The sequence below is a fragment of the Polyodon spathula genome, chromosome 12 (assembly GCF_017654505.1).
Source record: "Polyodon spathula isolate WHYD16114869_AA chromosome 12, ASM1765450v1, whole genome shotgun sequence".
In the NCBI taxonomy this organism is placed as follows: Eukaryota; Metazoa; Chordata; class Actinopteri; order Acipenseriformes; family Polyodontidae; genus Polyodon; species Polyodon spathula.
The window spans coordinates 30,862,528-30,984,638 of NC_054545.1; the positions used below are offsets into that span (position 1 = coordinate 30,862,528).

A 122,111-nucleotide genomic window follows, 5' to 3' on the forward strand; every position below is an offset into this window, starting at 1 on the left:
ATCACAGCTTAGCTCCTAGTCTTGCTCCCCCAGCCTTGTGTTTCCTCCAATAAAAAAAATATTTCTCTGAACATAGTTCCTCAATCCTCTCAATATGGGATGATCTGTGTGCCATCTGGGTTACAGCAAACAGACTGCACGACAAAAACGTGTGATCATTTACATTTTAAAGGGTGTCTTGTGCCCTGCATTCATGTTTTGTTCAGCTGCAATCAGAAACCTCTAGGAGTGTCACACTGGGTTTGTATCTGAATATCTTTTCAAACAGGAACTGGTGTAGAAAATTAGTGTCCCTTGTCCCTACTTGTTGAGCTCTTATGTTTTGTTGATGAGGGACGGGAGTTTCTTAATTGTTACTGTATAGGATTTGCAGGAGAAACTATTTTGCAGTGTTTTATATTCAGGTATTTCCTTTTTATTATTATTATTTTTTTTTTTTAATTTCTAGTATTGTGGAAAATACTGAAAATGAATTAATGATCTGATTTATAATTTGTTGATTTGGTGACATTCCTAGAAGTGTCTGTGGTGGTGAAAAATTTTGATTTTAGTACTCTATTCCATATGGCAAACTCAGACAGCAAAAATTGCAGTTCCTGCTTTGGCTCTTGCAGATGGTGGTATATACGTTTATTCTCCTTTGGCAGAGGCATTGAGGGGCCACAGTAAACGCCAGCCAATACAGGGGCAATCCCACAAGGCAGAAGAATGTAAAGCATCTCCTCCTCAGAAACTTGAAAATCTTTGGCAGCTGCCAGACACTTCAATGACATGTATGTAGCGCCCACCTACTGTAAATGGATTAGGCACTACAGAGCTTTTACACATACTTTTAAAGATTGGCTTCCCAATGTTTACCACAAGAGGGCGCCAGTAGCAAATTGTATGTAAACATCCATAGCAAGTATTTGAGGATGATTATGATGTGCTTGGCTGCTGAAGTTGGTTAAGAAAGAAGCAGTACACTTGCTTCTAAATCCTTGTTCTTGTAGCAGTGAGATTGTGACTATCTCTTGAATTCACCGAAGCTGAAAACTACCTTGAATAATTGGAACCAGATGAGGGGTACAGGATGGACGCACACCATGAAACGGCTTATGATTCACAGCAGTGCTAACAATAATTGACGACGATCAGTCCAACGCCAGACAGGCTTGTCTTGTAGTATGAAAGAGTGGTCTGGTTTCTTTTCCGTGATTCTGCAGGCAAACCATCTGTTTTATAAAGATGTTTAAAAAAAAAAACGATAAACAAAATCGCTGCTGCTTGAATTTACAGGCTTCTGCATGGGTGACCCCATTTACAGCAAATTTGTATGTGAACAAGTGAGTAGGTCAAACGGGGAAGTGTTGCCCCCCCCCCACACCCCCCCAAGAAAAATAATAATAAGGTTAATGACATGTAGGTGCGTTAACGCTGAGGAGGAGGTTGTTTAGATGTTTAAAAGAAAGCATGTCGTCCAGCAATGGGCCTTCCAATATTTCAGTTGTTCGTTCATAATTCTTAATCTGCTGCTTGTAGCTGTGCTCCAAGTGAAAGGGGTTTGGGGTTCAATTCTAGCTTTTATTAAAGCAAATATATATATATATTTTTTTTATATTAACAAAATTGTAGGCCACGCTTTGCCTCTCCGATGTTTGCTAAAGTAAACGGACGCTCAATTTCAAAGGACTTGTTTGGGGTGAGGAGTGGAAATGGGTTGCCTCTGTATGTAGAGTTTATAAATGTTGAGATCAGGGGTGTTTTGTTCTTAAAACAGCATATTTCCAAAGACTCTACAGCACTCTGTTATTGTTACAGGCAGTAACAAACTTAAGTTTTACAAAACCAGGGCTGCCAGGCTTTCAGAGTTTGACCCCTCAGTAATATTGTGCAGGAATGGCTTTACTGTGACATTGCAATGACTGGCAGAGGTTTGAAACAAAGCTCTGCTGCCTTCATTCACGGTCATGTAATGGGCGGGGATCTCTGTAGAAAGAGTTCCTTGCCAAAGGAGGAATGAATGTATATAAGAGGCTCTTTACTGTGAAGAAACTGTTCTGTGACCTGGGAATACCTTTGTAGTACCTCAAGACCTGATATTGAATGTACTCTTGCTGTTTCTCTGTGTACAGTTTTTTAAATCTACATACTACTTTACTATACAAAAAAAAGAGAGATCCAAAGTAAGACAACACGTCATACTTTTTAAATACAGAAGAAAATAAACACTTTATCATAAAACTTAAGAAGAAAATCTCAGGCTTAAAAACAATTTGATTACGTTATATTTTATTTTTATATATAGCTTTGGCTTTCAATAACCAGCGCCCCCTTTATTCCTAGTTCCCAAGTCCCATAAGAGAGAAGTTATGCAAGGTTTCCATTTGTCAAGTTTTACCTTTCCCAGTTTATTAAAATAATCCAAAAGGCCCATTCTAAATGTACTTGGGGTGAACACATGAACCTAGGCAGTTGTGCCATTACCTTCCTTAAATGCTTGCATACATGATGTATAATGGGATATCTGATAGCAGCTGAAAAGGTTAGCCATTTTAGCCGATTTGTGCTTGCTGGTGCTTTCGGGGATTTTGGGACGGTGGAATGTCTAAAGTAGCAGTCACAGCACTAAACAAACTTTTGTAGTTTGTAATTCTAGCTTGGCTGAACCAAGTCATCTTGTTATATATGAACGATAGTTAAAAGGCATTATATTGATTTCTTTAAAAAAGATAAACAATTACACCTGGATTTAAAGTTAATTGAACAGTAACTTTATAAAGGAAATCAAGTGGTTAGGAAGGGGTCTGATTTAATTCAGCTGTGTAAATTTCAGATAAGAAATTACATGAACTGTTGTTGGGATGAAAGGATTAAAAGTCACCAATTCTGGAAAATAGTATACAGAAAATGCAATTGGCACACCTTTTTTTATTTAACGTAATTCTATATTAACAATGACCTGGTCTCCACACACCCTTTATCTACCTGTCCTTAACAAACGTGCGAGCTGCTCAGGCTGAAACACCTTGGAGGGACTTGAACTTGGGCTCTCGTATACCATGAAATGTCTTTTTTGTTTCTTGTTTTTTTTTTTTTTCTATTTCTATTTGGAATAGGTGTGATAGATACATTGTTGTTAGTGATGTGGATTAGAAAATCAAATTGAATGGTGACTTGTAACATGAACATTTTGTGTGTTTTTACATGCTGTATTGAAACATTTTGTTAAGTTTATTTTTTATTTTTTTAATGTTAGATGATCTTTGATAAATGTGAGTTAAAAGAAAGATCCTCAAGTTGATGGCATATCGACAGGCGGGACTCTATCAAAGATTCTGCATGGAGTGTTCTTATGAAATGCATTGCTCAATGTCCTTCAAAGGGAAAACTTTCCAAAGCCAATAAAAACACGAGGCAACTTTGAGAGACTTGACCATATTACTTAAATAGAAATTTGACCATACAAATGTGTATAGTGTTTCTCTAACTGCAAAACAAATGCAATCTATACAGTGTCATCATCACATGTTCTTACTCTCGTACAGTGCTGCAAATGCATTGCTACTTATTCGTGAGTACTGGCATCCGCAAGGGTTGGAAGGCATATCCATGCCAGGGGGATGGCCCACCCACGGGATCTGCCGTCAGGGATATTTTAAGAACATCTCTGAAGTTGTCTATATATTATATTGTCTATATACAAGTCACTATTGTAGTCCCTGTTGATGGCTGGCTGGGAAGCGGTATCATTTCAGTCCCAGGCTATAGAGTCCAGCCGCATATACCCTAACAAGAATTTTTAAAAGAAAAAAGGAATATGGAAACCTTATGAAAAGCTATTGATGTTTATGAAATGTATTTTTACAGCATGTGAACATAATGTTACAATTTTTTTTTTTTTTTGAATTTCAAATGTCTGACTGCAAAACTTGTTTTCTGTTCTCTTTTAGGCTCTTAAGGATTCTTTTTTGTGTTAGAAACAATCATGTTTGTGATGGTAACTACCGCTATAAAATATTTTAATAAAAATCTTAAAGCCTATTGGTAAAGTGTGTGTGTGTGTGTTTTTTTTTAACCTTGCATTCAATTTAGTGGAAGAAAAGGAAACTACTGTACTTATTTATCTTTCAAAATAACAAGCAAACATTAAGCAGTTAATTAACAGCCACATTTTGGATTAAAATATATAGAAGGAGCAGTAGAAAACAAATACATTGTTGATGTATTCAGCATTCTTTCTCTTAATATTCCTTCTGGTGTTGGATACGTCACACTGTTAAACATGGATTAAACTTGCTACAAGGACCATTAGTTCTAGAATGTATTCAGTCTGTTTGCTGCATTGATCTAGACTTCCAGCAGAGAATGACTCCTATGCAATCTGCTTCAGCTAGTGTGGCACAGTGGAAACGCCTTGCTTCAGAGCCACACTTTTACCAGTAGAACCTTGTTCAGATTTAGTCATGGGCCAGGTGAGGGGAGTACTGTTAGCCTACTAAAGAGCCACATGTTTGAGTGAGGTTTATACAGAGAGTAATAATTGAGTAGAACAGTTGACCAGGGGAAACCATAACAGCTAAAACACTGATCATTTGGGGGTAAAAATACTACATGATGCATTTAATGGTTTTCTACAAAGGGTAGAACCTTGAAGGACCAAACTGAACCTCCGTTCTCGGGCACAAATTTTATTTTATTTTTTTAAACAATTGTTTGAATAAGGTGCATTTGGAACACATTCTCCTAACCATAGCACTTGGTAATTGAATCTCTGCATTGCTGGACTGGCCTCAGTCTGTAGTAGCCTGCCTGGGTAAACTGATTGTGAACCACAGGAATCCACAGCCCCAGTGAGAAAGCCACAGTGTTAACACTGGAAACATGTTTATTTGTTATTATTTCCCTTAAATTATTAACACATGGCTCCTCTCCTTTTATTTTCTCAACCCTGTTCGGCTATTCTAAACTAATATTCTCATAAACTATTAAAAAGCAGCCTAGATGACAAGTGCTGCCAAGTCTGGAAATGGTTGGTTTGGATGATCTCTCTATGTCTCTGTACCCTAGAGTGATGCTATACTATTTGCTGCCATCTTCAATAGCTTGTGGAATATTTCTCAGGAACTCTATTGGATAAATATTGTTAATGGCTACAACAAATCATTTTAATTTTTGCACACTTTAAAGCTTAATAGTAGTTTATTTGTTTTTAGCTGTTTTCTGGATTCCCTTTATGCATCTGCTCAGCCTTTTCAATCTATACCTCATACTACATTTCTATAAAGCGCTTTGGAACAACATGCTTAGTTTTGGTAAAACTACATGGTCTACATCTATGGTTCTCCACAAAGTAAGTGGAATGTTTAGAGACTTGCTTTTGATACTGCTATGTGTGATGTGATGTTTATGTCTATAGCAAGGGAGATATATATATATATATATATATATATATATATATTATATATATATATAAGTGTTATGAAAAAGTTTTTGCTACCTGTCTCATTTTCTGCATTTTTGCAAATTGTTCCTATTGAATTTGGTCAGATCTTTTTGTGGGTTGTAGTAGTATATATAGAGGGAGTCCACGAGAAAAAATGACACATTTGGTGCTTCTTTCATTTGTTTGTGTGCAAGGTAATCACACAGAGTGAAGTTGTCAGCACACAGGTTCTAAAGGCACATCATGCCACAATCAAAAGAAATGTTTAAAGACCTCTGGAAAAAAAAGGAGCTTTTAGAGTTGTCATTGGCCTCTTGGTGGCTTCTCTGAATAATGCCCTTCTTACCCGGCTGCTCAGTTTGGGAGGACGGCCTGCTCTAAGCAGATTCTGGGTGGTGCCGTATACCTTCCACTTCTTAATGATTGACTTGACTGTGTTCCACCAAACCTCAGTCAGAGCCATATTGTCCAAATGGAGAAAGTTTGGGACAGTATTGAATCTTCCTAGGAGTGGCTGTCCTGCCAAAATCTCTCCAAGAGCAAGGCATAAAATCGTCCAGGAAGTAACAAAGAACCCTAGAATAACATCCAGGGATCAGCAGGCCTCTCTCGCCTCGGCTAAGGTCAGTGTTCATAACTCCACCATCAGAAAGACACTGGGCAAAAATGGGATTCATGGCAGAGTAGCAAGGAGGAAACCACTGCTCACTAAGAAGAACATGAATACTTCTCTCAAGTTTGCCAAAAAAGCACCTGGATGATCCTCAAGAGTTCTGGAACAATGTTCTATGGACAGATGAGTCAAAAGTGGAATTTATTGGCCAAAATGGGCCCTTGTATGTCTGGCGAAAGCCAAATACTGCATTCCACAGTAAGAACCTCATACCTGAAGCACAGCTAGGTCATGCAGCAAAACAGTGATTTGAAACACACAAGCAAGTCTATATCAGAATGATTGAAGAACAAGAAAGTTTTGGAATAGCCTACAAAGTCCAGATCTAAACCACATTGAGATGTTGTGGCAGGACCAGAAACAAGCAGTTTTTGCTCGAAAACCCACAAATGTCACTGAGTTGAAGCAGTTCTGAATGAAGCAGTGGGCTAAACTTCTTCCACAACACTGTGAGAGACTGATCAATAACTACAGGAAGTGTTTGGTTGCAGTTATTGCTGCTAAAGGTGGCGTAACCAGTTATTGAGTCTAAGGGGGTGATTACTTTTTCACACAGGGGCATTGGGTGTTGCATAACTTTCTTTAACAAATAAATGAAATAAGTATCAAAGTGTTGTGTTATTTGTTCACTCAGGGTCCCTTTTATTTATTATTAGATTTTGGTTGAAGATCTGATAACATTCAATGTCAAAAAATGCAGAAAATCAGACAGGGGGCAAATACTTTTTCACAGCACTGTGTGTGTGTGTGTATATATATATATATATATATATATATATATATATATATATATATATATACACACACACACACACACACAGTGACTATAGAAAGTCTACACCCCCTTGAACTTTTTTCACATTTTGTTGTGTCAGTGCCTCAGAGTTTCATGCATTTAAATTTTTTCCACTTATCTACACACCATACTCTACACTGTTAAGGGTAAAAAAGTTATATATTAAAAATACAAAACTGAAAGATCATAATTGGTATATATATATATATATATATATATATATATATATATATATATATATATATAAAGACGTTTTTAGTTTTGAAACTTCAAATGAGTTGTCAGAAAGCTTCTCTGTAGCCAGCGTTGCAAGGCCGTCAGCAAGCTACATTTGTAATCGCAAGCTATTTATTTCCATTTTAGAAGTCATCATTCTATAGTGCCACTCTGAGTAAATCAAATTGAGAATCTGTGGCAAGACTTGAAGATTGCTGTCCACCAATGATCCCCATCCAACTTGACAGCGCTTAAACAATTTTGCCAAGAAGAATGTGTGAATATTGCACGATCCAAATGTACAAACCTGGTAGAGACTTACCCCAAAAGACTCATAGCTGTAATTGCTGCCAAAGGTGGTTCTACCAAGTGTTGACTCAGGGAGGTGAATACTTATCTAACCAAGACATTTCAGTTTATTTTAATTATTAACTGTTGTTTCACAATAAAAATGATCTTCCCTCTTCAAAGTGTTGAGATGGTTGTGTAAATCAAAGGAAAACAAAAACATTTAAATGCATCAAGATTTCAGTTTGTAACACAACAAACTGTGAAAACTTCCAATGGGGGTGAATACTATAGGCACTTTGTGTGTGTGTGTGTGTGTGTGTGTGTATATATATATATATATATATATATATATATATATATATACAGTGCCTATGTTAAGTATTCACCCCCCTTGGACGTTTTGACAGTTTGTTGTGTTACAAACTGAAATCTTGATGCATTTAAAGTGTTGCTTTGGCTGTGTGCTTGGGGTCATTGTCCTGCTGAAAGGTAAATCTCCATCCCAGTCTTAGGTCTTTTGCAGACTTTAGCAGGTTTTACTCAAGGATTTGTCTGTATTTAGCTCCATCCATTTTGTCCCCATAGAATGTTGCTGCCACCACCATGCTTCATAGTAGGGATGGTGTTACCTGGGTGATGTGCTGTGTTGGGTTTGCACCAGACATTATGCTTTACATTTAGGCCAAATAGTTCAATTTTTGTTTCATCAGACCACAGAATCCTTTGCCACATATTTACAGTCTCCCACATGCCTTTTTGGAAATTTGAAGCAGGATTTTACATGGGCTTTTTTTCAGAAATGGCTTTCTTCTTCCCACTCTTCCATACAGGCCAGATTTGTGGAGTACCTCAGCTATTGTTGGCACAGGGTCAGTTTCTCCCATCTCAGCCATGGAAAGCTGTAGGTCTTTTAGAGTTGTCATTGGCCTCTTGGTCGCTTCTCTGAATAATGCCTTTCTTACCCGGCTGCTCAGTTTGGGAGGACGGCCTGCTCTAAGCAGATTCTGGGTGGTGCCGTATACCTTCCACTTCTTAATGATTGACTTGACTGTGTTCCAAGGGATATTCAATGCCTTTTAAATCTTTTTACATCCCTCTCCTGATCTGTGCCTTTCCACAACTTTATCCCAAAGTTGTTTTGAAAGCTCCTTGGTTCTTCATGTTAGCATCTTTGCTTTGAATGTACTACCCAACTGTGGGACCTTACAGAGACAGGTGTATTTAATCTGAAATCATGTGAACCACTTTTATTGCACACAGATGGACTCCATTTAACTTACTGTGTGAATACTGAAGGCAATTGGTTGCACCTGAGCTTATTTTGGAGTGTCATAGCAAAGGGGGTGAATACTTATCTAATGAAGACTTTTCAGGTTTTTTATTTTTAATTGATTTGTCCCCCCCCCCCCCCCCCCCCCCCTTTTTTCACACATTGAAAGTGTTGAGTAGGTTGTGTAAATCAAAGAAAAAATTTTTTCACATTTGAAAGTGTTGAGTAGGTTGTGTAAATCAAAGAAAAAAATTCCATTAAATGCATCATGATTTCAGGTTGTAACAGAACATACTGTGGAAACATCCAAGGTTGGTGAATATACACACACACACACTTGTGCACTTGAGCTTCCTGAGAACTGAGTGTGTATGCAGGAGCTGTCACAATGGCTATAGGGCATCCCAATAATAACCCTATGTGTGCTGTTCTGTTGCAGCCTGTTCCCACGCTGCCTATGGGAGAACGAACTCTACAACTATATATCCACTCTGCTAGGCTCGTCAGATGTGTAGTGATGACAGAACGTGCTGATGTTTTAGTGAAAAAAAAACAAAACAGTGCCACCAGTGGACATCGCTTTCTAAATCTTTAGAGTTCAATGCTGTAATGCTGTTGTCTTCTCTCGAGTTTCTTGGACTTTTCGCCAGATCATTAGCATTTCTTGGAACACTTAAAAAAAAAAAAAAAATCCTCCATTTTTTTATGGATAAAAGAGAAAGCGCAGATGTTTGTAGCTTTGAAACATCGACCGAGGTGTCAGAAAGCTTCTCTGTAGCCAGCGTTGCAAGGCCGTCAGAAAGCTGCATTTGTAATCGCAAGCTGTATCTTCCCATTTCAGAAGTCATCATTCTATACTGCCACTGTACTTTGGAAACACTGACAGCTGAGCGGGGGGCCAGGAACGCAGATAGCCATTCCACTCAGAGATGTCATCATTCAGTCAGAGCTCTTGCTCCCAGTGCTTCTCTGCTAATTTCTGTAACTGATAGCTTTTCCCTCTTTGCTGAAAAGCACAATAGTGTACAGGAGAAGCCTGGCACAGTGCCGCTGGATGCTTGTTTTAATGTGTCTTTTATTTTCTTTCAATGTATAATGAAGTGCCTGTCAGATGTTCTTTTTTTTCACAGTGTCTGGAAAAAACAGAACAACCGGTCTCCAGTGTGTTATAAATAAAATCACAGCTACCGAAGATTTATGGGGAAAATCAGTGAACTAAATAAAAGGGGAAATGATTTGATCAGCTCCAATCTGCATGACTTAGCAGCTGCTGTGTTTTGAGAGCACCAAATGCATTTTTAAAAATGACTTTTCATATAGCGTTACATACGTTTGAGGGTACCTGTCAGTATTATTATTAGTATTTATTTTTTGTCTTCTTGTTTCAGCTGCAAACACTGTCCTGGAGGCTGCTCCTTAGGTGCAATGTATGTTTCAATAATTCCCATCCCTCTGAAACAAGCAGGTTCATTCAGCTCTGCATAAAGAGACTATTATAAATATACCACTGTAGGTCCACTGAGCACCCATCGTAGCTCAGACAAACACTTAAAGGAGACTGAATATCCCAACCACCTATAATTGCATTATAACTATCAATTGCAAATTGCTCCCTTCTGTAAATGTTACTTTATTTGTATTATCTTCTTTTTCCGTTTTTGTGTTGTTTTTTTTATTTTCCTCCATTCTCTACACCTGCCCAGGGACTGCCACTGAAAATGAGCTCATAGCTAAATCTGGGTGTGATACAGCTTGTGACATGTCATAAATGATTAAAATAGTACATTGTCCTTGTCATATATATATATATATATATATATATATATATATATATATATATATATATATATATATATATATGACAAGGACAATGTACTATTTTATATATATGTGTGTGTGTATATATAACAGTAAAGGTAATAATAACAGTCTTCAACAATAGCTTGTCTGAGCGTGGAAGCAGGAGCTGTCACAATGGCTATAGGGCATCCCTATAGTAACCCTATGTGTGCTGTCCAGTTGCAGCCTGTTCCCATGCTGCCTATGGGAGAAGGAGCTTTATAATTATATTAGAAGCTGGTGAGAAAATGTCTTAATGACTTATTTAGTTCCACTCTGCTAGGCTCGTCAGTGGTGTCTTGTCTTTACCAGGTGTCCTGCAAGGTGCGTTTCCATGGACAATGAGGAATCCATTGCTGTAGTAGCCAAGTGAAGGTTGTTAGAGCTATCATCACGTGTCAAGGCAACCGGAAGGATTCTCACCTGTCCATGTGAAGAGAGGCATTATTAGTCCCTGGTAACATGACTAAGCTGTGCTCTTCACCTCAGTCAGTGGCAATGATCTGCGACCGTTCTTTTTCAGTGCATTATGTAATGCAATCTAAATCTGGACACACTTCTAATGCAGGTTCATGTATTACACTGTAGATGATGCTGTTCATAATTCTAGCACTGTTTTAGGATATTGTGGGAAAATGAGGGATTGGCATGAGCAAGTTTCAGAGGACGCGTGCTCCAGCCTCCGTTCTACGAGTCGGGGGGTGGGGGAGGAAGGTGTGAGCGGTGAGCCGAGGATACAGATAATAATTGGGCACACTAAATTGGGGAGGAAACCGGGGTAAAGAAAATTAGAGAAGACTACATTTTAAGCAAAAAAATATATATTTAATGACATTAGAATTAAAAAAGAAAGAAATACAGATGAATTGTAAAATTACAAAAACCTAAATTACAAACAGTTAGGACTGTCCAAACAAGCTCACAACAAACTCAGCAGCAGGCAAATATAGAATTAGGGTTGGCTCAGAATTAGGGTTGCAGAACCCAGAGCTAGACTGTAAAGAATAAAGTTACATTTGAAGCTACTTTCTCAATGATTTTGCTAGCAAAAAGGCATCCCTCAAATACATTGGTGGGTTAGTGAAAGCTGTTGACGTTTGGGCAAACCACTATCGATGCATCAATCAGATCCACTTCAACATGACTCTCATAAAATGATTTTGTGGATAAAAGGTGTGCATTTGTACAAGTGAAATTAAAGAGTTAACGATAGATCCCAGTCGTTCAGCTTGTTCATAACACACTGATCCATTCCTTTAAATTCCACACCGACCATTTCAAAAGCTGCTCTCGAGGCGCAAGATATACATGAACTGCAATGAGAAAATTAGACCTGTAAAATTCTGCCCATATTAACAGTAATAACCTTTCCTTGACTCAGTGCTAGAAGAGAAAATGGGGAACAACAACCAGTTTTTTTTTCCACCTAAAATTTTTATATTTTTAGGTTTTATTTAGTTTTTGTACAAGATTTATGGATAATTATCTACTGGGATAACTGATGTCCTGTGGTAGCAAAGTCATATGAATTTTTAACAAGCAGAAAGGTTAAACACCTGCGCATCTGCATGCAGCTGATGAGCAAGCTATGTTCATTTAACACTCCACACTCCCTGCAGAAACATGTATTTATGTGTGACGTGTGCTATATTAACAGGGAATTATTTTGACATTTTGAACTTCTATTTAACAACCTTGGTTTCCTTTATTTCTGTAGTCTAGAACAGGGCTATCCTGTTTCTGTTTCAGTTTACTATATATTTATATTACCCAGTGTGTTTATTTATTTAAAAAAAAAAAAAAAAAAAAGGATTGCAGCACGCTATAATGCAATAAACCTGAAGAGGCTTTTGCTGAAATACACGCTCTCATCTTACAGTCTACGAATAAGCCTTTGTATCTCCTACAGTCACAAAGTGTGTTCGCACACAGATCCATCACACTTAACCGGATGGTTTTACACACAAAAGATGGATGTCAACAAGGCTAGGATTTCTGCTTCCAAAATACACAGTCAAAAAATCCCCATAACATGACTTATGAAGCTGGTGTATGATGTGAAATACAATATAAAGTACTACCATGATATTTTGCAAATGAGGTCTTCCCTAATACCTAACTATTGAGTAGATCTGTATTAGGAAGATAAGTAGTTTCAGTTGGTTCAATGGTGAAATAATGCAAAATCCAGACAGCCATCCTTTAACAGTAATGCATTGCCAAAGGTGCTGTGACGAAGTGCCTGTCCGCCTCCTCTAATTTGTTATTATCATTTTGTAATGTTTTCATTATGAATCATTTCTGTTCTCATTTGTGTTTGCATTATTGTTTGTTTTAGATCAGCAGGGAGGGGGTTAAATTCCTCCTTTGGCTAATTAGAAGTTTTTGCCACTGATCGACACAAAAAGTCCATAATGTCGAAGTGAAAAATAAAATCTACAAACTGTTCTAAATTAATTACAAATATAAAACAGACAATACTTGATTGCATAAGTATTCACCCCCTTTGCTATCACACACCTAAATAAGCTCTGGTGCAACCAGTTGTCTTTAGAAGTCACATAATTAGTTGAATGGAGTCCACCTGTGTGCAATTAAGGTGTTTCACATGATTTCAGGTTAAATACACCTGTCTCTGGGAGGTCCCACAGTTGGTTAGTACATTTCTTAACAAAAACTACATCATGATAATCAAGGAACATTCAAAGCAAATCCGGAATAAGGTTGTTCAAAAGTACAAATCAGGGGTAGGATATAAGAACTTTTCCAAGGCACTGAATATCCCCCCGGAGCACAGAAAAGTCCATTATTAAGAAATGGAGAGACTATGGCACAACTGTGAATCTGTCTAGAACAGGCCGTCCTCAAAAACTGAGTATCCGGGCGAGAAGGGCACTAGTCAGGGAGGCTACCAAGAGGCCTATGGCAAATCTAAAGGAGTTAAAGTCTTCCACAGCTGAGCTGGGAGACACTGTGCACACAGCAACAATAGTCCGGGTGCTTCACAAAACTGGCCTTTATGGGAGAGTGGCAAAAAAAAAGCTATTGTGGAAAAAAAGTCACGTCAAATCTTGGCTAGAGTTTGCCAGAAGGCATGTTGGAGACTCTGAGACCAAGTGGAAGAAGATTCTATGGTCTGATGAGACCAAAATAGAACTTTTCGGCCTCAACACTAAGCGCTATGTTTGGTGCAAGCCTAACATCCCACATCATCCTGAGAACACCATCCCTACCGTGAAGCATGGTGGTGGAAGCATCATGCTACAAGGATGCTTCTCTGCATCAGGGCCTGGAAAGCTTGAGAATATTTGGAAAGAGTTGAAAATTGCTGTTCACCAAAGGTCCCCATCCAACTTGACGGAGCTTGAGCAATTTTGTAAAGAAGAATAGGTAAAAATTGCAGTGTCCAGATGTGCAAAGCTGGTAGAGACTTATCCAAATAGACTCATGACTGTAATTGGTGCCAAAGGTACCTCTACTAAATATTGACTCAAGGGGGTGAATACTTATGCAATCAATTGCATAAGTATTGTGGACTTTTTTTGTGTTGACTCCTAATTAAATCCATTTTGGTTCCATGTTGTAACACAATAAAATGTGGAAAAAAAATGGGGGTGAATACTTTTGAGAGCCACTGTGTGTGTGTGTGTGTGTGTGTGTGTGTGTGTGTGTATGTATATGTGTATATATATATATATATATATATATATATATATATATATATATATATATATATATATATATATATATATATATATATATATATATATATATATAGTGTAGCGTGCACAGGGGAAGGCAACAGTAGGGCTGGTAAATGATGTAATCACATACAAAGACATAAGTATCGGCGCTATGCTTTAGTGAGAGAGGTCCCGGGTTCGCATCCGCCCTCGCCTGTGTGTGGATTGCCTTGACCTGTGTGATGCACCTGCCTGCAGGTATATAATAAGTATAATGTCAGTTGGACACTTTCAAAGAATGCTGCTGTGTATAAACCTGCCTGGTTTAAAATATAGTTTCTGTCAAATTGTGAGGAGCTGTGAAAATGCTGCGGTCAGCTGTGTTTCCTAAATGTTCAATATAATCCTATTCATGGCATGATGTGCTTATTTGTACCTACCAGGAGAAATTACTATTATTATAGACCGCAGAAGAAATGTGTCTGACTCTGAAATACAGGCAAAGTTAATTCAGCAAATCTAAGTTCAAGCTATCAGTAAACTATGATTGCTTTTGTGGGAGCTCTCAGCTGGCAGAAGGTGTTTAATTAAAATCTTGAACTCCTTTGAAACACTTCTGCAGACTCCTGAGACAGCTCTTCAAATCATCGTTCTCAGTGTGTGATTGTGTTGTTCTGCTAACCTAACAAGTACATTTTCATGACTTAAAAGTTGAAAAGAAACGAAAGAACTTTTAATGCGAGTGCCTCCTAAGTACAGCAGAGTAAGACGGTGTGAGCCGGGGGCATGTTTGCAGGTTTGTCTGTCATCATTCGGGTTGTGTGTTAACAATGACGATGTAGAGAGTCTGCCATTGATAGGAGTAGAACACCTTCAAAGCCATGTAGGAGGCTGTTTCTCACTTTAGGTTCACAGCCATGCATGTTTTATCTGTCTGTGTCTCTGACCAGCTGATACCCCCTACACATTTGTGCAAGTTCAACTTGTTGCTAAGACGGAAACATATTGCAGCCAGATGCACTCCTGAGCTTTTCTCCTCCCTATCTTGTTGTGGGGGCTGAGGCTCTCTGTGCACCGTTCCAATGAGCAAAGTGCCCTCAAACTGGGTTATTTGGTTTTCCAAAGCAGGGCCATTGATTAGTGGCTGGCTTTGGGGTTTCAAAGACATCTGAGGATCTTATCTCACCATGTGGACCTGTAAGATATGACTGAAACAGTAAACCAGCATAAACGGAAACACTGTCATTGTGGAACTGCTGAACATTTCAAAATACAGGTACATGAATTACATTAGTTACACGATAGTTTCCATTTACTGATATTTACCACATGCTCTTAGCACAATATACTTTGGTTGTGAGGATGGATCAAAGTAATGGTTCCTGTAGTTAATTTACCTGTGTTTTGAAGTCTATCCTTTATTATTACAGGCCAGTTTTAAGCTTTTCCCTCTGTGCAAAGACGAAACAAGATGTGGGACCAGTGGTTAAATCTATTAGCATTAAAATCACCCATGCCCCAGCTTTGTCAAGTCTGGTTTTGAACCCATTTCATGTTTTTTTAACATCCCACCCCATGTGAAAATGCACTTAAGAAATCAAACCCTAAAACTCATGCCTCAAGGTCCTTACAATGGGGCCCTGCTTCATATCAGAGAATCTGAGGGATCTGTCTTGTTTTGAAGACATCACCTGTCCTTCATTTTAGTTCTATCAGTGTATGCTTCAGTCTATAAAAAGCTTTAAATAAAAACATGGGTAGGAAATTAACGCTACCTTGAAAATATACTGCTTATAAAACAAAACAAAACAAAACAGGACTTGTGGAAAGGTGGTCTGGTTGGCTGGTTGATGTGGGAGTAGAAATTTTAAAAAAGTAATAATAAAATAAATAAAATTTAAAAAAATTAAATCCTCCAGCAAGGCTGGGGCAGGACTTGATACAAGTGGTCCACTAACTCAGCCAATAGTGTTGCAGCTGAGCCCTATCCAAACAGGAAGTGCTTGCTTCCTACATCGCACAGGACCCCGACCTATGTTGTTCTCTTCCCCTGGGTCCTCTCCTGGGCAGGAAGAAGCCTTAATTGAACTGGAGGTAGGAAGCTGCTTCTGTCTGTCTCTGTTGTACTAGAGCCAGCATCCTCTACACTGCGAAGCTGAGCTGGATATCTATAAGTGGAACAAAGCTGTTGATATGGAGAACTGTTTTAAAAAGGCACCGGGGGAGGAAGTTGTGTTTGGTGACACTTCAGGAGAATAGACGCAAATTCCAATGGAATAGCTGTTCTCATAACATTAATCTATAACTGTAAAACATTCAATGGTAGACTATGTGGTTATACTGGAAGATACTTTCGACTTGAAGTTTCTCTCATTGTCTTCAAAAAGCTTAAAGACTTCTATTACTACACATTCTTTTAATATTCCATTGGATTACATTAAGAATTTGTGGCTGTTAATATAAATTTAAAAAATTGAACAAGCAGGCTTTATTTTATGGTAGATGCCTTTTAGTGCTTCACAGTCTTGTATTGGATGAATACGATTTTAACCAGCCTCATAGATGCAGCACAACAATAAATATAAAAACACATTTTAATATAGCAATGAAAACCCATACAAAAAAAGTTTGCCAAACTCTGCCACTATGGGTAAATGTGCTTTACAGCAGATTATGTTTTTCAACCTGTATCCATGGAATCTAAAATCTAAATGATCATAGTGATTAAAAACATGTAAGAAATAAGCTTTTGCTTTTTTCCATACTTTTACAAAGTATTTGTCAAATAAATGCTGAGTGGTTCTTTTTTGTTGAAAAACGGATGCTGTCATTCAAAGGAATGTACTTATACATTTGTTATATTCTACGTGTCAGAATTTTACAGTGATCATTTTATATAAGTGTTAGGATTATATGAACCAATAAATAATGTTAATTATTTATTTCATTTTTCACTTTGGACCAATTTACTATAACACTAGAATTCCAGATGTGTTGTAACTCTAAGAGTTAATGTGCCTAGGTTTTCTGAATTAATAAAAATCACGTGTTTCTACAGTTGTACTGTAAAAGTGCAATAACAGGCACTAAATAACAGGTCTCTATTAACCCACAATAGCTTTAGGCAGGCAACAATTCAGATTTATTCCAGGTCTATATGGTATTAATCTCAAATAATCTTCAGAGATAAACAAGCATGTATAATATGAATCACCTAAAAGCAGTTGTTTTTGATTTTCCCTAACCTACTTTTCTGAAAGCCAGCCCAAACACAACAAGAGCTGATAGAAAGAAGTGAGAGCTTTGTGGTCACCACATTTGTTTTATTTATTTTGGCAAATTTACAATGCCAGGTTCTTTGAAAAAGATGAAATGTTGGCAGTTCCTGTGTGTAAAAACTCCCCAAACTGATCTACTTGTCATTCTGCAGCTCAGAATCTAAATAAAAAGATTAGTGCAGCGTACACCAGATGCATTCTTGTAAAAATCTCCATTTTTGTCCGAGCCGGTGCTGATCTTCACTTCTGTCACAGCTTCCTCCACAGATAGGACTAAAATAACATTTATGATGAATGGACCTTTCATGTTTGAAAAATGTCCTTTAATTAGTCTGGAACACGTTGATCTGGTTATTGCTGGAAAAAAAAGAGAGCCCTTTCTAGCAGATTTAATAAGAACAATTATTACAAAACTGCCATCCAGTTTTCAGGAACTCTAGACTGTTTATGATATCAGTAACACACAAAGAGTGGACCTTATCATTAATCTGAACTCTTAAGAGGGCCCACAGCCTGAGACAGAAATATTAAATACTGATATAGAGAGTCCAGGTCCAGGAAGCTGTCATGTTAAAGTTGTTCAAGAGTAGAATTTCAAAGACCGGGTACAGAATTCCACCAACAAGATACGGTATATCTGAAGTTGTAAATGCTCCGTACAAAATAGATCCAGCCACAAGTGATTTTGTTTGGAACTTACTTTAGTTCTGTTGCCTACATGTTTGGGGTTGCTTGCCACAGTTGTGTTCTTATTGGATGTTCCACAATGTCTGAAGTATTTTGTAAGTTCTGCAGTGCTTAAAGGCAGCAGAGTAAAGGTTAGTAAAAGGAAACTCATGAAATTCAATGACAACCATTTCAAGACTTAAGAAAATGTAAAAAAGTTCACGTCAGCTTGTGTAATAGACCAAAACATGAACTATTGTATTGGGTAAGAGGTTAAAGAGGACATGTGGTTGTAGATTACTGCTCCCTGATTTCCTGTCTGCCCTCCTGATTAAGGGCAGGTCTGTGACGTGTGTGATTGGATCCCTTTCCGTCTTTAGTGTCTTCTGCAGCAGCCCTACCAGTTTGGTGTAATGGTGCTGTGAAGTGCTATATATTTAGCAGACTCATACAAGAGTTCATAATGATTATAATCAAGTATTGAACAGTAGCTACAATCATATCCATAATGACAGAAAAAAAAGCAACAGATGATACCTTTTGAAAGAGCTGCAACACAACGGGCTAAGACCCAACATTGTTATATACAAAAGCCAATACATTTACATTATCTTTCTTTTAAAATTATTTCTAATTTTGAAAAAAAAAAAAAAAAAAAAGCTGAAACAAGGGCACTGGATTGAAAATAAAAATTTAAAAATGAATACAGAGCAATGTAACCTTGGGCTGCATGGCATTATTGAATACACTTTCAGAGAATGTTTGATTTGCACGATCTTTCTATATTAAACAAACAAAAAAATAAATAAACTTACGTCATGTGTATTGTGCTTTCATCTGGAAAGAGGCAGAGTTCCACCAGCTAGAAGCAGCATCTGCAGATAGAATGCCTGGATAGAACAATCACATGCAAAAGAAAGAGTTAATGGTCATGGAGAAGACAATCTGCTTACAGCAGTCAAGTTTTCCACATGGCCAATGCCTTTTCCATACATGGTGTTACAATAATGAGGGAAAGAGGAGGTACCTCCCATCCATAAAAAGAGGACAGGTGGTACTCCTTCTGAGGGAAGCAAAGAAGCAAAGGGGACTACACACAGCAACCTCTACGCAACAGGCTCCTTGCCTTTCACTCATCAACGGTCCTGGTAAGCCTTTCAATTCAAAAATTATTTTAAAGCTATTTATTTGTTTTTTTGTTTTTGTATTTGTTTCAGGGGCTAATGGATTAGATTGAAAGCCTTTGCCTTTGCATGTTTTTTTTTTGTTTGTTTTTTTTTCTAAAATAAATCATAACTAGTAAGAACTAGTACTACAAACATCAGTATTTTATTTCTTTCTGGAAAAATGTAACAGTTGTGCAAGCTTGCCAGGGGTGAAATAAATGTTTGTATTGCGTGGGTCTGCTGCCTGCTTTCTTAGCTTGATTGCATTTCTCCTGGAAGAATCGCTTAACTGCTTTACTCCAGAGTAGAATGCAAGCATGGGCAAGCATGTTGAAATATCATGCAATGATGACATGAAGGACTGCAGATATTTGTGAAATGTATTTGGTTTCTCTTCATTATTTTGCTGTCATGAAAACACTGCTTCTTGCTTCCAGACAATTATTTACTTGTAATCTCAACATAAAGAGACATCTGTCTTTCAAAAATAATAAGTGCTGACTGCACTTCAGCTACCAGAACCAGTAAACGAACCGTTTATTTAGAAGTATAATACTGTTAAAGTAAGAAATGATAGAAGCACTGCTTAAATGCCAGCCCATGCAGTGTATGCTATATAAAAATAGAAAATGGTACAGTCCTGCTTACAATACTGTGGCATGGTATATGCTGGTTTGTTTTGATATGTACGTGTATATTGTGTATTTATACTGTTATATAGAGTACTCCAAGAGTTGCTTTTTTTATTATTTGATCATTTCCTTTTTCTTTGTTAAATGGGACTAGAATATAGAGTTAAAGACGTTCTCATATTTGTAGCCTTGATATTAGTTATGTTGATTTGTTTGTTTTTTTTTTACTTTTATTTATTTATTTATTTTTTATGTTCAATTTTGGACATATATCCTTGTTCTACTTAGTTAAAACAAACAAACTCTTCTTTGACAGTTGAGTCAGAGAATTGAAAAGGACTGCAGCCTGTTTTAGCTGAGGGTAGAGTCCAGTGCCGGAGACCCTGTCGTGGCAAACAAGTAGGTGTGCATTCATTACAGTCTGCTCCATAACTGACCTGCAGTCCCCTGGGATCTCAGCTGTTTAGTGATTGAAAAAACAAGGGACAATCCAAGTTGGATGTTTTATCTGAACATACTTCACCCATATGCTTTTGCCCCATTCTGATTGTCTTTTTTTTGTTCAGATTATGTCAGCAGAGCTTCTCCCTCCTAATTGGCTGCAGATGACCCTGGCAGTGATGCTGTGGTTGTCATGTGGCAGAGCTCTCCAGCAAGCCAATCAGACGGCATGCACAGCCAGGAGTCCCGCCACTTACATCCTGGTATTTACTGGGCATAGGAATCCAACAACATTCCCCAAGCAGTATCCTATGTTCAGACCTCCTGCCCAGTGGTCCAAACTCATAGGTAAGCGAAAAAACATCCTTCTGAGTGATGACTGACTGGAGTTCATGGAGGCAATAATGTTAAAATACGGCGTTACAAACTTTAGCTCAAAAGAAAGGTATTAAAAACAATTCTTGATGTGGTTCTCTTAGTGTTGGCCTGGTGACTTTGAAGGACAGATTTCTATGCTTTCAGGTATCTTTTATTGTTTAATTGATGCAGGACTAGCAGTATTATAATGCATTGTGGCATGACCACCTGGACCTACATGACCAGCCTGGGCATTCCCATTCCCTATTGCTACTGGCAATCGCCATCCTAAACCCCCATCCCCCGACCACCCAAAGTTCCAGAGTCAGTGCTTAAATATTTCTTGACGTATCCAAAGAGAAATTAGGCCAAGGCATTTGATTTTGCATTCACAGCAAAACAAGGATTGTATTTCAAAGTCAACATTTCCAGTTTGATGGCAAATACTTAAACCTTAATAATAAAAGATATATGGTTTTTGGAGAGCTGGTTTGAAATACAGTCTAAAGATGCACTGGAAGCAGACAGCTGGGACAAGTACTGCTTGTCCTGTTGTCACAAAGCTTTCCAAGGATCTTCTTTAGCACAGCTTATATAAAGTGTCACAATGTTGGAGGCGGTTTTTTCTGCACAGAGTTTTGTAAGGTTATTTTCTCTCCAAGCGGTCAGCCATAGCAACAGATTCCACCTGTGGCAGGAGGGCTCCCTTGCCAGTCAGGGGGTGCAGATGTTTGCAGAGAGGGGGGTGACTGTCGCTCTCATCAAAGAGATCAAAGAGGTGAAGAAGAGTATGAGGAGTGTCCACGGTGTGTACAGGGCTCCAGGCATCTCTAATGGGATTGGGCATACCTCCACAGAGCTGCACATGCAGCCCAGGAGCCCTCGGGTAAGGCTAGGCACAGGGGCACTGCTGTAGTGTGCTTGCTAGGATTTTCTTTGCTGTTTATTAGCTAGCACATTTATTTTGTTGCAGCATCACCATTAAGATAAGTGGACACTTGTGTTGATTTAGCAAGTTAGTCGACTTTTCATATGTACAATTATTATTATTTTTTTAAAAGAACATAAGTGTTCAAGCAAAAAAACACTCCCTAGTTACAAATACCCACTGTAACTGCTAGTAGGCTTGTAAAATCCCCCAAAAAGTCAGAGAGGATTATGTTGACTACAGGGGGTGGTTGTATTTTTAGAAAAGATCTGTCATTTCAAGAGCACCGCAGTAAAATCGTTGATTTATCTAGGTGTTCATTGGCATACACCTGTCTCACAAAGATTATAATGAACTTTATGCGATACATCCCAAGCAGCCAGAAAGTGAGGCAATGAGTCAATTCAATCTCCCTGAATGTTAGTCAGGCCATGCAAATCAGAGCCCTCCACCTAGATCAGTTTCACTATTTTGCGTGCGTGTTGTCACCATCAAACCAGCTTACCTATGAAAGTTCAAAGGGAATGACCATGACCCGAATTAGGAAACCCAAGTATTTTAAGGACACAAGTATTTTAAGGACTATTCATATGAATAGATCCCTCTGAGAAGTGAAATGTGCAGAATCCCTGTTAAAGCAGTGCAAGGCCAGACTGGCTGGCAGTGAAGATCGGATTGCTAGCATTGGTACTGGTTGTGCTATCCCTTTTCTGTGGATGAAGAGAGCGGATTATAGAACCTTCCAAGAGCACTGACATCAATCATCCGCTTACACAGCAGACACAAGCCAATGAATGCGCTTGCCATGACGTGTTACATGCTATTTGTTATTTGTTTGGTTTTCAGCTTTTCAGAGCAACGTCGGTGTAAACCTTCAGTGTTGCGCTCTCTTATGGAAAAGGGTTGAACAGAATCTGCCATTAGTTATTTATTATTCCTGAGCATGTCAGGATAATCATGCTGCTGTATGTTTGTCGGGACAGTTTATTTGTACTTTGTATCCCAATGCATTCAGATACCTTTTACCTGTCTCTTCTTTACAGAGCATGCAGCCTCATTTGCATGTCCCTCCTATAATCATTCTCAGAGGTTCAGGCTTCTGAACTCCAGTATCAATGTATTAGGATTTTTCTCAAAATCTTCCTTTATCTGTCGTCAGCTTGGCTGTTCGGTGCTAAAGTACTGTTTAGCAAATGAGTCCAGGTTCCAGTTATTATGTCTTTTATTTATTATTTTATAATGGGTTAATTATTGTTAAATTGTGTTTTTCCTGGAAACCTTCTGACACCACACAATGTATTTAGCATTGGTCAGGGAACAGCAGGTTAAATCTGGGGCATCCTTTATTAGAAGGGAGCCTTTTTATAAGAATATCTTGGCATGGTTCTACTGGGCTGGCTGTTGGTTGCTGATATAAGGACAGGCAGCATTTGAATGGAACCATCTGGAGGATTTTATAATAAATGGCCCTTAACTTAAATTTAAGTTGGCACTTTTATCAAGTCCTCCTTCAGCCTTTCTAAACTCAGTAATATTTCCAGTATGAAGTCATGTAAAAAGAGACATTAATCAAAGCTTTTTTTTTTGTTTTTGTTTTTCTGGGCAGGTCAACCAGATGTTATGTACAGTCAGCACTAGGATATTCGACACTCAGATATATGTCAGTCACGTTTTACCGTCCTTGTATTAAGAATAAAATCAGTCCTCATTATATATATATATGTAATAAATTAATACACTTAACCATCACATGCATACGCAAAGCAGTCTATCTTAATTGTGCAGTTACACCGCGCTTCCTCCAGTTTCACCTGATGAAAATGCAGCAACAATAAAATGAACAACCACTGTAATGTAAAACAGTTCATCATTAAAGAGTTATAGATACTGTGATGTATTTTTTTTTTTTTAAATCTGTGATCTTTATTTGCCTTTGTGCATTTTCATTTGCAAGTGAACTGTGACATTAGGGCCATATCGACCACTATATTCTACAATACTGCAATGGATACTGTTTTAATTCTGGAAACTGTTTTTTTAACCTTTTGCTAAATTGCATTATCTTTTAAGTTGTACGCAGTTCTGTGCATGGGAAACATTTTGATTTCATTTTGCTGTTGCATAGTTAATGGGGAATTTTACATATTGCAACAATAGTACCAGATTTAAAAGTATGTAATGTATTACAGGACACATGTCCACGGTCGTCTCGTTTGGAAGTGATATTTTCAGGATCATATTGTTCTGAATTAAGATACTACTTCTGTTGAAAATATAGTACTGTGCCAGTAAAACCAATTACAGTACATCTAAATGGAAGCCTACTTATTATAAAACACTGTCCTTTCAGCTATGTGTTTTTGACATCTTTTTTGTGTTCCTAAAAAATGGAAAAGGTTAGAACGGGCCAAAATGAAATAATCAGATGTGCGTCACACACGTTTAACCGTCACTGAAGCCAAAATTTTATAGGGTCGGATATGTGAGTGCTGACTGTAGCACAGTATCTGTGGTATGTGTGAGAATATAATGAGAATATTAGATACAGCAAAAAACACCCTACCCCTTAGCCAGGAATATTATCTCTTTTTTTCTAACAAATTACTTTTACTGGTATGTTTTAAAAAAAACTAAAAAATATACCAAAGGTTTAAATAATAAAAAAATTATTAATTTCAAGACGTTTCTGTAGAAAGAAAAGTAAACACAGTGCAGTAAACTTAAAATAAGTGAATAAAATGGTTGATAGTTGGGAGATCCAGTGCATTATAAAACACATGAACAGACCACCTGCGAGACCCAGCTTTCAGTATTTCTATGCCATCTGGTGGCAGTTTTCTCCTTTGTTTATTTACAGTTCCAACCAGGCTTGTTTTTTTTTCTTCTTCAACTCTTTTGCCAATTGCAGTGAGATAAAAAATAAAATTGTCGGTGGTAAATAGGGTCCCATTAGTCAAAGTATCACACTGTCACCAACTTTGGTTAGCTGGGCAAGTCTCATCCTTGCACAAGGAGGGGTCGCCATTGATCAAACATTTGGACTGAACATCTGCTGCTAGCCAAAACGGCTGGTACAGGTGCAGGAGAAAACACAGAAGCACTTCTTCTTCCATGTCCTCTTCTATGTACCTTTGCAAGTGGTTCTGTGTCCAGGTGTTCTCAAAGGAGCGCCGGGCGATTTCTTTTCACTCTTGGTCCTGGCACTTCGCTGGCCGCACTTTCACTGCTGCTTGAATTTTCTCCTACTCAAATGCACTGTTCACCAGAATCAGTTTAACCATTTTCAGCGGCAACAACTTACAGTGGCTTGCGAAAGTATTGACCCCCCTTGGCATTTTTCCTATTTTGTTGCCTTGCAACCTGGAATTAAAATGGATTTTTATTTGGATTTCATGTAATGGACATACACAAAATAGTCCAAATTGGTGAAGTGAAATGAAAAAAATAACTTGTTTCAAAAAATTCTAAAAAATAAATAACGGAAAAGTGGTGAGTGCATATGTATTCACCCCCTTTGCTATTAAGCCTCTAAATAAGATCTGGTCCAACCAATTACCTTCAGAAGTCACATAATTAGTTAAATAAAGTCCACCTGTGTGCAATCTAAGTGTCACATGATTTCAGTATATATACACCTGTTCTGAAAGGCCCCAGAGTATGCAACACCACTAAGCAAGGGACACCACCAAGCAAGTGGTACCATGAAGACCAAGGAGCTCTCCAAACAGGTCAGGGACAAAGTTGTAGAGAAGTACAGATCAGGGTTGGGTTATAAAAAAATATTCAAAACTTTGAACATCCCACGGAGCACCATTAAAGCCATTATTAAAAAATGGAAAGAAAATGGCACCACAACAAACCTGGCAAGAGAGGGCTGCCCACCAAAACTCACGGACCAGGCAAGGAGGGCATTAATCAGAGAGGCAACAAAGAGACCAAAGATAACCCTGAAGGAGCTGCAAAGCTCCACAGCGGAGATTGGAGCAGCTGTCCACAGGACCACTTTAAGCCGTACACTCCACAGAGCTGGGCTTTACGGAAGAGTGGCCAGAAAAAAGCCATTGCTTAAAGAAAAAAATAAGCAAACACGTTTGGTGTTCGCCAAAAGGCATGTGGGAGACTCCCCAAACATATGGAAGAAGGTACTCTGGTCAGATAAGACTAAAATTGAGTTTTTTGGCCATCAAGGAAAACGTTATGTCTGGCGCAAACCCAACACCTCTCATCACCCCAAGAACACCATCACCACAGTGAAGAATGGTGGTGGCAGCGTCAAGCTGTGGGGATGTTTTTCATCGGCAGGGACTGGGAAACTGGTCAGAATTGAAGAAATGATGGATTGCACTAAATACAGGGAAATTCTTGAGGGAAACCTGTTTCAGTCTTCCAGAAATTTGAGACTGGGACAGAGGTCCACCTTCCAGCAGGACAATGACCCTAAGCATACTGCTAAAGCAACACTCAAGTTTAAGGGGAAACATTTAAATGTCTTGGAATGGCCTAGTCAAAGCCCAGACCTCAATCCAATTGAGAATCTGTGGTATGACTTAAAGATTGCTATACACCAGTGGAACCCATCCAACTTGAAGGAGCTGGAGCAGTTTTGCCTTGAAGAATGGGCAAAAATCCCAGTGGCTAGATGTGCCAAGCTTATAGATACATACCCCAAGAGACTTGCAGCTGTAATTGCTGCAAAAGGTGGCTCTACAAAGTTATGCACGCTCAAGTTTTCTGTTTTTTTGTCTTATTTCCTGTTTGTTTCACAACAAAAAATATTTTGTATCTTCAAAGTGGTAGGCATGTTGTGTAAATCAAATGATACAAACCCCCAAAAAATCAATTTTAATTCCAGGTTGTAAGGCAATAAAATAGGAAAAATGCCAAGGGGGGTCAATACTTTCGCAAGCCACTGTATTCATCTCCAGATTCACTTTCAGATAAATTCGGTAGTAACTCTAAGCATTGCTCATTTTCACTTTCTCCAGTGCAATTGTGGAAGACTGAATTCCTTTGGGGAACTTCTGACATATATAGTAACCTAAAAATAAATAGATCACAGGAGATACCTGCTCACATGACAGACAGTAGTGTCTGAGTTACAAAAGGCGATAACTGCTCACGTGACAGACAGTGGATGCTATAAAAGGCTGATTGATTACAATAGACACTGCAGACTGATCTAATCACAGTTCAACACCGGCACAGTGCTGACTGATAAATGCAAATGACTAAATAGAATACCGTATAAGCAAAATACTATTGTTTTCTCTGTAGTGGTCAATTTGACCGGTCTGGTAGTACTAGTTATGAGGGTATTATATCGCCCTTATTTTTGCAACCCTACATCTCCTACTTTGTCAGGATAATTAATACATATATTTAGGAAAGGGCATAAATGCACAGCCCCATGTCTGCCAGACAGGCGGAGTAAATTTAATTTAAAAACCCCAAACGGTCAAACTGACTGCTTTGGTAGTTTTGTTTTTTGTGTATATCCTAATTATTATTTTTTTTATTTTTTGTACTTTACAGTTTCAATATGGACAATATTACCTCTCAAAATATATATATATATATATATATATATATATATATATATATATATATATATATATATATATTTAGTAATCAGTATTATCATATGCTTTAAATATCTTTGTTAATAGGGTATATACCTATTTAAAAATGTACAATGGATAGTTATTATTTATTATAGTTATTATTTAAGACTCAAGCCAAAATGTGTTTCACTATAACAGTAATGAAACAAAGTAACAGAGAGCTGACTGATTGAATATGCGATTGGATTGCAGTTGGTACAAAGCGTTCTCTCTAACATGTCTTGTGTACCACCACCCCCAGCTGTCTCTGATGGGGAAAATCGTTTCAAGCCCCGATTGGTTTGTTGGGGTTGACAGCCTTGATCTTTGTGAAGGCGGCCAATGGGTACAGGAAGTATCACTTAACCTTTATCCATATGATGTGGGGACAGACAGCGGCTTCACCTTTTCTTCCCCAAACTATCTCACAGTGCCACAGGAAAACATCACTCAGGTAAGCGCTGATAATATCCTTCAGGAGTAACGTGCATCCTGGTACATCTATTAAATGTTCTGAAGTCATTCTTATTCTCATTCTTTATTTATTTCCCTTTTCCCTCTTGCTAGATCACATCGCAGAACCCAAACCACCCCGCTAACTCTTTCTACTACCCCAAGCTGGCAAAACTGCCCCCTCTGGCCAGGGTGACCCTGACACGGCAGACTGGGCACTCGCCCAGGCACAAGCAGTTCTCCAACCACATCCTCCGAGAGGCTGGCAGCAAATGCTACTCGGGTGAGCGCTGACTCTTTACAATCATTAATTTTATTGATATTGAGGTTGCATGTTTCTTGTTCAAGAGAGACTGGGATAATTCAAAGTACTGTAAAAACCTTTGTATAAGTCTATTTTCTAGGAATTTTTAGGGAGTCCTAAAAATGGGTTCGCAACTTATACACCGGTGTGACCTATAAGCTTTTTCCTGAAATTGTTGTCTCAAAAAGGGGGGGAGCGGGGCGACTCATACACCATTGTGACTTATACACAGGTGTGACTTATACACTATTTTTTACGGTATATACAGTAATTCACCTTGCAATCAAACAATGATCCTTAATTCAAACACGTTAGCATTAATGTTATTGTGAAGACACCAGCAATAGAATAACATCACGCTTGCTTAACTCTGACTGAAGTATTACGTTACTATCCCACTCCTGCTGACCTCAGGCTATGTTTTCTCTCCCATGTTCAGAGACGCCCCTGGACTGCGAGGTGTCAAGATGGTCCTCATGGGGCCTCTGTCTGGAGAAGTGCGGCAGACCGGGGACCCGTCACAGAACACGTTACATCCTGCTTCAACCGGCCAATAGTGGAACTGCGTGCCCGGACCTAGAGGAGGGGGAAACATGTTCCTCTGACAACTGCATCTGAACCCTGGCCAGGACAAGCCTGGGAGAGTGGATCCATACAGACAAACACACATAGCATTCAGGAAAATTCAACACTCCCCCTCCACTCCGCAATCTAAACAGACCCTCTTGTTTTGATGTGTGAATTCAGAACTCACATAGAGAAAAGGTGTCAGTAGATTAATGCACTAGCCTGTTACCTCTGGAGTCCTGGGTGACAAGGAGGGACGGTTGTTAAGGTCAGATTTGAGGTGCAGTGGACTAGTTATTTGGGGAGGCTCATATAATGTAATATAGCACAGCACCATCCACACTGTGCCTGTATGCAGCCTGTGCCAATGTTCCTCACAAACTATTCACCAGCAGCACCAATATTATTTTCTTAATGGGGCATTTACTGTAAATACCAAGAAAATAGCAATTTGTACTGTAGTCCTTTAAACCCACACAGACACACCATTTATAAGGGAGTGGGTTAAGCAATTATTATTGTCTGCAACTTTTTTTGTAAAGTACCGGTAAACTATTCAATATATGTGCAGTTGAGTATATCTCAGAGGAAGACTGAATGTCAAGCAACAGACAGAATAAATCATGAATTGATAATGTGTATATTTATATACTGATGAGAATTGTGCATTGCGAAGACAATTTATATGAAATGAGTGTTACAGCCTGCATTGGGGAACTACTGTTAGTCTGGATGTTTTAGCACAGGGTTGCTGGTTCAACCTCCAATTAGTTTATTACTTTATTTAAAAGGATCTTAATGATAATATTTTCAACATAAGCTTCCCCTTGAAAAAATGTGATAGATGTTTTTTTTAATTGCATGAAAAAAAAATATATATATTTGCAGTCAGCAGTCTCACTCGCTGACAGTTAAGTTTTATTTGAAGGGGGCACTGTATATGATTTTCTATTATTGAAGTTGAAACTGCACTGGCTGAGTTCAGGGTCTGGAGCCATTAACGCCACAGGCCTTAAGTAACAAAAAAACAACAACAACAAAAAAAAACTGGCCACATATTTCAAATGAATTCCAGCGAGTACCAGCAGTTGCTATACCCAAATGGTCCACATGTCTGCTCTGTATCAGAGATGGGGAGGTATGATACCAGGATGCAGGTCTGAGCTCTGGACCCTCACCTGCTTTCAGCTCCCTCTCAGGATAATACAGGATCTCTGAGTGCATTAAGTCAACACATTCTTCTGTGCACAACATGCAAAGTGGGATGCACCTCCAAAGTATTTTTTATTGGAGAGTTTTAGTACCAGAATGCATTGAACCTGCAGACACACTACACTATATCATTAATTAGCAAAAATATTGACAAAAAAGGTCTTCAGAAGGAACTGTCCCTCATGAATACATTGTGTTTTGTCAACGTTAGACAGGAGCACAGGAATGGTATTTTTTGTATTCAAATGGATAGAATAGGATACCCCAGAGATATTCCTATTTTGGTATCCGTAATGCTAGCGACTCTGGTTGAAGGGATGATGTCAATGTTCCTGTCTAGGAAAAGGCTAGAGGTGAGGAGGTTAAGAAACTGCTGTTTAAAGCGTTAACAAGTTGAGCACCCACACTCTTTTGTGTATTCACAACTCCCTCTGGTGGTCAAGTCAAGTGAACATGTGAATTTATTTCAATGAATGTATTTATTCAAGCCAAAGTGTAAACCACTTGTACAGTTTGACACCTTGGTGTCTGTTTAATACACTCTTACATAGTCTTCAAAGCAGTTGACCAGCTTGTTTCCCTTCCCAGTATCTTTAGGGATACACACCTCCCTCCTCTTCAAATATGCTTGGAATGGTATCATCCCCTGTTCAGTGGTGGCATTCAATCACATTTTCCAGGCATTGCATATATGTGTTTTGGGGGTGCCTGGAAGTCTGATTGAATAGCACCTATGAACAGGACAATATGTAGGTATTATTTAAAAAGGTAACATTGCATGAAACCCATATAGAGCTGACATTTTCACCATGGGCTTGGTTATATATTAAACTATGGCCTGTTTAAAATTCTACAGGGCACCACAGCTTAAAACATTAAAACAATGACATAAAACATTCACATTCCTAAATATTGTCATAAACTGAAATCAAATATACATGAAATAAAGAAAAGATAAGCTTGATGCACAGTATAGTATAACATACATTGAATGCAGTGCACTGTAAGAGAGTTATCCTCTCTATTATTGTGAACTTTTTTTTTTTGTTTGGTCACATTTAATTTCTTCAATGAAATGGATGTTTAACACATTTGTTTGTTCACATTTCTGCAATAAAGTATTTTTGACAAGGAAAATAAATCTGGGCAAGTATGAGCAAGATTCTGGAAAATGTTCCACACTGATTAACAGCACTGGTCTCCTCCACAGCCTTTGCTTCATTGATTCCTGGCAGTGAGATGCACTTAATCGCTTCAAGACTCAGTGCAGCTATTGAAACAGATGGGTACTGCTTAGGCCTACACACATGCAAATGGAATAGAGAGAACCTTTAACATCTAACATCCCCTTTCATGCTTGAAAGCACCACTGTCCATGTTTAATTCATTTCATTTTGAAGCACATACAGTCCTCTGAAGATTCTTTCCAGGCAGCTGCTGTTTTTATTCAGCACTACATAGACAGGTAGGAGCTATTTAATACTTGTTTTCAGTTTTTTCTTGCTAGGAGTGCAAATTATAATAGACTTGCCAGTCATGGCCTTATTCTTACACATTGATTAAAAGAGTAAAAAGACTTTCTACCTGAAGTGATTTATTCTTCTTATTCAAATTCATTTGGTATAAATAACTGTGATTCACTGGCAGATTTTAAGGTATATTTTTTTTTACCAACCCTGTTAGACAATAATCTTCTTTGTTTTTTTTTTACTTATTCTGAATACTCATCAAAGCAACTCTCTAGTTTCTTATACATAATTAGCGAGCAGTGCATACTATTGTTGCCTGCTGTTTCTCCGCAAGGCTTGTCTGATGTTGTTGCTATATACACACACACACACACACACACTCTTGTTGGGATATATATATATATATATATATATATATATATATATATATATATCTATATATATATATATATATATATATATATATATATATATATAATTCGGTACCATTGTGACTAAATAACGAAGCAGGAAAAATAAACGTAAGAATGTAATATACTCTTATTCTCTACCGTCACTAACATAGACATAACCTCATGTTAAGGCAGTGAGTCTACTTTCTTTATTTTCTTCACGATGAAGAAATAAAAAGAAGTGCACGGTTTTATTTTTTTTTTTTTTTTTTTTTAATGAATTGAGATGGAATTAGCCTGCTGGAAAAACCATTAGAAACCATTAGAACATTTCGAATGACTTGTTGTGTTCTCTTATGGTTTGTGGTGTTCTGTTATGGTTGTAGTGGTCTCTTATGGTTAGTAGTGTTCTCTTATGGCATGTAGTGGTCTCTTATGGTTTGTAGTGTTCTCTTATGGTTTGTGGTGTTTTCTCTATGGTTTGTAGTGTTCTCTTATGGTTTGTAGTGGTCTGTAGTGTTCTTATGGTTTGTAGTGTTCTCTTATGGTTTGTAGTGTTTCTTATGGTTTGTAGTGTTCTCTTATGGTTTGTGGTGTTTTCTTATGGTTTGTAGTGTTCTCTTATGGTTGTAGTGGTCTCTTATGGTTTGTAGTGTTCTCTTATGGTTTGTAGTGGTCTCTTATGGCCTGTGGTGGTCTCTTATGGCCTGTGGTGGTCTCTTATGGCCTGTAGTGGTCTCTATGCTGTGTAATGGCAAGGGTTCATAATGATTTATAATATGTTGTAATGGTGTTTTACAACACAATGAAAACAATACAGTAATACAATACGTAAATAAAATCTCAACAAAAGGCATAATGAGATTACCTAAGAAATGACTCTGCTGGTTTGAACTTCTCATTGTTTGTTTGTTTTCTACATATATTGTTTACCTTATTTCGATTCTGTATATTGGCGTTTAAAAAAAAAAAAAAAAAAAAAAAAAAAAAAAAGGAGAGTTATGTTCCTGAGATTAAAAGGCTGGAAAAGTTGATTCCGGTTGATTTGATAGGACCAATATGCAATTTTGGTGGTTTCCCAAATGGCATTCCATTTTGCTTGACAAAATGGCGGATGAGAAAATAGATGCTTTAACGGGCTATTAGTGAATCCACTCCCGTCCACAGTAGGGCGCTATACACGAGACTAACGTATTGTACTACACTGTATTTTCGACGATAACGTCGTTGTAGTTCTCGGGGTGTCCACTGTCCACAACGGGGCGCAAATATCTGAACTTGGTCATGGTAACTCATCAGATCGGCCACGGCGAGGCGATGTTGGGGGTAACACCAGCCTTCTTAATACTTGAACTCTGCAGTATTAGTAGCAGGGACGCGTTGGCTGGATAATGGCGGAGAGAGCGGGCTTATTGTGTTGTGAACAATAACATTCACCAGAAGTGATTGTGGATTTTTTTTTTTTTAAATAAATATTTTGAAACGCCGTTGCAAACAACAACGGCTTGGTAACTTGGGCGAACTAGAGCTTTGAGGAGACAGTGTTTTCTGCACCTACTTGTAATTTAAGTATGGAGGACTCGCTCGGATTGGTCGGAAAGAGGGTACTGCTTCTCTTGGGAGATTCTGCCTCTGCAGCGGCCGCCGAACCGGACCAAGCAGTATGGAACCGGGACTGGCTCCGTGGGACTGTCCGGGCAGCTAGCGGGGTCGGAGCAGCGGCTGCAGGGTCTGAGGCGAGCGGAGAAGGCGCAGTAGCCGGAGCGGCCGGGATGACGGTCAGTGTCTCTGTTGTGGGGGTGCAAATTAATTATTCTGTGGTTTCAATTTTACAAGGACAGTGTAAAACTTGTTTTACCTTAGACGTCTTGCTGCATTTTCAGCGCCAATGACCAGCGTAACATAATAGGCTAAGTCATGTTAGGTGCCTCAACTGCTGATAACATTGTTTAGTAAGGTATAGTTGAGATCGGGGATTTAAGGCCTTGTGATGATACAGGTACACTAGCTTGCAGGTATTTTCAACCTTTCTACTGTTTAAACTGGTCATTGTTATGTGGCCAAATTGCGAATAGACGAAGCGTTTTGCACGCAAATATAGGAATTCTGAATTTACATAAATGCTTAACTGTGCTTTACTCTCTAGTGTATATATAGTAAACACAATAACAAGAAAAAATGAAAGAAAGTCTTCTCTGTTCAAAGTACCATTATGGTATTTGACCTATTTGCATACCGTTTTCTTTGATGAATACGTAAATGATGATAGTATCATTATGAACCGAGTTCCAGTTTAGGGTTACGTCACTGAACGTAATTATTCTTTTGCAGTGTTTACAGTTATCTGTGACGAAAAGAGCATTACTATACGTTATTTGTATACATATAAAACGCATACACTGTGAAATAAAACGTATACACTTTGAAAATCCTATGTAATTAACAAAAATGATAAACCAACCACAAAATATTTTATATTAGTATTTGCCTCAGAACTAACCAACACATTTAAACTTATTTGTACAAGTAAAATAAGTAAGTTGTCATAAGAGTAAGACACTGTGCTGAACTGTGAGACTGGGCGAGAATAGTTAGAATTGTTCCAGGAAGTATATATTCCTTTGATTTGTGACCTGTTTAAATGATTGCACTAAATATTTAAAAGTAATGTTCTACTTTTTCACTGTTAATTTTACACCTAAAGTGGGACTGAATTGTGTTAATATAATGTAAAGCAGTACAATCAGCATTTTATTTCATAGCTGGCATTGAGTAAAACAAAAACAAAAAAAAAAAAAAAACACACTACTACAATTATGATTGATTTTATGTCCAGTATACTGTGGTCCAACCTATAAACCATGAGTGTGGCAGTAATCTATAGACTGACTGATGCAGCTGCAGCATCCTTCAGAATTATTTGTTCCATACAGAGGCTGCTGACTAGTATTTGCTTGTCTAGTGCAACCAACCTGTCAAGTATTTTTTTTATGGGGGGGGGGGGGGGGGGGGGGGGGGGGTTTATCGGTTTGATTGTGGAGAGGAATCTAAAGCACCATCTCTTTGTCGCCTAATCTAACCAAAACCTTAGATGAATCTGGCATGCGTTTAAAATCTGTTGGCATGAAGGGGGTGATCAGGATATTCGGCAGTGATTTATTTATTTATTTTCAAAGGTGTTTCATCACGGGTGGTGTTTGCAATGTTTGTCACCCAAACTAAAAATAATGCTAATCTAAGTGCTACAAATGCATTGGATGTGTTAACACCTATACATTGTTATAGTGTTACTGTTACGTTTCCTTTATTGCATAAATAGTTAATAGTTTAGTAAATGTCATTCTGTGAAGTCCTGTTTTCATAGCTGTATCTGCGCTCATGAGTCAGAATTTGGTATACAGGAACAACTTTAGTGGTGTGATTGTTTCCCTTCCACCTTGTGTGCACATTTCTGCCTCAGAACTGTCTGGTTCTAGAAAAAAAAAGTGGTTTGTTTAGCTTTTAATTTTGTGCCACAAAAAGACCGAAAATTGTTTTGATCAGTGAATGAAAACAACGCTTCAACAACCTACTGTAAAATACACAATAATCAGAGAAGCAAACTGAATAACAGAAAGCATGTCCAAAGCTGAATTCTCTAAAAACATGTTGGTCCATAGGTTTTGTATGAGCTTTATATGAGCATCAGCATATGCTCCCCTTATCAGCTTATTTCCCTTTGTAAAGTCTCTAAGAACAACACTGTAATTCAGCCCACCCCCTCCATCTTTGTTCCCACCTATTGGTGTCCCTTGTGATTTCAAGGCAGAGCTACATTTAACATGTGCCTTAACAGGGAAACTGTAGGACAAGTAAATAACTCTGTCCAGTAATTTAGTGTTTTAGTGGAAAACAAACTTGTATTTCCACAGCTATACCTATCAGTGCTAACTGGGTGGACTACCAGCAAAATCCTCTGACAAAACGCAGCAATCTATTTTAAATTGCTTCTTAAGCAAACAGTACTACAGCCCTACTCGGCAAAGATCATCGAAGCAGCACTTGGATCAGGGCCAGCCCATTTCAATGCACACTAGGTTATGTCTGCAGGTGCACTTGCATTCTGACACTATTCCTGAAAGTGTATATCAGTAAAACTGTATCAGTTGTCTGTGAACACTGTCTGTGTGATTTTTAAAAAAAAAATGTTTTTGACTAATTGTTTTGTATGGTCCCCACAGGTGTTTGTGGAGTTTGATGACACTTGCAGGAAACGGTACGCCTGGGTCAAGGTTTATGCGGAAAAAGTGCTGGCATTTCTGTTGGAGGGATCTATAGTTTGGGCGCCCCGCAAGGATCCAGTTGTGATCCAGGGAACTGGGATCCCTGCCAGTTGCTGGCCAGCTCTAGTAAGTGGGGGCTTTTAAGCAGAGCTGAACATTAAGTTTTGTATAGCCTGGGGAGGGTTGTCTGTTAACTAATCTAATCGTTTTAACTTTTTTTTCATTTATCTTACATTTTGTGGTGCATTGCGTTACAGCAGCCATCCCAGGTTTCGGTGTACTGCCGTGTTTGCTTTGTTTATCTCGGATTAAGAGTCTAATGTTAACTCAATCAAATGTATACAACAGACTGGCTAGTTAAGTGCCATTAAAGAGATAGAATCAGAAAAAAGACATTTCAGTCAGTAAATAGTCTTGTTTCTTTCAATGTGAAACACTAGTTCTCCCCAAGTTATGTGTCACAGCATTGAGCCTTGATGTTTAGTTGCTGGAGGTGGTCCTAATTTAAAAAAAATAAATACATTAAATAATCATAATCAATCTACTGCTATTGATTCACAGTTAGTTAGTTTGCAAGTTATTCCACGTGCACTGGTAAGAATCTTTTTATTTGTTTCAGACTTTTCAACCCTTGGTTGACAAGATTGGGCTAGGTCCAGTTGTTCCTGTGGAGTTCTTTGTGGACCAAGCGTTGAGCTTCCTGCAAGACGGCAGCTCTCTACAGTGTTTTGAGGTATCGTCTTTGTTTATCCCGGACATTACTTAAAATACTTTAAACAGGCCCAGAGGAAAGGATGTACAATGCAGAAAAAGTTTGTGAACCCCAATGATAATTATAGAAATTCCATAGTTTTACCATGATTGCCTTCTTGAATCAACCAGTCTTTTCTTAAATATCCAATAGGGTTTATATTAACCGTAGTTCCATGGTTTTTTAAACAAAATGATGTATGAATTAGACAAACAATGAGTAATTAAGATTCAGGGTATGTGAAAAAGTGAACCCTTTGTTTTATCAGCTCAGTTAAGGGGATAATTAGGTAGATCTTCAGGGGTGAGTCTGGGAGGCCCTACCCTATATAAAGATCAGAAACTTTGTGAGTTTGGTCTTCACCATACACGTGTGTGGAAACACGTCATGCCACGATCAAAAGAAATCTGAGGACCTCAGAAAAACAGTTATTGATACTCATAAACCTAGAAAGGGTTACAAAACAATTTCTAAGGTTTTGGGGCTCCAACAATCCACTGTGAGATGGAGTAAGTTCAAGACCACAGTCACTGTACCCAGGAGTGGTCGTCCTACCAAAATCTCTCCAAGTACAAAACGGAAAATCAGGAATTCACAAAGAACCCCAAAGTAATGTCCAAGGATCTGCAGGCCACTCTCGCCTTGGCTAATGTGAGTGTTCATGACTCAACTATCAAAAAAAGATTGAACAAGAATGGTGTTCATGGAAGGATAGCCAGAAGGAAACCACTGCTCTCTAAAAAGAACATTGCTGCCCGTCGGAAGTTCGCCAAAGAACACATAGAAGACTTCTGGAACAATGTTCTCTGGACAGACGAGTCAAAGGTAGAACTTTTTGGCCTCAAACACTGCGTTCAAGCATGCTGGTGGGAGTGTGAGGATTTGGGGCTGCTTTGCTGCCTCAGTTCCTGGACGGCATGCCATCCTTGACACAACCATGAATTCTGCATTGTATCAGAAGATTCTAGAGGAGAATGTCAGGCCATCCGTCTGTGAGCTGAAGCTCATCCGAAAGTTAGTCATTCAGCAAGACAATGATCCTAAACATAAACACAGAAGAAGAAATTCCACGTTTTTAGAATAGCCTAGTCAAAGTCCGGACCTAAACCCCATCGAAATGTTGTGACAGGACCTGAAGCGAGCTGTTAAGGAAGTTCATGGTTAAATTCATTTTAATATAAACATTTCCCAGATATTTAATTCAGACTATTGTCTGTGTGACATGCTGTGTGATTGGGTTGTTAACACCAATTCCAGAACATTCTTAACCAGGTCTACTTCAAAGCTTGTTGATTAGGCCAAGGCACAGGCCAAACGTAGTGTTAACTCTTTGAAGCTCGCCTTCCAAAATGCTATCCGATTGTCTGGTCTCCTAAGGTGTCATAAAACTTACCAAAACCTAGCTACAGTGACTATGCAGTTGTACCATTATTGTTTTAAGTTAGTTAAATGCTTTAGAAAATATTTTTAATTACATAACTCGCAGACACAAGTTTGTTATTTTAAGTAAGTTTCCCAATAAACCTTGGTGTAACGCAAAAAAATGGATGGTGAGTAAGTAGATTCAAGAAAATGCAGAGAGTCCTTTTCTTCAATCAGTTGTTAGGTTTATTGAAATATGCAGGGAGTCTGGTCCCAGGTACAGGACATGACATTAAATACCCTTCTGTATAGATGGTCCACCTCCTCTTTCTCTGACCCTTGACCAATAGCAAAGGTACAACACATTATTCTGTTACCATATACTATAAGTATTTAATTTAGTGTGTGTGTCTGTGTGTGTAGTCTTGTGTGAAGACCTCTGAACTCAGTGCATTCTTCAGACCCCTGGCGCCCCAAAAGGTCCATACATCTGGTTTTTGTCATCTTCCTTGTTCATATCTCTCTGTTTTGCTTGAGACCCTTTGAGTCCAGTGGCGTTATCTCTCATTCTCCTTGAGAACCTTTGGGTCCAACGCCAGTCCCTGGGAGCCTTTTGGCTCCTTTATGATTTGCATTCCAAAAGTCTTAGAGCTTGGCCCCTTCCGGTCCACAACATTGTTATCTTGTTAGCTTGCAGTCAATGCTGGGCAAGAAGCTTGAGGACACAAGGACGCTTATCAATTGTTAGCAGTACATGCAATTTGAACCAAACAGTCTGCTATCTGCAATATTAGTCTCTTTTCAGAAAAGAACACCAGTATAGCTCTGCCAGTCCACATGCATAGCAAACTGCTAATCAATTCTCAATCCATGTTTTCCAACAGACCTGAATGGTTTATTGTGTGTTCAATGAATATTATAAACTAAACTATTTTTGAATATTATCCTTTGATTGTGTCATGATGTGTTTTATATGCTTGTGTGGCAGTGTGCCCTGCCCCTGTGCATATTTTTGTGTTATATGTTGTATGTAAGGTGTTAATGTTGGTATATTCTAGTTGGTACACGGGCTATAATACGGGTTACGAGCATGAGTGTTTAAAATGTATATTTGTATTTAGGCACAAGGATTGCACAGCACTTCACATGCAGATAAAATATGTGAACACTGGGAATTTCACTAAATAAATTCACATGCAGTTGTACCGAGACTCCAATTGAATGATTGATTGGCGATCGAGTCTCGGTACAACTGCATAAAAGCAGCATGTTGTCACTCACTCTGGGTTGTGTGTTCGGTGAGTGGAGAATGGGATTGGAGACGGAGATAATAGTAATCGTAGTAATAGCTCACTGTGTTTGTCTTTGTAGTCCGTTTTGGCTGCCAGTGTCGTTTCCTGTGTTTTGTTTGTCTTTCAAACCTTTTATTTTTTGTCTTTTTAATTAGTAAATGCTGATTGCAGCCAAGCGCTCAGCTTCACCAAACTCCACGTCTTTGTCTGTTCTGTGTTGGTCCCTGTCTCTGGTCAGACGTCACCCACTACAACCGCCATTGTGACGGCTTGTAATTGTAATTTTGTGTAGAGAATTAAACTGAAATTGATATGCTTTTCTAATGAATGCCCCTAAAGTTATATTGAATAGAAGGTTTAAATGATAAATGTAAAATCCTTTGGCAACAAAATAGGTGGATGCATTCCATTTCAAACACACCCTTTGTGTGACACGCAACTGTATCAAATACCGTGAACCAATAGAAGGACCGACAAGGACTTGTTTACAGTACAAGGGAATGCCTATACATTGTGTTATATAAACTCAAAAGAAGGATTTTCGTGGCTCTGTGGATTCGTTCTTTCTTCAAAACATCTCATCTCTTTCAACTCATCAAACTCCAGAGTTCTTCAACACAGACATAATGATGTAATCCTGAAAGCTGTCCTGGAGAAGATGGGCTCCCTCCGGAGCAACGAAAGCTTTTGCCTACAGCCTTGACGGAGGTGCTGCGCTGTGCTGCTGCACAACTAACTTCCACAGAGAGGATGACCGTGTTAACAAGACTTTGTTTTAAACATCGCACCAACAGAATAAGTATCAAACTTATATTTTGTGTTTAAGTAACTGAACTGAAGCCATACTATTGATATCGTCACAATACGTAATGTGCATCTATTCAGCTAGATGGTGGAACATTGTACATGCGTACTCATCCACTTGGAAGCTTGCACAAGTATATGTAATGCGAGACTTAACTGAATAATGCATGATGAACTATTAAAGACTGCTTCACTAATGCAGAACTCTGACCAGGGAGCATCATCAAGGATTTATTATGAACATTTAACAATGCATTACTTTTCCTTGAATGTTTTATTTTGTTTCTTCTTTATACATATGTTTTTAACTATGAAGCTTAACCTTTATTCTTCTTCCTTTGAGAATATGAATAAATGGAATAATAATTTGGATTATTAGGTTTCTTTTTCAATCATTTACGATTGATTTGAAATACTTAAACATACATAATATTAATAGTTAACCTCTCTTCATCATGAATCTGGGGATAATTAAGCCAGAATCGCTAGTTCTTATTGAGGTATTGTGTTTATTATGGTTAATAATTACGTTATGAGCTATAATGGGTATTTTCTTTAATGGTAGTTAGCGAGGACACAGTTGTGACATAAATCCTAGATGTACAACATAAATGTGCACGACAGAGCTGTCCATGCAAGGAAGCCCTCAAATGTTATAGAGTTGAAGCAGTTCTGTAGGGAGGAATGGGTCAAAATTCCTCAAAACCGATGTGGGAGTTACCAACAGTTACAGGGACCGCTTAGTTGTCAAGTCATTGCTGCTCAAGGGGGTGCCACCAGTTACTCAGTCTAAAGGTTCACATACTTTCATACGTGGATATTGAATGTTGAATTATTTATGGATAAATAAATGTTGAAAAAGTATCATGTTTTTGTGTCATTTGTTTAATCAGGTTATCTTTATCTATTATTAGGACTTAGATTAAGGTCTAATAACATTTTAGGTTTGAAATATGTGAAAGGGGTTCACAAACTTTTTCTTGGCACTGTAGTTGCCTGCAGTCATAGGGCCAGGAGGTCTCAAGGGTTAACAAATCACCGGTAATCCCAGCAGTTGAAACTGAAGCTGGATTAGAAATGCAAATAAAGCTTTTAAGTAATGTTTCACCAGTTTTATTCTGTGCAGTTGGAAGAGGACATCAGGAGCAAACTGTTGCAGGAGCAGGCAGTGCTATTGAAAGCAATCAACAGCTGGCTGAGTGAGCTTAAATTGCAGGAGATCTTGAGGAGAGGTGAGTCTCAGAAGGGGACTCATCTGCATGAAATGTAGCATAAGCGGGAAGTGCCTTGTTAAGGGGAGGAAAAAAGGTCAATGTTTGATGTTTTGAGGTGACAGAAGGTTAAACTTTTTTGATTTTGTAGATGCATAACATACAGAGTCATAAACACAGTTGTGGTCCGTTGAGATGCTAATACTGGAATGTTTTTTGTGCATCAGGCCCATATACAATCCAAGGTCAGAAAGTGAAAGTGTACCAGCCTGAGTTTGAGGAGCAGTGGGCCTCAGGAATGGTGTCCCAGCATGACCCTGTGTCTCACATGATGGAAATCACTCTTACAAAGGTAGTGTGTACAACACTTAAGTAGTTCTGTGGTTTGCTATCATAAAAATGATTCATTCTTGACATTGTTGTTTATTTAATGTCAGTTTAAGGAGAATTGGTATGATTTATTAATCACTTTGTTAGACAGTGAACATTAAAATGGTACTGGAGGACATGTCCTCCTTCGTGGTCATACATTTCTTGCTTGTTTTCAGGGTGAGGAGACTCGGATTGTGGATCCAAGGGTGATTCATGTGGTGCTGGCAGAGGACCTGTTGGATGAGGTAGGTGGGACATTGATGAACATTGGAAATTTGTTTGGGGGTGGAGGGGGCCCACAGGAAACCTTTCTTTCTACATTATTACCCATTTATTGGTCTCTTCAGTAATGCCTGTTTACTACTTTTTTTTTTTTTTTTATAAGTGCATCATAATGGAGGCAATATAATGCATCCTCTGCTGTTCTCATTACTCCCCAGGCTGGTCAGTGTGAAGGCAGTAAGAAAAGCAGACGCAGGAAAGAAGGAGATGGAAAAGGGCAGGGACGGAGGAGACAGAACACCTCTGACAGCGATAGCGATGTGGCAGTGAAGAGACTAAAGGTTGGGGAGGCAGACAGCAGTGGCAGCGAGGGTGGTGAGAACAGCTTTGGATCCTCGAAAGGGGGCGGCACTGGCACCAGCAACACCAGTGGGCCAACTCCGAACCAGGGATCCTCTAATACAGCAGCTCACGTTTCTTCCCAGGGGCATCCCAACATCCGCTTTGCCACCTACACGAAAGAGAACGGAAGGACAGTGGTGGTGCAGGACCGCCCCCTAGCAGTAGAGCCTGCCATTGTCTCTCCCTTCTCCTCAACTGCTTTCCCCTCTGTTAGTCAGATGCCTCCAGGGTCTGCGCTTGCAGCTGCTCTGAAGAAGGACAAACAGTCGCCAGCAGCCGCACCTGAGAGAGAGGAGGCTCGAACTTCTCCAGTGACATTAGGGGGATTCCCCTTGACAGTGGGCCCCATCCCCACCTCTGTGCGCATCTCTGATGGAGGTGCCGCAGTGGGAAGTTTTAGTGGCCAGAAGACTGCTGGATGGGGTGTTGGGCAGGCTGAGGTGAGTGTAGAACGTTTGTCTTTTATTGTATTTAATTTGAATATGTTGAACAAACTGAACAGTACAGTGATTCACTTGAGTATAATATTGTGTGAAATGTGACTGTGCTGATGCCAAGTATAAAATGCAATGTTATTAATGTAGCAAGGTCAATGTACTGTATGTGTGCCCTGTATCTCTTATGTTTCTGCAACATGAAATTAGGATATTGAATAAAAATCAATGGTCTTACTGTTTCAGAGTGCCAAAAACCCACTGATAGCAGCTGCTGGCTTCCGAATGTCTCAGAGTCAGCCTCTCTCAGTGCCTACGTTTGGGGAAAGTCGGGCTCAGACCAACGGGGCACTAACCCAGGAGAACAAACCCTTTGGGTTCCAGTTCAGCAGCAGTATAGACGAGTCCAGCAAAGAGAGTGATTCTACAAAGAACATATTCTTCCAGTGCATGGCGCAAAATGTGCCCCGGAGTAACTACTTCACCGCTATCTCTGAGAGCCTGGCTAAGGAGCCGCCCAGTTTGAACTTATTTAAAACAGCAGCCCTCGAAAGCCCAAAAGGCAGTGTGTTTGGGGCAGTGTCGGGTATGTCCCCTTCCAAAGAGCAGTCCAAAACTGATTCTAAACCAACAGGAAATGGATCATTGTTGGGGAAACCATTCGGTCCAGATGCAATGCCTAAACTCACTCCAGCTTTTCCAGGCAGCAGCATTGGCGGAGGTGGAATGGGTCTCTTAACCAACATTAAACCTCCAGAGCCCCATGAAAACCTCTTCCTACAGCCCCCCAAACTGTCCCGTGAAGAACCATCTAATCCTTTCTTGGCATTTGCCGAAAAGCTCACCCATAGTCCCTTTAGCGGCCTTCCAGCTGCACAGCCCTCTTCTGTGTCTCTGGCTCAGCCTGCGACCTCTGTGTTTGTGCGCCCACCAGCTACCTCTGATTGGCCCAAGGCCTCCGCTGCAGCAGCAGAAGCTGCTACCAGTGCTCCCAGTGAAAGCCCAGTAAATCTCTTCACCATGGCTGATCCTTCGAAGGCATTGGCGTTTTCCACATTCTCTGCCTTTTCTTCAACTGCTGCTGCCACCACTACTACTACCAGCACCACTGCTTCTACTGCTGCCCCCAGGCCTGCCAGCTTAGAAAGTGTTCCTCAGACCAGTTCCCAAGAACCTATCATTTCCCAGACCATGGAAATGCCTATCTTGTCATCTAGCCCTACCGAGGAAGGACCTGGAGCCAGCTCAGACTCTGGCATCGGTCAGGAGAGTGTCAGCGATGTGGTTAAACGCCTTGTGGACCCAGTCAAACAGCAGCCTGGCTTCTCATCATTTACAAGCGGAGCTACTGACGTTTCAGAGCCCCAGTTGCTATTTGATCAGACTCTTCAAAATTTTTCCCTGGATGAGCGTAGCACAGCCTCCAGGCGTGATTCTGACTCCAGCACCAATAGTGACCTCTCAGACCTGAGTGACACAGAAGAGCAACTGCAAGCCAAGGAGCAAGGCCAGCTGCGGCCGGACTTGGGGGCTGGCATGATGCTGGACAAGGGCAAAGGGAAAGGGGTGGGCAAGAACCGACCTCGCAACAAACCCTTGAAAGGTGAGATGAACAGAGTATTTTGTATGGCTAAAGTGAATTTAGCTTCCAAAAAAAATCTAATACAATACTAATAATTTATGTATTACCTAACTTCATGGTTTTAGGTGTACATGTGACATCACACAAGGCTGAAGCTCCTTGTTTGTTTTTGTTTGTCAAACATAACCACTGATTTTATTACTTGTTAACTATTTATTAACATTTCTGTTTTATGCACTGGGAAATCAAGCATGATTTAAAATTCCCACAGATTGAATTGGCAGCAGAGACTAGACCCACATGAACTTGTTTCATGTAAATGAAACCTGGACTGCCATGCAATGAGTCTTTATTTTCGTCCATGTGCTTGCTCTTCTACCTTTTCTTTGACTCTCTTGTGCGTCTGTGCAGTGGGTCAGTCTGTGCTGAAAGACATGACGAAGGTGCGGAAGCTGAAGCAGTCTGGCGAGTCGTTCCTGCAGGATGGCTCCTGTATCAACGTAGCGCCTCACCTCCACAAGTGCCGGGAATGCCGCCTGGAGCGGTACCGCAAGTTCCGTGAGCAGGATAACGATGAAGACGATTCCACTGTTGCCTGTCGCTTCTTCCACTTTCGCAGGTCTGTGAGACCTCGTCTCTTGACTACTGTTTGGTCTCGACACAGTTAACGTCTGCTCTATTGTTGTACATAAGAGGATGAAAACACCACTGCTACATGACAGTCTTAATTAAATAGCAGCTGTTTTTATACCAGTTTAATGAAACCATTATTGCGTCATTATTTATACACTTTTCTACAGAATTATATCTTAGACTTGAGGCTAGAGCAGGTTAGGTGTCAAGGGTTTTAAATTCAAAACTATAATTAGATTTGGTCATGTACATGCTTTGATAACTTTGTGTAGTTCATACCAAAATCCTAGCGTAAGCCCTTTAATTTCAGTCATGTGTATGGTGGAATCTGGAATTAGCATCTAAAAGATTGATCTCTTCTCTCAGGCTGGCGTTCACACGGAAAGGGGTGCTGCGAGTGGAGGGCTTCCTGAACCCCCAGCAGAGTGACACACAGGCCATGAGCCTGTGGGTCCCCTCCCTCACCATCCCAGAGGGCCTTGACCTAGAGACCTCCAAGTACATCCTGGCCAACGTGGGCGACCAGTTCTGCCAGCTCGTCATGTCCGAGAAAGAGGCCATGATGATGGTTGAGCCACACCGTAAGACATTGATTCTAAAAGTGTGTTGTTTATCACAAAGGCATAGTGTTTCTCTGTGAATAACATGGGGTACCCTGGGTGTGATGTAACACCGAAGATCAATGAGGATTAAAAAGGGCTAATCTATTAGAGATGTTACAGATTTTCTTAAGGCTGATGTATTGTGAAATAGCATAATAGGTCTTCTGAGTTTCGGTGTTTCTCAGACTTTTCTACTCTTCTTTAAGAATTCAATTGATACATGTTAAGCCATTCATGTATCTCGATCACAACTGAAATGTTAATTTATTTTATCTGTGAAACAACTAAATTGGCTTTTAAATCGGCCAAGCCTTAGTTTTTTCTTCACTTTATTGCAATTGTTATGTATAACTGTATTTATATAAGATGAGTCATTTCTGCTTTTAAATGAAAAAGTCTTGTGAATTTAAACCCCTTAAATTAAATCAATTTTACTATTACTATTAGAATGGCTTGACAGGTATCAACTGAATTTAAAGGAGAGTAGAAGTTGGAAGAAAACACAGAAAATCAGAAGCCCTGAGTAATGCATTGACCCCATGCTTTACATAAGGGGAAAAGAAGGGTGATTTTTAAAATAGTAGTAATCTTAATATGTTGAACATATCACACTCATGTCAAATGTTCTGTTAATTTCTTTGTCCACAGAGAAAGTGGCGTGGAAGCGAGCTGTGCGTGGGATCAGGGAGATGTGTGACGTGTGCGAGACAACGTTATTTAATATCCACTGGGTGTGTCGGAAGTGTGGCTTTGGGGTCTGTCTCGACTGTTACCGGCTGAGGAAGAGCCAGCCGCTTGATGGTGGGTCCCTTAAAGGGTATTGGTTTAGAACGAGGTGATCCTCTGCATGCAATTTAGATCGGCAGGAGTGCTTGCCATTTTTGGAAATATTCCTTTGGGATCCGTCTCCACCCCAAACAACATGGCAGGGTTGAATTCCAATGCGCGGATATTGCCAACAGATCTTATGAATGGTTCCTTAACCCCATAAATGCTTACCTTTCTCTCTGTTTAGATTATTTCATCTGCTTGGTGCCTACAACTAACGTTCATTGTGAAGGTCATCCCCACTTCTTGGAATGGAGGCAACAATAGATAACCATTTTCCTTTGTTTTTTCCTGACCTTTTCAGAATCTGAAGATAATCTTGAAGATGAGGTGTTCTCTTGGATAAAGTGTGCGAAAGGACAACCCCATGAACCACAGAACCTGATGCCCACACAGATTATTCCTGGAGCAGGTCTGGACCATGGACAGGGCTTTTATTATTAAAAGTACTTTGTTAAACTGTTAATCGAGTGCTGCCAGAGGTCCGGGTTTCTGTTTTAACTGTTCTCTCAAATTTGTTTAAGCAGTAATCCTTGTCTGTCTTTCATTCTGCAGCTCTCTATAATATTGGAGATATGGTACATGCAGCACGTGGGAAATGGGGTATCAAAGCTAATTGTCCATGTACTAGCAGACAAGCCAAGCCTTTACAGAGACCAATGGCACACAATGGGGTTTCCCAGGTAGGTCACTTGCAGTGGACATTTGTTGGAGAGTGCATACAATTAGAAACCTGTAAATAATATTAATGTTTCACCCTTTAATGTGAATGTAAGTCATTACTTTGTTGTTGATTAATTTACCAATGATTTGCTATGACCTGATTTTAGTGTCATAGGCTGGTAGCATTAGCTGACTCATTAGTCAGTTAGTCATCTTAGTCATCTTACTCTAGTTTTATTTATTTCTTGGTCTTCAAGCAATCCAGCACAAATTCAAGCAGCAACACAACTCCCAGCAGTGTTCCTGAAAACGGTGGCGGGACAATAATTCTGGGAGATGGGGATGTGTCTGTCAAAGTGGAACCAATGTTGGATGAAGTTGTTAAGACAGGGGAAGGCAGCAGTGACGGCAGCATTAACAGTAACCGTATTACTTCAGCTTCGTCTACTATCAAGGACACCACAGCTTCACCTTGTGCCAAGGAGAGCACGGCTTTGCCTAGTGTCAAGGACAACACAACTACACACAGCATCAAGGACAGCCGGCAGAGCTCTGCAGAAATGGCACCTTCCTCTGCACTGCACTGGCTTGCAGACTTGGCTACACAGAAAGCCAAAGAAGAGACGAAAGGTACCATAAGCTCACCCACTGAATTGGCTTATTATTTAACATGTTTATTTGAACTACATTAACTAACAGCTGAACTGTTATTTCTAAAATGTAGTCTGTTTTTAATGTAAGGTTGTGGGTTTGTTGTCATGTTTTTGAGTCCACCTTTTTGTTCTTCAGCAGAATCTGGTTCACTTCGTTCAGTGCTGGGTAAAGAATCACGATCACCTTTTGCTCTGGAGTCATTCAGTTCCCTGTCAAAGTCATCTTCAACCCCAAAGCTCTTTAACAGCTTGTTACTAGGCTCTGGCATGTCAAACACAAAGTCAGAGGGATCTAGTCTCAGAGACCTCCTAAATTCTGGGCAAGGGAAACTTCCTCAGGGTGGCCCAGACACTGGTATCCCCTTCCCCTCTGTCTTCTCTACAACCTCCACAGTAAGTGTGATTTTATACACATGCAGAGATGAAAATGTGTAGAATAGTGTTATAATAGCTGGTTACACACACACACAAAATCATAGACATCAGTGAGCCACAGCTTTGTTTTGTACTATAGTACCAATATCCTTTCTAGAGAGAAGTCCAATAAGTTTTTTACTTGGCAATCAGATATGCAAGAATACTATGACCAAGGAGACAGTATGGTAATATAGCAGGATAGGTGATACAAAAAATGTATACCAAATAAGCTATTTGAATAATATCCTGATTGGATAAGGAAAGAACATTTTATCCAGATTTATGCAGACTTTTTGGAGGGTAAAATTAAGAGCGAGACTGTAGCTAGTTGGTATACTCTTAGAAAATTTAGTCGGTTACCAAAAAATACAAAGTTGAAATGTCTTATCCTTCCTTTCCTACGTTCCAGGGAGACAAAGGCAAAGGCAACCTTCCGAACTTCTTGGACCACATAATTGCATCTGTGGTTGAGACAAAGAAGACTGCTGAGGTGAGGAAGGCAGAGAGCTCGTCCGAGACACAGAAGGAAGTGAAGAAAGAGAGCGTGATGGGGCTCAGTGTGCTGGACCCCAACACTTCCCACTCCTGGCTCTGCGATGGGCGGCTCCTCTGTCTCCAGGACCCCAGCAACAGCAGCAACTGGAAGATATTCCGGGAGTGCTGGAAACAGGGCCAGGTGAGTCCTCAGAAACTTGGGATAGTCTCACACGCCCTGACTTTAGCCACTTGTAGTTTGCGTTTCACAAAAATGCATTTCACTGAAATGTGGAGTGTATGTGTTTCACCCTAATGAAGTCTGTAAGTTTATTCATGGAAGTTCATTCAAGTTAATGTGCATGCAGCTATAGAAATGAAATAGTTATTTAAAAGGGGGTCTGGTTTCTTAGGCTCCTGGCACCAGATCAAATACAGGAATAGATTTTAGGGGGCTTTCAAACAACTGCTTGTCTATCGCATAATCTATTTAAATAGTGCAACCTAAAATGTCTCTCCAAAATCTTTAGCAAGATGACTTTCACATACCTTGCAGAAAATAAGACCTTTAGGTATCTGAAGTGTTTGTACATCCTAATTGCCAGAACAGGTTAGTGAGTTTCTAAACTTTCATTAAGGCACACTGAAAGCAAATACCAGGAGTTAAGATCCAAATCTAAATTTCTAATTCAGGTCTCTGTTTTCTCATTCAGCCTGTGCTGGTTTCGGCAGTGCACAGTAAGTTAGAGGGCGCACTCTGGAAACCAGAAGCTTTCAGCATGGAGTTTGGAGACCAGGATGTGGACCTGGTGAACTGTCGGAACTGCGCCATCATCTCTGACGTCAAGGTCCGAGACTTTTGGGACGGCTTTGAGGTCATCTCCAGTAAGTACTGCTAGTGTACAATCACTACTAAACTAATCCCTAAAGCTGAGTAAATGAAAATAGGCCACCTGACCTAGTTTTCTTACTTTTTGAGCAGTATAGTATCTAAACAGATTCCATCTAGTTAAAGGGTGTGTATGTTGGGTTTTATTTTATTTGTTTATTTTTTTAGGGGGGGGGGGGGTTGTATTGTGTAGCATTTGAGTATACAGCACAACTTTTTACTACTTTTTCCATATCTCTTCATGCTTAACAATGCTTAGCTATGCTTTGTCATGGGTTCACTATGCTTTTATCACTATGCTTTTCTATTTTAGAGCGTTTGCGGGGAGAAGATGGACAGCCTATGGTATTGAAGCTTAAAGACTGGCCTCCAGGAGAGGACTTTAGAGATATGATGCCAACGAGGTAGGTGGTGGTGGTGGGGATGTCACTCTCATTTTTAAAGGTATATTCAACAAATGTCCTGCTTGTTTGTTTGTGTATTTTACTTACTGGAACTTTTTGGTTTGTTTCTCTTCCTTTGTCCGCTCAGATTCCATGATTTAATGGACAACCTTCCCCTTCCTGAGTACACGAAGCGTGATGGAAGATTAAATCTTGCTTCCCGATTGCCCAACTACTTTGTGCGGCCTGACCTTGGACCAAAAATGTATAATGCTTATGGTATGCATTCAGACTTAAATTTGTAGCATTGGTTGTGCTTTTGTACATTTATACAGGCTCTGAATGTAATAACTGATTTTTGCATGAAACCAATAATTATATATAGGGTTGCATTTTTTTTCCCCCACAATAAATTGCTTATTACACTGTCTAAAAAAACAATTTAAACATTTATTACATTTATTACATTTATTACATTTATTAACATTAAATGTATTCAAAACTATAATACAACAAATGTTCCTGAATTATTTAAATACTAAGTTGTAGAATATTTAATTAATGTCCACCTTTTTTTAGAGACATTTTATTTCCACTAGCAGGGGATTATCAAATAAAATAAAAATGAAAAAATTTAAAAATAAGATGTGAAATGTCCCCTTCTTGTACCGGACAGAGAAATCTTTAACAGAAAAATTTCCAATCTTTGATGGAGCTGGTGTTAAAGCTGGTGCTGATCAATGCATTTTGTTCAGTCATTTACTAGAAGCAAACTAAACCGGCTGCCAGGTTCCTAAATGCAGTGTAACGTAGTTGATGCACTACCTGTTACTGTTACTACTAAGGCGAACGTTTGCTGTATTTATTTAAGTGATAAATATGTACAGTACTGTGCAAAAGTTTTAAGCAGGTGTAAAAAAATGCTGTAAAGTAAGAATGCTTTCAAAAATAGACGTGTTAATAGTTTATATTTTTCAATTAACTAAATGCAAAGTGAGTGAACAGAAGAAAAATCTAAATCAAATCCATATTTGGTTTGACCACCCTTTGCCTTTAAAACAGCATCAGTTCTTCTAGGTACACTTGCACAAAGTAAGGGATTTTGTAGGCATATAGTCAGGTGTATGATTAAACAATTATACCAAACAGGTGCTAATGATCATCAAACTCGGCTAACAAGGTGAGTTTGCTGAAGACAGTTTACTGTCAAGTCATACACCATGGCAAGACTGAGCACAGCAACAAGACACAAGGTAGTTATACTGCTTCAGCAAGGTCTCTCCCAGGCAGAAATTTCAAGGCAGACAGGGGTTTCCAGATGTGCCCAAGCTCATTTGAAGAAGCACAAAGAAATGGGCAACGTTGAGGACCGTAGACGCAGTGGTCGGCCAAGGAAACTTACTGCAGCAGATGAAAGACACATCATGCTTACTTCCCTTCGCAATCGGAAGATGTTCAGCAATGCCATCAGCTCAGAATTGGCAGGGACCGTGGTACACCCATCTACTGTCCGGAGAAGTCTGGTCAGAGGTGGCCTTCATGGAAGACTTGCGGCCAAAAAGCCATACCTCCAACATGCAAACAAGGCCAAGCGACTCAACTATGCACGAAAACACAGGAACTAGGGTGCAGAAAAATGGCAGCAGGTGCTCTGGACTGATGAGTCGTCAAAATTTGAAATATTTGGCTGTAGCAGAAGGCAGTTTGTTCGCTGGAGAGAGCAGTACACGAATGAGTGTTTGCAGACAACAGTGAAGCATGGTAGAGGTTCCTTGCAAGTCTGGGGCTGCATTTCTGCAAATGGAGTTGGGGATTTGGTCAGAATTAACTGCTGAGAAGTACAGGCAGATACTTATCCATCATGCAATACCATCAGGGAGGCATCTGGTTGGCCCCAAATTTATTCTGCACCATGACAACGACCCCAAACATACAGCAAAAGCCATTAAGAACTATCTTCAGCGTAAAGAAGAACAAGGAAGGAAGTGATGGTATGGCCCCCACAGAGCCCTGATCTCAACATCATAGAGTCTGTCTGGGATTACATGAAGAAGCAACTGAGGCTGCCTAAATCCACAGAAGAACTGTGGTTAGTTCTCCAAGATGTTTGGGCCAACCTACCTGCTGAGTTCCTTCAAAAACTGTGCAAGTGTACCTAGAAGAATTGATGCTGTTTTGAAGGCAAAGGGTGGTCACACCAAATATTGATTTGATGTAGATTTTTCTTCTGTTCACTCACTTTGCATTTTGTTAATTGATAAATATAATCTATTAACATGTCTATTTTTGAAAGCATTCTTACTTTACAGCATTTACACCTGCCTAAAACTTTTGCACAGTACTGTATGTTTACACTTTTCAGAAATGGTAATTTTCACTGAGAACTACATATAGCACGGCAATGGGTACATTTCTCAGAAATAATTAAATCTGTGATAACCATGAAAAAATAAAATACAGCCTTTAATTATGTTTAAGCAAGACAGAAAGAACTGATCTCCAGTGTTTTATGGGTATCATTTGAGGTGCAAGTGGGTATAGAATTTAAGGACTTTGGTATTTTTAGGGTTGATATCAACGGAGGACCGTAAGGTTGGAACCACAAACCTTCACCTGGATGTTTCTGATGCTGTGAATGTCATGGTATATGTGGGAATCCCACAGGAAGAGGGAAATCAGGAGGAGGGTAAACCTATTTTTTTTTTCCCAAGGTATAATGTAGGCTATTGGAAAGAATGCTTCTATAAAAAGATGTAGCATATTAATAGGTTTGTTAGTGTTAAGCAATGTTAACAAACATGACATTTCAGGCTTGTCTAACTTTTTTATACTGGCTGTAAATTCAGGTGTAACTACCGTATTCCTTCAAATTTAAGACGCAGCCCAAATTCCCCACCCTCAATTTGAGGGGGAAAAAAAACCCCATCAAATAAAGGTGCATTTACAAAGATACAACCTCAATTACACATATAAGAAAACAATGTATGGATGCTATCTCATTTCCAGTCTTGATTACTTGCACCTGCTTTTCTCCTTTTTTTGTGAACTGTGGTGTTGCTTGGCATGTTGAAAAATACAGGGGGTCTGATCAGCATTTCCTATCTGTCCAAGCTGGTATTGTTTGTTAGACCGGAGCATAAAACTGAAACGCTGAGATTGTAAAAAGCCTCTCTTAGAATTTCTCAGGAAGCTAATGATGCTTTTTAAAAAATGTCTTCCTATATGTCTTGGAAGATTTGAGATTGACAACCAAGTCTTTGTTCGTCTTTTCTCGGCAGCCTGTTGGGTTGCTGTTTGTATAATCGGGTATTCACATCTTTTGTTTAGTGATTTTTTAATACACAACTATACTCAACTTTAAGACACAGGCCATTTTTTAGAGTTGGGTTAAAAAGTGTGTCTTAAAAACAAAGAAATACGGTAAATGATCAGTATCTTGTGAACAAGTGTTTTTTTTGTTCCTTTTTTTTTTTTTATACGTAATAAACTGTTTTTGTTTAATTTACATTTTTTTGTTTTGATTCCAATACATTTTCTCATTCGCAGAAGCCGATATCACTGGATGTAAAGGTCTGTGCATTTTCCTATTATCTCCCTGTCATGCACTTTTTAAGCAAACAAAACATTTTCTGTGCTTTTGCTTAGTAGATGGCACTAGTGTGGTGTGGAACAGTGGAGAGCAGTAAGCATGATTACCTTTCAAACAGTGGAGCATGAAGGGTGCGTTTAGCATATGCCAGAGGGAAACATAATACTTACGGAACCATAATAACTATATCTTGTTCATTGGTGTCAGGAATCAAGATATGTTTTGATCCAATCAACATGATACAGACCTCTTGCATTCCAGTGATCTCATTGGCACTGACTAACACGTAGACACGACATTTCATTAAAATATAAAGCCAGAAGTATATATGGTATGTGCTGCTAAGACGATTGCAAGGTATCGAGGACACAGTTTTCAGACACTGCTGGCTGTGTCATACTATTTTTGTGGGAGTACAGATTTAAAATAACTGCATGGAGCTTTTGCTTTTTTTCCAATCAGAGGTTTTGAAGACAATAGAAGAAGGGGATGTGGACGATATGACAAAACGTCGAATCTATGAAGCTAAGGAGAAGCCTGGTGCCCTTTGGCACATCTACGCAGCCAAGGATGCTGAGAAAATTCGTGAGCTTCTCCGGAAGGTAGTCAAATTTAAAATGTATCATTTGAAAATATTTAACTTTAAGATTTTTGTACTGGTACAGAAGTGCTGTTCTTTTTTGTTTTTTTCTGTTTCAGGTTGGGGAGGAGCAGGGTCAGGAGAATCCCCCTGATCATGACCCAATTCACGACCAGAGTTGGTACTTGGATCAGGTTCTCCGCAAGCGGCTTTATGAAGAGTATGGAGTGATGGGCTGGGCAATTGTTCAGTTCCTGGGGGACTCTGTGTTCATACCCGCTGGAGCCCCGCATCAGGTGTGCACAATTTCTACATACATTTCCTGTACTCCTAAACTGAAGCTATTTCTGTTTCATCAAGTCATTTTTATTTTAATTTTATTTCAACAGTGATTTCAAGTGTAAGTGATGTTTGATTTGCATAACAGTTTTGATCATGTTTGTGTTTCTAGGTGCACAATCTGTACAGCTGTATTAAAGTAGCAGAGGACTTTGTCTCTCCAGAACATGTGAAACATTGCTTCAGACTAACGCAAGAATTCAGGCACCTTTCTAACACGCACTCAAACCATGAGGACAAGTTACAGGTCGGTTCCTCATTTTATTTGTTTTTTTGGGTGGGCGGGTTCACTTGTATTTGAAATATGTTTGATGTTGAAGTGTAAAACAGTGAACGGGGGTGGGGAGGTTAGCAAAGCTTGTGTACAACATTTTTATATAGTGTGCAGTGCAATATATGTATACATAACGTATATTTACGATTTGAATTAATGAAATGTAATTTGTGCCTTTTCTATTGCTTCTCCAGGTGAAAAATATTATATACCATGCAGTGAAAGATGCAGTCGGAACACTGAAAGCTCATGAGGCAAAAGTGACCCGGTCATAGCAACAAATGACTGGTTCAAATGGACTGTTCACAAGCACGTACAAAATGTGACTGACACAGCTGAAAGAGAGCGCAGTCTTCATGGCAAAACCGGACTGCTGACAGGAGAAAAAAATTCATTAAAAAAAACGCTTGTTACAGTATTAACAAGAACATGAAATACAAAACAAAAACAGTGTTCTGATGCCTCTAGTTTTGTTTTGCACTCACCTGTTTAGAGAGGAGAAGGTGGGTTGTTGAAAGGTATAAGATGCAGAATCCCTTTTCATTTTTTGTTTTAGCTGGAAACATCTGTTAACCCTTTTGTACATGTGTGGAATTCAGTTGTAGATTTTAAATCTAAAGGTTTTGCTTTGTGGTCTGCTAGTTGTGTTCGGTGAAAGAAGTATATCCTTTAGTGGAGTTGCAAGGACATTTTCAGCTTCAATTGTGACCTAGGTTTTAAAGAGAAACAGTTCACATGGGTTATTTAACAGCTGATCACCAGTTATCGCCACGTAGTAAGGAGAAGAAAAAAAAAATCAGTTTGAAGTACTGTTTGTTTTGCCCAGTCATGTGAATGTTTACAATAAACCAACTGTTAAAAGAAAGAGACCAAAGTTTTATATATTTTAAAGAAAGCTTTCAACATCTGGACCTTTTTAATTACAGAATTGTTTGTTTTCTTTTGAAGAGTACTACCCTTGAATTGGGTGGAAAGAGAAACTGCATTTTTAGCTAATTCCATGTATGTCACAGTAGAACTTTCCAAATTTTGGATTTAGAAACAATCCCACAGATTATGAGTTATGATATTATGATATTGAGTTTTATACCTAGAGACACATGATTTTCACATTGGTTTCAGTCTTCCTGTTACACTGGGCTGGAAAAAAAACCACCCTGAAATGGAGTTTCCTCAATTGTTTTTAAACAAATTTAAAAAATAAATAAATCCTGACCTAGGCATCTGTTTTGTTTTCTGGTTCTCCAGTGTTAATCAGACCTGTGCTATCAATAAACCCATTTCTTACAAGGCATACACTTCTGGTTTTCTTTAACCAGTAGTTTGTTTTCAATTGGTTGTTTTTTTTTTTTTTTGGGGGGGGGGGGGTTAAATAAAGAACAAAAAAGAAAGTTCTGACATAAACCCTTAAGGTGTTCTGTATTTTAATTTTGTGAAGGGCTGATTTATGGTTTTTGTGCTCCGTATTAAAAAAGAAAGTGATCAGGTATGTGAGCCATTTAATTGTATGTTTTCTGGTCTAGAATTAAGACCCCCCCCCCCCCCCCCCCCCCCCCCCCCATAAAACAAAAACATTCTGGGACTAAAACTGGCTGAAGGGGGGAATGCATTTGAATAAGAGTAGAAAGCAGGGTAGACATACACTGATATCTCATGTCAGTTTTTGTTACAATAGCATCTGGTTTCATAGTAATTAAAAACAAATAAACTTAAGTTCAATTTTTTTTTTTTTTGCATAAGTGGAAAATATCTGTTTGATCATGTTTTGTTCAGGATCCGATGCACCATACATTGTACCCCTCCTTTCTCAGCTGATGGATTTTTTAAAAAATAGATGAATGAATGGAATATGAGAATGCATTGATTAAAAAAAAAAAAAAAAAAAATGCAAGGAAAGCAAACTGAAAATGTGAAAAATTGTGTACACTGCAGGTGACCAGTTTAGGGGAAGATCGAGCAAGCAAGTTTTTCTGCTGGTCTTGCTCCCAGTCCTGGATAGTGTATTCTGTAAAATGCAAATGGTCTTTCTTTTTTCGCCCACCCAGTGTTTGTTTTGTGTTTGATTTAGACTTCATAAAGAACCTCAGCCCCATTGAATGTAGTGCTATTAAGTGCTAGTCTTTGAGCTGTGGCCATGTAATAGTATACTGGTTTCCAAAATTACATTCCACCAACCATGGGAAAGCAATGATATTTTCTTAAGGTTTAAGTTGATTAGATTTTTTTTTTTTTTTTTTTTTTTTTTTAAATCTTAAAAAGCATTTTTGTGAAAGCAGTCTAAGAAAAAAATAATGCACAGGTAATAGCTAGGCAGATAATCTGAGCGTCCTGAAAGCGTGTGTGGTGTTGTATGGGGGTGAGTGAAGCATACACTAAACACATACTGAAATAAATTATTGCATTCTAATTTACAAGGTTCAGATATGCCTTGAAATGAACCAAATCACAAGAAAATATAAATATACAGTAAAATAGCCAACTATTCAAAGTGTAGTTGCTGGTGGTGAGAGTCCTATTTTGCTGAAAAAATTAGCCGTGCACTCATTTCATCTGCAGGGCACCATACAACATGCAGATCCTGTCTCAGGTGGAACAGTAACCTACTTTGGTACAAAAATATACGGTTGTCAGTGTTCGTTCGATGGAAGGATCGAGGAAGACACTACTAGACCCACAGTCGTAAATTTCAAGACCTGTCTTGAAAAATCTGTAAAAGCCATAAGTCCCATATAGTGCAATGGTATTCTACTGTGATGAGGAATGTGGAGACTTGTAAACATTCCATAGTTCAGGTGGGAGATTCTTTGAGAGTCAGAATTCTTACCTCTACCCTGTTCATAAGAGAGCTCTGGTTTACCTGTTACATCCTCGGGGGTTTCTCCTGGCTGGACATGTATGTATTGTTATATGTGGCGTTCTACAAAGACAACAAGCTCAAAGTAGATACACTGGCGACAGCTAGGCATTATGTAAGGACAAGTTTTCTACTAGACTGGTCAGCTGCTTTCCTTTTGAGGCGTTTGCTTGGGTGGTAGTGTCACCATTTGATGAGGCTGGTAATTTTTACACCAATTACAAGGCAATGCATCTCTATGCTTACCTTAGGGTACCTCATATTTTACAGGTATACCGCATACCACTTGCATACGATTACTGGCAGATGGGAATCGCCACAGAGAAGCTGGTAGTTACTTTTCTGCAATTCTTTTTATACATGATACTCTTCCTTCATTTATCCACCTGCCTGATTAATGCAGTACCCTGTGGTCCAATATTAAACATCACCATCAATGAAAATGAGGCAAATACAGTACTATTTTTCAACACTTTTGTGATATCTTCTGGGTGATGCTGCTGAGAGAAACATTTGGAATTGATCGCTGTAAGTAGCTGTTACATCCTGTTCCTTTCAAGTACTGTAAAATGTTTTTTTGTGATCAATTGTATTTATTTTGAGCACAGAAAATGTTATTTATTTATTTATTTATTTCTTGCTATGAAGTAGCCTGATTTAAATTTCCAAAAATCTGTTGAATATCCTAGTGGAAATATCTGATCTTTGTCAGGGAAAGTACTTATCAATTCCAGGGAAATTGTTTCAGGGATAAAGAAGCCATAATAGTTTTCAAGTAACATATGACAAAAACAGTTTTCAAAAGGAAAATATTTGTCATCTCTGTTGAAAAAGCATAATATTGGGAGATGTGACATAAGGAGCAAACTATAGACTTTGGCTGAGCAGTACAAAATATGTAACCAGGCTGTGCATCATGAGTTTGTGCCAAAAATGTAACCCTTCAGCTGAAAAGATCCCAAGGTGTGTTATGGTATACTTTGAAATGTAACCTTAATGTAATCATTTCAATGTCATTTTTTGTATTAAGTTAATCAGTTGTACTTAAATATGTGGCAGAACACGAACTGAAATCTAAGTATGTTGCCCTACCATTGATTGTTCGAATGCAGACAGCTTTCTGCCAGTTTAATGATTCCTTGAAGAAGATAATCCAGTTACACAACATGACAATTGATCCTGAAAACAGTTTGTGAATCATTTTGCAGTATACCTCCTGCTTGTTTGTCATTATCTCCTTTTGGACAATCACTTACATGGTAAGATTTTTTTTTTTTTTTTCAGTTCCATAATATGAATATCACTCACAATTTTCTAATTAAATGTTTTTACAGTTTTAAAACTGTTGACATGAACTTCTAAGACTTTAAATAAAATACATTATACAGTATAACATAGACAAGAAACATAAGATGATGAAATTATGCAACTGTCATGTTGACCTACAGCAAATGTGTTATTTATATCCTTGGTGGAGTAGTGTATGTATGTTATGGTGACAAAACAGAGTGACTAACATGCACATAGCATTCTCAATCCATTGTATATTTTTTTAATATACTACTGTATAAATTGAAATATGAAATGTGTTATTTATATATACTGAACATGAAATATTACATCAGTATCATTAACCCACATATATAATAGTGAACAAATACTAATCCAACATTTCTTTAATCTTATTTATAGCCAACCATTGTCAAAATAGATTAATATGTTTTTTCTATCAGTATGATCTGTGAATACATCCTGACATTGGAGGTCTATATGTGCGAGGTTTTAAGTAGATAGAAAAACATAGCAACCACTGTTTGTACAAAATTGAATGTCTCTCATCTAAGTATCCATGTAATTGGGATTCCAAATCTGGTTTTGTTTGTTATTCATTCATTCTTTAAACTTATTTTAAAAAGTTTGAGCACAGGATTGTTTCTAGCAATATTTTCTCTACTAAAGACAGTTACAAAATGCTTCAAATTAGTTTCCTACAATTTTTTCCCTTTAATTTTTTTTTTTTTTTAATGTTGTTTTAAAACAACCATTAAATGACATGTATATTTAAGAGGACAATCATGTTTGCAGTCCACATTACTGTATTCTGCATATATGCAGTGACGTGGTGTGTGATTCAGGTTTGTTTACATTTATATACCTTTCATGCATTACAACAGGCTGTGCATCACGAGTTTGTGCCAATGACTGCAGAACACATTTTAAAATCAATTAAAAGAAAGCAAAAAAAAAAAGACACTGGAACAGCCAGTAGGATGGTTATTTAAAAGGGTAAAACTGTAGAACAGTTACATTACAAAGTAATTCTACTTGAATAAGATAGATACAGTAGGTGTTTAGGCATGATGGTACACAGACTAGCGATTCACAGTTTATGGGCTACTGTCAATGGGGTTGTATAGATTGTCCAGAAAATGTACACTATTTTACCTCATATGCATCGTTAGGATCGGTGGATTTCCCTTACCTTTTATGACAGGTAATTAGTTTATGTCCTGTCTATTAAAAACGAACAAAGCGGAAACAACTATTAAAAAGCGGCCTGTCTATCTGTGGGTTCGATATGATACTATGCTAGCTTACGTTGCATCTCCTATTCACACTGCCTTAATGCATTATCACCACATGATTCAGAATAAAAAGCAATAATGTGGTTTCAACTAATGTTTATCGCACATTTAAGTACTGTAGCAGGTATTATGAAATCGATCACCCAAAATGCTACTTTATTTTCCCAGATAAGGGTATATTTGAGGGAGCTTTGTCTTAAGAATCATTTATCCTGTTGCGATTAAAGTTAATACAATCTAGGCTATGGTGACCAGATTTAGCGAGTTGACTACTTAAAACTATATTTTGAGAACTTACCAGAACAAATGGACATTTGTTACTTGCTCATTTTAGTACACAAATAGCAATACTACTCTACACGTAACTTGCAGTACTTGCTCAGAAGCCATGTCAGGCTTTGTCATTTGGACAACAAAAAACAATGGAGGAACAAAAATAGAGCAGGCTATTTTTTGGTTTTATATATTGATCTTTATTGAATATGACTTGTTTCCAAGACAGGTAACATTACAATATGAAATAATGCACAGAATGACAACAGCATATTTAATTTGATAAACAGAAAATCTGTTTCTGGAAATACTGTGTGTTATTTTGCCCCAAAACATTGTAAACAAAATTGCCAACACTTTCTAGGCAGAGTCTGCATACTGGATCATTAGAAAAATTAGAAAAGTATAAGGCTTGTTTTACCACATTCAAAATAATTATATTAACATTTTCAAATACTGCTCCACATTGGACAACACACACCTTATCGAGGTAACCTTACTCTGCAAACCACTGTGTACAACCAGTAGTGTGTAAATGCCGTGAACCCCCTGATAAACAATGCAGAAATGGGATTTGTAGTTTTGCTTAGACATGCTAGCAGTCAGCTGTTAATGCCCTTTAAGCAAAACATACCCCAATATACATCCAAAACAGACTGGAAATTCAGTTCTAATGAGCATGTCAAAGGTACATTTTAAAAAACAAGACTGGATGTCCTGGTCTGTGTAAAACAAATGTTCCTCTTCACCAACTCTTATTCACCTTGGGTGGGGGGGGGGGACAAAAAAATAATAAACAGCATGTACTGTACAGTACACACTGACAAGCAAATTGTACAGGAGTTAAAAACAAATAGTATATATTTAAAAGTAACTAAAAATCAGCAGGACCTCTATTCTGGTTGTCACGATAATCTCTCTTTTATCCACTGAACTTTACAGCTGTCACCAAGTTACTGCTATGGAAAGACCAAGTCTGGAAGATCTCTGCCTGGACTCAAGAATGCCCAACCAGTAGGGGGACGCTGCAGCATGATCAGGTTAACTATTCCCATCTGAATTTTCTCCCCAACACATGGTTGTGCTCCCCAGCCAAGAAGGCAACTCAGCATGACCAGGATTGAAACCCCTCACTCCTATGCAGTAGTATCTTTTAGTGAAAGGGAAAAACATCTGCATACTCTCTCCTAAATACAGGTTTACTAATAGTGTACCTGTTTTGTAGGGCAATGATCATGGAGCTGCTTGCTGATTACACCTTCCAGGTAACACAGTTCCACAAAATTCTCCAGAGCTGGGTAACAGTTTGGGATGTCCAGGTGGAGATCTTCTGTCATTGAAAACACCCGCTTAAACCCCTACAAAAATAAATAAAATCATGGCACAAATCATTTTTGAACTGTTTTCCACACGTTACTTGTAAACCAACATACTATACATTGTACATATAGCAGTGTTCAAGGTAATCCCATTTTTGATTAAACGTTACCCAGTTAAACAAAAAAAAAGCCTCACCTGGATCATTTGGTCAGCAGTGACAAGTCCAGATTCCCAGAAGGATTTCAGCAACTTCATCATCCTCTTGGGGCTCTCTCTATTCATTGACTCAACAGCTTTCACAACAGCCTTGAACCATTTAATGAGAAAAAATAAAAATGAACTTAATCCAGCCCTATACCAGAATGCTTGTGAGCACATTCATGCCTGCTTCACACATCTAATGCTTAGAAACAGACCAGTAGCCATTCTTATTGTGACTATAAACAGTACTGGCTTAACATTTGCTTTACAAATTAGTATAACAATGCTGCAGGTATTGAAAAAGCTGTGTGAAGTGGTAAAGGACAGTTTTGTGCAATGGTAGTTGGACTTACTTTACCTCATAGACAAGCTCATGGTGAAAGTGTGGCACCTCCAGCTCACGCACACACCTCTCAGCCTCCTTTGCATCCTCAGAGAACAGATACTCTTCCAGCAGCAAGTTCATCTACAAATTACATTTGAAATACTGAATTTGAAACGATACGATCATTGGAAAATTAGCTTCTGCGGCATGTCCCAAAGGTACAAATAAAGATTCTGAAAAACCCAATTCTGTTACACAACCAAGTCAAGTTAATATAAATGTTTTGGCTATAGCCTTCATCTGTGTCTAGTTCATGTATAACCTCATTGGTCAGCACCTACTAGTGGGAAAAGGAGGGCGAGTTGAAAATAGCTGTCTTAAAGGATGCCTAGAATCAACTGTTTAAACTGTGTACCTCTTTAACAAGCTCTTTGACAGGTCTCTGTCCTCCGCCTACCCCCCAAACATTGTCCAGACGCAACACACCTCTCTTCATACTGAGCAGCACAGCAGCCCGATTCAGTGTCACCCTACAACAGAGAAGAGAAGTTTATTTCACAATGAAAAAATTGAATAAACCCAACCTTCTCATGCTCACTTAACTTGGGTATTACTATAGTAGCAGGTAAAAAAAAACACCACACACTAAACCAACAAGTCAATAAATAAATAGAGCCTTATGCATATCCACAAGCAGAAGTGTGCCCTAGATTTACTAAGTCACAACAGTCTTTCACCAGCAGGCCTAGAATTGTTTGCTACTGGTGCAGGATTTATTTAACACAAAGCCCTGTAAGTAAGTGATACATTTCTGCATGCGTACGAAGACCTACCGAACATGATCACAATCCACTTTGCCTTTGTAACCTTCCAAGTAATCTGCAGGGAGAACATGGTCAGCTATTGCACGAGCAATAAACTGGCCCAACATCTTTAAAAAAAACAAATAATCAAAAACACCTGTTAGAAAACCACTTGCACCACAATCAAAGGCATTATTGTGGAAATCTGCTAGTGTAAAATATTTCATGCACAAATAAGTATTGACTACACATTAACAACCCCCAAAACAGACTGCTTGAGCAACTAAGTATACCCAACTGTTTCATTTGTACATGTATATATTTTACTTGCCCAATGTTTCAATGAGAAAGCACTGAAAAGGCTTTGGTATAACTGTACAAAGGGGGCACAGAGAGGGTCACTAGGGATCTATACCCATTAATGATGTCAAATGGCACAAATCTGAGGTTACCTGCGGTGCTGCCGGCGTGTCCAGGATCAGTTCGGGCAGCTCTTCCAGCAGGGCATCGAAAGCGACAGCCACATCCCCATTGGATAGACACTTCCCCATAAGATTAGTGAGTAGACAGGAGGTTAGCTCCCGGTGGCTGGCCTTGCCATCCAGAGACAGGTTCACAGCCAGGAATGGGATCTCATACTTTCTCCTGCCAAGGGTTACACCTTCCAAGAGAGCCTGAGATTGAAAGATCAAACAGGGTTAGTAATGTTGATCTAATAACCTAAATCTAAATAAATATCATCAGTACCACTTTCTTTTTTGAGATCGTAAAAAGGTTTGTTAATAAGACACACTTGCATATCATTGCCACTATTATTTAATAAGGTATTCCTATAAAAGTATGTATTACAAACAATACTTAAGGTTTGATAGTGCTTCTACATACAAATCATTTTATTTTTAGACCACCTAGCTCCCTTTTATTTTCAAAATGTAACCTACCAGCACCTCACTGGTGTCTCCGTGCTCGAAATACTCCTGTATAATAAGGGTCACTGCCTTGTTAAACTCTTCATCATCCAGTTCTAGGACAACCATTTCATAAACAGTTTCCCCCTAGGAGGAAAATGAATCCAGGATATACACACAGCTTTCAAATACGGCATGGGTGGTTTATTACATGATTCATGTTAAAACATAATTCAGCTCCATATTACCTCTTGAGCATCTTCATCTTCACAGCTTGGGTCCTCAAGATCATAGACCTCTGGGGGTGCTCCCCAAACACCTTTCCCTCCAGCAACCCCTTGAAAAAAAGCAAATTGTTAACTTCATCTTTCTTTTTTTAATATAGGATAATTGAGTTGTTCCACATCAAATGGACTCAATTTTGTAATCTTCCCCACCTTGCCTTCTTCAGATTCCTTTTATGTTGAATATGGAAGGACCTGGAGGTGTTTTACGGAGATTCACATTTTGGGATTCTTCCTAAAACACTTAAAGATCCCTCCATACGCAATATCAAAAGAATGTGATAGGAACATGGTACCATTTCATGTGGAATGACCCAATTGTTAAATTGACTAAAATTGAAACTTAATTAGAAGTGGAGAATTAATAGTCTAGCAGACGGAGGTTGTGTGGAAATGCAAACACATAAAACTCCCTTTGCCTTTATTTAAAAAAATCACAGACTGGGTACAAGTTAGATGGGCTGTGGTCTTGAAATGCACGTTTGACTTTGCTGTACCTCTCTTGGGCAGTCCTCTGCCCTTCCCAGACCTACATTTCCTGTCAAACACCCGGATTGTGGGACTCCCAGGCCGAACAACAACAACGTCCACATTTTCCGAGAAGGACTCGCGTCCAGAGTCCCGAGAAGAGGACTTTCGCCGTCTCCTCTTTGCCTTTGCTTGGAGCCGTGCCTCCTGCTGCTCTCGGTCCAGAGATGACGGCCAGTCTCTCTCCGGAGCCACTATACGATCCTTACCTGACAGAGACAGAGCCTCGGGAGCTATGGGTAGAGACAGAAACAAATCAATTTCAAATAGAAAAAAAAAGGATGAGATTTGAAAGAGATTTAAAACTGAAAAATATAATATTATTACCAAGCGCCACAGTATCGCATTGTTGAATTTCGGTTCCCATTTTTAATCGGATTTAAGATTTTTTATTTTTTTTCCCCCACAATTAAAACAGTCTATCGCTATGGCAGCCAAGCAAAAGATTGTTTTCCTTCCGCCAAAATTTTAACAATGTTTCATAGCACGTCATTTGATGTTCTTATCGCTGATTGGATAAAGAAAGGTGGTGGGCGGTAATGAACTAATATTTATTTATTTATCTATCTGTCTGTCTATCTATCTATCTATCTATCTATCTATCTATCTATTTATTTATGGCAGTTCAACCCAACCCATTCCGTGTTGATAGGTTTAAATCGTTGAATGAACATGTGACAAAAACGGGCAGGGAGTGAAAACAAATGACAGTTACTCTGCTCTGTCCCCAGAAAAAGGATCGAGATTTCTAAATGTTTACCAACGCTTGTAAATAATAATAATAATAATAATAATAATAATAATAATAATAATAATACTCAATCAACTGGGTTCTTGAAAGGCATTTCATGTTTATAATTACATTGATTTTGGTCTGGTTTTGTAAAATGGTACATTTCTCTTTTCAGTTGCATATATATTGTCATGCTGATTTCTCATGCAGTAGTTTCATGTGTTTATTGGCCTATAGTAGTTACTTACATTATATTTGTTGAGACAAAAAAAAAATAGGAACACAGGTCATATGTAGCACACGCTTGTGTAAATAGAGTTATTTATTTATTTATTTATTTTAGGTTATTAAGACTGGATGGCCGGGTCAGATAATTTCAAAGAGGGCTGATGGAACATCGGTTGACAGGTAAATCTGTATCTGCACAAGTTACTGCTATTTTCTGCAGAACAGTGTAAAAGCGAATTCTGTATGTGCCATTCTAGAGAACAGACTAGAGATTGCTCTGAAGGAATTTGTAATTATTGAGGAATTGCCAGGTCTAGTCGTGGATCAGTATACGTCTAACCAGATGCATTTTGCTACTACATCCTATTGAGATAAACCAAATACAGAAAGTTAGAGTTGTTTCTATTTATTTATTTATTTTTTTTTTTAGAGGACTGGCAGCAGTTTTTCAGTTCTGTGTTTGCTCTGATGTCGCAGACATTGTCAGTGCCCCGGTCTGCCCTATTCTTGCAGAGCCCTCTCTAGCTATATCAGACAGTCTGCTGGTGTTTTAGTAAGTGTAATTCTCTATCTGAGTTTAGGGTCAGCTGCCATGGCATCTGTCTGTTTCTTTTGATTATCCACAAATCCCCAAGCAAAACACTCACACAGAAAACCACATTTAAAACCCAGATTGTTTTATTGTTGCACATTGTATAAGGTTTATTCAGTTCTCTTTACAATATGTAGTTCTATTCAAAGGTGATCATATAATTGTTGCATATAATAAAAGTACTATCTGCAAAGTGATCTGCTTTTCACACCGTTTACATGCAATATCTACTCCTTGTCTCCACCGTGTGGGCAATATAGAAATTTCGTTCGTTCTAATCACAAACTTCTGGGATAATAGTGGTGCAGTTAAAGGGTAGGTCTGGATTGTGCAGCCGCAGGATTCAAGTGAATACTTTTTAACAGCATACTTGATTTGAACGAATTTTCAGGCCCTTTATGTTTGTGTGTGTGTGCGCGTGCGCTTATATTACTGTAACTTTAAAGAAAAGCACTACTACTACTACTACTACTACTACTACTAATAATAATGTATTTATTTTCTAAAATGCACTCTACTGTGACTGGAAGAATAGGTTTGACGGTTATTTCCTGTCGGCATATTCCAGCGCATTGAACTGCCCCTTTAATTGAGGAGGAGCTCGGTTTAATTTCGCCAGCCTCATTCACTACACAGACAGCCAGAATGCTGCAGAATTCTTATCTTTAACATACCCTCTTCAAACAATTAAAATAATACTGTTTGGGGGAGAAACTGGGACAATAAAGAGAAACATATCCAATTTAGCAAGATGGTGTCCTGGATCATCTCAAGATTAGTGGTGTAAGTATGCCAAATCTTATTTTTGTTGCAATATCGGGCAGTATTTGTGATTTGTTTTTAAATGTACTGTACAGTTTTGCTGTTAGCAATGTCATTCTAGGGCATTAGGTTAAACCTCGAGACAGTGGTACTCAGTAATAATACTAATCGGTGTATTGTGTGATATTATTATTATTATTATTATTATTATTATTATTATTATTATTATTATTATTTAGTAAATAAAAATAAATCTGATTTAAGAAATATAGGAAATGCAATGTATTAATGCATTCTGCCTAAAATAGGGCGCATGAAGCACACCTTGCTTTTGGCCTTTTTTTTGCATCAGACTCTTTACATTATTTATGGTTGTACAGCATCATGATTATAACAGTGTCATGTCTTCAATAATAATTGCTATTACAAAATACACCTAAATAACCCAAACGTATACTTTCCCGGTACTGTATATATTGCATTGTGAAATATTATTCCAGACATGAGGTATGCATTTAGTTTCTTTTTTTCTTTCTTTTACTGAATCATAGTCATTTGTATAAAATACAACACAATTATGTTTTATTTAATGTTAAAAGATTCCTGATTCCTGACATAATGTAAAATGACTCCTTAAATGAATGCAGATTGGGTAAGGTCACAAAGGTGGTCTGTACATGCTCAGTCTGTAGCTATGTGTCACCCCCTTTGTCCACTGTTGATCACTTTAAGGCAAATGCAGGCTGCAGATATGATAACACAGTTGGATTTTATTTAAAATCTAACTCTGCACTAGTATGTATTGTCAGTTGTTAGGCCCAGGACTGTCACACACAGTAGAAGAAAAATAAAATAAATACATTGGAAAATAGGTTATGATAAAGACACACTTTTCACATGTTTTATTTTTTATTTTTAGGGTTAGCTGTTGTTTTTGATTTGCTTGATATCACAGTCCAAAGTTAGACCACGACATGTGTGGCTCTGGGAATGTGTGTCTTCTTTATGATTGGGCAGGTCAATGAGGGGCACACTTTAAATCAGGCTGTGATCTCTCTGGGCTGCTGGGAAGGCTCTTGGTAATACGCATCACCAACCAGGAAAGACATTTTGCAATGCAGAAACCTGTCCCCTACCTGTCGTGATGCAAATACTGATCAGGGAATTAAGCTCTTCCAGCACAGTGCATGACATCAGAAGAGTTACCAATCAGCTTTAATCAGGGAACAGGATTAGTTAACACTAGTAGCAAGAGCACTGCAACCATATGCAGATGTGTTCTTTATGCATAAAATAGATGTACTCTTGTATTGTCTTTCCTTCCCTGGTTTTGAAGATCAGATGGGGGAATTGCTTAGAACCTCCTGCCAATGCTTCTCCTTCAGTCCACACTAGCAAATAGATACGTCTTATTTATTCTATTCTTCAATCTCTGTACACTTGTAAGTTTGAACCCCACATGTTTTTATTGTGTTGTTTGACCTTAGTGGTGGTCATTTTATTGTTTTCCAGGACCCCCTTGTAAACAAGGCCTTGGTCTCAATGGGTACATCTCCTGGTTAAATAAATGAATGAATGAATAAATAAATAAGTAAATGAAAAGTTGATGCTGCTTCCTGGTACCTAATCACTGAATGGACTGGAGCTACCTCCAATGTTCTAGTTTAACTATAGCGTTGAATTTGAATTATTTGCATAGTCTGAATTAATTTAACGGAAAGAACCAAAACAATGTCAGTAAAGCTAACAAAATAAATATGTACATTTAAAATAAATTAAGTAAAAAAAAAAAAAATGAACAATAATGGTGCAAAGTACTGCAGTGTTAATCCTCCGTTAGAATACCTGCAGGACTGTCAGTGAATACTGCATCAGTATAAAAATAAAATAAAAACCTGTTTTTCCAATTTTGTTTAAACTTGATTGGGTTATTCTTTACCCCAGGCCTTGGGGCATATATGACGTTTTACATCAGCACTGGATGTAGGTCATAGTGATTTTTAATTAAGTAATACATTTTAGATAAAAAATGAGCAAGTAATACAGAAAAACATACCACATCAAAATTTGTATTGACTGTAGAGCACCTCATTTTAGTTGTACAGGCTTGCTGAATTTACAATTCAAGGGCCTTAATACCCTCTGGGGATTTCCACCAGACACATACATATACAGTACCAGCTTCCTTGTCCTATGACTTAGAGTAGTGGAAAATAAAAAACCTTGTTTTTTAGATATCTTTTAAATAATGCATAATGTAACGCCCTTGTTTTTCAGGTCTATATATTTTTTGGTAGAGTCAGTGGGTGGATTGGAGAAAACAAGACTGGAAATCTTTAGGGAAACGTTACAGCAGCTGTCATCGATACAATCTGTTTGCCGCCACCCTCTCTGTGATTGTCATCATGTTCCATTTGGTCATCCTTTGTGATGTTTCACTTTCAGAGAAAGTGGTTGCATTTTCATAAGCAGCATGTTAACATTGTTTGCCTGTGTGCATACCACCTCTGAGACCAGATGTTTTTACAGTGATTCTTTAGAGTCCACATGCATCTCTGACTGCGATTCACATTTGTGCAAGAGGAATCACCAGGACTGAAAACCACAAACATACTGGGTTTGATTCTCAAAGATTCTTTTACTCCAGATCGTCAATCAGAAACCCAGTGAAGTTAGCAAACTAGAAATGTGCCATTCTGACTTCTTCACCCAAGCCAGTGACACTCATGTTGAATTCTAGTGTGTTAAGCTGAGGGAAACACAAAACCACTTTCTGGCTTGGAACTTGTTTTCAGGAGACTAGGTTTCAGGCCACAGCATGACACACTAGGGGAGACTTAGGGTTTGATACATCAAAGTTGCCTCAAACTAGGTCTCCCGGTCTCCTGGAACCAGGTTTCAAACCACTGCTTCTGAAAAAGTGGATTGGTGTTCCCTCAGCTTTAGACTCCCCTGGTGTTTTGTATGCTACAGTTCCAATTCCAGTTGCTATTAATACTTTACAGCTTAGGCTATATTTTAAACAAACCCAAGCAGCTAATGGTAAGCATAGAACTGAAAATTCTTTCAAGGTAAAATATTTATTAATTTATTATATATTTATTTTTACTGTTTTTGCCAATTTTTCAGCATTTTGTAATCTAAAGCTATGCAAAGTTTCAGACAGGCAGTTGTACAAAAATAAAATGAAATAAAAAAAAAACCTGCAAAAATGATCATTTGATTGAGAGAAGAGAAAAAAAAAAAGTCAGTCTTCACCCAGTGGCAGTTACCGTCATATTGAAGCCATGTAGATTTAAAAACTACCACCTGCTCTCCAAGCTGCACCACATTTTCAACATCGCGGGGGGATTGGCAGTTGAATTGCCACCTTGCCTATACACCAATATTTCTAGGCAGCACCAAATGAACCGAAAGGCGAGGCCCATTGCCAGGTCATCATTGGAAACGAGAATTTGTTCTTAATTAACTCATCTGGATAAATAAAGGCTTTGATTAATTGATTGATTGTCAAACCAAGCAATTCTAAAGTTTTGTCATACCTACTTGTATCACCTGCTTTTAATTTTCATAGAAAATCACAGATCTTAATGGGACCGTTATACCTGTGAAAGGGGGTAGCATCGTTGGTTACTCTTGGTTTAATCCCAATTCAAAGATTTTTTAAATATGCAAAAAACATTTAGTAGAAAGCAAGAAGTGTAACTGCACAAGGGAGAAAGCCCACCTGATTGATACCCTTTAAGCTGCCAGTAAGTTCAACAGTCCTTTAACTTCTGCACCCTGTACTGTACTTGGACTGATTGTCAGCTAATGTCAATTCAGCCTCACTAAACTCCCAGAGAAGTGACCTCTGTGGCAACAAACAGTCTATTATTTTCAGTGTGCGTCTGTCTCGTTAGATCAGCAAAATACAACAATCAGGATCCGATCCCACCCTCCGCTGTGGCTGTGTGGAGAAGGGCTGAGAAGAATGGTGAATGGTAATCCCTCAATTGAGCTGGCACTGGGGATGACTAACGGGGGTTCAAATGGGTTTCTGCCAGCTCTGTCCTCCCCTGCGCTGCCAGAGAAGCAGCACAACAGTACACTGAATTAGTAATTAGGGTTTTAATAGCAAACACATCATAAACTATGAAGTTCATTGCTAGAAGCAGAGAATGGGTTTCTGTCTTGGGTAGTCTGAAGGCTGTGTTACTGGCTTACAGTACATTTTACTAATCAAGAGGTGGAATGAGGCACCTAGTTGCTTGTCAAACAACAGCACGACTTGATATATATATATATATATATATATATATATATATATATATATATATATATATATATATATATATATATATATATATATATATTATATATATATATATATATATATATATATATATATATATATATATATATATATATATATATATATATATATATATATATTTGCCACCCAATTTGGAGTCCAGTTATGTTTTTTCTCCTCACACAGCAGAGACGTTCTGAGGGCGTGTGAGTGTCCTCTGATCTCACAAACCTAAAGCCAGAATCGCTTTTACGGCAAGCAATCCAGAGCACAGGTGGGCAGAGAACAGAGCTCAGCCCTGCTTTTGTGCACTTTGAATGTGCTTGGTGTTTGGCCAGTAGGGTTCGCTGTGGCATGATGGAGAAGCAATCCTTGCTGGTTTCTCATCCCCCACCCCGGGAGCGTCAGAGCCAGTGTGACTCTCCCTTCGGAGTCCCCAGCAAAGTTCGGCTTCTTTGTACAGCCCGGACGTGAACTGGCGCTGTCCAAGCTGTGTGACTCATCCCAGCGGCAGCGTTTAACTGGATGAGACACTCTGGGACCCCTAAATCTATTTATTTGAAGGAGTCAAATTTTCACTGCTAACTGTATGTTAAATTTGTAGAAGATATTCTTTTTGCAGCTCTGACATTAAAAATGTTTATAAATGTTTACCAGAGTTTTTTTGCTCAATATTTTTGCAGTTTTCCCATGCTTTTCCCATAGTTATACTATGCATTTACCATAGTTTACCTTGATTTGCCATGTTTGTTAATGTGTTTTACAAAGTTATGCTTTCTTATCACTGAAATACCAGTTTGCTAGGATGAATGGAAGTCGTTTCATTGGGGCATTCAGTGAACTTCTGTTTTGATTAAATGAACGGAGGTTCTGTGTGTGTGAGTATTTGGACCAGTCTTACAGAGCTTGTTGTAAAATATGCTGGTATTTCTTTCTTTTTTATGTTTTGAATGAAGTTTTTCTGCCTTGTTTAGTTATTGGCAGAACGAGTGTAGAGGTTTTATTCTGCTGCCCTTTCTTAGTGAAATGAGCTTTGTGAGTAAAGAGAGCTGCACTTGTTTCTTACATGCGCCTCCTTCAGGTAGGCGTTAGACTGATCACGTGACAGGAAGAGACTTTGGCTAAAGTCCTGTACCAGACCAACCTTAATGATTTGGTAGCGCTTTAACACATTTGCTGTCAAAGAAGCAGTTAGCCCTTAGTGTTACTGTATATTGATTATCTTTGCATCCAATTACTAAAATAATTAGAGCATTCGGTATTCAAATGTTACTTCTATGATATTTCGTTTTGAGTCATACAGTAGGAAGTTTGGCCATTTACCAAAACTATTAATACGTGCTAAAATGTCCTCACTGTCACTTTGTTGTGTTTGTTTTACAGGTTAATATTTGGGACACTGTACCCAGCCTACTCTTCATACAAGGCAGTGAAAACAAAGAATGTTAAAGAATACGTAAGTATGCTGCCTTTATTATCCAGAATAAAACTATAGCATGCTTTTAGCAGTCAGTTTTGTAATAGATGCATGTTTCTGAATTGTCAGGATTCCAATGCTCCAGGAACATCCAGCTTCCAGGGGTATCTACACACAGACCTAATCCCAATCACAGATTTAACCTTTAACCCTAAAGTCACTGGCAGATTGCATCATTGAGTCCCCCAGCGGGACAATGAAAACACTATTCTCTGTGACAGATGTGAGGATATTGAGGACCAATCACTACCCTGTGCATACTCAGAATTACATATTTTTACCATCTGGGCACCATCTGCGAGTCTGTAAATTCACGGGGCAGGAGCAGTGGCTGAGCGGAGAATCGATTGTTAGAGTTCCTTCTCTGGCTCAGAAAATGCAATAGAAAATTGAAATGACTTTGAATATTTAGCATGAGTGTTTCGCTCTGGCTCGCTGAGAACCGCCCTCGCTGACGTTTTCATGGGCTCTGCTTTGTTTTCCATCAGGTGGTGCCCTCTTTGTGCCCAGTTAAAACAAAAATGAGAGTCAGTTGGAGATCAAATCAAAAGATGTAGCTTTAAATTCCAACACCATTTAATGTGTGTATGTAATCAGCCCTGGAAGATTCTAACTGACTGTGCCCAGGCAGGAAAGAAACTACCTTAGCAACCATTGCCATAGAGACCCGAAAATCCTTGGAACAGGTCCATTGGAGGTAGTGTCAGGGAAGTGGAACAGAGTTACACTGCTGTTGCTGTTGGAACCAGTTTGTGAAAAATACTAAAACAGAGTCCTTAGTGCATAATAACACGGAGATGCAGTAGTGATCTTGAAATCACCAGGAAAACAGCAGTAGAACTGTATTGAAAAAACACAAAATACAAAGCCAAAAATAAAAAGTACAGCAGCAAAACAGCATTTTTCATGTCTTGTTTGTTTTCACCCCAATCACATTCCTGCCTATCAGTCCTTGATATGGATATTTAAGTTGGGCAATGACGATAACACAATGTTTTTATTTATGTTTGAGCGTTTACCTGCCTGACTTCAGCAGTGCAGTGGCACACTGAGTGTTTCTAGAGCTGCAGTTAATTATGTATTTTGCCCCCTTGAGCTTTCCTAGCGCAAACACATCCAAATTGTCCTACTTTCTGTCCTCAGCCTATTTTGTCACATTTTATATGCTCAGAGTCATTCAGATTGAAACCTGTGAAAATACTGCAACTGATTTAACATAGCATTTTTCGATCGGGCTGTGGAGGAAATCTCAGTTTGACTCTCTCTTGAAGGTATTTGCCCCAGTTAAAATCCCAATCGGATAAACTGATGTGCAAGAAAACCCCATTACTGTTAGTAAACTAAAAGGGTTATCGCCTAACAGCAGACCACGTCAATGTGTGCTAGAAAATGCTTCTGATTGTAGTCGTACTAACAGCTAGTGGGTGGGTGGTTTCATTGTTTTTGAGGGAAACACTTCCTTATAACAATCTGTACACGTTTTTAAAACAGTCTAATACTATGTTAAGAGGAACAAACTTTCATAGAGACAGCTCTTCCAGGTATGTGTACGTATTCTGCAGGCTTGCATACATATATTCACCAGTGGTATAAATATCAGTGATAATGTTTTAATTGCACATTCCCTACTCATGAACCCAGGAATTTCTTCCTGTCAGACCTTTACACAAACAGCTAGACCATACTGCATGACTCATTAGAATAGAGGTGTTGACCAGTTCTTCATCTAATTTTCCAGGATTGAAATGGTATTTTGTTGTTTATTTTTCTCTTTGCTCCTACTGGTCCCACTCATTTTGGGTCTGAATCTGGTTTCTTTTCCAGGTGAAGTGGATGATGTACTGGATAGTCTTTGCGTTTTTCACAACAGCGGAAACCCTCACAGATATCATTCTTTCTTGGTGAGTATTTCAATTTTTAGATTGATTCTCACAGATATTCTTTCTTGGTGAATATTTCAATTTTTAGATTGATTCGATCTACATAAACTCCTGTTACAATAAAAAAAAAGCGTTTATTTATGAATTTATTATTAAATATGCTCTATGAAAATGTTCCAGCTTACAACATTTTTTTTTTAAAGGAACACTGTCTTAAAATAAAGTTTTACTGTTAAAAGGCTTTTCTCTCTTAATAACGCTGTCCATCGTATTACAGAAATTCTTCGTTATTTTGACAGGCAAGTGGATTGGGCATGTCACCAGGGCTCTAATGACTTTTAGTTGTGCTCAGCTGAAACAGTCAGCGCTTACCAAGGTGACAGGATCTGGCTGTGCCCATAAGGAACAGACAATTAGAAAAAACAGCTGTGATACAGGCAACGACCTAGACCTAGGTTATTTAGTCTGTATTTAAAAGGCGTGTTTCAGGATTGGTGCATTGAGTCACAGAATCTATAAGCAACACCTGCTGGACAACTTCTGAGAGTTAACCGGCTTTGATCACTGTGTGAGCTTCAGTCTTACTGGACTATATCTTCAGTCTTACTGGACTATATCTTCAGTCTTACTGGACTATATCTTCCTCTTTTGGGCAACCTTCATGCAACCTCCCCCCCACCTCATAGTAAATGTATTACATGGTCAATTTGCCTGCAGTGGAAAATCAAGTCAATGCTAGAAGGAACATAACAAAGCATATTTCCTCCCTCAGGTTTCCATTTTATTTTGAACTGAAGATCGCCTTTGTCATCTGGCTGTTGTCCCCCTACACAAAAGGCTCCAGTGTGCTCTACCGGAAGTTTGTCCACCCAACGCTGTCTAATAAGGAAAAGGTACTTGTCTGCTCCGTATAAGTTTGCACAGGTGGAGACTGCGCCAGCAGAAACAACGCTCCTTACTGTGATCAACATCCCTAGTGTCTTATACGTTGCGTCTTCATGCATATATGGTGATTAATTCCAGCATTTGATGTGACCCACAAAAAGGAAACATCGAAATACAATCTACATGGCACTGGGGCCAAAACTAGCCTGTTTCCTAAAAAGCCCCTGTGTCTGGGTGATTAGCCTGAGCAGAAAAAGCCAATTAAACCCAATGTAGTTTTTCTTCTGCCAGCTCAGTATTATTGCAGTGGTTCAGTTGTGACACTGTGTTCCTTTGCGTCGCTTGTTGCTTTTGTATTTGAAGGAGATTGATGAGTACATTACCCAGGCTAGGGACCGGAGCTATGAGACTATGATGACGTTTGGGAAGAGGGGACTCAATCTAGCAGCCAATGCCGCCGTTACTGCAGCTGCCAAGGTGAGCAGGGATCAGAGGGTTTCCTATCTGATGCTTTTATTCTTTTACTCTTCAGTATTGCTGTTGCAATACAGTATTCCAGCTGAAGCAAGCCACAGATAACAAAATGTCAACGTTTCTTTTGGTATTATTGAAGATGAATTCATATTTGTCCATAGAAATGTTTGTAACATGCATGTGCACAATCTCAGCTGTACTGGAAAAACGTTGACTGCTCTGCAAATTTTTTTTTTCTCCAGATTGTCAGTTTGGTAGAAAAGCTAATCATGCTCCATTAACACCTGTAGCTTGTCCTCCGAAGGCTCTGGTCTCTCTGTGAGATGGATGGGCGTTGCAGGCAGGCTGTGTAATGAGGTTGTGATGCTTTCAATACAGGGTCAGGGAGTTCTCTCAGACAAGCTGCGCAGTTTCAGCATGCAGGACTTGACACTGATCCACGACGAGGAGACGGTGCACCTGCGCAGCTCAGACCCGCCCATGCACATGTCCACCAGCAGCCTGCTGGAGACCATCACCGACTCCAGAGGGGGGGCCAGCGCTGGCCGTGGAAAAGGTACAGAGCACCCCATTTCCAGGCGTGATGAGACTGGCAGCACTCTGATTAGGGTAGTTTTGGGAGACCAGCTGGTCCTGGGTTTGAATGCCTGGTAGTAGAGCATCGTACAAACAGGACCCCAGTGAAGACGAGATGTGTAAAATAAATAAATAAATAACAGCCCATTCACACCAGACATCTCATTTTACATTCACTTATTTGTACATTGAAAGAGATATCTAGTCGAAATGTTTGTCAGAGATCGGCCAGAGATCACAACAAAGTATTTGCCAGAATTCCAGTACTGTAAATCTTATCCTGCGTATAGATGTCCTCCCATGCATAGGACACAAACTGGGCACAATGACATGTCTTAAACAATAAGAGACACCCTACACACAACATATTAACATAGTATGAAAATACAGTATGCCAGCTCAGCTTTAACACATGAATAATTCCACTTGGTTATGGTAATTTCCTCTAAGAATGAAGTCTGCATGTCAGCCCTATAGTCCTGTTCTCTGAGTATCTGTGCAGCCTGTGTAGCTGGGGAGATATTATCTCACAGGTGGTTGGTTTCTGCAGACTCAGACCTATCTGTTCCATTTGTGACATGATGACAGTTAATTGCCCTCAATGGTATTCTTTTTCTACACAACTGTAGATGGTGGTTTTGTTATTTGAACATGGGATTATAATGTAGAACGATATAGTCCTTGAAAAATACAGACACAAGCGCTAAGCTCTGTCAGCTTCTAGTCCATGCCAAGTTGGTGTTGACAGTTTTCCCATTTATCGATTTGCTGCGAACCTGGGTATTCAGTAAGTATCAGTAATTTATTTAACCCAAGACTTGCTCCAGGTACTGTAGAATAAGCAAATAGCACCTATTATAGTATGATTGGTATGATTTGGAGAGTTTAACGTTGAACTTTCTTTGCATTGGTCCATCATTTTCTGTACAGTATTTCGTTGGATTTAGTTATATTTCCTGGATGATGAAAATATAACGTGTAGCATTTCCTTTTAGAAGATGGCCTTCTACAGTGACACCTGCTGGTGTGTATGTAGTTCAGTAGTAATCTGTGACAAACCAGCTTCTAGGCAGATAACACCCTCTAGTCTGCAGAAGGTGCAGGGCAGGTTAACTAAACTGCATTATCGCTTTTACCTCAATTTTATTGCTTAGTATACTTTGACATTTTTATAGCTGGACATTATTATTATTATTATTATTATTATTATTATTATTATTATTATTATTATTATTATTATTATTAATGGGCTCTTTCCTTTTCTCTTCCAGCCCGACTAGAGGAGCTACATCAGAGTCAGAAGCTCGACGGGGACCAATCAGACACGAGGACAGAGCAGTCTGACGAGGACGCTGCGGACAGAGGCCCGAAACGCACACAGAGCGTGAAGACGGTGAAGAAAACCACAACGAAAACAGAGGTACCGAATATGCAGGAGTCCCCCCCCTGCAAACCACAGAAAATATCTACAATATGTACGCCAATTTCGGAGGTACAGGCTGCGAACAAAATCATTCCAGTAAACTTTACCTGGTAGATATCGCTATCATTTCGTTGGTCTCAGATTTTCCTGCATTATGGTAAAAGTGACTTGGTGACTTGGCTAAAATGGTAGTTTATTTAAAGCTGTTGAAGGATAGTTATTGAACGCTCCTTGCTCGATACTTCAAAACTGTACTTCCGCTCAACTTTCTAAAGTCGCATAAAGGAATTAAGTCGCCATTGAAAGCAGGTCAACCAAAGGAAAAGCAGTGATTGGTACTCAAATGTGAGCCAGTGTATCGAGATTCTGGGAGTCTGAGTTCTTTATAAGAAAGTACCATTAAAACCAAATGCCACATTAAACATAAAGTGTGTCTCTTTCATAAAGGAAGTCTTCTACAAAGTGATGGGAATACACATTCAATAAGACTTACTGGAAATATTTTGTAAGCCGTACATATTTTAATGTGCTGTGATTTTGACCTGTCATAGAAAACCTTTAATAAAGGGTTGGTTTTGTATTTTCAGTGAAAGCTCGCAGTTTTGAGATATGTGCTGTGTGTTGATATTCTCACTGAGGAATGCAGACTTGGAATAATTAAGCAGGGAAATGCGTACAAAATCCAGGCTGTAACAATCAGCTCTTGTCTGCCTTTAAGTGTCTTCTCTGTTGATGCTTTCAGCCTCAGACGAAAACCGTGAAGAGGCAGCCAAAGAAAAAGACGACAGCGGCACCCAGCAGCAACGAAACGGCGTGAGGTCCTTCAAGAGCGTGAGGGGTCCGTCTGCCTGTCCGCCCGTCCGTCTGTCTATCTGCCTTCCGCACGGCCACACACATACACACCGCTGAACGACCCTGGCTTCTAGAGGGGCTAAGATCACACCACTGTTGAGATGACCCGGGGGTACTCGATGCTGCAGCGAGCGCAGGAGAAGCTGGAGGTGCTTTACAAAACAGTTTGGTAACTTGCTTTGAGTTCCGTATCTTGTCCTGGATTCATTTGAGAACTATTAACAACCCCTTGTTTTAAAGTTAGGGCCCTCAACAAAAGAAAGTAAGCTTCTTACCAACAAGTGCTTAGCATGCTGCCATTATTTGAGGGCCTCATCTTTTGGTTACAAAATAAATACATGTTTTGTGGAAATTTTCTCAACCAACATGACAACAAAAAAGAGGGTACATTTTAAGTTTCTAGTTGAAAAAAGTTAGTATGTTTACTCAGTAGAGTGGTATTGCATACAGTTATGTTTTTAGTTCATATAATAAAATAAAATCAATTTTTTTTTATATAGCTAGTAGTATAGGGCATAACTTATATCCAAAGTGGGCCCTAAGTTTGAAAAATCACGCTGAACAAACTGTAGAAATATCATATTTAATCCAACTACGCTGTGTTGTTATAAATCAATGTGACATGAGGCATAAATGCGCAGTGAAAATATAATAACCCAATATATATGCATTGTAAGTGGGATAAAGAAACCTACGGCAACAGCAGAATGTTATTAGCAGATTGATATTGTTTACTGTGAAGCAGAAGTTTAGTAAATTGTAACCAGACACTGCTGTCAGCTAGGATTTTGTTTTTAATAATAGAGAAACCTATCTATAATTTAGAAAATGTTTTAGGGGTTATTTCAGATTTGCAAACAAGCATCGTTTGGTCTGCTTTCCTGGTAATCATTCATTAGTTACAGAAACTGACTTTATTTATACAAGTACTATATATTATATTTGTATATATGCTGTATATGTATATGTACAGTCATGTACTGCATATACTGTGTGTCCTATATGTACTAGTTATATAGCATATACAGTATACACAGGCAGCTAGATATAGTATACAATCATGTAAATGTATGTAGATGCTGCAATGTATATATACAGTATATATACTCTATATGGTCATTCATTTGAGAAGTCTTCTGTTATAAATGTCTATTTAGTCCTGTTATCATTATAAAGTAATTATTTTGTTAATATTGGTATAGTTTCAATCCAGTGTACTTCTGTATGCTGTAGTGAACGGTTTATATTATTAGTGTAAGGAAAAGCAATGGATCAAAGTAAAAGGCAGATCATGACAGAAGGAGAGAAGAAGTACCACTGAGCAATCGAGTGAAAAAGAAACATTTTGATTCGTGTGTTTGAAAAGAACAAAAAGATGTCTCGGCTGAAACATCGATTGGGTTTCCTCTACGGTACTTCTTGCATTGCTGCACTTCAGATACCTGGAGCGCGATCCCTTTTTATTGAGGATTCTTTAAATGTGTCTTTTGCACATTGCCATTGCCTAGTGAATGCCTGTCACTGAAGTGCTTTTCCTCCCTGTCCATGGGCTGCATCGACTGGCCTCTGCAAGCTCACTGCCCTAACAGTCTGCTGCTGTGTTCCTCAAGCACATTCTGCTGCCATTCCCCCTGTGAACACTAGAAGCAGCAATGGAAGTATGTCTGGTGAAGGTGGACTGTGTGCTGTGGCTGCATGAGAGCTGCAGAAGGCACAACTCCAGGTTTATCCCAAATAAAACACATCTGGAAAGGGCAATTGGTCAGTATTTGACTTGGGAGTGAAGATAGCTCAGAGGGGTGATGTTACAGGGATGAGAGCATTCACATTTTCACTTGGTTTCCAACTTGCGTTTTTGTGTGTTTTGATGAATTATCACTCAAAACTGTGTTCCTCCAAAGTCTTTCTCCTGCCCTAGAGCAGTGGTTCTCAAACTTTTTTGGACCTCTTGTCTGTGGAACTTGACGCCCCCCACTTTGCTTTAAGTAAATATGCATAGGTTAAGATGTGCATGGACCCCCTGGATACATTGTGTGACCCCCAGTTTGAGAACCATAGCCCTTGAGTGCTGCAGCTGAAATACCTGAATCATAATTTCTGCATTAAGATCACTTTTTCAGAGATCACACCAAACTGAGAAAGCATTGTGGGTAAACAGTAAGAAGTATTGAACGTATGGAGGCATGTGAATAAGCAGTTAGTACTAGGAGAAGAAAATACAAAGAGGATTAAAGGGAGACAAGGACAAAAGAACATCAGGAATCTGAAGCGAGGATTACACCTAGATGATTTTTGTGAGCAAAAAGTACAACTAGGTATCTGGCAATGATCTGACTGCCAGTGAGGGGCAGTGGAAATACCAAACAAGCACTTCTCTAAACCCTGCTCTTCTCCAAACAACCAGTTGCTACCAAGAAGTTGTATCGGTCTGGGCCCTGCTCAACTGGGGTTATTTAACTCCAAGCTATCATAGTATTGCTCCAGATACACCTTGTGGCATACATATTGCATTGCAAGGATTTTCAGGGTTTTTCCTCAGATTTACACCACTTGCTTTGGCGATATTTTTTCTGCGTATAGTTTATGAACCACATTTTGTGATTTTGCCCGACAACTGCAGGCCTGATTGTCGGAGTCATATTTAAACTTGATCCCTACCCTAACATTCGATTAAATTACTAAAGTGTGTTGTACAGTACATGCCAATTCAAAGTCAAAAACACTCTGAGCAGTCAAAACGTCCAATTATACAACATTAGTACAATCCACAGGTACACTAAATGAGTCATCCCATGAGAATATAAAAGTTTGTTGCATTGCATAAGTCATCGATATCAGAGTATATGGCAGGCACAAGACTGTGTGTTAGGATATACCCATCAGCATATTTCCATTAGATTGATTTGTGATGAGCTACCAGTGTACCAAGCAAGCATGTTCATAGAAATGCCCTTCTATCATACACACCTTAAAAGGGATATTAATTTTTAGTAACCTCTGCTGGTTGTAAACTTTCCAGAGTATAAGAGAGCTTTTGTGCAGGTGGTATTGACCGTGAGGTGGATGGTGGTTGAGAGGGAGAAGGGTTCTGGATGTTAGAATGATATTAATGTCATATCTGAGAAATAAGTAAAAAAAAACAAGTAGAAGCATGTTTATGGAATATGTAAGGGGTGAACGCTGTATATATATTGAAGTGCAGTTTTCTTAATATAAAACATTGTTCATTCTTGTAGAAATAATAACTAAAATACCTGAGGGTTTGTGCTGATTACAGTATTCTTTAAGAGATTTATTCTATGTTTAGAACTATAGTAATAACTTCTTACACTAACGTCAGTGTTATTTGTTTTCATCAAGACTCTGACTTAACTAGTTTGAGCTACAAGAGTTTAACATGAAATTACTGCTGCTGCAGTGTCTTTTCAGTGCTTTATTTATTTTAGAATATGGAAAAACAATTCCACGAGCTGACCAGCAGGTGGCGCATTTGTCCAAGTTTGTGTTTCACAGGGCTGGGTACTGCTCTGTTGCTATAGTAACTAGGAATTGTTGCCAGATCTTTCAAAGTTCCGCAGAATCATTACATCTCAGTATTAGGGCAACTTATTAAAAGCCATGCAGCAATCAAAGAAACCAAGAAAAAAAAACGTTACTTCAAAATTGTCAAAATTCTTCATTTACTGTAGTTTCTTTTCACGTTTGCACTAAAAAAGCACCTACAATTACATACATATCATTTGATTACAGCATTCTAAAACACATACATGTCTTAAACAGGTTGAACTGGCTATTTCTCTATCTGGATGCATTTTTTTTTCTGCTATAGTTAAGGTTCAATTTCATTTTGATATGTTTGATAGGGTTCTAGACAGGGGTAGGGTTGTGTGCATTAAAACCTTAAAATGCTAGAGGGTGATTTTGAAGTCGATTACTTACTTACCCCATGTATCTCTTCGTTATTAGTACTGCAGGTAATTGGATAGTTGGCCTTGTTTTTTTTATGGTATAAGCAAGAGGATCTGTCACCCAAAGTGTGAAACAAGAAGCCACTCTGATACCACAAGGGAGAGGGTCAACTCTAAAGAGAACACAATCGATAGTTAATGTTCTTCCCCCTGTCTTTAGCACTGTTGTCAGTTGGTAGTCTACCATGCATGAGAAAACAGTTATGGCAAAATAAGGTGGAGTGTTCCAAAATCTGCTATATTGATTACCTGAGGGTGGTGTCATCATTGGCAATGCAGATGTAAATAGCACTGCATCTTTCTGCAATCTTCCACTGGGGTCCGGAATAAAAGTCTGGAATGTACATAACAAGGGATGTATTAAAAATTGAAACCCTTTCTTGGGCTGTGATTTCTTGTCATTTCTAAAAGAAATGGACCACTGTCAGACACATTTAATGCAGCCTCCCCTGTTTTTATATTAATATGATAATTATCTCTTATACACCGCAGTATATAAACAACTTGCCCAGGAAGCTTGGATATATTTCTCTGGTCGATATATATTCAGTGTTATATATGTTTGTATTGACTGAGGCCTTTTATCCTCTGCAACCATATGAGTTGCTATTGTACTATACAGTGCAATTTTAGTATCAGTATTGTTACTGTGTAACTCACAGCAATTGCACTTTTTAAATTATCGTATAACCTTTTAATATAAAAACCACTCCCGTATTCAGTGTTAAGACCACCATCAAGTCATCAATGAAGACAACTACATTGGGACAAAGCTAGTAACCATATCTAATGGAGTGCTGTTTGATTCATGTATTTGCACTTTATATTCTCCCCTTTCTTTTAGATTAGTTACTCGGCAGGCAACGTAAGCCTGGACACATGTAAGTAATACATAAAATGAACCGTTAAATGCTAATAGGGCGTAGTGTTAAAATTCACATGAATTAAAGCCTTTTGCCATGTAGAAAAATATATCACTTCAGCTCCTCATATGATTGGTCCCTGATCTTCCCCCTTCTTCGGCCAATTTATTTATGTATTTTTTTTCAATATTATTTTTGTGTCACCAGTGAGATTTTTGATGTTATTATTTTACAAAGAACTGCCTATGTTAATTGTTTAAAAATGTTTTACATAAAAAAAATAAAAAAAAAATAAAAAAAAAATCCTTGGGCGAAGCGAGGCTGGCATCCTTGGGCGAAGCGAGGCTGGCATCCTTGGGCGAAAACCCAGGAAAAAAAATGGGAATAAAAGTCTGGAATGTACATAACAAGGGATGTATTAAAAATTGAAACCCTTTCTTGGGCTGTGATTTCTTGTCATTTCTAAAAGAAATGGACCACTGTCAGACACATTTAATGCAGCCTCCCCTGTTTTTATATTAATATGATAATTATCTCTTACCACAAGGGGGCACCATACACCGCAGTATATAAACAACTTGCCCAGGAAGCTTGGAACAACACAAAAAAAATAATCAAATTTCTCTGGTCGATACAACTTTCTAACTGCATTCAGTGTTATGGATTACCCTGGTGCTGGTGGGGTGAAAGTGATACACAGGCATTTCTGTTTGTATTGACTGAGGCCTTTTACAGTCCTCTGCAACCACCATCTTCCCCTATGAGTTGCAGTGGTGTGTTGGTACTGTTAAATATTGTACTATACAGTGCATTTTATGAGCTGTTAGGCTTCTGTGATGTCATTTTAGAAGTGTTTATCAGTATTGTTACTGTGTAACTGACCATGTAAGCAGCAATTGCACTAATGAAGGAATTTAACTAATTTTTTCTGATCGTCAACAGATTAATTACTCTTAATTATCGTTAGTGGAGGAAAGTAATTTACTAGAAGACAGACTGAATGGGGGAAGCAATGGACTTAAGCTTAAATATCCATGTTAGCCAGGGGCGGGCACTTTGTTACATAGCCCCATTCAGAGCTTTTGAAATAGCGGTCTCAATGCCTGATATCGTATCTATTGTGTGGTTTTATCGTTTAGACAGTGTTTAGTGCTCGTTAAGCCTAATCGCTCCAGCTCCCAGGATGGGAGTCAGTATGAGTTCTGGAACAGCAGCTCACTACGCTCGGTGTCCAATGGCATCAACGCACTCCCTCAGGAACTTCTGAAAATGGACAAAACTTACAGCAATTACTGTATGCTTGCGTGACTGGAAATAGGGCTGTGCATTTACTCTAAGCTTTTGAGAGAGACACAATTTTTTTTTTTAAAAGTACAATGCAGATAAATAAAGGGCTGAATATATACACTGACTGTTTCAGTATGGCCCTGGCAGGTCTGGTGAGTCTTGTCCATTGTGAAAGGAGTCTGTAATTTTGAGCTCCTGTAGCATATCTGTCGTTTGTCACAATGTGTAGAACACGTCTACAGGCTTGATCCCTCATGAGCTGCTTGCATCCACAGCTCTGCTTTACACTGATGGTTATCTGCAGAGTTCGGGAACAACCGGGAGACTGTCTAGAGGGACACGCTAGTCAATGCACTGCAATGGGGAACAAGCCTTAGAGCACAGGCACCCACTTCCATTTGGGAAGTCACTGAGATCATCTGCTTTCCCATGATTGTTGCTAAATAGTTGCACACAACTCTCCCCAGTTGATATAGGTCTGTTGGATCACATGGCATGTCACATGACCACACACATTAGCATATGTTGCAAGGCATTCTCTAATTTTAAATATACAGGGCTCCCCTTTTATAATGCTACAACCTGCAGCCATGGTTACGGGACCCTGCTATTCGAGAATTGCATTGTAGGGCTTATACCACCTTATAACCTTTTCCACAGTACAAAGGGTCACAGTATTCTCCAATTCTTTGAACAGTGTATGTCCTGGCCATCAACAGACCAAGTCAATCAAGGTACTTGTACATATGCAAGTGTTATACAGCTATCCAGGGGTTTCAGAAGCAATCCTTATGAATCTAAGTACAGAGATGCAGTCAGCTGCAAAGGAACTTTATTGATAAGAGTGTTTGAAAGATGGATGGATAAAATACAACCTAACTGCTCTAATGTATTGCGCACACAGGGCTGAATTCAGCTTGAAGCTGCCCGGTCAGATGTGCAGCAGGGTGGATGAGTCACTGTGAGGATCAGCACTGCTGGCTGCTGGTTACATAAAGGACTGCAGAGGCTGCATCTCATTAGAGTGAGGGGGTGGGGCCCCACAGGGAGGGTTTGTGAATACCAAACCAGGAGAAAGGGGGAATCCCTGCTTGTGGAGTGCAGGTAGTGGGGTGAGGTGGGGATACCTTCACAAGGAAGAGCCGAGGAGATCAGCGGTATCCCACAAGCCACACAGTGACGTCAAGGAGACCCTCTTATATAACAATGCTGCTGAATGCAGCACAGGGCTGGGGAGGGTAATGTATTCAGCACAGGAGAGAGGTTTGCTGCACTGATTCGATGTTATAAAGACTAAAAACTAGATATTCTGAAAACTCTACCTTCGTCTCTCTTATGAGCTTTGGAGCCCTCTGATTCAGTAATAAAGAAAAAATGGCTTTTTGATAGCTTTTCTGTGCTCTACGGGCCATTGAGTAACACCATGCTGTTTTGACGTTTATGAGATTTACCGATAATGTCACCATTGTTTTCAGCAGACATTATCGTTTTGTGTTTTTTTTTTTGGTTGTTAAGGAATACACTTTGTAAATTGTAAGCAGCTTTGAGGTAATTTGGATTGGAATATACAGCACAGTTACTGATCATATCTTATTTAAAAGAATGTTATTGAAATGACATTTGCCTTCTGGAACATTCTGTCATATAAGAAAGTTTGAAGCAGCAGTAACGAACTGGTGTTCAAGAATATGTCATACTGACAATAAGGCTAAGGGAGCAATCCCATTTGCCTCTATTATGTAGCAGTACATTTATTTTTGTATAAATATAGTTTCTGTTTGTGGCCTCAATTCCACTGCTAGCAAGATTAACATAACACTCATTCATCACTAAACTATAAACTAATAACTATGTAATAGTTGGTGTTACAGTAGATCCCTTTACATCCAGCTCCTTATTTTAATGAACGTTTATTTGCCTCCTAGAAGCACGAGACTTGGTTCTATTGTTAATAGCATTCAACCAGAACCCAATACCAGTGTCCCGTTGTAAAGACTGGGTTTCAAGAACTGGTGCAGGCTCCAAATGTTAAAAAATGTAAAACCCAATCCCAGTTAACTAGTGGGAAATTCAATCAGAAGTAGAAAGCAAAGAATAAATTCAGGGATTAATCCTAGTTTCTGTAGATGAAATATCTGCTGGCTGAAAAAGCTTTATGGATAAAATCAGAAGAAATTCCCTTTGTCAAGAACAATACATGACTATTGGCATTAATAACATATCAGGCATTTAGGCAAAAAACGTACTGTAATCTGTTACATCAGACAGCACAACCCAGTGACCTAAACAGTACAATCTGGGCCGAGTTCACTCTTTCGGTATCACACTGTATCTCAGTGGGCTAGAAATGCAGCCCCTCAAGCAGCTTCAATTCAAAGTGCTTTGTATGCAGGTGCTGTGCATGGTAGACTCTGGGTCTCGGCTATTCCATGATGAGGCTCCCCTGAGCATTGATAGTGAGATAGGGAAGTCTTTTATTTAATGATCGCAGAGCCGCCCTACAGATGATCCCATCAAAGGTGGGTCACCTCCTATTATTCACCGGGCTGGCAAACAGGTGCTGGCACGACCCTGTGCACTCGGATCAGGGGTGCGGCCATGTGCTTTATTGATTGGCAGTTCATTTGTAATCTGCACCAGCCCATCTCCTCTGAAACACTTCATCGATCTTCAGGGAGCACAGTGCTGGGGAGGGTTTTCAAACTAAGAACATGGGAAACACCTTTTAACACAAAGATCAGAGTAACCCCCTTGCTTTACTGAGAGCACTGAAGAAGATGAACAGCTGAGGGAGTCTGGTAACTCTCCGAGTGACGTCAAGTGGCCCTGTTATATAAAGAGGCAGTAATGAGATGCAGGGTGGGTGAGAGCACAGTGTGAACTTCCAGATTAATAGAAGGTGCACTTAGCGTGTATAATGATCTACAGGTAGCCAAAGTCTGTTTCCTTTACATTATCATCCTCCCTGTATCCTTTTTCACAGGTCACTTCCTGTGGAAAAGACAGAGCCTGCTTTTAACCCTGTGCACATGTCAAGTATCTTTAAGCACCCAACATGAAATCCAACACGCAATAGAAAAGATCAGATTTTCTTTTGATTTCACAGAACTAGGTGCACCTGTTCCTTTAGCTGGATTACTGAAGATCCACTGAAATGCAACATTATCCATTTTCATTCATGCCTCATCCCCCTATTCTTGTCTTCAAGGGGAAATGGGAATATGTTTGAGATTTAGTCGTATCAGTCTGGACCTTTATAAAGATAAGGGAAGGGCACAGGAGTTAACGCCCTGCCCCTTGCAATGGTCACAAAAGATCTCACTCTGTATACAGGTCCTTGATTCAGCACCCCATCCAAAGGACAGCGCATCCTATTGTGCAATACACTAAATACTAACACGACACTAGAGCTGACTGAGTTGTGCCCCTTAGGGCACAGCCCTCCTTATTGATCTGCAATTGCCTGCAATACACTACTGCACCTGCAATACATTTAATACACTGGATCTCCAATCTAAAAGCTAACCACCAGGTGTATCTCAGCTTTACCGAGATCGGAATTCTAGTTGGCATGGTTACAAGCATTGTAATTTAAAACACTTGGAAATGACACCACCCAGTAACCGCTTTTACCAAAGCTCGTCCCCACGAAAAGACAGGCTGTTATCTGCAAAAATGAGTTGTTACCTTGTCTGGCAGCTGTCAAGTCCCAATGGAAATAACGTGGGCTCACAGTGGCAAGGCTAAGCTGTTTAGACAAACAGTCTGACCTTTGTTGCGTGCGGTTTAATTCCTTTTTAATGAAAGAAAAGAGGAGGAGGGCAGTTATTGCTGCTGCTGCTGTGATTGACGGACAGGGGGCATGGTTGAGAGGGGGGCTCCACTAACTCGTACTAAAGGGGTGTTTGAGTACTATGCAGCGACGGACACATGCAGAGAAGTGAAAAACGGGTTTGCAGTTTGAGTAATGGAGATATAAACAACATCATACCCCTCTTGCATAGCTGCGATATGTTATAATACGGTATCAGTAATTCAAACATGACATACCAGCCCATCTCATTGCATAGTATAGCATAACATTCAATACCATACAATGGCACATACACATTTATCTGCAAATCAAAGGGTTAGCATAACTAGTGGGCAAATGCCAAACAAAAAAGGCTTTACACAGGATTAAATATGTGGACTGTCTTGTTTGTGGACAATATCAGGTACAGTTCCATTGTCGAGGGGCATGGAAACTCTAGGTTCTCGCACTAAAAGACATTGTCTTTGGACGACTGTACTATATATAATAAGTGTAAATGATATGCACATTTCTTAAATTGATGGTGACTTACAGTATAGCCAACTATTCATCCCAGGTTCCGATTTACTATTTTAAGCCCCACCTCCGTCCCATGTTATGTATGGTTTTGTCCTGTAGCTCTTGCTGTCATACACAGTAACAGGAGAAATTGAAATACCCATTACCCTTAAAACCCTTAAAAATAAATAAATAAACAAACAGGTTCTTGTTCTGCTGACGTGAACTCTCTGGGATATGTGAAAAGGCAAGGTAATAATTCAGTGGGCCTACATCCAATTGTTTTCTACGCCAGATACCACTGAAACGGCAGCTACTATTATGAACACTAGAGGGCCTCATTCTACTGAGAAATACATAATTGTACCTTTCTAGGCCAAATGAAGTTGTGAGGACTGTGGTGAACAGTGCAGAACGTCTGTAAAGCTGTGGCTGCCGACAAAGTTTTAGAATAACCAATACAGTACCTGCTATTGTACATTAAGGGTATCTTCAGTTTCCATCACAAAGGCATTATAGTCATTCGGACATCACTCAGTGCAAGAAATCTGTTATACATAACTTTAAAGAAACATGAATTCTGAAGTAGAAATTCAATGTTACACCGCTGCAGGCACTAGCTGAAATAATGGTTTTATGAGTTTCTTAAACGTTTTACGCTATAAAAAATAACGAAAGCAAAATGCTGTAAGCAGCACATTGTACAATTATTGTTTTTCTATTTTCACTCATAAGCGAGATGCTTGATATTTAGTTTTGGTGTACCATTGTTCATTTAAAAGTAGATTTGTTTTTCCTTATCCACAGGGTCAAAACACTTAAACCGAATTCTAAAGTAGAACGTTAAGAAAAGTCAAGTAGACGCACATTTCAGCCAGTGTCTTCGTCAGTGTGTTGCAGAGTCTGTAAAGCCCTGGATGAATTCAGTTACCCCTAGATTGTAAAGGTATATCGAGGTGTCAGATACTGGGGAGTCTACCAGTGTAACAGTCCTACATGTCTCTGTGGCGATTTACTTCATTTACATGCTGATACCAGGATTCAACAATGCAAAAGTCAACACATTTGTATTTGTTTTGTTATTTGATACTTCTTAAGCAGCTATAAGGATAACCACCCCATTATTATAATGTAACCCAACGCAATGTTAATCAACACAGGGCAGTATTACATGGTCAGCTAATTCTGACAGGGCATACGTGTAAATGTCTTAGTTCCTGAACTCATTAAAAAGCTGCTGAAAACTCATAACTATGTACACATACTGCAGAATGAACCTTTCTCTCTAGCTGCCAGTGGGCAGATGCCATCCATAGTGAGTGAAAGCTGAAACCCATCATACTAGAGCAGCAGGTGAGTTCAAATCCTGCCTGTAGAGTGAATAAGCAAAGTAATATTATCATGTGCCTGTCTACTGAGTCCCGTTACTGACTCCCATTTCAACGTTGTGATGTTGAAAGTATTGATATTAAGCAGGATTGACTGTATTAATGATATTTATTTATTGGGTCTTACTGGAACTTGTCCTGTCAATAGAGTTCAACAAACCTCCAGCAGCAAATTAAAAGGAATACATGTATTACCCACTGCTGTGTCTCTGCTAAGATATTGAAATGATTCATTACATAACATGGGGATTTTTGAATTGGAGCATAAAAATAACTTAATGCACTGAATATGCAAGGTCTTCCCGCAAGACTTTGTGGGAAATACAGGGATCTGATAAGTATTTTGTACATTAACTGTTTCCCAAGTTAGGAATGTCGTCAATGATCAGGCTGAAGAAGTGGATTTAGGGCTGTAGGGGAGGAACAGCCCCTTCATTTAAAATTCTCAGTTGATCGTTTTCTAAATTATTTTATTAATGGAATTGCTGTAAACCTGGGCTGGGGATTTTATATAGCTCCGTATAACAGTTTCCCATAGCATAAACACAGCAGAGTGTAAGAAAGCACAGTGAAAGCATGGGAAAGCATAGCTAAGCATTGCAAACTAACCCTTACATACATTTCACACAGTAAAAGCATAGCAAAGTGAAATAAAGCACAGTGAAAGCATGGTAATGCATAGCTAAGCATTGCAAAGCCCAGCGAGATATGCTGAAGCATATTAATTTCTGCAATGACCTACTTTTTTCATGAAGAGCCCTATCACATGTTACATAAAGCAAGTATGCAGTTCTGTTAAACCCTTGTTTGTTAAGATAAATCTGTCACAGCTTTATCACAGACAAGTATACAATATAGTAAGTGCTATTATAATGCCCAGCTTTAAACCAATAAAAACGAAAATCCAGTGGCTTCTGATTTGTAGTAGTTTTGCTTTTTAAGCTCTAAAGTTGCAGTATCGCAATTACACTTGTTTTTATTATAAAATTGTTAATATTCACCCGGACAACTATGGATACTTTAAAAATCCAACAATAGCACATTCAACAATTTCAAATGGAATATATTTTTGTTGTCTATAACATTGTGTTTAATTATTAATACCCTATGGTGCTGGTACATGTACAGTTTTAATTAAATAGTTAATATTTAACATGCTATTTAATTAACAATATTCATATGAGGCAGTGTAATATTTATTCTAAAACGTTTTTTTTTTTTTTCTACAGCTTCAGAAGAATGTTTGCTATCTAATATTACCACAGCACTTCCATACCTTTTCAGTTTCATACATGTGTGTGCATTTCCATGACAACGCTTCACTTATGTGTACAGCCTCTAGTAGAAACCCAAAGGAAATAATTACCGATACTCATCTTCTCGTTAACTAATCAGAGTTGGAGTAACTGGGGGTCAAACTAATTAATTTACTATCAACATTGCACAATGGAGATGGGACATGCTTACACCCGGGTTCAAGTCAACTTCAAATATAACTGTTCTGACAGGACTACTGAAGCACATTTTAAAATTAGACAGGGAGGTGTGACTGTTGCTAGGGGATATAAATGTTCTGCCAGCAGCAGAAACTACAGATGTGTATGAAGCTATGCAATTTGTGCTTGTTTTTTAAAACTGTCGCGATAATCTGCCACACCTTTTTTGCCAGGTACTGTAAGTTGAAAGGCTTCTTATTAAGGTGGTGTTCATAAACTAGAGGAAGTGTCTTTAGTCTATCAGACAACCCCATCCCCATGCTCTTGTATCACAATGGGAACTTTATAACCCCCCCCCCCCCCCCCCAATTTAATCAATTTCCAGACTGAGATCCTTGTCATTCAGTCTACCATTATTGTTCTCATTATATTCCACAATTTAACTGATCCCTGCCTATAAAGACTATCAAAATGTACACATGCAATAGAAGTAATAGCCAGTGCTAGTTTCTTTTTCTATTGCTGGCAAATCACTGCTGCAGACTAGATGGAGCTGTTGCTTATTGATATATAGACACTTTGGCTTATCTACTCTAAATGACATGAAGATCAGCTCCTGACTGCAGCTCCTGAATGCATCGTAACACATCATTATCAAAACATAAAAACCACTCAGGATGATTGCAAACATCATACAAAACTTAAGGAAACTGTAAAAAAAACCAGCAAGTGTATCCAAACAGTCTTCTTCAAGAATAACCTCAGTATAGAGATGAGCATGGTTAAATATATTAGATAGACAGGGGATGCTGTAGTTGAAAGGGTAAATGATCCTTAGTAAGAAGGAGGGAGCAAAAGGGGTAATTAGTGGCACATAGATAGTGGAAGGGTAGATTGGTCGCCCTGTTCACATTCAGCTTGAAATCTTGAAGTGTCCACCCACTTTTCTGTAGAATAATGCTCTGATTAAGATACGATAACAACGGGTGTCATTATTCTTTATTGAATTTGCAGAATCATTAAACTCAGCCTACCAGTTCCTGAGCCTACCGGACACAACCAATCCTGGCTTGCTTCTGTCAGGTTTTGTTTCCTTATACCTCGGTGAGAAATGTTTGAATTGATCTCTCTAGGTTCATCTATAATGAGTTAAAGCATCAGAAAAGCAACTGGAAATGACAGCAGGAACAAACTGCTGCATGGGGATCAACCTCAGATCAATTTTTCATTAGAAAGTTGGACAAAAACAATGATGAAAAATTCATAGGGGTGTGCATTTAACTGCATGAAGAAATAAAGGAAATAAAGCAACATTGGATTCACACACAGGTTATCTGCTAATCACTTTGCTGTAGAAGTCATACAACTACTGCATTATTTGATTTTCTTTTCTTCTGACCTACAGATGGTAACTAATGTAAAAATACAGTTATGAAGCAATGCTGTTGACAGCGCCTGTAACACTACAAGCGTGTCAAGCAGCATTGCTCCTTCTGCGGCTGGGCATCACAATTTGTTTTTGATTTCATGGCATTTTGCTGAACACATTGCAAGTTTCCCCGACAGAAAAATGCAATATAAAACAAAAAAAAAAATAATAAATCCAGGCTCATTCTCATCTGGAGGAAAGGCATAAGGAACGACGGCAATGCAATTCTGTTTCAGGCATATATTCAGCGGTTGTTATGGTAATAATTACAACAGATCCAGCTGGCTGTTAAGTGACAGGAGCATTTGAGTGCACTAATGGCTTCAGTTGGAGCAAAGAAACATTAGGTTAGGAAGCAAAAGACATTTACAGTGTTTATGTGTTGAAGTCTTGATGAAAAGCATTGTCGTTGAGGCTTCATACAGTCAGACAGTGAATGCATCACTTATTTGATTTAATCTGGATGGGTTTGGAAAGCATTGATAAGAATGTGCCGCTTCCTTCCTGTGCACAAGGCTGCATGACAAGACATTTCATACGTTCCATATTTTTCAGTAGCTCTGTCCTTGATTCTCAGTGCCAATGGACAATGACATTGTTCCTTTCTTTCATAAACAGAAGTAGTTTAACACTTTGCAGTCCATTTATTCAGCACTTGTCAGGAGTGTCAGGTCCAATTTATTTTCACACATGTTGTTTATAAGCGCTGTTTAAAAAAAATATTTTTTTCAGAGTAAAACAGGTTTAAAAAGGCATTGAATCTCAAAAGGAGCCTCAGTACTGTATCTCCAGCCAAGCTCCACCCCTTGTACGCTGTATTTTTCACATACCTCTTTATAGACGTGTATACTGATAAATCCTCTCCTGATCACTTGTTTTATCATCAAACTCCTCAATAATGTGATCCAAGTCATTATTTTATTACTATAACATCTCAAAAAGCTCTGCAAATGTTCATGATATTCTTTGAGCGCTGGATGCAGAAGCAGCTACCTGCTTTGTTTATGTCCGTGTTGTCTCTGTAGTGCATGGGGCAATGAGATACGTCTTTTTTTCCGGCTTCATTCGGCTCCTGTCGGTCTCACTCAGCCATAGAAACGTTTTCTCTGTTTTTTTTCTGGATAAAAATCAACTAGAGACCTGTGCTTTACGTCTTTCTGATGATGTTGGACAGGGTCTGACATCGGACTGGAAAGGAAAAATTGTAATGTCGGACCTGGTCCGACATAGAACCGCGAAGGGTTAAAGATCTGAGAAATAACTGTAACAAGCAGAGACGGGAATGTGCATTTGATTCAGATTCCTAAGCAACATATCAAAACATTGTTGAACTGATCATTATTTTATTAGTGTTAACACTTATTTGTAATAATACTAACAGAAGCCTTTTGACTGTAATTCATTGTGAAGGTCTCTGAAACGTATTCTGCCATAGAGTTATTTTATAGTCATGGCTGGCTAATCACTTTGAAATCTGACACAACATGCAAGTGCATGTTAAAACGTGTTGAAATAACATGTATTTCTAAAATGCCACAAAATTATATTATTTAATAGAGCTGAGTAATTACTATGTTAATGGCTATGCGTCACAGGCATGCACTTCCAATTTAATTTATTTTGGTTTTAAAGTGATTATGAATGATTATGCTCATAGATTCTCATAAATCAACATTAAAGCAATTTACACCTGAAAGTAAAAAACAAAAAAGCATAAAACCTATTACAAGTCAACTTAAGGTTAGTTTAAAAAGTTTCTCAGTTAAAAGTCTTAGTTGTTTAGGTCTGGTTTGGTTTAACTTTATTGGGTAGCCTTTATGAAGGTGTGAGGAATGTAACATAGTGTCCGATTAAAAACAGCGGTAATTTTATATATAATTTGCTATGAAAGTCCCTTCCATGTACCCAGAGAGCTGACATATCAGTGGCAATGAACACAAACTCTTTCTCACACCGTTCCTTGGCATGCCTGAAGTCTGTTCAGGAAGGACTATCCCAGAAGGGAGTGGAAGGGTCTGTTTCTACACATCAAGCTACAGCGGACCTTACTGGCCAGATGCCTTGTGAGCTTAGGCGGACAGCAGCAGGGCTGGCCTTTGTTCTCCAGAGGCCGGTAGTTTGCTGACATCTGCAAAGAGGAAGCTGGCTTGGTCGTGGGATCAGAGGATGCCCACTGAACCTTCAGTTCTCCTGAATTGTGTGGGAAATTGCTGTAGTGAGGGGAAATCATAACTGGATATTCTGAATTGGGGAGAAAATCGGCAGGGGGGGTGGGTGGGGGGGTTTAAACATTTTAAAATCTTGGCCTTCTGTTCTGGGACCCCTGATAAAACATCCATGCTAGTGCTGTGCAATGTGATGGTTTTGTACCAAGTTGGGACCAACACCAAACTCCAATTTCAAATGTCCACACTGCCAGTGATATCCCAGAGGAAAACAAAAGACTAAGACTGATGAGGCTGTTGAAGTCGTCTGCGCAACTAAAAGGTCAAGTGAAGTACTGTGTAGAGAAAAAGTTGGTGACATTTGAGGGCTTCCTTGCATAACAGCTCGCTTCAGGTCCTGCCACAACATTTCAATGGGGTTTAGGTCCAGACTTTGACTAGGCCATTCTAAAGTGGAATTTCTTCTTCTGCAGTCATTCTTTTGTAGATCTGTTTGAATGTTAAAGATCATTGTTTTGCTGCATGACCCACTTTAGGTTCAGCTTCAGCTCACAGACAGATGGCCTGACATTCTCCTCTAGAATCTTCTTTTACAATGCAGAATTCATGGTTATGTCAAAGATGGCAAACCGTCCAGGTCCTGAGGCAGCAAATCAGCACCAAACCATCACACTCCCACCACCATGCTTGATGGTTGGGATGAGGTTCTTCTGTTCGAATGCAGTGTTTGGTTTTCGCCAAACATAACGTTTCTCATTGATGCCAAAAAGTTCTACTGTTGACTCGTCTGTCCAGAGAACATTGTTCCAGAAGTCTTGTGGATCATCTATGTGCTCTTTGGCAAACTTCAGATGGGCAGCAATGTTATTTTTAGAGAGCAGTGGTTTCCTCCTGGCTATCCTTCCATGAAACATTCTTGTTCAGTCTTTTTCTGATAGTTGAGTCATGAACACTCACATTAGCTAAGGTGAGAGTGGCCTCCAGATCCTTGAATGTTACTTGGGGGTTCTTTGTGACTCCCTTGATGATTTTCCGATTTGTTCTTGGAGAGATTTTGGTAGGATGACCACTCCTGGGTAGAGTGACCGTGGTCTTGAACTTTCTCCATTTGTAGACTGACAGTGTGACCGTGTCTGACAGTGTCTGACAGTGGATTGGTGTAGCCCCAAATCCTTAGAAATTGTTTTGTAATCCTTTCTAAACTAATGAGCATCAATAACTGTTTTTCTGAGGTCCTCAGAGATTTCTTTTGATTGTGGCATGATGTGTTTCCACACACCTGTATGGTGAAGATCAAACTCACAAAGTTTCTGATCTTTATATAGGGTGGGGCCTCCCAAACTCACCCATGATTTCCATTACATGAGAGTAGATGTTGAACTTCATGCTGATTTGAACTCGGCTCTCATCAAGATAAGCACCAGCTAAGACATAGCTTTGCATTAAACTAATGTGATCCATCTGCATCTCCATCCATTTGCGTTGTTTTCCATCTGATGATGTAGCTATCCTTCTGTCTGGTGTTGATTGCTGAAGTGTAATGCTGGCTCCAGGGATCAGCTCATTATGCCTCCCCAGTGCATCAGCACACACAACAGCTGCGATGCTGGCTCCGTGGATCAACCCAGTGCAGTCTCCCCAGGGCATCAGAATAACCATCTGGATTGAGCTAAGTAAAGTACATCTCTGGGGTCTTCAAGTGGTCACCTTCCATCCTCAGTGTTTCGTTGACTAGACCACGACACCTCAAGAGGGCTCAACAGTGATTCTGGCGTCCCAGCATTACCCCCCTCCATCCCCCACTCAGCTCAGCCCAGCTTACTTACCTGTACATCAGCTTTCTTTTTATTGTGCTTGAGATCCCCATCCAGAATCTTTCCATCTCAACCACAGCCAGTTGCTGCTCCTTTCTGCTGCTTCAGATAAGTTCTTCACTATGCGACACAACTCTTGGCCACTGAACCCGACGAGAAACCAGGTTGTAGAGTGTGCCACAAATCCTCAACAACGCTGTTCCACTTCAGCAGCTAGTTGAGCATACCGAAGTTTCTTCCTCTCATATGCCTCATCCACAGCATCTTCCCATGACACTGTTAACTCTACTAGATGAACAAGGTGTGCTGATCCAGACCAAAAGACAATGTCTGGTCAAAGGTTAGTGGTGGCAATCTCAGGTGGAAAAATAAGCCATTGACCAACATCTGCCAGCATCTTCCAGTCTCTAGCAGCTTCCAGTTGTCCTGAGCGAGGCTTGATTTTAACACTTTTTCTTGGTGGTTGCTTTCCTGGGCGGAGGAATATTGTCTTTTGTGTGTAATGCTTTGATGGAACTGGTGGCAACTTATTGGTCAGGTTATGCTTGTCTTCCAAGGCTAAGGACAAACATAGTAAACCGTCCTTGGCTAAGACCCACCTTACATCCTGTCAAAATGTGCCTTTAAGATCTACGAAGGGTTAAATTCTTATTATTCCTAATATTCTTAAACTCTCTCATGTCATTCTTAAACTTTCTCCCTAGAACTTTGCCGTTGGCATAGTATTGGCTTTCAGTGAATCTTTCTATGCTGTTCTCAGCAGCATGGGGCCTCTCTTTCTAGAATGTCTGGGTCTTTTGCAGGTGGCATCTCTCCCACTGGTAGTAGGAAAGACAAGGTATTCCTCCCTTCCTGGTGCAATGCTTGTTTCTCAAGGTACAAGGACACAGATGGCATAGGGAGGTTGGGAGGATGGTCTAAGGCTGGCTCCTTAGTAGATGGAAGAATTCCAGACCTGAACAACTCAAACCTTTTTCTGTCACCTGTTACTGTCTTGCTGTTTTGCCCCTGGGAGGCGCACCATTGTAATTTGTAGTTTATTGGCTTATGTGCTCATGTTTTCTTGCTGCTAGAACCTATCCAGGTGCCCGGGAACTCCCACCCCGTCGCTTCACTCCTCCTATGGGGCCTAGTATAAATGCTTATGTCTTCCGTTTTTGCTTCAGTCTATTGAGCCTAGCAAGCAGACGTAGCTTCTATACTTCAGTGTCTAATAAAGAAAGACCTATCTGCTTGACTATACCCAAAGACGATCTCCGAGTTTTATTCCTTCAATCTACCGAATTATTTAAACACTTGATTCTAATTATTCACTTAATTGAGCTGATAAAACCAGGGACTCACTTACTTTTTCACATACCCTGAATATTAAATACTCATTGTTTGTCTAATTCATACATCATTTTGTTTCAAAATACACGGAATTTGTTAATATAAACCCTATAGGATATTTAAGAAGGCTATCATGGTAAAACTATAGGGATGGGGTTCACAAACTTTTTCTCGGCATTGTAGATGGAGCTGAGATCAGGAAACCATAACAACACTATCCAAACTGCATATCCTCAGCCATGTTTCTGCATCCTCTCATTCAGCCAGGTTTCATTCCCTGGTGACAGCTGTTTGGATTCATCTCTCTGTGATAATGAGGTAAAGAACCAGAAAAGCAACTCAAAGTAACAGCGGATAGATACTGCTGCTTCGAGAGCAGCCTCAGACTTTTGTCATATTGATGGTCCATGGTAATTGCAGTTTTGCACTGTGCTGGCACATGCAGTTCCCAGATATTCAACAAGCTAGAAAACAATACTAAAAAAAAATACTGTAAATAAACAAAATGGAAAGTAGAGTGTTCCTTTAAGGCACTGTACTGAGTTTGAAACTGTATACAGAGCACTGGAAGAAGTTGCACTCTAAGCTGGAGAAGCCCTAACACCCATGTCCAGTTAATATCATTGAGTGCACTAATTTTCCACATATATCAAATCCTCGTAATTCCCTTCTGTAACACTAAATAATGGAACAAAGGGACTTGCCATAATACTGTATAGATATTACATTAATAATATTTTGGTAATATTTCCCTGTCCCCTCAACAGTACATCATCCAAGCCATAATAACTGTATTATTTTACATTTTGTTCCAGCAAAGCTCTCCAATTGTGTTCTGTGACAGGCACTTATGCTGCTATGATGCCTACAAATTATTGATTTACCAGAGGCGAAGAGGTCTGTTTTTTGACAGTCTAGATGAGTTCATTTGTTGAGAGGGCTGCAGAAAAGCTTTTGTTCGTACTCTTCAGGGTTTTATTTTTCTCTTGTTTCTTTCACTAGGTTTTTTTTTATCCTTTGCTAGACCTGTCATGACAAAAGGACGTAGAAAAGAACACTGTCAAAAGAATATGATCTTTCCATTTCCTGTGGTAATTAGCAGAGGACCTTGATCAAATAATGATCTTTTGAAAGTCACATCACCAAATTAGAAATAAACTTAGAAGAAAAATGAACTATGTCAACTTTTTGCTAATTCCTCACTTTTTTCTATTCTTCATATGTTGTGAGACCTTGGCTTTTTAAAATTGTTCACTAGGAACACCAAGCCAATAGGCTATTTCTTCTACTTGAGATCCTAACATATGGCTAACTATGAGAATTAACAATGCAATTGCAATAAACCCAAATGATGAAAGCATGTCTTACTGATGAAGGTATTTGCTTACTTACTTAAATTTACTTGAAATGTACTTACTTGACTTATCTTAATGTTGAGCAAAAAAGACAGCAAATAATTGGAATCACCTTCCAGTAAATGCACAAGTTGTTGATTACTCTGGTCCTAAATACGCTGGCAGCATTCACACATTTAATAGCAGATCTTGTATTTCAATTGTCCTGATCCCAATACAAGGTTAGGGTTAAGTTCAGTTTGGTGTAAAATTATTATTTTAGGTCAGTATTAGGTTTATGTGTGGATGCTCCTGCAGCATTTTCCTCAAGACAAAATAGTGAAAATATAGCACATCTACAGTATTGTTAGCCAATATGTGCAATATTTGACTCCAAAGTCATCTTCTTTCATTAATTCAGCCTCTGGTTTGATTCAGCTTGGCTGTGTTCTTATTCAACAAATCTTTCCGTTATGCTCCTGTCACAGATAGAAGCTACATTAGAGCACAGGCTTATAACTGCATGCTGCTTGCACTGGCTTTTATAAGCATTTTGTTCATGTCTAGTTTAGTTCGGCATTTAAAAACTACATGCAGTTTTGTTTTATGATAGGGGAGTTCTAAGCATTGTTTGCTAATAAAACACTTGTTGATAGACCTGTAGCTGGGAGAAGGAATTTACCCAGAGCAATAAAAGCCACTCTGGTTTTATTGAGTTGGAATCCCTGTGCTTTGAAGCTCAGTCTGGCTGTGAAATGAGCGAGGGCATCTCCTGGGATCTGCTGTGAAAGGAAGCCCCTCCTCTCTTCAGTTACACAAGCTAATATTATTAATGTCAGGGACGTGAAGGTTCTCTCATTTCAGCACGGCAGTCCTGGCTATGTGGGCGGGATTGCCTCTACAGTACTGATGATGGAGCTTTCAAAATTCTCTCTTGGCTCACGAAGCTTCCCCTCCACTCACCTCACTTCCCCGACACACAAACACACCCCTGCTGTAATTCCCTTTCTCCGGCTGTTGTCAGATAGAAAATAGCCATCCGTTCTTACCTGCTGAAAGAACAGCTCAGCGGGCTCTTTGCAAAAGCAGGCTGGCATGTGGGTGGTGAAAAAGGAAAGAGGAAAATATTTTTTGCCCATATGGAATCACATTTCACCCCTTTATCTGCAAGGTAAATCTTCGAATACAGTACCTGACTGCATATAGAGGAACACACAGTGGCTGTAAATCATGACCTACCGTAAGTAATTGCATTGGTCATAGGCGGCGCGTATAAGAGGCTTGGGGAGGCTAAGCTTCCCCAAAATAAATTGCCCAAACCCTCACAAGAAATTGTTCTGACCAACACAAAAAAAATTTGTGAGAGAAGATCGTTTTGTTTTTTTCCAGCATGTGTGCAAAGCAGGTCTAACAAACATACTTCTCGTTTTCCTACCGCGCAACCGCCAGACCGCTAGGGCAGCTGGGATATCAAAATCAGCACTATAGTACAGATACAGGATATAGTTGCATTTCAATGTCATTGGAGGAGACAATGCTTGGCTTTGTCAATTCTTCCCACCGATCAGAGCCCCCCATATTGCTACAGGAGGCAGTCGACGAAAACTCTCAATCCTTTTCGCTCATTCCCTTGCCTGGAACATCCTCTTCACAATTTCTACATTTATTTGAATTGTTGTTATCTATACAAACAGCTTGATCAAATCTGATTTTACAGAACTTGTGTCAAAATATTTTTGTAGCATACCGTCTGTTTTCACGGACCACTGTTTTGTGAGAATTTGATGTCACGCTACAGTCAGAACATCCTTCCTTCGATTGTTTGAACATATGCCACTGCCGATCTGAGTACCATATAGATATTTGAAAGTTACTTATGAAATATGTTGAATGCCCCTTGATTATAAATACTATAGTAAGTGTGTGTTTAGAAGCTTAATGGTCAGTATTAATAATTGATTTAAATTGATCTGAAGTGATGGAAATGGTGTTCGGAATTGGTGTAGGTACTGTAGGACTGCAGAACAGGTTAACGGATTTAAAGGTTTTAAAAAACAATGCAGCTTGTTATCCTTACTGTTTTTCTAATGTGCTTAAATAGGCACAAGCTAGTACAAGCTAGTGCTATGTTAACCTTCATTTCTTTGGATGCCTTATGTTGGAAAAAAAAACCCAATGTCAAATATGTATGTAACATCCCTCAGTAGTTTTGAGTTTAATTTATTTACAGTACAGGTTCTCAAAAAGACGCAGGAGAATGAATCCGTTTTACAGTTGTTATTTGTGTCCATCAGTCCGACTATTTTTCAAACTGAACACAATGAATGAAACTTAGTATTCAGACTCGCTGGTAACAGAGTAATAAAAAAAATAATAATCAAATCTTAATATATATATAAAACATGTACACATGCACATTTGTGTTAATTAGTTTATTAGTAATTATCCCCTGCACCTGGCTATCATTGTAAATTAGAGCCAGGTGCAGGGTATTTAAAGAAAGCAGCCAGCCTATGGCATTGCTCCTTCACTGTTGGGCAGCCCTTTAAATCACAATTAAAATGCACCACAGGAATGACTCCCGTTTGCACCATATAGCCATTTTATTGGCACTTGCATTCTCTTATACGACGAAAATAGCTACAGTTCCAAACCACAGCATTATAATCTGTCTCCAATGCATGTCAAATGGAGTGTGCAAGTCTCTCTCTCAAGTGACGTTACAGTATAGGTTAACAGTGGTCAAATTAACTACTTTAAAGTTCTTTGCACTACTTCAAAGCAACTTTCATTGCAGTTCAACTGTAATAATCAAACTTTGGAGACAGGTTTATTTACCTGCATTGCAAAACAATGGCAGGGCCTATCATTGAGCATCACCCTGTACCTCATTTTAAGTTTCTAGGAAAAAGTGAAAGAAGCAGCGCAGACATGTTGTGTCTCCCTCAATTGTGCACGTCTCCAGGTTACCCTCCCTACATGCAGCTTAACGAGCCTACTGGTTGACAGGACAATATACAAAGAGTATTGATTATTATCTGAGCCTTGCATCAGCCAGCCTTGGATTATTCCACAGGAGCAGCTGCTAGTATCTGCTGCTCATATAACACAATAAGTTAAAAATATCAGCATCTTAGCTTACAAACCGTTAGAAATTTGCATCATGTTATAAAGCTAGATCAAGGTAATTTTAATATTGACATATTCGTAGAAGTCCCATAACTTAATTTCTGGGCTGAGACACAAACCTAGGTCACTAGCCCCAGAGAGAAAGTGAAAACTACATGCCTTTATACTACATGACTCAGAGCCCTGATGGTAAATGTATTATTAGGATTTAAAAAGGAATGGCTTATTGATGTATTGTTATGTTTTTGGTGTTACTGTTTTACAGCATGGATGGGGTTAAAATTCCTCATCCAGCTGAACGAGTGTGTAATGTGGCCCTCTCCAAATTAATTAATGAAATCATAATAATACATTTACCGGCCCTGCCACTGGAACGATGCACCAGTGCAGGACGATCAATAGCTATCATTTTATTGCTGCTGCTTAGTTCTTGATAAACTGATGTGTGGAAAATTGGCCAGAGATTCAAGTGTTAAAAACAAAAGAGCCCCTTTAAGGAAACAGGCAGAAAATATATTTTAGGATCCTGAGGCTGTGTGGAGGTTCTTAAAGCTGATAAAACCTTCCTTTAGGCAAACACCCACACCACTTTTTATACCAGATAATATTTAGTGCAAGAACAGAAGCAATATGCAGTGCAGTTTAAAATGTGTAAATAAAATGTTGTAACTTGAAGACCTCAAGATCTGAAGTCAGTATGCAGATCAGATCGAAAACTGTTTTCATGGAGTGGCCTCCAGCTTTGGGCACCTTTGAGAAAGATTAGAGGCACAGGTTTCATTTTTACATTCCGAACTGTGTATAACATTTGGTTACTTTCCAGGAAGGCCAATGCAGGCCACAATTCACAGGGAGTTGCATAAAGAGGCTGGTACTGAACAATCATTTATACAGAAGAACTAGCACAAGATACAGTTTACAATACAGTTACCAGGGCTTCCAAAACCCAGTCCTCATGACCCATGTCTTCTGATTTCACTATGTAACACAATTTTTGTTCCTGGGTAGTAAGTGTTATTTCCTAATTGCTTATGCCTCAAAAGTATAGAAAATGGCTATTATTCCCCACAAACTTTGCTTTTGTGACCAGGACAGTGATATTTCAAAATATCACTATTTCCAATGGGAAAACGGACAAATGTGTGTCTTTTCGTTCACATAAAGTCAGAAAAAAACAACATATGAATCCAAGTTAACATGTATTTATACTAACGTAATACAAAAATGACTACAAAAGATTTAGAAGTGAGTAGTTTTTCGAGATTTACGATTATACTGTATTTACAGTATAATCGTAAATCTCGAAAAACTATTCACTTCTAAATCTTTTGTAGTCATTTTTGGGCAGTAATTTTCCATGTTAGAGCTCAGATTGTCCTTAATCAGGTTGAAACTGAATTTTAAAACAAGAAGAGGACCAGTCATTCGGCCCCCTACATGATATGGAGGGGTGCCAGGGTCTGAAAATCTGCTTGTGTAGCGGTAACACTGTGATAGTACCAGTGTTCCTCTGGCCCAGCTCTCTGTATTTAATGTTAGCTGGCATTGTACTCCGCAGGCAGTCCATTTTGTGTCTACATTTGCTTTGTGGCAGAGTAACAGACACAATGACCTATTCACTAAAGCTCAGTGTTAACGTCAAACCATGAGGAGATACAAAGCTGAGGATGCTGCGGGTGTTCAGGAAATCAGGATACAATGTATTAGGAAATATAATAATGATAGAGCTTCATTTCTATTTTGAAATCTCTCCTAAACCATTGACCTGCTGCACTGTATCAACCTGCCAACAAATAACAACCCTGTGCTTCAGTTAGAAAACTGAGTATGAATAGAACCTGGGATATTATGGATTAACCCTATAAATCAGTGATCTGATAATCTGATAATAATCTCTTAGCAACGTGCCATGCTTTTCAGTAGGCTGTTATAGGGTTGCCAGGGAAACTGTTTTTTTGTTGGTGGTTGAATAGGAGGGGGTAGTCTTTGAAAAAAAAATAAAAATTAAGACACATTGGAGAGTGCCTGCAAAAATGAGACTGTAACCAATTCAAATATTTAGTTAATTAAATTATTTAAAAGTGTATTCCTGGTGTAGAACATTCGTATAACATGTTGTGGCACAGTGCCTGCCCCTGTGTGTATTTTGTGTTGTTTGTTAATGTTGGTGTATAGTCATTGGTACACAGGATATAAACTTGTCTGTGTAACACAAGTGTTTAAAATGTATATTTGTATTTAGACACGAGGATTGCACAGCACTTCACGTGCAAGTAAAAAGAAATAATATGTGAGCACAGGGAATTGCACTTTATTAATTCACGTGCAGTTGTACCGCGACTCCAATTGAATGATTGATTAGCAGTCTAGTCTCGAGCAGCATGTTTTCACTCACTCTGGGTTGTGTGTTCAGTTAGAGGAGAACGGAATTGGAGACAGAGGTAATAATAATAATAATAATAATAATAATAAGAAGAAGAAGAAGAAGAAGAAGAAGAAGAAGAAGAAGAAGAAGAAGAAGAAGAAGAAGAAGAAGAAGAAGAAGAAGAATTGTTCAATCAGCTCACCGTGTTTGTCTGTATAGTCCGTTTTGTTTGTCTCTTTTGTTTTGGCGAATGTGCCGTGTCCTGAGTTTTTATTTTCTGTTCTGTTTATTAAATGCTGAGCTAGACCATTCACTCAGCTCCACCAAACTCCACCTCTCTTGTTGTTTATTTCCTGTTTCTGGTCTGACGTCACCCACTCCAGCCGTCTTTGTGACATATGTATACATACAGTATATAGATATAATAGGGTGGCCAAAGTTTGCCCTACCAGTCCTGCTGTTTGTTTCAGTCCTGTTCTGTATTGTTTAATTCAACCAACTAAACCTTCATCCACATTCATGTACAGTAGATCATTATTTCATTTTACCTGTTAAACCTGGAGTGGAATGATTCTCCAGGCCTGTGATTGGGCATCCCTTATAGTAAATACTGTATGTGATAATAAGTGGGGGTGTCCACATGACATGCCATGTATCACGAGCACACTGCTGTAATAACCAAGTATGAGCATAAGGTCCTGTGAATAAATGGATTGTGTACAGCATGTACAATAATGATGGCATAAAGTCATCAGAAATTGACACAACTCTCCCAGTAAGGGCTAAAAATACAGTGATTTGTTCCAATTTCTGTGTGAAATATGTCTGTGCCTGCAGAACAGCAGACTGCCAATTTACCGATGCAATCCTAAACTGTGCCAGCATTAGCTCCCAAGGGTACTTTGGAACAGTGACTCCTTGACTAGGTACATAGAGCACAATAATAACTGCACATCCTGTGTGTCATAAACACCAACCCATATGGTTCGAATGCAATGTTCATGCAGGTGTCTTCAAACAACACCAACATTTTACCAGGGCATTATTTTAATGATCCTAATAAGAAAAAGAGTTTGGACTAAATCTCAAATCAATTTTCCTGATCAAAGGTGATGGGTGGATTTTCCAGAATAAACCTACTCTTGTTTTCAGGGTTTTCCCTCTACAGAATGTACTGTATACATACATAGTTTAAATACATTGGAGGGGGATATATTTTATTTATATTTGACTTATGTATGTGCAGTGCCTATAGAAAGTCTATAGCCCCTTGAACTTTTTTCACATTTTGTTGTGTCAGTGCCTCAGAGTTTCATGCATTTAAATGAGGATTTTTTTCCCCACTTATCTCCACACCATACTTCACACTGTTAAGGAGAAAAAAGGCTTTATTGAGAAAAAAATTATATATTAAAAATACAAAACCGGAAAATCATAATTGGATGAGTCTTCACCCCTGAGTTAATACTTGGTGGAAGCATCTTAGGCAGCAATTATAGCAGTGAGTTTGTTGGGATAGGTCTCTACCAACTTTGCACACCTAGATTTGACAATATTTGACCCTTCTTCTTTACAAAACTGATCAAGCTCATGCAATCTTCAAGTCATGCCACAAATTTTCAATTGGATTTAGGTCGGGGCTCTGACTGGGACACTCAAGGACATTTATCTTTTTGTTTCTTAGCCACTCCAGTGTAGCTTTGGCTGTGTGCTTTGGGTCACTGTCATGCTGAAAGGTGAACTTCCGTCCCAGTTTCAGCTTTCTTGTAGAGGGCAGCAGGTTTTCCTCAAGGACATCTCTGTAATTTGCTCCATTCATTTTCCCTTCTATCCTGAATCACTACAATTTAACACAGGTGGAGGCCACTTAACTTGGTGTGTCACTTTGAAGGCAATTGGTTACACCTGAGCTAATTTAGGATTGCTATTACAAGGGGCGTGGACACTTATCCAACCAAGCTATTTCAGTTTTTATTTTTAATTAATTTTCTACCAATTCATAGAATATTATTTTTTACTTGGAAGTTATGGGGTAGAAATGGTAGATAAATGAAAAACAAACTATTTTAATGTATTTTAATTCCAGGCTATAAGGAAAAAAAGTGAAATTTTTGAAAGGGGTATAGACTTTCTATAGGCACTGTATGTGTGTGTGTGTGTGTGTGTGTGTGTGTGTGTGTGTGTGTATATATATATAGACCTACATATTTTATTCAATCATATTTTCAGTTTGATTCATATTTGAAATGTACCCTTTATGCCCTTCGCATGCTGCCTTTCCAAATAAAGCCATCCCTTTCCAAGCTCTGCATGTCAGGCACACACAGCCAGCTGAACTCAAACTGAGAAGCAGGTGACGTATTCTCATTATCAGGTGATGTCACCAGGCAATTCAAGCAAACAATGCCCTGCAGAGACTGAAAGAGAGCCAGAAAAGTTTTGTTCCAGAACAGAAGTCAAAGCAATAATCACAAAGCCAAGGACCAAACATGGAGGAGAGAGTTGCTCTACAAAGGGGATTTTGAAAAAGTTTCACTTCAATCCGTGGTTAGATAAGAGATACAGTGTGTAGATTTGAAAGCCAGAGAGAGCGCACCTTTCTCTCAGATCTAGGAGGAAATCCCCCCTGCACCCAGCTCTGCGGTGGGCTCACACGCATTTAGTGACCGATGTAAACACAATTATTACCAGCAGTCGAACAAGAGAGCTGCACAGCTAATGATGTCAGGCCAGGATTCCTCATGGAACAGCTTCATTATCGCTGCAAGGCGAGTGCTGGGGGTATTGATTTGTGGAAGCCGATCGATCGGAGTTGCCTCGTTCTTGTCGGGGTTTCCACCACAGACGCCTGCAGCTTACTAACTCTACATGAAATGGCAGCGCCATCAATTTCTACAGCGAATATCGCTCCTAATTTATTCAGCTTGTTTGCTTAACGGAGCCTCCCTGAGGTAATGCAGAAAATGCAGAGGACAGAACCCAAAACGTAACAGGGCAGCCGTTGGGTAAAAGTGGGATTTTTGTGAGGCTGCTGGAGGCTAAATGACCATTGGCTAGGGGGTTCAGCCACTTACACAGAGAAAAACACTGATGATAAGCTTGAGGGAGATACAAAATGGATGATATATAAAGCATGCTTCAAGTGCAAAGCTTTTGTCTTTTAGTGAATTTCTATAAAAATGGGAACTGTTTACTACTTATTTTAAATACACAGTCTATCCTACTGGCTTGAAAGCCTGACCTCGTTTTCCAGTCAAGATAGTACAGTAAAAGGCTGCCAAACAAATCCCTGGACAACTGTATAAACTATTTAAGGACCTGTTAAGGTTATTATCCTGGATTTTCTCTGTATAACTATCATTATATATCTTCATAAACTTCTGTTTGCAATTAGTGCAACTAAATATATCATATACCATTACAGTGAAAAGGGCAATTTTGATATTGTGCTTTAATTAGATAGCATAGATTGAAGGCTCTATATCGTATATGGACTGACTTGGAAATGTGCATTACTAAAACTAAAACTAAATTCCAATTAGGCTTTTTGGAACTTTAAATTAACTCTTGAATTGCTGCAATAGCACACCCTCCCCAAATGAAAAGCAGCTGTTTGCAGTTGCCAGAGGCTGTCAGTATAGCAGCTGGCCTCGCTGACGGTTGTGACAGAAGTCATACGAAGCATTAATGCATGAATGGCAGCATGGGAAGTCATCATTGTTATGTTGCTGCCTGCTGGCTGTGTCAAAAGTTATTGATCGGCGAGAAGTATTACAGTTCAGGGACAAACAACCCTATTTCTTCTGCTCTGCTTATACCTGCCACCCAATAGACTACCTAAAAGGGGGCTTTGAATTGGCATCATAAAGAATACAGGTGATTTAACACAGGAAACATGCAGTATGAACTGGGATTGGACTTCAGGGTTTAACTTTAAAGTGAATCTGAGATCAGACAAATTAATAAATAAATCATAGTCAATGTACTTTATAACCACAATGTCTCAGCTCAACAAATCCCCACTATCTGGCCTTAAAGAGGATAATCCACTAATTGCACAAATAGCCTTAGACAGACTTGAGATCTCACAGTTCATGTTGGCCTTAGCTACAGCTGGCATGTCTACTAATAAGTGTTCTTGTCCAGGCATTTGTCTAGGCTGGTAGATTCCAGTACATATAAATACCTGTTCTGAATAAGACCATTGGACTGAGTACAAAATTTCAATGTCTCTCTAAGAACAGGGAGCTGTTCCTTGTCCATTAATATGCAAGTGGTCTGTGAAAGCTATGGAATTAACCAATGCTGTATCTAATTGATAACTGGTGATGGATTTGAAGGTTTATACATATTATAGCTTTCTTGATTTAGCAAACAGTACCCCCCCCCCCCCCCCCCCCATGCCTTTTTACTCAATTTCTGATCTCATTCAGTACCATTGACTAAAATAAACAGTGTACACCAGTCTAGTTCTCCTGTTGCTAAAAGGGCATTTGGAAATATAGAATGCTGTAAAAGTTCTTTCATAAAACACAGCATCCTTCTTTTTGGTATGTAATGGGTATTTACACTCCACATAGACCTCTGGAAAGGGGAACCACCTGATTAAACTGGGTATAACATCCAACTCCATTTCCTGCTGCAAGCCGATGAGGTACGGTGTCCAAACTGTTGGACCTGAAAAAAAATTCTAGTGGAGGTAAGTTATGCATTACAACTGTAGCACATTCCTAGCATGTTTTTTCGAAACAAGAAAAACAAATCTGAAATGAAGCGTCTTCAAAGAAAAGTTGCCGTGTTTATGACCTATTTTCTTTAGATTAACAACAGCTGCCACCAAGATTAATCCAAATCCATATCATTCGCTGGGTTCTGGAACTGGTTAAAAGGAACCTTAATCCAACACCATGAAGCATACCATAATTTCAAAATGGGAGCGGTTTTTAAAGACTCTAAATGAATTTAATGAGCCATCCCCCCTTATCAAAGATGAGAATTAAGCACTTATCTTTCCAGGTAATGGTTTCTCTTTGTACCTAGGGAAGATGCACATGGGTGTTTAATTGGATTTCTAGCTGTGTTCTTCCTTGCATGATTAGCAGTTGTCTCTGTCATGAATTAAAGCTGGTATTTTAAGGAGCATTATTTAATGAATTAATGTATTTTTAAATTAGAGCTAACTCAGGCTAGCTTGACTATAAGGTGTTTGGTTTACATTATCAAATTAGTGATTTGCTTGTACAACTCAGTACTACGTCTATGCAAATATTACAACCAATAACATGAATATGCACGGATATAAACACAAATGATCCTACTGCATGTTACATTTATTGAAACAAAACAGCTGCATGTTGTTTTTGAAAAAATAAAGAAATGTATAACTGAACCCTGAAAACACAACATTTCTAAAGTACATTCATTTTTAAAAAACTAAAATCAGACTCTGCAGTGCTGTCAATCTGACACTTTATCTTTTTTGTACACAATTTAAATCCATTTTACTATCCAATTTTACTGCCAATCCCATTATGAGAGCAAAAACCAGATTGCTATGTTTTTTTTTTATTATTTTTATTTCAATAAATGACTGCCACATTCAACATTGTTTTTACAGAGATAAGTCCCGATCTCCAGTATTCTTGTACGGAAAGGGGGTTATTGTTGGAATCTGGAATCTTGCCCACTCTATCTTAGTGTGACACTTAGCATTGCAAACTGTATGCAGGGCCAATTCCTCTCCTTTTAATCTGAATGCAGTGTTTTATACTGTAAAGGTGCTTTGGCATGAGCAATTTATGGTTCCTTGGAGATTAGAAAACCCAACGATTTCTTGAGTCCTTTAAAGTTTCTTCTTTACAGCTATTTGTCATACAGAAATACATTTTTTTCTTATTCTTTCTGCAGTAGAAAAGTTCTACTGCACATAAGACATCTGGTTCCTTGTAATCTGCATCAGATATCTGGTTTGATTGATTTTTGACAGCAATGTCCTCATTAGGTCTGTACTAGTGGCATGAAAGAATCAGGCAGCAAAAAAGTGAACTTGTTTTTGACATTTATATGCTTTTATCTCTTTGCAGATGAAACTTGTCTTTCAACTAATGTTTTTTTTTTCCTGCCAAAACAAGGGCAATATTTGTTAAGTTCCTGCGCAAGATGTATTCTTTAAGTTATCTGTGTGATCTGACATGACCTTCCCTAAATAAAGCTGAACTGAAAGTAGGGCAAAGTTTGCTACTCTTTCTTCATGAACAGGAAATCAGCATTTGTTTTACAAAACTTAATTGTAGGGGTAACACTTTAGTTTAGGTGTCCGTTATAAGTAATTATATATATATATATATATATATATATATATATATATATATATATATATATATATATATATATATATATATATATATATGTGTGTGTGTGTGTGTGTGTGTGTGTGTGTGTGTGTGTGTGTGTGTGTGTGTGTTCCATTTTCCTATGCTATGATAACATAAAAAAGACTTTCTTTTAATGAATCTTCAATCAGGAAACAAAAGCAGAAGCTTGAATGTAATATGTATGTCATTGCGGCGATATATTTGCTCATTAGTCCCATGCCTTGGACCTGTCAATAAGCAACCCCAAAGAGACACACCTTTCTGCAAGGTGGAGAAATGGACAGTGGTGGAGAAACTAAACAAGGCAACATGGTGGTCCTGGGGGGCTGCTAAGAACAAACAGCAGGTGCTCTCTGCACTACTGTCATGGTTCAGATCACATATTTCTGGACCATAGAGCTGCAAACAAATTATAATAAAAAAAAACAATGTTCTTTTTTAAAAAAAAATAATGTACTCAAATAAAAAGCATGCTGTTTTGTTTTAGCCTTAAGGGAAGAAACTTTCTACAGCAAGCGCTTCTTCACAGTTTATTTTGCATTTTCTCAAGTTCTCTTTGTAGAGATAATTTATTTAGTACAGTAATACATTCTTCAAACTTTTAAATAATGCTTCCTGCACATCACATCACTACTAATGAGTGCTGTGTTACTTGACAAAAAAAAAATAGTCACTTCCAGCCATGCGTTTTAGACTTCAGCTTTTATTTTCCCTTTTGATTCCTACAATCAGGAACCTCATTATAAAATGTCACACTCACAATGATGATGGGATATGTTTTTTTTTTTTTTTAAATGTAACTAATTCTTAACCACTCAATTATTAAATCCATCCATTCTCTAGAATTGAGATTATGTAACTTCATAGCATTCTAAAAATCTGTAACCCTGCATCAGTAATTGGAAGGCCTTTTTCAACAGTGCGCCTAAATGCTTTGAAAACGTTAGCAAAAATATTAGGTTGACATACGGTATATATACACTACCGGTCAAAAGTTTTAGAACACCCCTATTTTTCCAGTTTTTATTAAAATTTAAGCAGTCAAGTCCAATGAATAACCTGAAATGGTACAAAGGTTAGCTGTAAACTGCCAGAGGTTAAAAAAAAAGTTTAGGTTACCAAAAACTGAAAAATAATGTACATTTCAGAGTTATACAAAAAGGCCTTTTTCTGGGAACAAGTAATGGGTTAACAACTTACAGCTGTTCTGCAGCAATGGAAGTAAATTAAGCCTTGAAAGTTGATGCTAACAATTCCTACAGGTGCCCCAACTTTTGTTGATCACTTACAAACCCTCTGTCTGTATAAAAGCATTGTTGGAACAGACTGTGTTACTACACCCTCTTAAACATTATTTGGACAGTATTGTACTGCAGGAAGTAGTATATTGCTATCATAATGGTGAGAAAAAGGCAATTAACAAAGGAAGACAGACAGACCATTATAACCCTTAAAAGTGTAGGTCTTTCCTTTAGAGAAATTGCAAAGAAAGCCAAGGTGTCAGTGAGTATAGTTTCCTACACCATCAAAAGGCACTTGGAAACTGGAGGAAACTCTGACAAGAAGAGGTCTGGCAGACCCAAAGCCACAACAGAATCAGAAGACAAGTTTCTGAGAGTCAACAGCTTGCGTGATAGGCGGCTCACAGGACAACAGCTTCAAGCACAGCTTAACACTGGTCGAAGTAAGCAAGTCTCAGTTTCAACTGTGAAGAGAAGACTTTATGCTGCAGGTTTGACAGTTCGAGTGGCAGTAAGAAAGCCATTGCTAAGATGGCAAAATAAGAAAAAGAGGCTTGCCTGGGCCATGAAGCACCACCAGTGGACTACTGAAGACTGGAAGAAGGTCTTATGGACCGATGAATCAAAATTTGAAATCTTCGGTTCATCACACAGGGTTTTTGTACGCCATCGAGTAGGCAAAAGGATGGTTCCTTGGTGTGTGACACCAACTGTCAAACATGGAGGAGGAAGCGTGATGGTCTGGGGCTCTTTTGCTGGATCCAGAGTCGGCGACTTGCACAGAGTAAGTGGCACCCTGAACCAAAACGGCTACCACAACACTTTGCAGCGCCATGCAATTCCCTCTGGTATACCCCTTGTTGGTCAGGGGTTCATCCTACAGCAAGATAATGACCTAAAACATACCTCCAGGCTGTGTCAGCACTACCTTAGAAGAAAAGAACAAGATGGTAGGCTTCAAATCATGGAATGGCCAGCACAGTCTCCAGCCTTAAACCCCATCGAGCTGGTTTGGGATGAACTGGACAGAAGGGTGAAAGCAAAGCAACCTACAAGTGCAACACATTTGTGGGAACTTTTGCAACATTGTTGGGAAGAACTTTCCGAACAATATTTGATTTCCATTGTAGAAATAATGCCACAAGTGTGTTCAGCTGTTATATCTGCAAAAGATGGCTACTTTGATGAGTCAAAAATTTAGATAAAATTTTGTTAAACAAAATGTTTCCATGATTTCTTTTTTTATCTCCAATTGTTTATTTGTTCCTTGCTTTAATTTCAGAGTACATTGAGACATTAAACTGTGTAAATTTCAATAAAAACTGGAAAAATGGAGGGGTTCTAAAACTTTTGACTGGTAGTCTACACCCCCTTGAACTTTTTCACATTTAGTTGTGTCAGTGCCTCAGAGTGTCATGCATTTAAATGAAGATTTTTTTCCACTAATCTACACACCGTACTCCACACTGTTAAGGGGAAAAAAGGTTTTATTGAGAAAAAAAAAACATATTAAAAATACAAAACTGAAAGATTGGATAAGTTTCTACCCCCCTAAGTTAATACTTGGTGGAAGCACCTTTGGCAGCAATTACAGCTGTGAGTCTGTTGGGATTGGTCTCTACCAACTTTGCTCATCTAGATTTGGAAATATTTGATTGGATTTATGTCGGGGCTCTGGCTGGGTCACTCAAGCACATTTACCTTTTTGTTCCTTAGCCACTCCAGTGTAGCTTTGACTGCGTGCTTTGGGTCATTGTCATGCTGAAAGGTGAACTTCCATCCCAGTTTCAGCTTTCTTGCAGAGGGCAGCAGGTTTTCCTCAAGGACTTCTCTGTACTTTGCGCCATTCATTTTCCCTTCTATCCTGACAGATGCCCCAGTCCCTGACGATGAGAAACATCCCCTTAACATGATGCTGCCACCACCATGCTTCACAGTAGGGATGGTGTTCTTTGGGTGATGCACTATGTTGGGTTTGCGCCAAACATAATGCTCTGCATTTAGGCCAAAAAGTTGAATTTTAGTTTCGTCAGACCACAAAACCTCAGAATCTCCTGAATGTTTTTTCATACTTCAAATGGGATTCAAGGTGGGCTTTCTTGAGTATTGGCTTCCTTCTTGCCACCCGTTTTAGTTTCGTCAGACCACAAAACTTGAGTAAAATACAGTTGCCATTGGCCTCTTGGTAGGCTCTCTGATCAGTCGCCTTCTTGTTCGGTCATCCAGTTTGGAGGGACGGCCTGATCTGTGGAGGGTCTTGGTGGTGCCATACACCTTCCACTTCTTAATAATCGTCTTGACCATGCTCCAAGGAAACGTTCCTTTTGGAAGTGTAACTTTCTCCGCAGGTGTGGCTGTTTGTTATTGCATCAGCTCACGAACGGACATCAAGCATTTTGTCTCGCATAACCCTGGTCAAAGCATGTCAACCCACATCCTGAGGTGGGTTAACCCGAGTCCGACCCAAGTACGTGGTTTCACACTATGCGGGACTGTGACCTGGTTAGCCAGTGTGAAAGGGGCTTAAGTAAATATTATGTACAGTAAATACAAAGTAATTAGAGACACTTAATGTAAAATGTTACCCAGCCTGTAAGAATTCTCTCATTATCATTTATATTTTTTGTAATCAAGACATTAGAAACAAAATGCTCTTCTTTTTCCTCACCACATAATAGTTTATTACTTCATACACTAGTATTGAACAATGGTTATTTTCCCGGTCCCGGAATTTTTTTACATAACCATGTATTCTTATCTTTTTGAGACTTTTTTCTTACAGTACGATGCACATATCTTTATTCTCAGTATGAGCATTGTTTTAGGAGTTTAAATTTAAAACAAATATTTAGGCCTGGTTGAAACTAAAACAAGGACTGTTCAAAGAATATCAGGGTAAGAGCTGGAAACCTCTAGGTGAAAAGTTTCATGTTAACACACTGGTCATTTCAAATGAAGGAACAAAAAAAGAAAAAAAAACAACAATAACATGTATACTGGAACAACACATAAAAAGGAAATAAAAAAAGGGCTGCTGGTTTACTCTGGAGAAGCCAGTGTTCATTTGAGTGTGTGCAGGAATTAAATTCCACTCGCAGTGTAATAATGGAGTTATCAGCAGCAGGTAGCAGGTCTGATTAAAGACTCCTTTTCTTCCTCTTCCATTCTGTTCTCACATGTTCAGTTGTTTTGAGCTGGCGGAGGGCTGATTTGCATCTCAAAAGGTTGCAGGCCATTAAAGCGCAGAGAGAGGGAGACACACGAGTTCTGAACCTGACACTAATGAGGTGGCTTTCTGATGGGAACTGACAGTGGAGGAGAAGAAAGGAAAATCCCTCGACGCCAACGCAAGACAACCCTCTGGCTTAATTGGGAGAGAAGCGCTGGCTTGTGTTTCAAAGTTAAAACTTCATGGTCGGGAAATACAGCCAGAGCAAGCTTTTCATTTGTAAATGTTCTGTCACCCCACAGTATTAGTGTACATTGCTGGCAGGTGAACAGCAAAGGGTGGTGGCTCCTTCCGAGTGCCAAGGCACACAAGTGCAGAACAATCAGGTGCGCTGTGAAATCAAACAGGGTAGCAATCATCTGCACCTCATTAAAACAGCAGTCCTGACTGTAAGGGCCTTGCAGTTACTTGGAAGACATGCGCTCTGCTGAGTAAAAAATATACCCATGCTTTCAAAATCCAGCTTTTATAGAGGAAAAGAACCCTGACTAATGGCCAGGTGTTACTGCCTGGTAGTTGACCGCTACCATACAGACTAGGTCAACTACCGAGGTAAGCCAGATGATCAGGGTCTTATTGCGATTAGAAACTAATAAACAGTGCCTTTATTGTCAATGTACACATTTTAAATCTTTACAGATGTATTTACCTTTGACATTTTTTGCTTTCTATCTGTGTCGCTTTTCTACAGCTACACAATCTATTTGAATATTCTGCGGTTATCTACCGCGTGGTAGTGCTCTGCAATAAACGAGTGTTGGTTTATATAATTGACTGTCTTTGATTTCTTAACCCTTGTTTTTCTCAGTTCGTGATGTTTCTTTACTGCATAATGCACAGTGTCTTTTTTTTTTTTTTTTTTTTTTTTTTTACTGTTTTATTACCCAGAGTTCTACCCAACAGTGCACTGTTTATAAGTCTTTCAGAGAAAAGAAATCTCTTCTAACTAACATATACCATGCATGCCAACTGTCCCTACATGGTCAAGACAGTCTCCATTTCCTAAGAAATGTCCTGCATCCCGATGCATAGGAAGAAAGTCCTGATATTTACCCATAGAAAAAAATATATGGTATTCTTCACAGTAGTTAGTGAAAACCACACGCTGTGCTCTTCGTGCAGCTGATACATCTGCTGATCACTAACTTATACAAAGAATGCTTCATTATGTCTATTTTTACTGTCAAGATGGCTGTGTGGTGTTGAGTTGGGGGATACATCTATTATATAATACTATATATGATCAGCGTCCTGCTGAAGTTTCCAAATGTTAGCAAGTATGCATATAAATATTTGCTTACACAAATTAATGTCTCATTAGAATACACTTTTGCAGCCATGTAGAGACTATGATTAACTTAATAAAGCAACAGATTACAAAACCTCAAAATACTATAAATCATTGTTTATAGGTAGATCATGCAACAGCCAGAGTTCCCTGTAACATATACACAGATAAAGAAATTAAAATACAATATTACTACTGGCATTGTATGATCTCCATTCCTAGTTTCCAACTAATAACTATATTATTCAAGATGGATAAAAGGTGCTTCTTTGCACAGTGCACTTGAATGGCTTAAGAGCAAAGTACCATATTTAGCACACAGCAGTTCATTTTCTTTATCTGTACCATTGTTCTAATGCTTTACAAACAGGGCTCAGGGCTCAAAGTTACAGCAGCACAAATCTACAGTAACTTAAAGAATATAAACATTTTGCACACAGTCCAGAATATTTTCCCTTTTACTTGAATATGTATTTTTAATTTATCAGAGGGATTTACAAACCAAAGGCTGATGCCTGCCTGAATAAAGGATAAAAAATAAATGCAAATCCCTTAACTGATGAGATTAGAGCAGGCACTGAAATAAGCCTGGACTTGAATAGAGACAGAACACAAAATCATATTACAGGAAATTCAATGTGCATGGCGTCATGCGTGTCATGACTTTTTTTTACACAGGGTGTTGCTTCATTGGGTTTGCCACTGAATTTCAGAGAACTGGAAGGGTCCTGTTACATTTTCAGAGTTCCCCACTGACTATAGTACATTACTAGCAGTATCTAAAGAGTGACTGCCTCAAACCCAATGTTCTTTCATGCTCATTAATGCTTCAACAGAACCTCACTCAGCATTTCAACTGGGTTATTAGACTGGATGCCCCTAATTCACTAAAAGCAGCTCAAGATGGTTGGTGCTGACGGCAGGCCAATAAACCATAAAACAATATGTAACTGCTGAAACATGAACTCAGTGGACTGGCTGCCATACGCCTGACTGTAATTCTTGCTGAGATGTATTCATCAACACGCTGTGCTTCCTGCCTTGTATGCTTTTCAGTTCCAATGTTAGTTCTTTTGAGTCAGTGCTCAGATAAGTGACAGAACTGATCTCCGACTGCCGCAGCAACACAAAGCGAGCGCGAGTGACTCATGAAGGTTCCTGTGGTGTGGTCCTCGCTTCACTGTCAGGGATCCAGATGGACGAGGCAGGGTGGAAGCTGAAGTGAAGGAGATTGGCTTCGGAGTTGACAGAAGGTGGCAACTGTCCTGAATGTACAAGGGAGCTTGCCGCAGTAATTTGTTTACCAGAGGCTTGAGTAATGTTCGAGAGGGTACATACTGTACGCTAAAAGAGAAGAACTGCATAGCCTACACAGCTAGACAAACTGTTTCGCTTTACACAGCCATACAATATAACTAATAAGCCATCTTTAAAATATGTATGAAGTATAAAAAAAACAACTGCATACCTTTACTTACTGCAAATAATGTTTGTTTAGGTGTAACCCTAACCTGACGCACAGAACCCTAACCACAACACTAACCCTACCCCTACTCCTAACCCTATCCCCAACATTAACCCTAATCCTAAAATTGTGTTCGATTTTTTTTAAAGGCAAGAGTGCTATATTTTAAATGCTCTACAATGTCCGAGTTAAAAATCATAATCATACAAGTACTTTTATTTCTGTATTTATTCTAGTATTTGTTCACGTTGAAAAACAGAAATCAATCTACAATGCCACGTTCTGGTACTGTAATTGTATTATGATTTAAAAAATAAAATCTGAAGATCCAGTTGTTAAGATCATTAAAACATGACAAGAACTTCATCTTTTGAAGCATTCGGCATTCTGCCACAGAGACAGCCAGTGAGAGGACATTTTCTCTGTTCCCCAACTTGACATTTCAACCTTTAGTGTGTACACAGGAAGACATTTAACTCCTGTGCAGCGCATAAACTCAGCAACTACTCTGTTTAGTTAGGAATGTCACTCTTGTTTAAACGAATCTGGTGCTAATTGCTCCCCTCAGGCTGCTCTCTCCTGTCGCTTATAGATTACCCGCTTTGTTAAACTTATCAAAAAAACATGTTGCTGTTGCAACTATCGGGTGAGCTGACGAGTGATTTCATATGAAACATTAATCAGGGACCAAGGGAGCTCTTCTTACATAACACACTAACTACTTTTCTCCCCTCCCCTGTTTTCTAAACAGAGATAATGGTTATTACTGCATTTACTGCAAATGAGAAGAACACAGCTAAGTTCTGGGCTACTATTAGGTTTCTTTTGAACCAAACTCATTGGACAAGGTGCATTTTCCTACTCTGATGCATTGTGAGCATCAACAATTTACTCAAAGCCTCCACTAATGCTTTCTACTATTATAAGAAGCTTGACTTACAAAAAGAAGGAAAAAACATTGAGTGAAATAGCTCGCATCACTCAATTTTCAAGATGTGGTATCCAAAACATAATCAACAAGTACAGAGAAACATCATCTGTAATTGACAAACCCAGGACTGGAAGACCCAAAAAACTGTCTAACAAGGATGAGCTATACTTGAAGATAATATCCTTAAGGAATAGAAAGAAGACAAGCGCTGAATTGCCAACAGAACTGGTAGAAGGCACAGGTGGTGTTGTCCCCTCCTCCTCTTCTTCTCCACAGAGATAGGGGCTATGTTGTCCTTCCTACCCCAGCTGATAGGCTGAGCCAAGGCAGTCCCATATCAGTATAGGGGTATCCAATGGTCCATCGTACGGTGGTGTGTAGCATTTCAAATATGTGTATTATTACAAGACTCACACAAAAAATGGGTCTCAGTACTAATGTTGATAAAGATAATAAGAACTAAATAAATACAAAAACAAAATAATTACAAGTTACAATATTGAACGCAGTCAGAATTGCCCACAGGGTAGAAGTTCAGTGAAATGTATTTCTAAGTTCTTTTAAAAAACTAACTAGCCTGTTTGGGTCTGTGACAGAAAATGGCTGAGCTGTGACGCCAGGCCAGAATGCAGCTCAAAGGCGCATCGCACGCTGTTTACTAAATACAAAAATTAATAAAATATTAAAAAAAATAAACACTTGCTCACAGAGCACAAAATAAATAGTTGAACAAAACAAATAACGAACACAAATAGGTTAGGCTGGGCAATTTTAGTTTTTAAATTAATCTCTCCTTGCTATTGTTTGCCTCTCGAACACCCCATCCTAAGGGGAGAGAGCTGCAGGTATTTATGCAGATAACCTTGTCTTGATTAGCAACAAATTAATCACTTAATTAATTCGGGAGATGGCCACCTTCTGTACGAGGTTAATCAATCCGGCAGAGGACGAGTTACTCCCTCGCCTCTGCCAGAACACGTTTCAAAATAAAAACAAAACAATAACAAAACACAACGCGGCTACGCCATCAAAACAATAACAAAACACACGGTGATCCGTTGTCATATATATACACATATACAATAAATAAATCATAATAAACAAACCACACTGCTTTCGCCTTTCGTATATATATAGTATATATATAATCATATATATATATATATATATATATATATATATATATATATATATATATATATATATATATATGTGTGTGTGTGTGTGTGTGTGTGTCTGTGTGTATATATACAAAATAACACAGGTGCAGAGGGGGAGACCCAGTTCTAAAAACAACTGAACAGGGCTGCTCACCCTGTAACAGGGTCATTTAAAAGTAATTTATTGAAATGTTTTTCGGCTGTACTTTTTTTGTGTGTCTTTGCTTAAGATGGAATTAACATTGCTGTCTGTCTCTAAATGGATATATTATTATATGCCATGGCAACTGGAAATATTTCATTTATTTAATGTTAGCCTTGGCCTAGTTTCACCTTGATGAGTGGTGAACCAAAGTGGAGCCCTGAGTGAGGTCAAAGAGGTCAGGTTATTGAGTAAAAAGAGATTGATATTTTCAGCTGGGTCATGGCATATTATTATATTTATAAAACGCTTTTATTGAGTTGCTTGATGTTTTTTTTTTATTATCTTTTGTTGTTGTTGTTGTTGTTCAGTTTAAACTGGGACTATGTCGTGTCCTTCTGCAGTAATCTATTGGTATATCAGTGTCTTGCTATTGGTTGTATGACCAAAGGAACTTTCATTTCATTGGTTCTTTGTTTCCTGGGGGCGGGGGTGGTAGGAATGGCATCTTTTTGAAGCTCAGTTG

The 122,111-nt window shown here is 38.9% G+C and overlaps 4 protein-coding genes across 7 annotated transcripts; 3 read left to right on the forward strand and 1 right to left on the reverse strand.

The window, feature by feature from the left end:
* The first annotated feature begins 20,504 nt into the window (after positions 1-20,504).
* LOC121323797 (spondin-2-like) lies at positions 20,505-28,957 on the forward strand. Its single transcript, XM_041265013.1, has 5 exons — positions 20,505-20,724; positions 21,396-21,619; positions 27,524-27,715; positions 27,829-27,997; positions 28,458-28,957. The coding sequence occupies exons 1-5, from the start codon at positions 20,505-20,507 to the stop codon at positions 28,634-28,636; spliced, it is 984 nt and encodes a 327-aa protein (XP_041120947.1). The 3' UTR covers positions 28,637-28,957.
* Positions 28,958-32,980: 4,023 nt separating this feature from the next.
* Positions 32,981-56,215, forward strand: LOC121324136 (lysine-specific demethylase 3B-like). Of its 4 annotated transcripts, none has more exons than XM_041265648.1 (25): positions 32,981-33,436; positions 35,879-36,046; positions 36,540-36,653; positions 41,256-41,361; positions 41,568-41,692; positions 41,889-41,957; positions 42,153-42,776; positions 43,017-44,373; positions 44,764-44,971; positions 45,352-45,566; positions 46,236-46,388; positions 46,720-46,827; positions 46,971-47,098; positions 47,336-47,708; positions 47,868-48,124; positions 48,558-48,824; positions 49,336-49,507; positions 49,825-49,915; positions 50,043-50,173; positions 52,461-52,580; positions 53,441-53,464; positions 53,946-54,085; positions 54,183-54,359; positions 54,515-54,649; positions 54,871-56,215. In XM_041265648.1, the coding sequence occupies exons 1-25, from the start codon at positions 33,230-33,232 to the stop codon at positions 54,949-54,951; spliced, it is 5,550 nt and encodes a 1,849-aa protein (XP_041121582.1). In that variant the 5' UTR covers positions 32,981-33,229; the 3' UTR covers positions 54,952-56,215. The 4 variants fall into 4 exon arrangements, with proteins under 4 accessions (XP_041121582.1, XP_041121584.1, XP_041121585.1 ...); XM_041265649.1 differs by having other exon boundaries at positions 32,982-33,436; positions 47,871-48,124; XM_041265650.1 differs by lacking the exon at positions 53,441-53,464.
* Positions 56,216-60,574: 4,359 nt separating this feature from the next.
* On the reverse strand, positions 60,575-65,223 carry LOC121323895 (programmed cell death protein 4-like). Its single transcript, XM_041265217.1, has 11 exons — positions 65,085-65,223; positions 64,727-64,990; positions 64,194-64,282; positions 63,979-64,092; positions 63,490-63,711; positions 63,068-63,165; positions 62,650-62,764; positions 62,268-62,375; positions 61,904-62,014; positions 61,603-61,746; positions 60,575-61,151 (listed from the first exon to the last, which is right to left on the reverse strand). Exons 1-11 carry the CDS (start codon positions 65,122-65,124, stop codon positions 61,134-61,136), a joined length of 1,323 nt encoding a protein of 440 aa, XP_041121151.1. The 5' UTR covers positions 65,125-65,223; the 3' UTR covers positions 60,575-61,133.
* A 1,701-nt stretch (positions 65,224-66,924) lies between these two features.
* Positions 66,925-79,836, forward strand: LOC121324667 (receptor expression-enhancing protein 2-like). Its single transcript, XM_041266775.1, has 8 exons — positions 66,925-67,093; positions 72,750-72,822; positions 74,668-74,744; positions 75,496-75,616; positions 75,972-76,085; positions 76,461-76,638; positions 77,930-78,078; positions 78,824-79,836. The coding sequence occupies exons 1-8, from the start codon at positions 67,062-67,064 to the stop codon at positions 78,896-78,898; spliced, it is 819 nt and encodes a 272-aa protein (XP_041122709.1). The 5' UTR covers positions 66,925-67,061; the 3' UTR covers positions 78,899-79,836.
* Positions 79,837-122,111: the final 42,275 nt, after the last annotated feature.

Excerpts from the sequence above, each read along its gene's own strand:
- LOC121323797 (XM_041265013.1), top strand. The coding sequence starts at position 20,505 with ATGTCAGCAGAGCTTCTCCCTCCTAATTGGCTGCAGATGACCCTGGCA. Across the intron at positions 21,620-27,523 it reads TGCAGCCCAGGAGCCCTCGG|CTGTCTCTGATGGGGAAAAT; the intron begins GTAAGGCTAGGC and ends CACCACCCCCAG. Across the intron at positions 27,716-27,828 it reads CACAGGAAAACATCACTCAG|ATCACATCGCAGAACCCAAA; the intron begins GTAAGCGCTGAT and ends CCCTCTTGCTAG.
- LOC121324136 (XM_041265648.1), top strand. The coding sequence starts at position 33,230 with ATGGAGGACTCGCTCGGATTGGTCGGAAAGAGGGTACTGCTTCTCTTG. Across the intron at positions 41,362-41,567 it reads GCAGGAGATCTTGAGGAGAG|GCCCATATACAATCCAAGGT; the intron begins GTGAGTCTCAGA and ends TTTGTGCATCAG. Across the intron at positions 48,125-48,557 it reads TCTTCTCTACAACCTCCACA|GGAGACAAAGGCAAAGGCAA; the intron begins GTAAGTGTGATT and ends CCTACGTTCCAG.
- LOC121323895 (XM_041265217.1), bottom strand. The coding sequence starts at position 65,124 with ATGGGAACCGAAATTCAACAATGCGATACTGTGGCGCTTG. Across the intron at positions 62,376-62,649 it reads TCAAAGAGCTTGTTAAAGAG|ATGAACTTGCTGCTGGAAGA; the intron begins GTACACAGTTTA and ends TGTAATTTGTAG. Across the intron at positions 62,015-62,267 it reads ACCATGAGCTTGTCTATGAG|GCTGTTGTGAAAGCTGTTGA; the intron begins GTAAAGTAAGTC and ends AAATGGTTCAAG.
- LOC121324667 (XM_041266775.1), top strand. The coding sequence starts at position 67,062 with ATGGTGTCCTGGATCATCTCAAGATTAGTGGT. Across the intron at positions 75,617-75,971 it reads CGCTGTCTAATAAGGAAAAG|GAGATTGATGAGTACATTAC; the intron begins GTACTTGTCTGC and ends TTGTATTTGAAG. Across the intron at positions 76,086-76,460 it reads CCGTTACTGCAGCTGCCAAG|GGTCAGGGAGTTCTCTCAGA; the intron begins GTGAGCAGGGAT and ends CTTTCAATACAG.